This window comes from Tauraco erythrolophus, chromosome 3 (genome assembly GCF_009769465.1).
Source record: "Tauraco erythrolophus isolate bTauEry1 chromosome 3, bTauEry1.pri, whole genome shotgun sequence".
In the NCBI taxonomy this organism is placed as follows: domain Eukaryota; kingdom Metazoa; phylum Chordata; class Aves; order Musophagiformes; family Musophagidae; genus Tauraco; species Tauraco erythrolophus.
Genome location: NC_141467.1, coordinates 16,331,720 through 16,475,898, shown reverse-complemented (window position 1 = coordinate 16,475,898; position 144,179 = coordinate 16,331,720).

The window sequence follows — 144,179 nt, the reverse complement described above, 5'->3', positions numbered from 1 at the left end:
CACCACTTGTCAATGATATCCACTTTGACATTGAGCTGTTGACCACTATTCTCTGGATGCCAATTCTTATTATGTCATATCTCAGCTTCCTCTCCTCTCCTTCCACAACCCAATCTTCTCCTCATCCCCACTTTCTCCAGCTCATCCTCATGGTTCACCGGTGTGTGCAACCATAATCTTAATTTCGGCATCCTAATACTGACCTGCTTTGTATTGCTTTTCAGATCCTACTAAGAACAGGGAATTTTCACATCAGCCTAAAATAAATGCTGAACCTCTGATAGAACAACTACTTCTAGATCTCAATGACCAGACAATCTAGTCAAGAATTCCCAGTAAACAGGTCCCACAGCCCATCAAGTTTAATTTCCTTGCAGATTGTAAGGAACTGGAGAGAGAAGGTCCCTTAAACCTCCACCAAGTGCCACCTCAAACATCAATGAACTTTGCCAATTGATTGCCACTAAGATCTCCCACCCTATTGCACTGGGAAGCTACTAAACAGCTATCAAAAACCTGAATTTTGTAGAAATTACTAATGTTATCATTCAAAATTCAGGTCAGTCAACAATTGTCATCTATAGCTTAAGCCATCTCTAAGGTCTATACTTAGAAAATTTATTTACTTCAGTTTTCAGAGGACTTACAGAAGTATGATCTAAATGATTCGAAACCTCTGAACTGTTTCTCAAGTTCTGAGGTTACATTTAATTTCACATCAAAGTCACTGAAAACTATGGTGTCAAATCACAGTTTAGGTTAAGTTCATATGGAATGCAGTGAATGTGAAGTCCTACTCAGGAGGAGCTTTGTACTTTGCAAGATTGGGGTGCAATTTTTGAAAGACACAAATAGAAGTCAGATGTGGATCAGATTGTTGACTTACAATGGGATTTTAACACTTAAATTCCATTTCCTTTTCTCAGGTTAGAGATTGAACAAAAACGTTAAACTTTAGCAGTGTCACCTGTAGTAACCACAGGATAACTTTCATCTCTGCTTGGAGAAATTTTTGCACATCTAAAGGCCCTGAGTCAGGAGAGAACTTCGAAAATCCCAATATGTAAGATTCACTACTGGTTATCTTCCTGCATCAAGGCACTAACATGAAAGTGGTTTTGCTTTTAGGGATGATAAATAGAAAATGAGAAAACTACTCATTTTGTATACAAAGAGAGAAAATCCTCTTATGCATATTCCTGACACGAGTACAATTTGTTGCTATGCAGAAAGTAGCATTACAAATTCTACAGTAATGCTTTTGTCATGAGAAAAGTAATTTAGAAAACAGGAACCTACCATTACCCTAAGCAGTATAGTTTTCTTTATAACAATACGTATTCTCAAAAATACAAATATTGATGTTTAAAATGAGAGAGAGATTAAGAGAAAATTTAAAAATAATAATTTAGAGAGACACAATGATTTTGCAATTTATACTCAAACTCAAAATATAGACATAGAAAAGAGATTTTAAGAGCAATTTAACAAGATGCATGAACATAGTGCATCAGAAACAAGAAACATGTATTTAGTTAAATTCTTAAGTTCAGTTATGTGTAAAATTGTAGAGGGTTTTGGTTTTGCTTGTTTTGGTTGGTTGTTTTAATTTTGCTTTATTTTTTTTAATCTGTACCTACCTACAATAAATGTGATATCAAGTAAAGCATTTGTATGGTCTCCTGAAACGTCTTGAGGCCCTTTAAAATTATATATACTTGGGAAACTGTCATATTACTGTCCACTTAAAAATTTGGATGAATATGTGCTGTTTAGCCAAGTGCTGCAATATTACAGATCAATGCAGCCTTTTGGCAGTCTGTGTAGATCTGGGTTTTGGCTAGATCCTACGACCAGTATCTCTAATCCAGCATTAAGTAACAGGAGATCTTTAATGATTCTAAGTACTGAGGATCTGTTTCACATAGAAGTAATATCGTCTTCTATGAGATGAAGATTACGAAATCAGATTATATTCTTCCTGTGATAGTCATGAGTTGCTTTGAAATCGTTGATTTGATAATGACTGGGACTGAGTAGGCAGTATGACAGACAGCTATCATGAAATCAGTAATAGTTCACGTGCAGCTTTAGATATTAGAAATTAATTTTCTTATGTCAGTCCTGCTTCTACTGATCAGGTACTCAGAAGGAAAAAATGAACAGAATGAAGGCTGAATTTAAGCAGCAGTTTTCTTAACTCAGCAATGGGAAGAAGTGCTGGTCACATACTTTTTGTCTTCTCAGGTACAAGTCAATTTACTGAATCCAGAGAGGAACTATAGAGCTCTTGTACTGTAATCAACACTGTGGGGCAGGTTTTCTCTGGCTTATTCCACACAGGTTGGATGAGTTCTGTATGCTTTTGGAAAGCAAAGAAAGAACCATAAAGAAAACTACCATCTCTCCCCTGACACATAAATAGACCCTCAGCTCGGTCTCAGATACCTCTAGGCCTGGCCTATTTATCATTTACTTAGAGGTGAATAGAGCACAGAAACCAACAGTACGGGTTTTCCTTTTCTACAAAGCATTAACATTCCTGAAACTATCAACTTTGGTTCAATAGGAAAAAAAACCAAACAAACCTTTCTGATCCATAAAATATGAAGTCTCTGAGATTCTCAGAACCTTGGAAAGGTGGTTAACTGAATCAAGAGAGACAGGAGAGCATTGAAAACATCAGGTCATCTCTACAGCAACTTGAAATGCTTCAAGAGGCATGGAAGAGGGAGCCAGCTGCCCGCCTTCATTCTGCTTCCTATCATCAGGAAAAAACATCTGCTCCTCTCTGTGGCATACCTCAGGTGTCTGAGCAGCTAAAGCCTGATGTTGAGATGACCCTTATTTTATATTACTCCCAGAATCTACATGTCTCTAAAAATATCCCATGTTATCTACTTCTCAGGTAAGAAGGGAGATACTAACTAGTACGAGTTATGCCACCAGAGATTTCAAGGGAGTAGGAGCAACAATTTAGGAAGAGTTTATTCTGAATATGTCATGAGGCCAGCTGAACTATGGAAAACATGATGGAAAAGTCACATCATAGCAATGACTGTTTAACAATAGTTGCAGGTCTTCAGGTCAAGAGTTTTACACTCACTTGTGCTTTCATGTAGCTTTCTGCAGTATTTTACACATTTTGGACATTGAAATAAGAGCTGAGGGATAGGAAATGTTAAGGTGAAAATTTAAAAATACTTGATATCAATTTAAAACTGATTTCTAGGGCCTGGAAAAAATTAAATGCTTGTGGTATAGTCTATGGTATTTAATAGGAAATGCTAACTTCTTTGTCCACTTAATAAGAGATAATATGCTGAATTCTGTCTGTCATTTTCTGTGATGACTGAAAATATGTACAAAAAGGAATAATAAATCAAGGGAGAATTCTTCAAGTAAGTTTATGATCTAGAGAGAACATAAACTGAAATAGTTTCTTAGAAGGTTCCACTGTTGCCATATAAAACAATTCCAGGAGCTGTCATGATGTACCATCTGATTGCACATCTTTAACCACTTTAACCTGAAAATCCTTAGCCAAAAAATGCTGCTTGTAAGAATATTTGATAATGACCATTTATTTACTTTTCCCATCAATTCTTACATGTTCCAAGTTCTGAATGCTACATTGTTCATTTGTGAAATACATCCGTGTATTTAAGATCCTTGCATATTTACCTAATCTTAAGCTTCATACTTCTAAAGTACTTACTACTTCTATTTCTTTCAGGGTGTTAAAAATTCTGATTTATCACAAGAGTTCCTCACCAATTGGTAGAATATTTATTCATCTCAGACTATTATTATATGATTTCTTCTTTTTAGGAGTATGTTGTAGTTTCAAATTTTAAACATACCTAGTTGTCTGTATGATTTATGATACATTAGTTTTGTTTCTCAGCTTGGAATTACTGTGGTTACTTATGCTACGGATTTTAATGTAATTAAATCACACGTATTATGCTCTGGGCAAATATGTTAAGACTCTGCTATGTTTAGCCCAAAGATTTTTGCCATGTTTTTCCTTTTACAGTAGCCTTTTCATTTAGAAATGTTGAAACTCTACTGTATATTTTTAATTGGAATATTGCAATAATCCTCTCCCATGCTTTCATTATAATCCTTATTGGTCATTGCAATTTCCTCTTGGATGGTCTGTCAAATTCAGCTTTATAAAAATGACAGCAATGAATTCAGTTGTCAGAATTTTATTATTTTTTAATTTTCCATACAAACTGTATAGTATTTATACATTGCTTACATTTTTTCGTATAAGTTCAACGGCTGCCAAGCCTTATCAAACATTATGGCAAATATAAGATTTTTTTTCTCTGCATTCATAGTTGTGATCAGAATTCTACTATTTATTGAAAAAGTGCTAATTAGATCCCTTCGTTTCTGTACAGTCATAATAGCCACAAAGCTGGGATATGTAGAGCCTTCACGTAAGTCCTTCTGCAAGACAATAGTTTCATACTGAAAAAAAAACATTTAGGGGTGACATCCACTCTGGCAGCAATAGATACTGCTTCACATAGTTTCTTGCCCTTCCATTGTATTCATATATCTGTATAGTGGGAGAAGAAGTCACCATTATGCGATATGAGAACTAATCTATATTTAAACAATATTTTTTCTTTTAACCTAGACTTGCTCCTTCATCCCTTGTGGAGTGTAACAATACACTCCACAAACAGCTCTGCCTTCCGAATGGAGGGGGCAGCATGGGGACAGGAGTGGTCAGCTGGGAAGGGAGGCTACTTGAATATCCACAAACACTTTGCATTATGGAGGTACTGGCCTGCTAACAGGTAAGATTGTCTTAGCTTTTAAACCATTAAAATGTACAGCTAATTCCCCTTTTTCCTCCCAAGAGGGAGATGAAAGAAAGGGAAAACAGACCTTATGTTAAAAGTGGCAGCTATTTCACTTAAGATACCCTCTGAAAAGTTCTAACACTGTGACAGCAGCAGCACAAAAACCTAAAGAAAATAATTTTGTAAGCATTCAAGCCCTGTGCTGCTTATTAAGCAATTCACTTCTCCATATACTCAGAACTTCAAACATGTCTGTGCTCTTAACATTTACTTTCAAGATTTATAGGCGTACTCACTGTGCCTGACATAAATGCTTTTGCACACATTATGCTTGCAAAACCTCATAATGGGCATGCAAATTGATATTTATTCACTCAAAGCCAGTAACAACACATAAATACTGCTTCTGCAGTTAACGCTGGTATATCCTTTGAAATCTTCTTTCAAACTCTTTTTAAAGCAGCATTCATCAGGGAACATGTCTAAGGGTTTTTTTGTTGCGGGTTTTTTTTTTTTAGTTTTTTTTTTTTTAAGCATTAGTAAAGCATTAGTCGTTTGTTTTGGGTTTGCTTGTTTGAGTTTGTTTTTAAGTATTAGTAGATACAGCCACAAAACAGATGTAGAGGCTGTGCAGCAATTACTGCACATCACTGGAGCTGCCTGCCTTTCACCAGGATGTGCTATGCAGAGTGGAACACAGACAGCAGCAACCCTTCCTTTCAGTATCTTCAGCTGAATTGATGATTTCTATTGTCATTAAAACACAATTGTGCATAGTTTTACTTTCACATGCTCAGAATCTGATTCCAGAAACAATGAGATTCTTGCCCTGACAACCATGGAAGCTCGATCAAGTGCTCTGCCTCGTTCTCTCTACACCCGCAAAACTGTCACAAAAATTATCAGCATGGTTATGAAGATTAATTAATTTAAGATTGTGAAGCTCTGATACATGAATTCTATAGCAAACAAACACAAAATTCTTTTAACCACCAGGCCTTTAGTTGGGAACAATAATGAAAGTCATTATTTCCTCCCACTACAGTAAAAGAAAAAAAAAAAATCCACCATTTTCTGATGCTGTTATAGCCCTCATTCTGAATTCATTTGTTATAACACTGCATTTCTCCCATAAGAATAGTAGATATACTTTTGGTCTTGTAAAAACAAGAACACAAACACATCAATGATCTGTACTGTTACTAATAGGATGAAAAAAACTATCGTGAAATTAATTATATTATGCTTTAGAACAGAAATCACAACTAGAGTTCACGTGCAGAGGTTTTTTTTCTGTGGAGAACAGAAGCCGCATTACCTTCTCATTCAGTTTCCAAACTTAAATAAAGGTTAAATCACTTCTATTATTATTCTGCTAAAGAACTGTAAGAATAAGGTTTGTGATGCAATATGAAGAAAATGGATCTAATATTTTGTTAACTCCTCAGGATGTATTAAAAAAGGAGCTACTCGATGTGTTAACTTCGTGAAATGAAACCTCAGCTGTATTCTGCTTTGAACTACTTCCATACTTCAGCAGATCAATTAATTTAGATTGATCAAATACCTACTTACAATGAACGTGATCAATGAATGCATTTGATTTCAATATAATGACTATTCAGAAGCAAAACCAAACAAACCCTACAATGTTTTCGTCTATGATTTCACACGCTCCAATGACTAGCACTTGATAATTCAAGGACAGAGCACTTCTTGCTCCTATCATTCAGAACAAAAATTCTCTTACTTTCCACAGTGTGTATTCATTTCAAATTGTGTTATCGATGCATTAATAGACTAGAACCCAAAATTTGTATTTGTAGTGGGGCATGAGAGATCCTCAATTTACAGAATAGAGCTAGCTGGCTTATATTTTGAATAAATAAGTCATATTTGCTATTCTCTTCTTTAATTAAGAAATAACCAAAATTAATTTAAATTCAAGATAAAAGGTAATTTTATTAATTTGTATTACAGTTTAGGAAGAGAAAAGGGCACCAACTAAAAGCTTCAAAGAGTGGTGGAAAACTGAAAAATAGATGGTGATATAATGTGTTTTATACTGTGTAGTTTGTATTAAGCTGAGCCCAAGTCATAAAGGTCATTACTTATGTGAATTTTAAAGCTGAGATTATTTTCTTACAGTATAAAATTACATATTAATCCCTATTCCAAAATTGTATGGAAATACCTGTGTCCCAGTTATTGTTCCAAAAGTATCTATTCTTTGTCATTTAATTCTTTTTCAAGCCTAATGACGAACATAGCTGAAACAGTGATGCATGATGACTGGTTTTCCTTGGTTCATGTTCTGCTGACATTCTGCTAGTGCTGTTACTCCGAATCTCCTTCCTTATTTAAGCTTTCATTGCTATCTCAGAAAATCTCAAGATGCATGAAAAAAAGATACCATTCTGAGTTAACTTGTGTTTGATATGACTTTCTGGGTTGGGAAAGAAGACACTGCTGATATATTAGACTGCCTCCACATTAAAAAAAAATATCAAGGATTAAGGCTTCCAACTTCTGAATTTGCCTCATGATATTCTGTGCTATTCCCTGAGGCAAGCTTTAAGTTTCAGACTGTATGGCTGTTTTCAAAGTGAAAGTTCTATGGTCCTAATACAATTTTATTAGCTTGCTTTTCTTTTTTCTTCTTTCATTTTATACATAGATCATAAACATGGATTTAATCTCACTTTGTTAACATAGAACAGATTTAGTTTCCTTATAAACCTGTAAAATGGAAATAAATGCTTGTGAATGTTGTCATGTTTAAGCAGTTAGTCACAAGCCTCAGAAGACAAATTACTCTAAGCATCATTTCAGGAATGGCAGACATTGAACACTGCTCATTGTAACTCATCTTTATTATGAAAAAGAAAACAACAAAACTGAGAATTGCCAGTGATGTGCTATCCTTTTACTTGACCATCTAAGTAAGGTTTCATAGGAAAGACAGAACTAATGTTTGAATTAAAGCTTTTATAGAAACTATTCATTTTTTTTCTGTGAACAGTAAGAAGTATTTCTGTCCTTAGTTGTGTCCTACTCAAGGCTTCAACTTCCCTCTATATCTCGTAACTGAATAAAGTCCATTCTGCAAGACAACTCCAGCAGGCAAAAAGAGATGAACACTGAGTAGACCAAAGCTATTCACTCCAGGTGTATCAGGAACTACTTTCTGTTTGCTTTTCCTGTCAGCAGAGGTCACTGATTTGCATCTCTCTGCTATACTCAGCTATCCTTCTCACAAAACATATAGGAACCTTCAAAAATAAAACTTTGAAAACTATACCCTTTTAAAAGCATGTCCAAAATTAATGTGCGCATTCAAAATTTACTGGAGGGAAATGTGACTGCCAAACAAAGGTAGTCAGTAAAACTGCGTAGGTCTCATTCCAGTCTGGAAGTAGAAGGTGGCTAGAACTGAACAGTAGTCTTAGAAAGGCAGATTTCTGGTAATAGAACTGTACTTAGAAGGAGGAGCTTGCAGTCTCTTGCTATTCAAAACTGAGAAATTCGAAATAGTACTAGGAGATTATAGATAAAAGAAATGATTTAGAGAGGATTTAGACACAGAACATGATTTAATTGTGACATCAGGCGATTAACCCAAAGACCTCTGGTGCCTTTCTTGTCATGTCTTGTAACATCAGTCCATTTAGAGATTTGGCTTATTCTACAAAGGTCACAGTATTCTGATATCATAGAATAATATAAAAAAGACAGACTGTTAATCCTAGTTATCAACAAATATATCAGTAAAATTCTAGTTCTGGCAGTGCTAAATAACTACAGGATAGACCTCAAGCTATTGCTAAAGATAATTAAAATCATCACGGTTTCTGAGGCTTTGTGCCTGCATTACTAACATTGTCATATTTAAAAGTAGAGAATTTTGACAAGCAAAAAGTGCTACAGTATCTTAAGTTACTCTAACATATCCTCAGACACCTGACAGAGCTCACCAGGGATAATGGCTCCAGAGCTGCTTGTCAAAATTTCTCATCAAGCATTATATCTTTGGAACTACTCATTACGTTAAGTCTACCAGCAATTTCTATATCACACGTATTTGGTTTTTAATTTTAATTCACAAATCTAAAAATATTTTTAACTACTTACGCAGTTTAGAGAGCACAGAAAAGCTCATTACATGGTCTCATGAGCAAATTTCACAACAAAATCATCCTTCCTTTCTCCACCTAGGTATTGAAGCAATAGTGTGGGTTTACTTCAAATCTTTTGTAGAGTTTGTTAGAATGCAGAACGCAGGAGTCGTGTCCTGAACAGTTAGCATCATTATGGTTATCCTGCTCTTGAACATCAGTTATAACTATAGCCACACTTCACGTGTTTCCATATATCAGTCATATTTGCTGAGAGGTTGTTACTTCTTAATGCAAGGTAAAAGAAAGTTAGAACAGGAATGAGAAAAAAGGACCTGCTGTTTTCCTAGGAAAGCACAAGGCACTTGGACATATCAAAACTAGAGAAATGAAGGCATTTACCGTAGACATATTTCAGTTACTCTCTGATGACCATTCTCCATAGGAGAGAGAAAAGCAAAGAAAACAGCTAAGAAGCTATTGATTTCACTAGCTACAATCTATCTGATATCTCATTCTTCTTAGGAAAAATTACTAAATTGGGGCACATCGTTATTGCCAGCAGCATCAGATTTATTCCAGTGTAAGATCACACTAACGCATTAATGGTTTGTTGTGGGTTAGGCCGCTCCAGCAACCGAACCCCCACACACAGCCGGTCACTCACCCTCCCCCACCCCCAGGAATGAGGGAGAGAATTAAAGGAGAAACGGGAAACCTGTGGGTTGAGATAAGAACAATTTTATACAGATAAGTAATGCACAGTGTAGATGCTCACCACCCCCTCTTATCCGCAGCCCGTCTCGTCCCGAAGCTGCAATCCGGAACGAACACGGGGCCCCGAAATAGAGAGGGGGAGAGAGAGAGAGAGAGTACTCCAAGAGTGGGAGTACTGGGAGAGAGAGAAAAAAAAGGCAATAGAGCAAAAGCGCAGCAAGTGCAAAAGAGCAGAAGCAGCGAAAGAGCCAAAGCGCAAAAAGCCCTTCTTTCCGGCTGACCCTCACTTTTATACTGGGCATGACGCTGCATGATACAGAATACTAATTGGCCAGTTTGGTCCTCAATCTTAAATTCCACCACAAATCACAAGGGGAATCGTGTCCCCCTTGTCCCAGCTATGCTCCCCCCTTATCCCGCCGTGCTTCTGCACTCCGGCACACTGAAAAGTCCTTGGAGTTTCACTTCCAACCACAAACATCAGCTTGCTATCAACATTCTTCTCAGAGCGAGCCTCTGAGTAAAACCAAAACACGGAGCTCTTCTAGCTGCTAAAAAGAAGAGCTAACACTGTCCCAGCTAAAACCAGGACATGGTTTCATTGACAGCTCTGAGGAACAGGCAAGGGTCCTGCCTGTTTACCAGGAAATTCCTAAGTGAGCTCTCACACTATGACTCATCCTGTAGATTCCCACTACAAAGGATTTATCATCATAATCATTGGGTAAAGTATGTGCTAAGTTTAAGAACAGTTTGCCAAAGCTTAATAGAAATTCCAACACATTATTGAATTGAGAGACAAAGTAAGATAGATTTTTATGCTTCACAGTTAAGTCTGAATTTAGAGAGAAGTACACAAATATATCTTTATTAAAAAGAATATTAGCTGAGTGTTTTTATTTCTTTCAACCGTTGTTCGTCTGCAATCTTCTAATTGTGACATACTCAGCAAACTATTGTACATTTAAATAGAAAGCATTCTTGAGTAAGAGCAAGGCAGTTTTCTATTCCTTGATTGCTGTTTGAAGAGCACTAGGGATAATATGATGCCTGAAGATTTCATAAGCTTATCAGATTTGCTTTCTATTTCATAGAGCAGGATTACTTCATACTCTGAACTACAAACTTGTGCTTGCTCCCCTTATGTTTCCCCTTAATCTTTCACCCTTGAGTATTTTTAAACAAATAATTATGTTTTCCTGCCAGAAAGGCGTTAGAAAAACTATTTAGATCAATAAAAAGATCCCTACGTCCTAAGATCAGGATTTCCCATGGAAAATATTTGTTTTTCTGAAAAACTGTCAAAGGAAGATTTTATTAGTAAAATAAGGAATCATTAGTTACAACAGAAAAATAAGTAGGATAAATGAATATGGAAAACATATTCTGCACTTGCACCAACAAAGCATTTAAGCATAAGCTTAATTATATGAAAGTGAGTAATCCCAACGGCCTACAGGACTGTTAGGAAGAGATCGTATCACCAGGATATGTGAACTATTTTTCCTTTCAAGGAATTGCTGAATTTCTGGGGTTCCAGGATACCTTTGGAAAGATCATTCTGAGTTTATTAATAAACAAATAAAACAGATGGGCTGAATGACTCACTATAAGCTATAATAGAGATGTATAATATGTCATTTAAACCAAAGAAATTATGGACTAAATGATAACAACATTGTAAAAGTCAGCTCCACAGACCAAAGAAGCAGCAAATGAAAAGCTATAAAGAAAACAGCAGTGCCAAATTTAGTCAAAACACTTGTTGTAGGAAAAGAATTTTCTATTACCGGAGACATTTGATTATTTACTAATTTATACATGGAAGAAAGCTGTAAGACCTATAAGCCAGTACCCTATATGAAAATATCACGATGCAGCTCCTACAGCTGTTGTCGGGCTCTTCTACATGTTCCAAAACCCCTGGTGGGGCCAGCACGTGCCCATGGGCAGGTGGGGCTGTGTCCTGCCCTCCCTGGTGGGAGAACGGAACAGGGCCTAGGGTGGGCACTGGTGCGGGCTGAAGTCAGGAGGCCAGGGAGGCCCTGGACTCTGTGGTGGCTTCTGAGCATGAGGGGGACCTCCCATCAAGGCCTCTCCCAGCTGCCTGCTGCTCACCACCTGCTGGGAAGCTGCAGCCTGGCTCCCACTGTAGTGCCCGGCCAGTACGGACTGCCTCTTTCATCACAGCTCTAAGGGTGTAAGCACATCTCTGAATCATCTAGGAGGACAGAGTAACTCTAAGCAGGGTCTGCACCTCTTTTATAATCAATAGTGTAACAAAAAGGTCAGAGAACGGAGCTCACCAGGCACAGGGGGGATCCCATGGTGTCAGAGCTGAGCCAACGTAAACAGTGAAACTGAGTGGGACACTCCTGCGTTATTCGACTTCACAGGTTGAGCACATTACCTCCTCTGTTCTGTGTGGAACAGTGCCTACTTCAGTCAAACATGAAGAAGAGCAACCAGGGCTGTCACAACGAGAGACAAAGTGGGAACGTTCCGTTTCTCCCCTCCACACAAACCCAGCACACTGCTGTAAACCATTAAGAAGAGTACCACTTTGTTTATTTTTCAAAGAAAACTTTGAGTCAGGTTGAATGATTCAGGAGTAGACTTTGCTTACTTGCATGCTTTGAAATGCCTCGGACATAATTTAAACCAGAGGCATTTCAGAGCAATGAAGCTACTTCAAAATACTCTATTTTAGCTCTTCAAAGATACTCTCAAACATTAATGAGTTATCCGCTTTTATTATGTAAGAAGATATACTCCCAAGTGATGAAGAATTAACTTCGTGGCAGGGGAATATCATACTGAGCTTTGTTGAAAGTACCTTTATGTTTAAAGAGCATTTCCACTGTTAACAATTCAAATTGCTTAGCAAAGAATAAAACATTATAGTTAAGAATATAGACTAAGAACATGGTTTTAAAAAAGCAAATGGCATACTCTAAAAAGCAAGAGTAGATGATAGTACTCTCTTCCCCCCTACTGGTGTAAAAGAAGAGCAGTTTCTTTGATATTTTCAGTGTTACTTCACTTAAAAGTTAATGTAACTGAAATAAAATGCCAGTTTTGAAATTGGTATAAGAGGTCAAATTTAGAAGTTGATCAGTATTTGAATTTAAATTCAGTAACATAAGTCAGACCCCCGTTACCACTGGGACAGGTTTGCCATGTAGAGTTTCTGCACAGTTCAAGAGAACTATATAATTCTGAAAGATGACGACACTCAAAGAGTTGTGGTCAATGCTTCAATGTCCACGTGGAGGCCAGTGACGAGTGGTGTTCCTCAGGGGGTCAGTACTGGGGGCCAGTGCTATTTAACATCTTTGTTGGAGACATGGACAGTGGGATTGAGTGCACCCTCAGCAAGTTTGCAGATGACACTGAGCTGTGTGGTGTGGTGGACACGCTGGAGGGAAGGAATGCCATCCAGAGGGACCTTGACAGGCTGGAGAAATGGACCTGCAAGAACCTCATGAAGTTCAACAAGGGCAAGTGCAAGGTCCTGCACGTGGGTCGGGGCAATCCCAAGCACAAGTACAGGCTGGGAGGAGAATGGATTGAGAGCAGCCCTGAGGAAAAGGACTTGGGAGTGCTAGTGGATGAGAAGCTCAACATGAGCATGCAAGGTGTGCTGGCAGCCCAGAAAGCCAACCGTATCCTGGGCTGTATCAAAAGAAGTGTGGCCAGCAGGTCGAGGGAAGTGATTCTGCCCCTCTACTCTGCTCTCGTGAGACCCCACCTGGAATACCACATTCAGCTCTGGAGTCCCCAACACAAGAAGGACATGGAGCTGCTGGAGCAGGTCCAGAGGAGGGCCACGAAGATGATCAGAGGGCTGGAGCACCTCTGATATGAAGACAGGCTAAGAGAGTTGGAGCTGTTCAGCCTGGAGAAGAGAAGGCTCCAGGGTGATCTTATTGCAGCCTTCCAGTACTTAAAGGGGACCTACAGAAAAGCTGGAGAGGGACTTTTTACAGGGGTATGTAGTGATAGGACAAGGGGCAATGGATTTAAACTGAAAGAGGGCAGATCTAGACTGGATATAAGAAAGAAATTTTTCACTGTGAGGGTGGTGAGGCAGTGGAACAGGTTATCCAGAGAAGCTGTAGATTTCCCATCCCTGGAAGTGTCCAAGGCCAGGTTGGATGATGCTTTGGGCAACCTGGTGTAGTGGAGGGTTTCCCTGCCCATGGCAGGGGGGTTGGAACTAGATGATCTTTGAAGTCCCTCCCAATCCTAACCATTCTATGATAAAAAAATACCCATTGTAGAGGATTTCAGCACAGCTGGGTTTCAGCTTTGGGGACTGTCATCATTTCTGTTTAGGTGCAGGCAGTTACAGGGTGTCACCAGAGTTGCAGTGCTTAATCAGTACCTGGACAATAACAATATTGCAACTCCCAATATAACATAAAGCATCTTACAACAGCATTGTGTGATGAGCTGGATCATTATTCCTATCTACTAAGAGGCCTAGGGATTTAGGAACTCAGTTATACAGTACTCTGATTTTAGCATGAGGGATTACTAGGATATGAACAGAACAAAAACTGCAGATATCTTGGTAAATCTAAGTACTGCCAAAATAAAGAAGGTAATAGTTTGGACTGAGTATTCACATGCAGCGTTAGTGCTGACCCCTGCAAAAGATCAGCAATACAGACCTTAACAAGGTCAATTACATTATGTTAACAGTATTTTTCATTTCTGCAGTTAAAAATATAATCTACAGAAGATTAGTGCCCTATTTGTCCAATTCTTGAAATACTGCACCTAGAAGTACCATGAATAGCAATAGATTTTCTTAGTTGTTCCCTTACACTAATCAGAAAATCCCTGAAGTGACAAGTATCATAAGAAAAAAAAGATTACTTAATGTGCCAGGATCTGCTTTCACCAGCAATAATTTGATTAGTCTGCTATAATGTAATAGTCTGCTGCTCAGGCTCTACTTCATGTATGAATACTTAGCAGAGGTGAAGTGTTGATAACATGTCATACAACTGCCTTAAAACAACCACTTATTCCACTGTCAGTCCAAGGCTAGGCTTTTTTCTCCTCTCTTTTTCCTCCTCCTCTTAATTCATCTATTGCCTTTCAGTTCATTGTCAGCCTAGGTACATAAATCTGTGATGCCTCATATTTGAAAAATTAAAAGGGAAATTTTTATAGCACAGCAGCATATTCATTTTTTCCTCTAATTTGCATTGCCAATTTACTGTTATTGGAAGTGTTTTTGCACTTTTGCAAGTAATGAAATGCTCAAATGCTGACAGAAACAGCATGAAACTTTTTTTTTTCCCCTGCTTGGAAACAAGAAGCAGCACATTCCACTCTAGTTATTCGAGTTCCTTATTTTCTGCATTCACGCTGTCCTACTTAATCCATAGATGTCCTATTCTTGTCTCATGGCAGATAAGTAAATTAATTTGTTGCCTCTCCATTTTTCTTAATGTAGCATCATTCCAGCATAATTATTTTTCTCCCTCTTTCTTTAGCTTTTTCTTAACTTTTCAACTTTATTAAAAAGATTTTTTTTTCATTCGAAAGCTTTACAAAGCTGCATGATTGGGGGGAATTTATTGCAATTTAATTTGCCTTATTTTCTAGGAAAATATATTGCTGAGTGTCCCACTTCTTCTTGTCTATCGCTTATTTATAACAGCATATCATATTTTTTCCTGTTTACTATTCTATTTGCTTTCGTTAATGTATTCCATTACTATGTTTTTATATTAGTTTCCCTTTCTCAAAGGAAATCTCTGGATTTTATAGGACTATTTACTTTGTCTTTCTTCATGTTATCATTAGTTTTTCAGCCTTTATCCATGTTGAAGAATCTGTGCATATATGCCAACCTATGGACCTATTTACTCAGCTGAATAAAAGCTATAGAGTATAAGCAAGAGTTGTCATTATTTCTCCAGCTTTTCTTATCTTCTGAAAATTTACTGTACTTTTTCTACTTGAATTTTTTGTAGGCTGCATTAGGCAAAAACTATTTTTCTCTAAAATTCAATATGGATGCATGTGATCCGATTCTATTTAATTACACATTATTGAAGTACATAGAGTACAACTGATGTAACCAATGTAAGAAAACTAAGAACACAAACAGTCTTGAAAGCAAAGTAAAAGGATTCTATGTTCAATATTCGTTCAAAATATCTGCTGCTAAGGAACTAAAAGGGGGTGATGATGCAACACGAGCTAGGAAGTAATTGATTCAGTCTTTAGCCTTTGTCTCCGGTTAGTTTTAACTATATTTTAAGCACAGACTTCAGCTTCCCCCACCCCTTCCCTCCTATTGTATCAGAACTCAGGTGATAGTAAATCTAAGTGCAGCTTACTTTCTAGAGGCATCCAACCATGTTTTACCACTTGAGACTTGTTTCAGGTGGGACTTAGCATTGAGTAGTTAGGGCTAAGAGCTGCTGGGCCATTATACATCAACATGCTTCAGCACTAAAGGACCAGGGCCAAAGCTATGATGGAAAAATCTCTGTGAGGATGTCTTTCTGGCTACCAGGAGCACAGGTACTCTGATTAGACAGGAGAAATAGGTGCATTACTTAATTATGTGACTTTGTTGTAAATGCGGGACCACACCTGGATTATCCTAAAACAAGGAGAAAGAGGCAAGGGACAGGAAGGCCAACACTGATAATAGCTTGTCATGGTTTGATGGGGGGGGGGGAAGTCCAGGTGGCAGAAGCTGCCCATCACACCGGACTCCCATTCCCCTTGGGGCTTGAGCCAATCAGCACCTCTGCAAATTGCCCTATTTACATCAGGACAAAGGAACCAGAAAGGTGTGTGCCTTTGCCCAGGAGCGAGGAGAAGGGAGGGGGGCACGGCCCTCGCTTCCCGGCACCTGGCTGGGCAGCCTGTGCTGGGCCAGGGCCATCTGCTGGGAATGGCCCTGACGGAGCCGCTTGGGGAACTCGGGGAGAGCTCTGCTCCTGGGGTGCCCACCGGGCCAAGTTCACCCAGAAAAGACTGAGATCTGAGAGAAATGTCCACACAGATAAGAGGTCAGTGAAGATGAAATGGAACAATGTGTGCCGCGGCTGAATCCCCTTTGCAAACGACCCCTTTGCAACCAGTCCTCGGTGGAGCAAGCAGAGACCCACTCGCAGCCCGTGGAGAATCCACGTGGAGAAGAGATGCCAGAGCCTGAGCACGGTATGCATCTAGAGTCCGTGGGATGACCCCTGCCGATGGGGAGGTGCTTTGTTAAAGGAGATGCCTGAGAATATTGTGAATCATGGGCACAGGTCAAGGCGCATTTACGCATTTATGCATCTAAGACTGTATGACAACACACGCCAGAGTGCATTTAAAGTCTGTATGATGACCCACGCCGGAGCAAGTGGCTACAACTCCCTAAGAACCCGAGACTGTGGTAAAGCCTGCACTTGGGGCAATCTGTTGGGGAAGGATTGCCTCCTCCGGGTAGGACCTCATGCTTTCCCCATGAGTAGGGGATCCACTGGAGCAAGGGATAATGGTGTAAGGACTCCTTCTCCTTTAAGAGAAGCAGCAGTAACAACATGGAATGAACTGACCTGCCCTCCCCCATTCCCTGCCCCCGTGTGCCTCTGGGGGAAGGAGGTAGAGCTGGAAAGAAAAGGCAAAGGGGGGGAGTGATGTTGTTTTTAAGATCTGGCCTTGTTTTCTTGTTATTCTCTCAAGTAACCGTTTTTGTTTGCTTTTCTCTTTGTAGGTAGCTGTTAATAAACTGTTTTGCTTTAAGAAAACAGCCTCTTTTGCCCAGGACCATGGTTGGTGGGTGCTCCTCTGTTCCTGTCTTGACCCTCAGCTCTTTTATTATATTTTTCTCCTCTCTATTTTACTGCAGTGGGAGAGCTGCGTGGGGTTTAGTTGCTGGATCGGCCTAACCCACGACACAGCCCATGCCCCCTTCCAGTAAATCTAGCTTTTACTGCAGTCAGTGACCTAGATTCACTCTCATACAGTGCACAAGCTATGCAAACAGGAGCTAGATCATCCTTATCTTTTTATCCCTCCACTAGCTGCCAGTGGAGACCTATTTACCTAGAAGCTATTAACTGCTCTTAATCACCACAACTTGGTTAGGCATATGGTCAGATAGTAACACAGATGACTGTTCAGGCAGGACCCTCTTGTTCCCACCTTTATTCCCCTTAAGCCCAGACAACCATTCTGGAATTACACTCATGCTGCATAAGCTGCATGTCACTCACCAGAAAAAGGCTACAGGATGCAGCTCCAAAGCAGATTGTCACTTCTCTCACAGCCAAGAAGAAATAGCCCACCTTTTGTAGGAGGGGCCTTAACATCAAGGTAATTGATTAATTGATTACAAATTCTACAATTCCCCCTTTTTGTTTACTGATTTTTAGAACTTCATGGTGAGCAGAGACCCAGTTAAGTAGAATTCTCACTTCCCTCTTTCAGGGTAGCTTTACCTTCTTTGTTGAAGGAATTCTCTGGCTCCAGCTCTTCTGGTTCCGGCACTGGCAGGGTCTCTTTATTATCACATCGGGGTCACCAGAAGAAGGCTTCAGGCTGCAGCTCCAAAGCAGTTTACCACTTCTCCCACAGCCAGGAGGAAATGGCCCACCTTTTGTAGGAAGGGCCTTAACTTCAAGGTAATTGATTAATTGATTACAAATTCCACAATTCCTAGCAGCTGGATCCACAGCTGTGCTTGAGGACACTGCTGGAAATTCGGCTGCAGCCTACAAAGCAGCCAGCTGCCCCATCACCATGGGAAAACATACAGACTTCCACCATAATGGACAGAGACTCCCAAGAAATCCTGTCAATCGGTCCGCCAATACACTTCTCTGTGCACAATTCAAAGCATTTCGACCTTAAGGCACCATTATGGTAATTTATGTTCACCTCCTGCATAAAAAGAGTTCGTAGGTTTTATTTCACTGCTGCAGATACTAAGGGGGCGGAAGCTAAAGATTATTATCATTATGTCTACCTGACCTTATTGTATCAAATAGAAAACCCCACAAAAATTGAATTTTAGGAGCAAGAGATTATGTTATTCTTCTAGAGGTAAACAGTTCGATTTCTCTTTTTCATTTATATCTATGCACTCAATTTATTTATAGTGTTAAATATGCATACCAGCTAAGTCACCTCAGTAAAAGACTTATTGAGCTGATAAGGTTTTATACCAAAAGTCCACTCTAATAAGTGTATTTATTGAATCATTATTCCCGTCCTTTTAGACAGTTGCTCAAGATTGAAATTCTACTTACGGTGATGTAAGGGATTACATAAAATATAATTAGTTGTGATGTGGCAATCTTTCTCAAAAGGTGATGGGTTTGGCTGTTCCCCTCCTCCTTCCCACCATTAAAGTCGGGCAAGTATATATTTTAGTTAGGATTCAGGTTAGCAGAATTAAACTTGTCTGTTACTGAAAGCTACCACGTTGTCTTTACACCACTTATGAGCTATTGAAACATTTAAAAACACGGCTAAAAGTGCTGTGGAGACCTCAGCACAGGCTGAGATTTATTTTTAACATACAGCTCCACTGTAGTAAGAAGAGAGAGTGGTTTTAAAAATTCATAGTATGTGTAGAAGTAACAAAAGGAGAGTTATCATTTGTTTCAATAGATATTTATCAAGATGACTGCTGAGAAGAGATTCAAATATTAGTATGATTGTGCACCTGGCTACGATACAGTGGCACAAGTGTTAATATATTAAAGCACTCTACTCTTCTAATCTCAAAGTCCTACACATTAACTAGACAGAAGCCAAAAACAGTCTCTCAGGTTGCTATTTTACTAAACAATGGCTTCCCAATATTAACCTAATGGATAGGATTTTGGATCATGAGGTAGGAAAATCCAGACTTGCGACCACAATATAAGATCTGTGGATGTGGACAAGCTGAAAAGTATGGCATGTTGTTTAATGACTTCATTTTTCTCCTGCACCCCCTGCACCCCATTGTGAGTTCATGTGAGACATTAGGTTTCTGTAGCGTTCCTAATTGCTTCACAAGTAAAGGTCATGGAGGGGTTGATATGTAATTGATGTGGAAGTCTGGTAGGGCAAAGAGTTCTGTGCCTAGAGGAGGATATACAGTTTCTAAGAAAAGAATATTATGCGTTCAAAACCTAGGCTGCTGTAGAATAAGACCTCAGAAAACTGCTGATGCAGTGGATTTTTAAGCAGTCCTTCAAACACCGTTCTTCACCTGATGTAGCCATCTGTAACTACTGATACATAAATGTTCAGCTATGAAGTCGAAGTTGATTTGAATATTTGTTTTTTAAACTTGTATTTTAAATGAGACCTATTCAGAGTGTACACAAACTCAGAGAACAAGTTTACGGAGGATTTTTTTTTTCCTTTAAAAAATATATTCTGTAGCAATGAAAGGACAAGGAACAAGCTTTGAGCAGTTTTGGAAAGGCTTCTTATCACAAGCTTGATCAGAAGTAAAAGGAGAACCACGTGGATATTTTAAAATACAAGCAAACAAGATAGACCCCCACCCCCCAAAAAAAAAAATCCCACACACCCCAAAAAACCCCCCTAGGCTATCATTAAAGTTTTTGGCAAGACAGTATAGTTGATTAACAAGAAGAAATTTGTTAAAACAAAAATTTCAGAACAATATGAATTTATGACAGAGTAAGACAAACTAACACATCAAAAACATTAGAAGATATTTGTATAAAGTCATTTTCTTTATCAGATTGAAAAAAAATAAGTTTCATAAAGGTCCAGCATTACCTAAAAACACTGTGTGTGGAAGAATGATCATTGCTTAGATCATAGTGCATGTAACAACCAGAAAGTCAAAATCAAATGCAAACTGAGTATCATCACTTTTTTTTTTTTAATACTGAAGTCTTAAATTGCTTAATAACACAAGAAGTGGCAGAAACCCCATTACTTGAAGTGGTTAAAGCTGGAGTGTACAAAACATCTAGCTTACAATATCCTGTTGGGAACAATCCTACACCTACAAGGTATTGGACAAGATGACCTCAGAGGTCTTTCCATCCCTTATTTCTTTGACTCAATGAATAAACATGAACTAATCAGAATAGGTATACTGTTTATCTAAGCAATAACATTCAGCTAACCGGAGCACACAAGGGAATTGACTGCTCTTATGCTGCTGATTAAACAAGATCAGAACGCTTTAAAATAGGCTTTGGAGTTTTAATTTGCAGACCTTTGTATGCATTTGTATTGTAATAACGTGTTTATAACCCTGGACCTATGTGAAACAGAAACCTTTCATCTAAAGTTGTTTTTTTTTGTTTCGAGAAAGTAGTTTGTAAAACACTAAGACTACAGATTTATCTCAAACTCTTTAAGATTACATGTAAAATGTGTTTAAAGTCTTCAGACACATGGTCTTAAAGTAATTTCACAGAGAAAGAAAGAAAATGTAAAGAGTGATTGTGGCATGTGTTGTAAGAGCAGCTTGGACTGTAGAATATCTAGCAAAATTATATAAGTTTGAATGTATTGCATTCCTTCAGATAAATCTAATTTGCCTGTGAAGTTAGACCCAGCTATTATTTGCGTCACTATTCATTTTGACTTTTTCTTACTTGAATGTGGTTGTCGACTCAGTGTCCCACATATTTTCTTCTTCCCCATTCAGTTACTCAAGCTTCATAAGCAAATCAAGGAATTTCAACACGGCTATGACACTACCATTGTTAGTTCCTATATTTACAGTTTTACTAAGACTGTATGCCATATAAATGAATGCTCGCTGGTATTGCTAGGTCTGTACCAAGTTTGACTTTAAAACCCTAGAATGATTTGGAATGGGGTTTGCGGGGTTTTTAGCTCCTTTGGAATGATAGGTTTGCGTTTTTTTTTTTTTTTTCTCTGCTATATGTTCAAAATACATAACACTAGGTCTAGAGGTGAAAGGTAAATTCTCTCCTTGAGCAAGAAAGAGGCAAAATGCCAAGTGCTGCTGATGGATGAATGAAAAAGAATATAATTGGATTTCCCAGTCCACGCATGAGCTCGCATATCACGCAGGGCTGGGGAACAGCTCTCTTGAACGCACTGTAGAGAGTCATTGCCATAAAACGCTACCCTGCAATTCTAATATATCATTCAGACATCTTTCAGATTATAATTGCATTTGATACCCAGATACACTGGCATTACCTAAAATTGTAAAACATATCACAGCCCTTATGACACCAACTCACATCAATGACACAACTCGCCACTTGAGACAGCTCTGTAGCTGGAATGGGACCATACAGGTGGGAGAACATTTTTACAGCATGTATGACTTTATGATCTGGCTTTTGGGATTGAAGAGATTTCAAACAAGTTAATTTATATACGAAGTAACAACTATTACCATTGCAGAAGGCATTTGGTTTAGGATCAGCAGACTGTCATCTATTAGATCACTTTGGTATTTTTAATTAATCAGCATCATGTGTGTACATTCACATCATATTTTTTCCTTTGGACAAGTAAAATTTTTTAGATATGATCTTTATTTTTTTCCTTATTTGTTTATCCACTAAGTGAACTTTGAATCCAACTACTGTTTTCTGCTTTATTAACTTTTCCATGTTATTACTAGTTTTCTGTATCTTCTCTTAGCCCTACCTTTCCCCTTCTGCCTGTCATCCAGATCTCCATTTTTCTTTACCATCGTATTTTTGTTCCACTATTTTACTTTTTTCCAAGCAGAATATGTAACATCTATAATATTTAAGTAAAATCAATGTATAAAATTAAATCTGTTAGTAAAGTGACTACAAAACAAACCAGGAAGTTGAAGATTGAAAGTTGAAGAAAACTGTACCTTGAAGTACAGCACAATTTCACATTTTGAAAAAAATCTTATATCAAGAGATTGGAAGAGATTGTAACTCCTACAAAACATAAAAAAAACAAACAAACATTGCAGTAAAGATTCTAGAAAATGAACTTCAAGTCAAACAGGTTTAGGCAGAAATCTCCTCTTCCCTACACTTCATGACATAAGACGATACATGCAAAGAAGAAATCTTTGAAAATTTAGTCAAAAAGAATAATTTATGAAAAAAAAAAAAGAAAATTACTTTTCAATAAAAACAATTTTTTTCAGACACAGATTGGCTAATGCAGAGCGAAAGAAAACCACAACACTTTCTCAACTGTTTCAAGTTGTCAATACATTGACTATTTATGGTGCTCATACTGCATGCTGTTCCACCTGGACGTTTCCTGTACTCCCATAGGGTAAAACCTAAAGTTACACTACTCAACATTTTGCACTTCAGTTTAACAATCACTTCTAATGATACAGCAGATGAGGTCATATATTCTGTATAGAAATATATGTGTATATATATACACGCACTGTTCATAGCAGTCAATAAAGACAACTTTTCATGTATAATTATCCAAGAATATTTTAAGTGTCCTATTTTATAAATATGGACTCTAGCTGTGTACACATACAAGTGCACACTAATCTCAGTAGAGGAATCAGAGGACTGTAAGATAAGTTCTCACCACTACATGTCAGTCATGCCTATTATTTTTTAGTATGCTGTGCTGAAGAGTTTCACAGGAAAAATAATTATGAAATTAAATAAGAAGTTACCCATATGCATCAAAATTTTCATGGTAATAGATACTTGCAGTGTTCTCCTACCTCCAGTTTAACCACTAACAGCAATTGTCATTTTGTAGTAGTAAGGAAAGTTACAGTATATGCTTTACATATAGAGATATTTCATTGGCAGAGAAATAAAGAATATTTAGGCCTGGGCTACATCAAAAGAAGCATGGCCAGCAGGTTGAGGGAGGAAATTCTTCCCCTCTGCTCTCATGAGACCCCACCTGCAGTACTGTATTCAGCTCTGGGGCCCCCAACAGAAGGAGGACATGGAGGTGATAGAACAATCCAGAGGAGGACCATGAAGATGATCAGAGGGCTGGAGCATCTCTCCTCTGAAGACAGATTGAGAGAGTTGGAGTTGTTCAGCCTCGAGAAGAGAAGGCTCCAGGGACACCTTCTAGCAGTCTTCCAGTATGTAAGAGGGCTTACAAGAAAGCTGGAGAGGGATTTTTTGCAAGGGCATGTAGGGATAGGACAAGGGTCAATGGATTTAAACTGAAAGAGGGTAGATTTCTATTAGATCTAAGAAAGAAATTCTTCACTGTGAGGGTGGTGAAGCACTGGAACAGGTTGCCCAGAAAAGTTGTGTCTGCCCCATCCCTAGAGGTGTTCAAGGCCAGGCTGGATGAGGCTTTGGGCAACCTGATGTAGTGGAAGGTGTCCCTGTCCATAGCAGTGGGTTGGAACTAGATGATCTTTAAGGTCCCTTCCAACTAAAACCATTCTATGATTTGATGAGTAAGTAATAAAAAGGAAGAGAGAACTTTCGAGACAAATGAGTCTGTCATAATTACTGCAGAACATTTCAGTTATTTTACTACTTCCACTTTTCAGTTAGCTATTTAGATAAACCAATAATACATCGTGAAGTCAATTCAGCTTCTCATCTACTTAGTAAATTAAGTGAACAATTATCAGTTACACTGTTTCTTTTAAGTCTCTTCAAACAATTAGAATCCACCCAATGAGCCAATAAGACACTGCTATAACAAGTTACAGTTCTTCACAGAAATCAACTGTTGATGAGAGGAGGCACAATTAGGTCTCATTAGTATGATGTCCCACTACTGATGCAGATGACTACTTTTTAGCTAGTTCCTCCAATAGGAGATCAATATGACCTATTTTATCTAAGTCATGAATTCATCATAGAGGTCTAAAACAGGACAGAAACTATCACAAAAATGGCCACTTGTACCTATTAGCAAAAAAATAATCTCAGAAAAATTAGCAGCTGCAAATACTTCCAGTTGAGTCAAATACACTGTGATTTATAACTTAAGAAACATCAGACTTTTGTTTACTTGCTTTTTTTTGCATCAGATTTAATCCCAATCCCTTCAGTTAAAATATTTATCTCAATGAAAACATTGTAAACTACTTATTTTTCAATGTACAGGCCCCATTTTCCCCTTTCTTATTTCACTAAAACAGCACGGAAACATAGCACCAGCAATGTTTCTTTTGTGTTTGGGGTTTTGGATTTTGGGGATTTTTTTTCTCTTTGAATACGTTCCTCTTTGGATTTCCATGCCTTAATTCCACTTCCTGTCTTCAAGATTTGCATACAGGAAACTGATTTCTCTGATAATTATTTTTTGCATTTCCAGAAATTTCTGCAAAATAAGAAGGCCTTGCCTGTTTTCACTTATACGCTTTAATTCATTAGACATAAAAAGTGATAAAATAGTGGATTTGTGGACAAGGGCAGAACAGTAGATGTGAATTACCTCAACCTGAGCACAAGTGAGAAGTCCTTCAGAATATTGTTGGATACAAATTAGGACATTATAGTCTAGATCAATAAAAAGGCAGATTAGTAAAAAAATTATCTGAATTATTGAGTTCAGAGGGTAGTGGAGAATGAGTCATACATCAGCAACAAGTAGCCAATACTCCACAGGGTCCATCCTGGGCCTGGGCCTGTTTAACAACTTTATCAATGACCTGGAGGAAGTTAAAGAGGACATGGTGGTAAAATTTGAAGATAAGTAGGTGTGAGTGAGTCAATACACTTGATGGCATGACTATCATCCAGAGGGACCTGGACAGGCCAAAGGAGCCAGCCAAGAGGAAACTCATGAAATTAAGAAGGACAAAGCCAAGTGCTGCCCTTGGGCAGGAAGCACCAGTGCAAGGGAACAGGCTGAGCACATCTGATTAAGCATAGCTCTGCAGGAAGGGACCTGGTGACTTTGGCAGACACAAGCAGAGCATGAGCCAGCGGTGTGCCCTGGCTGCACTACAGCACCCTGGGCATTATTCACAGGGGCACAGCCAGGACACCAGTGAGAGGCACTAACCCCCTCTGCTCAACACTTGCACTTAATTCTAGATACCGCATCCAGTCTTGGGCCCCCCAGAACAGGAAGAACATCAATGAGCTGGAGTTCAGTGGAGGGCCCCCAGCTGGTCTAGGGCTGGAGCACTTGTCCTGTGAGAAGAGGGTGAGGGACCTGGACTTGTTCAACCTGGAGAAGAGACTGTCTTTGTGGGCCCTAACCAGCACTCTGCCCATACCTAGAAGGGGGTTATTGGAAAGACAGAGGGATAATCTATACAGAGGTTCACAGTGACGAATTGAAACTGGGAGGTTCAGACTGGATAAAAAAAAAAAAAATAACCCTGAGGACAGTGGAGCAGGCTGCCCAGAGAGGCTGTGCAGCCTCTGTCCTCAGAGATGTTCAAGACCAGATTAAAATACTGACCAGCCTGGTCTCACCACACAGCTGACCCTGCTTTAAGCAGAAGGTTGGATTAGAGACCTCCTGAGGTTCCTTCCAACCTGAATGACCTTATATGACCCTATCCTATGATCCTATAACTCTATTACCATATTCAATTAATAAAAGTGCTTCCATTTTCTCCATATGAACCACTGCCAAAAAAACCCAAACTCAAAACACCACAGTAACATCAGTAAAACCCAAATCAACTTTCAGAGGCATCAGACCCTAAAGTCCAATTTCTGCTGTGTTGGTGTTTCAATACCATTCTTTTGAGATGTAAATGTTTTCCTAAAATCAGTTCTCCTGAATTTTTAAAACAGGTAGAGTGTAGCACCAGCAACCTCATCTAGGTATATATTCCATTTCTCCAACAGTAGCACCTAGTATTATTCTTAGATAGATACCTATTTCCAGCTCCCAACTCATATTCAGATTCTTTCAAACTGCTGAGGATGTCACAGCTTTATGCTGCACCTGCTCATCCATAAAGAAACTTTGGTTTCTCCCTTTTTCTTTTTTTTCCCAGTTAGTAACAAATTTACAAAGCCTAACTATTATAGTTATGCATTGCTAAGCATGAAATAATTCTGGGTTTATAATGCCAGAACTGATTCCCACAACATTTAGAACAACTAACCTCCTATGGGAATCTTGCTGTCTTTCCATCCATGGGAAAAAGAGAGAGTTTGAAGGGAAAGGAGACTTGAGGAAGCCTAAGGTTAATTTAAACAGCAGTAGGCGTATGAAACGTCTGAGGAATTTGTAATGTTAAATTCCTGGCAGGAACGGATTAATAGAGGAGCGAGTGGTGAAAAGAGTATGATTAATAGTTTCACATGACTAATTCAGCACATCGCATATGACGCTGTTACACATCACCTTGCAGGTTCTCTTGGAATGTAGGCACATTTTTTATTCTGAAGAAAATGCTGTGCTATGCAGTTTTCTGCTGCAATTGCTGTGCATGCCAGCTGTGACAAGTACTGCCTCGCACTTGGGAACTTTGGCTTTCCTCAGCCTCTTACAGTGATGAGGCTGGAGATACAGTTACTTCCTAGGAACAGTTTATTCTATTGAAACTTCTGAATAAGAGTTTTTCCACATACTAGGTGCTAACATCTTTCACTCAGGAGTCAACACATACATGTGATAAAGGAGCAGATACTAACAAAATATGAGGGCAGTAACTTCCCTTTTATTCCAGATTCAATCATAGAATGGCATAGGCTGGAAGGGACCTTAAAGATCGTCTAATCCAACCTCCCTGTCATGGGCAGGGACGCCCCTCAACTAGATCAGGCTACTCAAGGCTCCGTCCAACCTGGCCTTGAACACCTCCAGGGAGGGGGCATCCACAACTTCTCTGGGCAATTTATTCCAAAGTCTTACCACCCTCATACTGAAGAATTTCTTCCTAAGATCTAATTTAAATCTATTCTCCTTCAACTTAAACCCATTTCCTCTTGTCCTATCAGTGGACACCCTTGTAAAAAGTCCCTCCCCAGCCTTTCTGTAGGTTCCCTTCAGGTATTGGAAGGCAGCTATTAGGTCTCCCCAAAGTCTTCTCTTTTCAAGGCTGAACAATCCCAGCTCCTGCAACCTGTCCTCGTAGCAGAGGTGCTCCAGCCCCTGGATCATCTTTGTGGCCCTACTCTGAACATGCTCCAACAAATCTATGTCTCTCTCACGGTAGGGACACCAGAACTGCACGCAGTATTTGAGGTGGGGTCTCACAAGAGCAGAATAGAGGGGGAGAATCACCTCTCTTGACCTGCTGACCACGCTTCTCTTGATACATCCCAGGATGCGGTTAGCCTTTTGGGCCGCATGAGCACACTGCTGGCTCATGTTGAGCTTCTCATCTATAAACATCCCCAAATCCTTCTCTTCAGGGCTGCTCTCAACCCACTCTGTGCCCAGTTTGTATTTATGCCTAGGATTGGCCTGACCCAGGTGAAGGACCTTGCATTTTGACTTGTTGAAGCTCATACAATTTGCACTGGCCCAATTCTCAAGCCTATCAAGGTCCCTCTGGATGGCATCTCTTCCCTCAAGTGAGTCCACGGCACCACACAACTTGGTGTCATCGGCAAACTTACTGCTGAGGGTGCACTCAATGCCATCATCCATGTCGCTGACAAAGATGTTGAACAGCGCTGGACCCAGAACAGACCCCTGAGGGACACCGCTTGACACTGGTCTCCATGTAGACATCGCACCATTGACCACAACTCTTTGAGTGCGACCATCCAGCCAGTTCTTTATCCACTGAGTGGTCCAACTGTCAAATCTGTGTCTCCATTTTGGAGACAAGGATGTCATGTGGGACAGTGTCAAACGCCTTGCACAAGTCCAGGAAAACAACATCCGTTGCTTTACCCACGTCAACCAGCGCTGTGGCTTTGTCATAGAAGGCCACTAAATTAGTCAGGCACGACTTGCCCCTAGTGAAGCCATGTTGGCTGTCACCAACCACTTGGTTATTTTTTATGTGCCTTAGTAGAGCTACCAGGAGAATCTGTTCCATGATTTTACCTGGCACAGAGGTAAGGCTGACTGGTCTGTAGTTTCCCGGGTTGTCCTTGGTCCCTTTTTTAAAGATGGGAGTTATGTTCGCCCTTTTCCAATCTGTAGGAACCTCACCAGGCTGCCAGAACCTGTCAAATATGATGGCTAGTGGCCTAGCAACTTCAGCCACCAGTTCCTTCAGGACACGTGGATGTATCTCATCGGGTCCCATGGACTTGTGCACCTTCAGGTTCTCTAGGTGTTCCCGGACCTGATCTACTCCTACCCTGGGTGGTTCTTCACTCTCCCAGACCCAGCCAACATCCTCTGTGATTTGGGTGGTGTGGTTCAAGTGGTTGCCAGTGAAGACTGAGGCAAAAAAGTTGTTGAAAATTTCAGCCTTCTCCATGTCCTCAGCAACCAGGTCACCCGTATCCTTCCAGACAGGCCCCACATTCTTTCTTGTTTTCCTTTTTTCTCTCACATACCTATAAAATCCTTTTCTGTTATTTTTAATATCGCTGGCCAGATTTGACTCTGTCAGGGCCTTAGCTTTTCTAACCTGGTCTCTGAGTACACAAGCAACTGCCTTGTACTCATCCCAGGTTACCAGTCCCTGCTTCCACACTTTGTGTAATCCCCTTTTGTATTTGATTTTAGCCAGGAGTTCTTTGTTTATCCATATAGGTCTCCTGATGTTTTTGCCTGATTTCTTCCTTTTAGGGATGCAATGCCTTTGACCTCGGCACTCGGTTCTTTCGTCATCACTTGCCAGGTGGAGCTCCATGCATTCTAGCTGTTCGTTGACATAGAGGGCAACACCTCCTCCTCGTCTCCCCTGCCTGTCCTTCCTGAACAGTTTATACCCCTCTAGTCCAACACACCAATCGCAGGAGTCATTCCACCATGTCTCTGTGATGCCAATCAGGTCATAGCGCTGCAGGCTCACAAGCATCTCCAGCTCCTCTTGTTTATTGCCCAAGCTGCAGGCATTCATATAGAGGCATTTGAGTTGGGTCCCTGAGGAGGTACCTGGAGCCCCCTGAAGATGCTCAGATGTTTCCACAGTAACCAACCCCTCAACAACCCTTGTGCTCTGTCTGCAACCTGGCATGACACCTTGATCCCTTGCTAATTCACAAGACTGCGTGATCTTGCTAGTGCATTCCTCCCCCACAAGCACTGGCATACTGCATTCCGGCTCCCTTCCAGTGATCCTGATTTCACCCCCACCCCCTTTCATACCTAGTTTAAAGCTCTGTCTATGAGCCCTGCCAACTCCCTTCCCAAAACTCTTCTCCCTCTGTGGGACAGGCTATTACCATGCCTTTCTAACAGACCTGGCCTCTTGCAGATCCAGCCGCTGTCAAAAAACCCAAACCCCTGCCAGATACACCAGGCTTGGAGCCATCTGTTAGTACTTCCTGCCTAATCCCTCATCATTGCCCACAGCTGGAGGGATAGAGGAGAACACGACCTGTGCTCCTGATCCCTTGACCAGGCATTCCAAGGCTCTGAAGTCCTTCTTCATTGTCCTTGGAATGGTTCTTCCTAATTCCTCACTGCCTACCTGAAATAACAAAAGGGGGTAATAGTCTGAGGGCCTTACTAGGGAAGGAAGCTTCTTCCTGACATCTTTAACTCTGACCCCTGGGAGGCAACAGACCTCCTTGTGCAGTGAGTCTGGTCTGCATATTGGGCCTTCTGTTCCCTTAAGCAGTGAGTCACCAATGACAATGACCCATCTTTTATTCCTTACTGATGAGGTTTTAATGCCGACGGCAGTCTGACTAGGCTTTGGTGACACCTCCAAGCAGGGAGAACCGTCATCCTCACTGTTATCCAGTTCCCCTTGCAGAGCACTGTACCTGTTATGTAAGGACACCTGGGGGGCGGGGAATTGCCAGGCAGTTACGCTTGCCACGCCGAGCAGGGACCTTGTGCCATTGCCCCCTGTTCCCTAATTCCTCACATTCCCGGATCCCCTCTAACCTCTCCACTTCTTCCTTCAGCTCTGCCACAGCCAGATAATGGAAGTTGTCAATTTCCCTCTTGCTTTCCCTAATTTTTCTTAACCTACTCACCTCCTCCCTGAGCTCCAACACTTCATCCTGTAGCTGCACCACCCGGCTTAGCAGGTCATCAACCTGCTCACACCTCACACAGCCATCCTCAGGATTGCTCCCAGCTACCAGGGAAAAGCTGTGACCTTCCTCACAGCCCGTGACCTGAACACCAATATCCCTTCGAGTGGGTGCAGAAAGCACAATTCTCCTCCTCCGAGAAGCCACCATGACTCCTGGATAAGGTGAAGCACTTCAAATCCTCTCCAACGAGCTGTAAACAGCAGCAGCAGTTGTCCCCTTGTTAGGCGGGAACAATAGGCTTGCTTACTCCCTTCCCAGTCAGAACCCCATTCCCTAGTCGCTGCCCTCCCTGAGGCTATTGATAGCCCAGTGACCCGCGGGTGTGCTGGCACCGCCCCGGCTCTCCCCGCAACCCGCCTACGCCGGCACCGCCCCCAACACCGGCAGGTCTGGTCCCGGCTAGAAAACGTTTCGAAAAAGCCCCAGAAAAGAGCTTTTCTTCGTGTGTGTTGTTTTTTTTTTTTTTTTTTTTTTTTTTTTTTTTTTTCCCCCTGCAGCAGCTCTCCCCAGTCTGTCTTAGCTGCTCTGAAGTGGATCTCCACAGAAATGACCGTCGGGCGCGTTGACAGCCCGCTAGGCTGTATCCCTGCAGCCGCAGAAAGGAGGAAGGGACTGGGGCTGCAGCATACATGTACCTCTCCTTTACCAGGCAACGCTTAACCATTTGCAATCGTGAGGCAGAATTTTATATTTTTTCTTCTTCAAAGATTTAGAAGCCAAATAGGAGTCTATTTCAACCAAAAAATTTCCTTCTCTGGATGAATCTGCAACTTCATATATACTTCAGAGTTTTTGCATGAACTTAAACCCAGAAGGTCTAAATTCTGCAGAATTTGTGAGAGAAGCATCCACCATTATTACAGTGTCTACTTAAGGAGAAGAAATAATAAAAAATAAATTCACATTTTTGTAGCCAGGTTCTTAACTTTTGGAAAAGCTATGCATTTATATTTTACAATTACCTGATCCTTTATTTTTTGTTCACAAATTGAAAGACATTCAAATGATGGTCACTGGAGACAAATGGGTCAAATCAATTGATAAAATATTAATGAAACTGAATAATAATTGGAAGCTATTTAACATTGCTTAACTAGATGCTCTAGAAATCACAATCCTGAGACGGAATAAAGTTTCATGGATTAAAGAGAAAAATCAGTATAATCAGTATGTTGCTCATGGGGTAAAAAAGCACTGTAATAAAATCCCAGAACACATATGTAATGGCTGAGTGCAGTGAATATAAAAGAAGTTCTAAATCAGCAGGAGGAAAAAAAAAAAAAAAAAAAAAAAAAAACCCACAGAAAAATCAGTAAAGGAAGCAAAGGACACTGTAGAAATAAAATATTATCAAAGGTAATAAACGGGATGGGGGGAGCATAGTGTATCGTGTTTAAGGAGTTAGAAATAAAAGTAATCAGCATAGTTTAAGTGCCTTTCTAGATAGAAATGATACACACATTTTAAGCAAATGATAGATGCATTTTCATTTTTTTGCAAGTTGGAAATAGAGCTGATGTTGTCATCTCACAAGATGGATATGTAATTGCAACTCAAACGTTGGGAAATTCCTCCCAGATTGCTTGTATCCAACAGTCTGCTTCCAGAAGGAGACTGGAGCAGAAATGCTGAGGTTCAACAACACTTGACACAATAAACAAGGTCCAAACCCAACAGAAGAGAGCTGAAACTTTGCCTATGTATGAAAAGGTGAGGAAATCTGTGTAGTAACAGCTTGTCAGCCTGATATTGATCCTGGGTGAAACATTGGATGGCTGACACAAGACTGTTCATAAGGAGTTAATAAAAGTACTACAGAATTAAAATATAGTTAATGCCAGTCAAGAGGAGAAAACTGCAACATTACTTTTGATAAAGATATACCTGGCTAGTTCAAAAGGATCTATTTCATGTTATTTCTTTAGTGCCTTGATTATCAGCTTGCTGCTGCATAATATTTCAAGTAAAAGGACTCGAGAAAAAAAATCAGTGACACATAGCAAGTAGGTTAAAAAACTGGTAAGGATTTCCTTGAGCCTCCTGTAGTGAGGAATAATAATTCAAGAGGATGCATTTCTAGCAGGATTTCAGAAAACAGTTTGAAACCCACTATTACTGAACATTTTATCAAAGACCTGAAAGGAAATACAAATTAATTCTTGATAACATTTATGAATGAGGCAAGAACTAGGTAAATTAATCTAATGGAGAAGACAGATCAGTAATCCAAAGTGATCTGGGCTGCTTGATGACTTGGACATAAGCTGGCAAAATGAATGCCACGATAGCCGAGAGTAAGGTCATACAAATTACAGAGGTCAGGACTCTCTACAGCAGAGTCTTTCTGGAAATGTTATTGGGAACTGATGAGTAATCAGTACAATTAGTGTTCGGTGCAGCATTCAAGAAGTGTTGTATTGCAAGACATTTGAAGAGCATTTCTTTGAGTTTTATCATTCACCCAAAGAAGATAGCCTTACTGCTTTGAGACAGCCTAGATGAATCAGCTTCTACTTCCAATGCATTGGCTGCCTTGTATCCTATTGCCTAATGCTGTACAGAACAGTTGAATGGCCATAACGAAAAGATTGCAGATTTGCCTTGATACAAGACTTACTTTGGTGTGAAAATCCCTTGTTCTCAAATACCAAGAATAACAAAGTCTCAGTGTCTGTTCACTGTCATTCTGGATGAACTATCCAGTTAAACCAGTTTAAAATGTAAAGTATAAGAAACTGAGCAAATACAAAACACTTCAAATACAAATCCAAATTATCTTACCAAAGCTCATGTTAGGAGTTCTTAGGCATGAAGATTAGGTTGCTATTCTAGATTGAACTCCACAGATGGTGTCCCATTATCTGAGCACCATCTTTACATACTTTTCCACACTGCCAACTATAAAGTCACACAGTTTAGTAGTGACAATTCCTCATACTGACAGTCTCAAATGCTTATTTTACACACATGCAGTGCAAAGCACAGCTAGAAACAAGTCTGACTAGAGCTGGAATGCATAGAAATATTGCTATCAGGACAGTCCCATTCCCTGAGAATAGGACAGAATAAAGTAATCTTTAGGATATTTGCTTAGAATTCAGCTGATAAGATTTGAAAGATACAGGCATGTACTTATATGAGATAAAACTTTCCAAATAACTCACAATACACTGTTTATATGCAGTTCAGGAGCTACAATTTACTTTTTACAAGTCATAGTAAATGTTTACTATATACTCTATATCTTTGCAGACCTATTTGTGTAAAATCAGCAGCTGCGTAACTGCAATTACTGATTAGATTCCCCATACAAAATACTTAGCACACCAGCTTATTTCTAACAGTCAATATCAAACTATTTGCCTATTTTTGTAATCCATTTTCATAGCAATATTTGTATAACTCTTTACATTTGTGGATGACAGACCATTAGTTGTTATTGAGTTTAATATATAATCAGTTAGTTTACTTTGAAGAACAGAAAGTTTAAATCACAAAGAGGTTCCTCAAGGCCAACAGAGAAATGATTTCTGACCTATCATGCTTACTACTATCTTGGAAATTAGACTTCTTCAGCATATTAAAATCAGATTAATGTAACAGCAGGGAAAGCTTCATACATTTGTTCTGTATGTCATCTGTACATCCACAACTTGTTTCTCATTCTAGAAAATATTAATCTTTTGCATGGGCTGCAGCACCGACACAGGAAGCCAGAATACTAATCAACAGTAGACATTTGTTCTGACCAAATTAAAAAGTCCAGTTCAACATCATCAGATTTCACCACAAAGAGCATGACTGTAACAAATCTGATTAAATGTTTGTATAGTTCGACATTGTTCCTCTTACAGAGTCCAACAGGGGATGGCTAGTTAAAAATGAGAACAGCACACGCATTTAATGATAATTCCCAGAATATTCTGTAGTTTCCAGTAATTTATAGCTCACAGTTCAAGGAACAAAGGGAAATCCATAAGTTCCCTTTCTTTATTTTGCTAATAATTTTTTGAACCTCTGAGGCAGGAAGTTTCTCTTTATAAAATCATATTCACTCTGATATATTTTTTTTATTTCTGTACTAATTTTACTTTTCAGAAAAAGTTTCCATTAATTAGCACTGCACAGATTGCATAATCACTAGTCTGTAGTCACCTAGATCACCTACGAAACCTTTAAAAAAACCCACTGATGCCACATCAGCCACGTCCTGGCCTCTAGTACCACTTGTAGATTTAAGTTGGAGACAGCCAAACTATGAATCGTGGTAAGAAACTTCATCTGTGTTACTTTAGAACTCTGTAGTGAATATCATCTGGTCATCACAATTTCTTCTTGTTCATTTTCTCAACATGTTCACAACCTTTTCTACCAAACAATTTAACAGATTCTGACAGACTAAAACCAGGATTTTTATGTGTCAAGTGCCCAAGCTCCTCAATGATAAGCAACAATGGAAAAAAAAACCCCACATAATTCCTTTGCTGTTGTCTCACCCTCTAAGTCCTCTTATTATGCTTTCATCTTCAATTAGCTTTACACACTCTTTGACAGCTCTTCTCAACCTGACGTCTTTGGAAAAGACTTAACGACTGGAACTTACGCTTTTTAAAAAAATATTCCTTAAACTATTTAGGTTTTGCCTCAATATATATTTTACATATAGCTTCTTAGATTTTCTGATCCTTTCTGTTTTCCCTTTGCTCTGATTTGTATCAAAGTATAACAAATTTAAAGACAAATCCAAGTAACAATCTCAAACTCCTTAGTATTTCCTATTGCATGTTGACACTTCTTTTATACTATTCCCAAAGATTTAATTTAGGCTTTCACTGAAAAATTTAAGAATTTGAAATAAACAGAATTATATTTATTTTCCTTTAAAATGTATGCTGTTTAGTGAACTAAGTCAACACTTGTAGGCATTTTGTTATAAGAACATACTTAAAATAAATGAATAGATAATTAACTGTGATTGAAACTGGCAAACAAGATATGACTGCTTTGATGTGGGATGTTGTGTTTCTAAACAAGGTTGGTTAGATTTTTTTCATGGATGATCTTTCTTGACCTAAAGGACAAATAATCTAAATATTAAATCCTCATAACAATTTCAAGATACATGCAGATACCTAAGCAGTGTGTATCGTGCAATTTAAAGATTTTTCAAAGGGTTTTCCAATTAGCTCAAATTCCAGAATACAGCTTCATCTATATAATATTTTTACGGGGCTAAATCTCAGATGGAAATATCCTAGGCACAGAGCAATGCTATGCAGCTATACTGCTTCTCATATTTTCTGTGTCACATGGCATAATGTGATAAAGATATATTGGCTTAGTTGCACTTGGCTGAAGCATCTCTACAGGCAATGTAGAGCGAAGCTCTGCAACACAGACACTCCTGCACACATCGCCAGTGTCTTCTTCATTTGTACTGTGCAGTAACAGCATCACAGACCAATTGTATGTTCGCATACCATGCCCCCATTATAAAACAATAAGGTCCCAAATGAAAACGCGCTCATTTAATTCTTAAGATAGACAATACCTTTTGCCACAGGTACATGGCAAGAGCTGTCAGATCAGACTGCTAGAAGTCCCGTTCATTTGTCTTCTGCTCTCAAAGAAGTTGTTGCATTTGCCAGTGCTGTGAGGTGTTAGCTATACAGTCAGCCTCAATCCGAGTTTGATTAAGAGGAAATTATGCAGCTGATAACAGGAGCGCATTATGTAACATAAGAGCTGTATATACAACAGGCAATACCAGCAGGAAGATTATTGCCTCTCATCTACCTTCTTTCCAGTTAAGCCATCCTTATTGGTTGACAAACACCAACATACCAAGAAAAGGAAAACTTAAACAAAAAAAATGCAGAAAGGAAGCATCTTCAGGGCAACATAGCTTCCCGGAAGCTGAGTATTGGTAACAGGGCTGAGATTTGGGGAAGGTATAGAACACTGAACATATATTTTATATTCTGGGATTTCACTGTATCCATTATTCTACACAGAAACACTTGAGATTGTACAGTATCGATTTGTCTTTTATTTGAAAACTTACCTAAAATTTCTTAAGGTAAGAATCTGCATTTGTCAGGCGAGGAGTTAAAAACAGAGCTGTTAGTATAACTTCATCATATTCAGAATTAAGTTTTTTTTTTTGTGGGTTTTTGTTTTTCTTTTTTTTTTTAAGTTCAGTGGCCAAAAATGAAAAAAAAAAAACCCAACAAACAAACCAAAAAACACTTCAAGCTTGTTTCTTATCTCTCTTTTCTATAAAAAGATTGTTATTTGTGAGTAGAATATTTTAATCCACCTAAAGGAATATAATAAACTTTTTTTCAGTAAAGAAGGGGACTTTTCTTCTTTTTTCTTTTTTTAAAGAATATTAAACTGTCACAGAAAATCTGCAAAAGAGCCAGCCATCAGCACTCTGGACACAACTCTTTGTAAAGACACTCCAGCTCTGAAAGAGGAAGAGTATATCCTCTTTTCAGCTCACCTGAAGTATTTGATCTGGGGCTTATCATCCACCAGGGGTATCCATGGTTCTGGGTCACTTAGTTGGGGAGGATGGCAGAGTAGGAACTTAAGGCTTTTCTATTTCATGTATTTATTTCATTATTTATGAGACATTAATAGAATCTTTTAGCTTATTGGTTAGGACATTCTCCAGGGCATGGAGAGTCAAGTGATGTCTCACTGGTTCAAAGGAAGGGTAGGGAATTTCACTGAAGAGAGGAGTAAATTCAATTTCATGCCTTAGAAATTAAAAAGACATTTAAACTAATATTTTTCCTATTCTTTCCATCCACACTGTAGGAAAAGTAGTACTGACTTCATCCCTTTCCTTCACTTATTAGTGTTTAATTTTGTTACAAACATACAGATAAAAGCTGAAGCATATCATAAAAGAACTAGAGGAGACTTTTAAGAAAGTTGTGTTCCTTTTGTAGATGTGCAGAAGTGTTTACTCCATCCCAGAAGAATCTGAGTTTACACTTTTGTCAAGAAGTCTATCATATTTGCTCCTGTAACTAGAGAACAAGAAGTAGAAAGTAGAAAGTAGTAGAGAATCCTGTCCTACACATTTAACTATTCATCTCAGAAGCAGGTAACAAGAACAAACAGAAAAGAGGAATCTCACTACAAACCACAAAAGAGGATCAATGATAAATCAATACCAGTGTTAACAGTGGTGAGTCATCCATAATTATAATCTAACTAGTGTTCCAGACCATTTGTTCTCCCAAAAAGTACTGCACTACTCTTGATGTGTGAGGATGCAACTAAGCATCTTTCCCTGCCCACCTTGTTTCAAGTTATCCAACAACTTCAATGTTCAGCAAAAATTATTTTTGTAGTAGGTGGTCTGACTGCAGTCCACCACATCAGGGATCCTGATGTTTAACTTCAGGTGGTGTTAGTAGCACTAATGAGAACTGTTTGTAGAGATTCAAGAAAAAGCTAGAGATCAATTCTTCACAAGACAGCTTTATAAATCATTATGTTCTGTGGTTCTAACCAGGACCTCACTAATTAGCTTGTAGCCTCAAATGAGTCTATCACCTCAAGACTGTCTTTTACCACCATTAACATGCTATTTGAAAAATCTGTTACATTTAAGGTGTTTGAGTTTAGATTTCTCTGGTATTTAATTGGTGAAAAGTCAAAGCTAATTCTTTACAGTTTAAGTGTTTTCAATGATGCATGTTCTAATTGCATAATTGTGTATACTGAGTTAATATGTTTTAAATGTTGTATATATCCAATAATATTTGTAGTAATAAAGTAAAACTGCCATATTGTTAACAACAATTCTCATACAAAGATATGTAATTACAACAGGTCACATCTAAAAAAAAAAACAACCTGGGAACACAAACATGTAAGAGAAAAAACATTAATGTTTAGAGAGGAATGCCTGGGGAGGGGTTCCTGTTAGAAGGCCATGCAATAAGTGCACAAAAAAGATGAGAGCTGTTACAGCTGTTAACTTGTTTCTGAAGGATCTTTCACAAAAAGTGTAGAAAGCAACAGAAAACACAGGCTTATCACTTGATATACTCGGCAAACAACATGGATCAGAAAGCCATGGGAAGAGAGCCTTCCTCCTTACTTAGAAAAGCTCCTCAGTGGTTAATCAGCTTCCTCCCACCCCAAAGCTGAGGTTGGCCATGGCAATCTGGGTCCAGCCCAGCAGCTCTGATGTCAGGTGCTAGCAAACAGCATCATCTGGAAAGTGGACCATTTGCAGTGTTTCAAGAAATGATGGTTATAGAGGTAGTCCTTTGCAGATAGCTACCTAATGATTGTTAGGCTTCCTGAGTACTAGAGAACTCTCTTCACAAGATGTATGAAAACAATGTATGTTTTATCAGCTGTCACTGAACGAATCATAAGTACAAGAAGTGATCAAAGCTCACCAGAATTTGCTAACAGTTACATCAAAATAAAAAGGTAAACTTTTCCTTGGCAGTATTTTCAAGTAGTTAACAACAGCCCACAACTCTGACACCCAATTTCAGAGACACTGATAGCAAGATCTCATTTGATATTTAAATTATTTATCATCCAAGAATCTACATTTCTACCCTACTTTTAGTTCACAGCTATAAAGGATCTGTATTCCACAGAGCTTCTGGACTGATCACCCCAGTATGTATGTTACATGTACATTTAAATTGCCTTCACTTCTTGTAGTTTGAGTACTTTAGAGGCAGAATATCCTTGTGATCATAATACTAATTCTTAGTGATTGTTTTGGGAAAGTGCTACAGATCTCAAGTTTATCTGTGTTTTCCTGAAAGAAATTACCAATACCTTGGGTCTTCATTCAAGGCATTTGTAAAGCCACATTATTCTTAGCCAGCTAGGTACAACGGTATGTTTATTGTCAGCCCAATTCTAACCAGGGCAGATCTTCTACCTGGGTTCTGGCAGAGAAAAGCATCTAAGCCTCTCTCGTGAGACCCCACGTGGAATATTGTGTTCAGCTCTGGAGTCCCCAACACAAGAAGGACATAGAGCTACTGGAACGAGTCCAGAGGAGGGCCACAAAGATGATCAGAGGGCTGGAGCACCTCTGCTATGAAGACAGGCTGAGAGAGTTGGGGCTGTTCAGCCTGGAGAAGAGAAGGCTCCGGGGTGACCTTATAGCAGCTTTCCAGTACCTAAGGGGGCCTACAGGAAGCTGGAGAGGGACTTTTTACAAGGGCTGTAGTGATAGGACAAGGGGCAATGGATTTAAACTGAAAGAGGGCAGATCTAGGTTAGATATAAGAAAGAATTTTTCACTCAGAGTGGTGAGGCACTGGAACAGGTTGCCAGAGAAGTTGTGGATGCCCCATCCCTGGCAGAGTTCAAGGCCAGATTGGATGAGGCTTTGGGCAACCTGGTGTAGTGGAGGGTTTCCCTGCCCATGGCAGGGGGGTTGGAACTAGATGATCTTTGAGGTCCCTTCCAACCCTAACCATTCTATGATTCTATAAGCCTCTTAGGCCATTCAAACATTGTACTGTTCTAAGTAACATACGACCTAGTTCCCCTGGTTTGTAAACTGGAGGAGAAAGCTGTTGTAACCAATAAAAAAGGTACTTTGAAAGAAGTCAACATGCTCATATTCTGAAAAAAAAACGAATCCTGCCTATCTGTTGACATTAAATCTTCAGCAAAGCACACATAGTGAGACAAGTAATCTATATTCCAATACCTGTAGGAAAGCCACCAGATACTAATGAAATAAATGCTTTTATTTCTATACAGTGTCTTTCTTGCCTTACGAGTCAGTCTAGATTTAAAGTTTTCACCCCAGATAATTCTCAGATATTATTCTTTCGACTTGCTTTCTCATGTTATCAAACAGCCAACTATATTAATTAGGCACGATTAAATGGCTTTAATGCTTCTGCAAACACTTACCTCACCCATCATATAGCTATCTCTGGTCACACGCACTGTAATACCCTTGTGAACAATTTCTTCCTTCTATGCCTCTTACCGTGGTGTTCCTCATCCACTCCCAAGTAAATACACAACCATAGTAGCATCTCTCCAGGGACAATCAAGGCATGGTGTTCTACATTTATCATTAATACAGTATTAATTTGTCTAAGAACTATGGGGGGGGGGGGCGGGGAGTAGAGTAGAGATGTCTAAATCAATAAGTGTTAGCTATAAAGACCAATGCATTCATCATTTTAGTACTTTAAAGGAGAGACAACTGACAACTGCTCTTACATGCAGATATTTCCCTTCTGCTTCTGTCATGGTGTGCCAAATAGATACACTGCTGTGTTTAAAATAAATACGTCTACTGAAAATAGTTTAACACAGAACAATTTAAAGATGATAGATGAACAAATATTGGGGTTCAGGGAGAGGCTTCTCTAGGGAAAGTGTCTCATAACTGTTTATTGGAGGATTAATTCCTGCCTCAGTACTAACTGATATTGCTGATAACTGATAGAGGCTTAAAAGGTTTTCTGGAATGAGATTAACTAGCTGTTTGTTGTTCCCTTTAACAGAAGTCTAAACTTGTTTAGTATTGTTTTGAGCTATAACAAAGCTTCCACTGTGTCTCCAAATTCTAGCTTTTGGAAGGTCGTCCATTACTACTTGTCCTATTAGTCTACTGGCATATAGTTACCTGTACTACCTGAAGTGAACAGGAGATTCTCTGGCTGCAGTATTTGTCAGTTACTTAATATAGTTTTCTTGCGTACTAGACCCACTTTCACTACTTCTGGCACTCAGGATATATGCTAGATAAGAATTACTCTACCAGCTCTTCACTGTTCCCTTAACTCTTTTAAAAACATTGAGAAGAAATTTTGATTAAAAAGCCTGTCTGGACAGAATACTGAAAACCATACTGTAGTAAAACTGAGTAAAACAGAAATAAGAAAGCTCAAAAACTTGAGCCAAAGGCTGAGAGAGTAGTAACAACAAAGGATAAGACCATCACTGGTGTCTTCCAATGAACTTGCTGTTGAAACAGCACCCACAGCCAGTATTTGGGTCTGGGAGGTTTGGTATGTACATGACATAGTAATGGAGTCTAACTGTGCTGTACCTTGTTGTTTTTAAGAGAACTGAGGTGTTCTTGGAAGAACAGGGCAAATAACAAAGGTGATGAAAACTCTTGATCTGTGTGCTCCAAGAGAAGCAATATATTTAGAAAAAGAAAACTGTGGACTTGAATAGCAGTAAGGCTGTTAATACAGTAATGCAAATAATTATATTAGTCTTTACAGTGAGTAGTATATTTATCTGCAGCAAGTCTCCCTTGTCCAATCGGCACATTGCTTGCTTTTACTGTGAAATATGCCCCCCCCCAATAGCATGAAATTGTTATAATGATGCATAAAGATGACTGGTTAAGAAGCTTGTAAAATACTGCTATAGAGATTGCTAAAGGACAATTTAAGGAAATGTATTATTAACCAAATCAGTTTCAATGATTTGAATACTTAATCACCACTGGTCCCTAAATACTTTGAAGTCCAGATAAATTAGAAGAGCTGAGAATACAATGTGTTTATAAGCATCAAAGGATACTGTCATGACCCAAAACTTTTCAGGTGGCAATACGAAAGTGGGAGAATAAGACCTTGTCCCTGAATACTGGCAAGTATAACAAGAAGAAAATATTAGGAAATCTTAACACTCCCTCTTCAATGACATTAAAATTCTAGTTCAAGATTAATAACAATTTATAATCAGCATACTAGCAGTTAGATTGAAAGTCTAGTTGCACTTCTCATTAAATACAATTTTAAATACATTCCCAAAACCAAATCATACAAGATGCTCACTGTAATCTTGAAACTGAATAGTTATGCACTTGATCAAAGACTCTGCAGTGGTACAGAGCAACACATTTCCCTTGGGCTTCTGCACTTCACAGTCAGCATCCTTATCATGAGTATAGTTCTAGTGCTTGCTCTTCAGATTTATTCTTTTACCTGTGCTTATGAAGTATGATAGAACACAGACTTTTAAAAAGCAATATGTAAAGTTGGTCCTCCTGCAAACTGAATTGCTCAAATAATTTATATCTCTCTTCAGAAACCAATCTCCATGTTACTAGATCGCTAAAGAATTTGAAAGTGTACAATTGAGAGACCAGCCACTTTCAATTTTGCTTTTACGAATGGAAGATGCTTCAAAATTTTTAACACTGCTGTCAATTCTAGAAGACAGTTTCATGCTCAACTGAGAACTTGAGATGGAAAATTTGATTTGGAATTCAGTTTGCATAATCTAATGAGTGCTCTGCTTTAAAAAGTTGATCATTATCAGCATCTTTAACTTTTCCTCATGAGTTCCGATTTTCGAAAAAATATTTTATTAGAGATGCTCAGTTATTTCATATCTATTTTCACATGTGCTTTTAGTCTCATGATTTCCTAGTTAAATGCATTTTCCTCTCATTGATAATTACTCACTGTGTCAAAGCTTAACATTGTCAAATTCTACGTAACATTGGTTGAAGTAAATATGCATGCAAAGCAAGTGGAACTGTTTAAATAATTCAATTCTGTTAGTTTCTTTGTATCTCTTCACAAAACTGCTGGAAAACACTGTAAAACTACCATGTTTGGTTTTGTGTTGCATGAAGGATGAATAGAATTTTTCTGGATCTAATTAGCACAGATGATAAAGCAAAAGCCTCGCAATTTAAGGTGACTTCAGGACCAGCTGCTAAGTTAAAGTGGAATTCAACTTCAGACTTATTAAAGCTCCTATCCAAACGGTTACTTGTGACACTTACTATCTTAAAGTTGCTGATACAGTCTTCACATCAGTTTTATATTGGCACCAGTTACTGTACTTTCCTCCTGTCTCTTCTTGTTTTGCAAGTACATATGAGACTGTTTAGTACATGTGGTATCTAAAATGGATTTTCATGCATCTTTGATGAATTATTATGGTGTCTCACCACCAACATGTCATTTCTGGGACAGGCCTGATGTTTTTGAAAGTAATGTCTCAGCAACCACATCCAAATGGCAAGCAAAGAGAATATAAAAAACCTTTTGTTAAATTGTATTTCTTTACTTCACAAACGAAGAGTTTATACAGCACGTGGAGCATTTCATTGTTGGGGTTTTTGTTTTTTTGTTTTGGTTTTTTTTTAATGTTGAAATACCATATATTAACACCAAGACATACCTAGTAGACTTAGTTCCAATACATATCCACGGAAGAAAAGTAATCAGAAGTAGTAATTATCTATGCTACCAAAAAAAAATATTAATTTTAGGACAGGATCTTTTTTTGTGGAGTCCTACAAAAATAGTATGTGAAAACCAGCACTTCACTGAAGAGCTGCCAGATGCATTTTAAGGCAAGAGCCACAGTGAATAGTTGTTATAAACCCTCACTTCCCACAGTCTATAACTTCTCATCAGTAGAGCAACACTTTGACTAGAAACACAAGAACTAGTAACGTAGACCACTTTCATCACCAGGTACAGTTAAAACATACTATAATATTACCTGACCACCATGAAGCTCTGCAAGGGATGTAGCCTGATCTAGTTGAGAGGCGTCCCTGCCCACGACAGGGAGGTTGGATTAGGTGATCTCTAAGGTCCCTTCCAGCCTATGCCATTCTGTGTAGCAGCACAAAACAAATCCTATCTCAGGGCTATCCTGCAGCATTCCACACAGGCTTCTCATTTGTTAATGACTTTCACTACCTTATCAGTCCACATAGCCAAATAAATGCAATTGTGTTATTTCTACTAAAAGGCTGCAAGCTTTTTACCGACTTGACAGCACAGGATCTTCACACCTCACTTGGGTCTTTGGGGGCCTCAGCAGGTTTTGCCTTATTTCAGTTATTAGATAATAATTAGTTGAGTAATCATTGCCTAATACCTGCCTCTTGAACTCAGGGCACACCTTATATAGCAAAAAGGTCTCACCACCCTATGAAGTCACTGCATAGGAAACAGCTGCCCTTCATGAAGAACCAGTAGCAGCAGGAGAGGGGCCACTCCATGATGGGTGAACCCCATTGCTAGTGCCACACTTGCAGCAGAGTGCAGTACTACAGGATCTGGGCAGCGTGGGTGGAGATGGATGCTGATAACAAGTGCCACCAACAGTTCCAGACAAAGCAAGGTGATGAGTCAGGTCCAGGGTCCATCCAAGGAGTCCAGTTCAGTGCAACAGGAAATGGCCAGAGATAGGGTTTGGAGACACAGCTACAACACAGGTCAAGGTCTAATCGGGGCTAAAGACAGGAATGAAGATAGATCACTTGCAAGTTCCTTAAGAAAGAAATATGTGTCCAGGCCTGATCTTAAATAGGGCTCCTGGAACTGCAGTGAGAGGATGTGAGTAAGAGTCTGTCCCAGATGAGGCTTGTCAGAGTAATTAAGACACTCAGGATCATTACACTTTTTGTGATAATTGGGGTTTAAGAAGGCTACTGTGTAAGCTTCAGCTGGGAACCAATGAAAAGAAAGCAGACTGGTAAGAAAACATAAAAAAAGATAGCCTTAAGTGGCTCTCAAGAACAAGGAAGAGAAACATCTCTGGCTCTTCCATTGCTAGCATTAAATGCAAGCTGATGAAGAATTGCAGGCTGGTAATGGTAGTGTCTTATCATAACATCTTTCTTTTTCTGCTTGAAGAAGTCTAGTACTTTTGACCTCAAGACCCAAAAGGATATTGTAAGACTGAGAACAGTGCTAAAGAAAAGGCATAGATAATAGGAAGTTTATGCATGTTGATCTTAAAAGTAATATTAATTAATGTTGTATCAGTTATTTTGATTAGTGTAGCAATAAAATCTTGATTTAATGCATAAAGTGTACTGCTTTTTTGCTCTTAACAGGATTTCATGTGCAAAAATAATAACAGAATATGCTTTCTCACAGTGGCTCTATTTAAATAACTTTGTCTAAAGAGTTAATTTATATAAACCCAGCTGAAACCAGGGTTTCCTTTCCTGGTTAATTTTTTCCTATTACTTTATACATTGTGCTGAGATTTGGTAGCAGGGGAGGGGCTGCAGAGATAGCCCCTGTTATTGTCTAGTCATTAGAAGTTCAAGGTTGAAGTAAGGTTTGCTTGAATCCGCTAAGGCTTAGTTAGCGGCCTGCTTGCACGTACAAGTAGCCTGTTTGCATGTACTTATACAAAGGAAATATGTACCTAATGTTTGAAACCAGGATGGTCACCTTTGAAGTGTCAAGTCATCCTTAAGAAAAAAACATCCTGGAAAATATGTAATGATGCAAAAAATGTACTAGACATGGTTTCTTTATAGATAATGAGGGAAAATGAAGGAGCTCTAGAAAAATATGTCAAAAGGAGGATATGTGTCCTTGTAAGTCCAAACATCTGGCTGTCAATCATGAAAGTAGAAGCCAAAGCAAGGACTTCACAGATTGATAGGGAAAACATCTTGTTATGAGAAAACATTAGAGATTGGAAGAATACCACAAATATTAAGCAAGAAACAGTGATAACTGGGGAAAAGATAATTCCAGCAGGGAGGAGATGGCAACAACTGACTCATGGACCACCTAACCTAAACATATCCCAGACACAAAAGAAAAGGGTAGAGGAAAGCGAAGTAATTTACATGTAAAGCAACAGAAAACTAACCAATGGTTTAAGCAACTAACACTGAATATATAAATATGTTAATACATACTGTATAAATGTTTACTGAATTTTAGAAGGGGTGTGCTGTCTTGGGACAGGCAAATGTCTTTGCACAAAAATGCGTTAAAGCAATATCTCAGCTCAGTGTGTGAACTGGCTTATTGCATACTGGGCAAACAAACCCTCTTTTTGGGAAAACACTGTAAGGAGTTGTGAGAACTTTCCCCAGCTCCAAAATCAGTCGGATCCGCCTCTGGCCAGGGCTGAGCAAATCAGCACCTCTGTGAATGCTGTATTTAAGAAGGGGATAAAGGAACTTGAGCCAGGCAGGACCTGCAGTGAAGAGAGGGGGGAGGTGGAGAGACCGCTCCTCTGCCCCAGCCTCCCATGTAGTGGCTGGAGATGGCCACGGCAGCACAGCATGGAGAAGTCCGAAGCGCCCCACTCCTGAGGTGCCCACTGGGCAGAGTTCATCCTGCCAGGACTGCTGAGGTTTGTCAGGTCTGTTAGGCCTGGCATGGCTGCAGCAGAGAGAGGATCTGAGAGAAACAACTATGCAGACACCAAGGTCAGTGAAGATGGAGGGGAAGGAGATGCGCCAGAGATGAGGTTCCCCTGCAGCCCATGATGAGATGGCAGGCTGCCTCCCTGCAGCCCATGAAAGAAACAGTGGCAGAGACCCACCCACAGCCCATGGGAGAGGACCCCACACTGGAGCAGAGATGCCTGCGCTTGAAGGAGTTCGTAGAGGACTGCTTCCTGTGGGAAAGGACACCCCACACTGCTGGAGATGACAGTGGAGCAGAGATATATCTGTAGTCTGTGGGAACGGACCCCATGCCAGAGTGGGTGGCTGCACCCTAAGAAGCTGTGACTCCACTGGGAAAAAAAAACTGTGCTAGAACTCTGATGTGTAAAGATAGCATCTTGCAGGAAAGACTCACGTTGAAGAAGTTTGTGGAGGACTGTCTCCCATGAGGAGGGACCCCACCCTGAAGCAGGGTGTGTGAAACGTCCTCCCCCTGAGGAGGAAGGAGCGGCAGAAACAGTGTGTGACAACTGACCACAACCCCCATTCCTCAGGAGGAAGGGAGGCGTAAGGGAAAGGTGTTTTTAAGATTTGGCTTTGTTTCTCATTATCCTCTTTGAAGTAACTGTTAATGAAATATTGATTTGTCCCCGAGCTGAATCTGTTTTGTCAGGGGCCATAGCTGGTGGTGATCCCTCGCTGTTGTTATCTCGACCTTCAAGTCTTTCTCCTCTCCACCTCACGGGGCGGGAGGGTTGCGGAGGGAAGTGCAGGGGAGGACGACGGAGCTGCTGCATGGTAGCTTAGCTATTGGCTGGGCTAAGCCATGAGATATATTTAATCATTTTAGTATTTTTTTTGTATACCAGCAATATATCTTGCTGTTACAGTACAAAGTTTATTTCTGTATCTTTTTCCCAAGAGCAATTCAGAAGGTTAGATAATTTACATAGCCTTGTCCTAAGGTTATCAGTAGGGATCACTCGAATATAAAGGTGCTAGGGTACACACAATGAGGAAGGCATCGAGTAATGTTGAAAACTTTAAATGATATTTCAAATGTATATTCATTTAGAAGAAATAATAAGTTGTTTGCAACAATGCTACATTGGCATCTTACAGCAAGATATACTGGTAAGGCTTGTAAAAGGGTATGCTTTTGGGTATGGACAAAAGAGGAAATATATTCTTAGATAATTCAGATTAGCCTCATAGATAATATTATAAACAAGTTAACTAAGGTTAAGGTGTCAATTTATTAATAGATGATATAATAGCAACAGTTGATTACATAGCTTTAATCCCTGACCACCAAGACAGTCAGCTCAGTATCCGACTAAAATAAACAGGTGAATATTACCAGCTGTCCAAAACTGCTCTGAATCTGCTTGCTACAAGTACAAAGACATTCAGTACTAAAGTCCTTCAGTAAGTAAGGCAGTGTGTATTTTTCATTATGATGACCTTAAGAGATTTTTCTCAGCACATAAACAAATCAAAAAGCCAATTCCCAGAAACTGAGTAAGGCAGCTTCACAGTAAAAAACGGCTAAAGTGTCAAAGGAAAAGGTTTATCAAGGAAGCATTTTAATTTGTCCATCTTTCCTAAAGATTGGGTGTACTATATGTATACCATAGAAGTCGTTAGCAACAGAGACTAGATCTGAGACAACTGCAGTTCCAGAACCCGTGGCTGATGCCAGATTCTCACATCTCTCTTATTTCTGTACAGTAAGCCATGTTTTCTGGAGATGGCATGCACCATTTCAAGCCATTATCCAACTACTGTACCTCAACCAAAGATGCAGGGCATCACAGCACACAGTGGCTCACAAAGGGTTTTTTGGGAAGTTGTCATTAGGTGACTTAGACAATGGCGTCTGTTGTTGTTTTGACAAGAACATTAGTAACTGAAGATTTCCAGTTCCAGCTGAAAGGTTTTTAATTTAATCAGATCTATCATCATCATGTTTTCTGAACTGCAAAACAATGGTGGGGGGACAGGACTGAGACTGCGCAACAGACTTGAGGTAGCCAAGTGATCTTGGAATTTCAGATTAATAAGGATGCTTTCTTAGACATCCAATAGAATTCACTTCAGAACATACTCACTACCTCAGTATAGACAGGTGATAATTACACTCTTCATTCAGAAACATGTGGCCATCTCTATATGGAAGCTTACCACCTCCAGATGTCACTAACTAGATGAGTATAGGTGATCAGGTATCCTACAGGGGTATATCACCATTAAAAGACTTCTTTATATGTTATGAGGCTTCTCAGTCATCATGCCATTTTAGTGGAAGGCTCTGTAAACATGGAATTCTCCGTCTGCATCAGAGCAGCTGAAGCAGCTTGCAATTCTCTGTCTGGCCTTAAACTTACCTGACACTTGATCGCCAAATACAGGCACTACCAATAGTTGTGTATGATGACATTCTGCAAGCAGTGGCCTTTCTGACCAGCTAAATGCAAAAGAATTGCCTCTGCAGAGAAACACTTAATTTAGGAATAACAAAAACATACTTCATATTTCCAGTAGAAAATAAGATGAAAAATGCCATAAAATGTAAATGAGAAAGCTAAACAAAACAGATCATGAGAAGGTAAATATGTGGAGTTTCTTATATTCAGATGAAATGGAAATATGTTGGAAAAAGATAGTTTCGATGTCTTCAGTTGATTTCTCTATAAGTCTGACCCTGAAGGATGCTACCATTCCATCTTTACTACTTGCATGCCTATGGGCCAATCATTTGAAATAATTGCCAGGCTTTTTCATGTCAAGATGCTATTTCTGGATAAAGATTTCTTCTATGTAGTACACAGTTGTCAACTCCTAATTTTACTGCAATTCCCACGCTGTATGAACTTTAAGCTCCAGTTCCCCCAGCCATGTAATTAGAAGGAAATTTGTGCTTCATTTTAGAAGTTCCTAGCTCTCATAGCTTTGGAGAAAGGGGCAAAGGTAACTCAAATGTGCCCTAAAACTTTTCAGGCCAAAAGACAAACAAAATAAATACAATTTGTTTGAAAAAACATTGTATTTAAGTCACTTATTATTTTTGCCATGCCCAGTTTATGAGCTTTGCATGCTTGAGATGCTGACTAGTACCTAAGAGACCAGGGCAATATTCAGCTATACAGGAAGCCTTAATCTATGCTGTGGAGCTTTGAAATAGCTACAGACTATAAACAGAAATCTCTTGCCTTGAAACTCTATGCGAACAACGTGCACTCTTCCTGTACCTTCTATTCTTTCCTTCAAATGAACAATTGCTGATTATTGGGGATTGCAGTCCAGAGCAAAACCAACACAAACCCACTCTCCTCCACAAAGCTATTTTGTATTTCTCTCTTTTCAGTCACTTAGAACTTTAAAAGAAGTATTAAATTTATGTTTTCTACTTATAGCATGGAAACATACTGCTGCTTTAATGGAGTCTGAAAATACATAAATACATATATGTATACATGCCACATATAACCCACTTATTTGTCACCAAAGAGGGGTTAAGTTTTGGGTTATGTCCTCCTATTTCTGTGCATCCCGAAACCATAGACTATTTTTTACATCAGAATTAAAAATAGACTTGACTTTGTTTTCTCTTTTCACTTTGAATGTGCTATTTTAGCTAAGGTAACAGTACACTTGAGAGACACAGCCTAGTATGATTGCCCTTGACATGAGCTGTCTCATCAATGAGAAGCTGATTTTATACATCTAGCTTTAATGATAATGCTCATATAAATGAAGAAGAATGTTAATAAGAAGCTACTACCTTCATTTTCACTATTTTATTTTCTAAAGACCACCTCTTTTATGACACTTTCAAGTTTCTTCTCTTTGGTAGAATGAATGTATGATAGAATAGCTTTACTGGTTTTGTTCTCAGTTGTTACTAGTGGTGGTGGTTGTTATTCATCATTAGTTTATTTATTTATTTATTTATTTATTTATTCCTTCTAACCCTAAGGAGCTTTGGACGTCTCTCTCACATTGTGCCTAGCATGGAAATTATTAACTCTGGCATTAGGTTTGTCTTTCTCCTCACTTTTTTAGTAAAATGGATGCTGATTCATTTTTCCTTGTAGCTTCACACCATAGGAGTGCTACCTTTTTTTCCATTATAATCAGTTAACTGATTAACAGACTTGTGGGAAAAGTACTTTTCACAATAAAAACATCCTCCTTACTAGATCTTTTGCCATTGCATAAATATAAACACTATTTGTGTTTGGTAGCTTAAATCTGGGGTCTGTTGCAGTGAATTGCATTATGGATATCCGTAACAGATCCTACTCTTGGGCAGCATTGGTATCTGCCACTAATCCTCTGATTTATTTTTATTGTTTCAGTTTTATCTTCCCTGACCTTGGTGCTGTGAGGATTTACACTGCATACTGAAGACACTTATTTTGAACTTGTCCAGTCTTTTAGAGGAGAATGTAGCTGCTGGTAATTCTCTGCTAATAATTCCAAAGGCTTCACTGTGGACACTGACACTGGGCACGTACCCAAAGAACAGCTGTTCTTGTAACTCAAAAATACAGAAATATTTATTTGATTTCAACTAAAAACTAAGAATTTAAAATGAAAATGTTAGGAAATAAATCCAGACCATTTGCAGTAAATCCTCTCATTTGACTGCTGTTTTCAGATGATAGAGCTTCCAACAATGTCCCCAAATCATTTCATAAAGACATTATTGTATGTGTTGATCTCAGTTTCCTAGCATATTATCAATAGGGAAAGTTTAAGCTGCTAAATAAACTTAGTCTTTTACACTGCAGTCTTACTTAGATGGATCTGCAAACCTTCCAAGCATGAGTGTTAAATGTGGATCTAACAGAAATGATGTAAAACCAGGCAGGAGCTTCTTGAAGTCTTACTACCAATATCTCATGTAGCTTAACTGCATTGACCTCAATCACACTTTCTTCCAAAGTCTTATTACTTACATGCATTTTGGACATCACTGTAAAAATCATTGGTACAAAGTTTAATCTATTCTGCTATCAATCAAGAGTTTGCTGTTGTCCTGGTTTTGACTGGAACAGAGTCAGGTTGTTTTTTTTAGCAGCTAGAAGAGCTCTGTGTTTTGGATTTAGTCTGGGATTTGTTGTGAGAAGAGTATTGATATTACACTGATGTTTATGGTTGGTGCTGAGGCATCAAGGACCTTTCAGCTTGCTGTGTTCTTGCCAGTGTGCAGGAGCACAACAGGCTCAGGGGCAGCATGGCTGGGACAAAGAGTCCACAACTCCCTTCATGGTTTGAATTCAGGATGAGGGCTAAATTGGCCAATGAAGTATTCTATATCCTGCAACGCATGCCCATTATATAGATGAGAGTTGGCCGGGAAGAGGGAGCTTGCTCTTCTGGGGGCACTCTCTCTCTCAGACTCTCGGAGTTATCTCTCTCTCACTCTCTTTTCAGGTCTCTTGCTTGTCCAGGATTGCAGTGTAAGGACTTATCTGTTTCCGAATGGTTTGCTGGGATGGGATAGGCGTTGGTCACTGATTGGTGAGTAATTACACTGTGCATCACTTATTTGTATATATTATTTTTATACATATATATACATTCATGTATGATTATTATAATTGTACTTTTAGTTTTATATGATGGTTATTATTAAATTGTAATTATCTCAACCCAGGAGTCTCCTTCTCTTTTTCCGTTTATTCCTCTTCCCCATTCCCAGGAGATGGGGGAGAGTGATAGAGTGGCTGTGTGGTATTTGGTTGCCAGCTGGGCTAAATCACAATTGTTATTTTTATTTTTCTGCTTAACTGTGATTTTTCAAACTACTGTGGAATTCTTCTTAACAATCCCTTGAAAACTTCTGTGTTGTTTCACAGAATTTTTTCTTAACATTTTAAGCACTTGTCTGAAAAGATCAATGCAAGCTAAGACAGGTGGATGTTAGTCAACATCTGAGCTAATGAACATTTAATTACTCCAAGTTCTTCAGAACATCTAAATCTACAAATAGGTAATTCGTTTTGCTAGGGGATATTCTGAAAATCTGCTAGACTGATCAAAGTCTGAAAAGCTCTAGTCTATTCACCCTATAGCCTAGGGGCAGATAAAAAGGCACTGGACAGATCCATACCCTAACAAGTCACAGATCGAAGTTCTAGACAGCAATTCAAATGACATATTCTTCATAATTTCCTAACTCTTTAAAGTGTCTGAAACAAATAATTGCCTTCATGATCTGACAGGAATTGTCCATTCATCTAAATCTCCATGTCTCAGATATTCAATTTCCTGACTGCTGCAGCTGCTAATGGTTATGTAAAAGAACCACAACTGCCATTGCTGCTGCATGCCCTGTTCTTTTCAATGTTTGTCACCCATACAAAGGAAGGCAGAACATGTTGAAGGTTGGGAAACAGGCACAGAGAAACAAGACAGAGTCTGGTGCTTAGATTTCCCTGTAACATCCCACCTAGTATACAGACTTTCTAAGCTGGGGTTTTTTGGGTGTCTAGTCCTCCCAGTTGACAGTGATCAGTGGATGACTCAAATGAATCTACATACTGAAATTAGGACTCCAACTTCAGCAAACTATTTCAATATTCTGGATCTGTCTCCATCATTTTTTGTTGGAAAAGATAGGGTTTTTTTTGGTATATGTCTTCTGTACTCCATGACATGGTTATGTTCAGTGTCTTCAAAAATACTTGTAGAGATTGACAAATTACAAATAGCCACACTGGAAATGTTTTTCAAGTTTGTTTGGCTATTGTGGTGGGTTGACCATGGCCAACAGCCAAGCACATGTACACACAGTTGCTCCCCCTATCACTCCCCAGAGGGACAGGAGAGAGAATAGGAAGCTGAAAAGTGGGAAAACCTCTATGTAAATATAAAGGCAGTTTAATAGGTGAAGGAAAGAGAGGAAAAAAAAAAAAGCAATACAAGGGAAATCATTCACCACCTCCCACAAGCAGACCAACGCCCAGCCATTCTCCAAGCACTGGTCACCTTGGAAGCCAAACTCTGCCTTTTTTCCTTCTTCTATTGTATTTTTTATTACTGATCATGATGTCATATGGTATGGAATATCCCTTTGTCCAATTCAGGTCACCTATCCTGATTGTGTACAATCTCTGAGTCTCTTGACTGCTTCAAACCTACTTGCTGGGAGCACAGAGTGTGAAAAAGAGAAATCCTTGATGCTATACAAGCACTGTTCAGCAACAGCTGAAACACCGATTCACTATCACCACTCTTTTAGCCACAAATCCAAACTCCAGGACTCTAGTTAACTACATCCCAGCCAGACCCAGTACATTTATTTAAAATGTCCAAGAAGTATATCTCGAGAATACTCATAGACTGGAATTCATTAGTTTTACTATAGTACTTGTATACTTGTGATTTTCTAAATCATTCATACAGCCATAATGTAACAGACTGGGAATGTTGGTTTTTTCCTCATTATATTAACCTTTTATAATGTACATAATTATGTCATTAGTTCCTTATGGTTTGCACCCTATATAATGTATGTATATTGATAGAAGTTAGTCACCATTTGTAGACTGCTTTTTGATTTTCATAGTATTCATAGTAGATAGATTTTCATAGTATTCAAATTTAATCACATAAAAATTTGAGTACAGTACAAAGAAAAATATGGTAGCTAACAGCTGACCTTGTCAGACAGAAAGCTTAAAAATAATTCCACTCCTATCTTCTGAAATGGAGTCTTAGATCAGTGTGCAGCTTCATATTTCAGAACTTACTTTTATGTCAGCAATTGACAGAATTGTAAAAACAGGCATTAGACTTTTCAAATAAAACTGAACGGAAATTGGAAGTAATGATTGCTTGGGCTTTGTTTGCTGTCATTTGTATTATTATGGAAGTCAATATATACAATTACTAATGGAACGTTTCTTGTTTTTAACTATCGTATTTCCAAAGTGTTGTAAAGAACATTTGGCTAAAATAGAGAGAACTGCCATTGAGACAATGAATAGCAAGGCTTGCCATTTCTTCTTTCTTCTCTTTAGTAAAATGAGCAGATGTTCTAAAAATTCCTCATTTTGTTCTTCTTAATTCATACCTGCTCTTACTGTATCACTTGGGTTTTTTAGAGGCTTCTAATTATGTACGTATTTTTCCACAGGAAATCAAAAAGTAATATTATATGATATTTTGTACCCAAAATACAATAGCTCCACATGAAGTTTTTGTTTGGTAAGATAACCTATCTATTCAGTCCATAGGAAAAATTATGTTGGCAGAAATTCTCTTAGGATAGAGAATATTTTTCGTTACTTATAATATATAAAAATATAATATAAAATATATCTTTCGCTTATTTTAATAGGCAATTATATCAAACATGTAAATTCTGACTTATCAGTCTTCACAGCTCCCATGCAATAAAATTATCCCAAATAAATTTTACACTGTTCTATAAAGTGCATTTCTCAGCTGATGTATTTCATTTTCAAGCAAGTCTAAGCCTTGTACTCAGTCTGCCATGGCCCTGAAAACTCTCTTGTTGCCATAATGCCATGTCCTATAAATCCACGGCAAACCAATTCTAGTAGACAAGATACTGTGCAGGATTTTCATTCTGCTAGCTTGTAAATTCTAAGCTTTCAGATTACAGCCTAATAAGAATAGAGTTTCATTAAGGTCTAGATTGGCAACTAAATTATGCAACAGAAATCAGAAGGAGAAATTCTGGCTGATTCAAAGAAGTAGAAACTGTAATTAAACTAGGTCTATTTTATACATATCACCAAAAAAGAGAAGTGAAAACATTAAGAAAATTCAAGGTTATAACAGTGAACTTATCAACACAAAGAACACTCTGTTACAAGATTTAATAAGCTAATATTAGTAAGTCACTGTTCTCTTCCTGAGTACTGGATGTTTTATCACAAATCAGATAACAAACAAATATTCTAGTATGTCTTTAGTCACTTAAGGTTTGAAGATTTATCTTCCTGACTCACCGTAGGCTTTGGTTTGTTACTAGAAATTTTCAAAAAAGAATTTACAGACCTTTTGGCTGACTTTTGATACCCTACAATGGTATGTCATAGATACCTACACAGCACTCGTTCCATCTAGCAGTAGATTCAATATAAAATGATATCTTCCTGTTCAGTCTGAAACATCAAAACTAAAGTAGTCATAGCTACTAGTTACCTAAGAAGCCCACATTGTTTGTGCCGACTTCCTACTTCATGATGTGGGCTGCAGAATTTCTTAAAACTTAGAAAAGGACAAGCTAAAGGTACATACAGCGTTGATACATTCACAATGACTTAATTAGAAAAATACTATAATTTAAAATACACATATTTTATATAACCAGCACAAGCAAATACTCCAAACTACCTCTTCACTATAAGTCTTTTTCATGGACTTATTTCTTCGGGGGAGGGGAATATTTTATACTTTGATTAATACAAGTGCATACCCTTCAGTTTTATTAGTTTCAAATGTCATCCATCACTACTTGAGATGCAATTGCTAGGCAAGTAAATTTGTTTCTTATTATCTTATAGTAAAGCAAGTTGGGATATGTTTTCCTATGCAGGACTTCTGAGTATTGTTTTTATTTAGAAACACCTAAAACATTGCCAAATAAAATTGTGTGGTCTCAGCTCAAACCTGACATGTTAATGTACAGAAGAAATAGCAGCATATTTAGAGCAGGGTATTTTCATTTCAAAATTTGTAAAGAGCTAATTATACCAATTCCTGTAATTGTTTTCTGGACAGTATGCCCATTAATGCAGGAACAGTACATCCAAGGAATCTGTATTTTGAATTATCATTTGTATTGAAATGTTCCGATTCTTATTGGAGGAAGAGGCAGAGATAGTTCTCATTGTTTGGTTCACCTTTAATGTTTGGGAGACAGAGAAAAGAACATAATGACTTCCCATATCTCTCTCTATTGAATATCCTTGGGTAAGGAGATGAGTGAAGAACCTGATGAAAGTAAATTTGTGTGGAGGCATGGAGGCAGGAAGTCATGATGCCTGGAGTCTCCTGAATGTCAGCTATTGGAAGAAGGCTAAAATTAAGATGGCTAAGAAGCTTTGTCAGGATGACCAATTTCCTAAAGAAAGTCTGTATAGAGAACTTATGCCATTGTGTTTTGAATTCTAATCAGTGTTATGCAGTTAGGAGTGCCTTAAGAAAGTACAAGTGCAATTTTGAATATTCTCCTAAATTCATGTTCAACACCCTGTCATATCAATTTTTCTATTATTTGGCAGGTGGAGGAAAACTCTACTCACTCTCTGCATATTAATATGAAGAGATTATGAAGTTGGCCAGCTCAGTTTGAAACAAAACCTCACTTAAGAATATGAACATACAATGATTATCGAGTAGAGAACACTTGCCTTCAAGATAATTTGCAATTGTTTTCCACATCTTCAGGAAACTGTCAGCTGGGCAGATCAATTATGTTGCTATTTTGAAATTAAATTTTGTTTAGAGCCTACTTCCTGACATGAAAGATTTCAAGATCTTTTTACAGGCACTTTTATAATTAGTGAGAGAGAGCAAATGACAAGTAATAAATAAATGAGATGTTGTCATGTGAGGAAACAAAACAAGTAATGTTTACCTTGTTCTTTTGTAAGGTTTACTCTATGCTGTACGTGTATGTTTCCACATAAACCCATTTGAGAAAAATATACCTTCATTTCCACAGACAAAATAAATATGTAGGCATAAAAGAAGGTCTGTGTGTTGTTTGTGGCTTTAAGGGGTTGCATTTTTGAGGGGGGTGTGTTGTGATCTATCGTAATTCAGTCCTTTTAGCTCCTGTTTTTCTGTCAATACAGACATAAGCAGTAGCTAAGAGGTAGTAGATACCCTTACTAAAATTGCAGTTGTTTAAATAAACAGCTTCTAACAAATATGTGAAGAGTTTTAACTAACCCACATTTATCTATAATAGTACATTTCCCTTGCTTAGCGTGGTCTGAGGAGAAAAACAAGGGTGTTTTAAATTCCTTGAGTAACACATTCAGTTATGTAATTAGAGATTCATGCCCCCAAGGACCAGGATTCATTCTGCTAAATTCTGGCATTGATGAGCAATATTAAATTACTTTACGGATATCATCTACCTGGACTTGTGCAAAGCTTTTGACACTGTCCCGCACGACATTCTTCTCTCTAACTAGAGAGGCATGGGTTTGATGGATGGACCACTCGGTGGATAAGGAATTGGCTCAATGGCCGCACTCAGAGAGTAGTGGTCAACGGCTCGATGTCCGAGTGGAGACCGGTCACAAGTGGCGTCCCTCAGGGGTTCGTGTTGGGCCTGGCCCTCTTCAACATCTTTGTCGGTGACGTGGACAGTGGCATGGAGTGCACCCTCAGCAAGTTCGCCGATGACACCAAGCTGTGTGGTGCCGTCGACACGCTGGAAGGGAGGGATGCCATCCAGAGGGACCTCGACAGGCTGGTGAGGTGGGCCCGTGTCAACCTCATGAAGTTCAACCAGGCCAAATGCAAGGTCCTACATCTGGGTCGCGGCAATCCCAGGCACAAATACAGACTGGGCAGAGAATGGATCGAGAGCAGCCCTGAGGAGAAGGACTTAGGAGTACTGGCGGACAAGAAGCTCAATATGAGCCGGCAATGTGCTCTTGCGGCCCAGAAGGCCAACCGCGTCCTGGGCTGCATCAAGAGGAGCGTGGCCAGCAGGTCGAGGGAGGTGATTCTCCCCCTCTACTCTGCCCTCGTGAGACCTCACTTGGAGTATTGCGTCCAGTTCTGGAGTCCCCAACATAAGAAGGACATGGACCAGTTGGAGAGGGTCCAGAGGAGGGCCACGAAGATGATAGGAGGGCTGGAGCACCTCTCCTATGAGGACAGGCTGAAAGAGTTGGGGCTGTTCAGCCTGGAGAAGAGAGGCTCCGGGTGACCTTATAGCGTCTTCCAGTACCTCAAGGGGGCCTACAAGAAAGATGGGGAGGGCTGTTCAGGAGGGCCTGTTGTGATAGGACAAGGGGTAGTGGTTTTAAAATAGAGGGAGGTAGATTCAGATTGGATATTAGGAAAAAATTTTTTACCATAAGAGTTGTAGAACACTGGAACAGGTTGCCCAGAGAGGTGGTGGATGCTCCGTCCCTGGAGATGTTCAAGGCCAGGTGGGACGAGGCCCTGAGCAACCTGATCTAGTTGGAGATATCCCTGTTCCTTACAGGGAGGTTGGACTAGATGACCTTTGAAGGTCCCTTCCAGCCCTAACCATTCTATGATTCTATGATTCTACTTTATTAATAATTATTTCATCAACTACGTCATCAACTACAAAAACATGATAAAAAAAAAACATTAAAAAACTCTTATAATGTACTTATTTTAATAAAATGTACTTTATTTCACAGAATTGGTATCCTCTTCCTCAGGTTATCTCAAGACTTTGTATCGAAATATGGCATAATATTCAACTCAGAACTGCTGTATTTGTTCTGGTCACAGTTTAGCAAAAAACTTTCTCTTGTTTCCTTTTAAGTAAAATAGCCATATTTTCCCATTATTCAGCAAAATGCACAGGTTTATTGCTAAATCAAGCCTTCATTGTGTTAGAAATAATATTATCAAGGTAGAGTATATTGAGTCTTCTCAACAGATAAAATTCGTGCAGTTTAAATCTAAAGCATGAGAAAGATGAAGTTAAGGTTTAGAAATAACTTCTTAGTCACTTCAATTTCCTCTATGATTTTAAGTATGTTCAAGCAGTAAAACACCCCAAACGAACAAAGAAAAAAGCCCTAAAGTATTAAATAAAAGTAATAAATAAAATTATTATTTTCTCAGCAAGCAGGTATAAAATGTAGAATATCTGTAGAAGTTATTCGCATTCTTATGTGGTGCTATGGGCATGTTTTGTACTATAAATACTCAAGACCAATATCTGGTGTTTCAACCTCAGACACCACGCAGACTTCTAGTGTCACTGAATTTCACCGAAGTGATCACAGATCTGAGTTTAAATCATGGCCTGTGTTACAATCTAATTTGCTGTAAGCATCTTTACTTTACCTTGTCGCTATGGTAGCTTTATATTAAATTCAATATTTACTTTATAGATAAAAAGATGAAAAATATAGTCTTTGCCTTTGAACTGATAAAATATTACTTACCTGAGCTGCAAATGCCAATATAACATCAGCCTCTGAAAATACATTTTCTGTTTCTTAGTGTCCCAAGGAGCATTAGTATATTTTTCCCTGTTTTGCAAAGACTTAAAAACAAAATTTTCAGTGTCACTCCTGAAGCATATTTTCATGTGGATGAAGGTAGCATGCTTTTATGAGTCACAGCGGTTTCCAGATACATAGTTATCTGTGATATTAAGTAAATCTATGCTAATAACGAGCATGCAGTATTTTGTAAATTTAGGGATGGTCCGCTAGCTAGTATTAGTAACTTGTAGTTTACATTAATCAACATCATCTGGTGTTGACTTCAGTGATGATGAACTCATGTATCTATTGTCAACGACCAGAGCATTATTCAGGGTTGTTTGTTATCCTTAAAGTAGCATAGAACTGGTGTACGTTCCTCAGTAAATCTTTGAAGTCAAAATACTGACATAATAACTAAGCCCACTAGTTTTGCTGAACAGTGCAACTAGCATATAAACCAATGTCTCCTACTGCAATAATCTTATGTCATGGATAGGTCAAGGCTACTTGTCTAACTAAGGAAAAATTATTACCTATGTAAGACACAGATACTGCCTCTGTTTTTCTCTAGTTTTATCAAGCTTTTGTTTCACAGATAAGAAAGTTTCATCTGTTCACTGCACCAAATACAGAAAATTTGAAACATGATTCAAATATACTAAAACAGTATCCACAATGGGAAAGGCTCTAGCTGCTCTGTCTTCAAAATCTGTCACAACCTTGAAATCACTTAAAGCTTCATGTGTCCCAAACCTCTAAGCCATCTTGACTGATCATAATTTTTTCCACCTGTACAATTAGTATTTTCTTTTGGCCTGCATTATTTTTCATGCATCTCCTCATCTTCGCATCAAAAAAATCCCCAACAAGTTAGGGAAAGAAACCATCACATTATGCCCATTAAGATCCCACAAGGATAATACTGAAATGCTGACAAGACTCTGGATGCTTTAACATGTGGCTCATATATTCATCACATTTGCTAACGAAGACAGTTTTAGAAGACAAAGTAATCATTACAACATCTGAGGACATTTTGATAAACTATTTTTAGTTTAGTTTTTAAAGGACATTTAGAACCATGTGTTTTTTTGCCTCAAATTATTAATGGCAAAAAGGGGCAATGTTATTTTCTTGGATCACAGTTATTCTGAAATATATAAGCACATGAACCTGTGGATCCTTATGAAACGTCATTAAGGGTTCCACAGAATGTGTATATCTTCCCATAGGCTTACTGTTGGAAAGTTTCCATTACGAGTTTCAATAGAACTTACTCAACTGGGGAAAAATTTGGGTTAGACTTTGTACGAAATTTTAAATCTAGCAGAAGTCAATGGAAATGTATATATAATTTTCAAAGAGGTCCAGTATCTTACTCTTAGTGCTACATGTTTCATTCAAATAAGAGGTAATAAACACTATTTATAATTAGTAATGAAGCACACCCTCCCCCAAAAGGAGTCTTCAGCCTTGAGATAAAAAGCATGAAATAGTTCTTACGGAGCTGCAATTATTATTTATTCAGAACCAGATATTTTGGTTTTTATTCCTGAAAGAAAATCATAAAGATTCCTGGTAATTCAATTAAGATTCATATTAATTTGAATTATTATTGAATTCTAGGGCAAGCTGATACATAAAACACAAATTTGACGGAGTTGAGCTTCTAAAACTAAGTTCTTCTCCCAGTCAAAAAGTCAACTTTACTAGCAGTGATATTGAGAAAAATTAATAAAAGGTCTCACCTATTCCTATGAAATAAGAATAAAATTGAATTTTAAAAACACTGTGAAGGTGTGTACATCATTCCTAAAGAAATCTAGTTAATATTGCAACTCACCAGAAACTGTCAACCTTGCCCAGCATTGAATGCATGATAATCTTCTTCTAGTTCTAAAGATAATAAGAAAAATCAGTAAGTTTGATGTCTTCTGTCAAAAGGTAAAATTCAAAGGGCTATTTATAACTGTGGAAGAAAGCACTCTTTCCTAGGTTATCAACATAAAGTACTTTAATTCAATTGAAAACAGATTGAAAAATCACATTCCAGGTGAAGCCATGGAATATTTCTCCATAGAAATCTTACACAAGAACTTAAGCTCTCATATTTGGAAGACGTAGCCTTTCATAAATGAGAAGAGGATACTGCTTGCCTTTCCATACAACGCTCAGGACTGTGACAACACTGACTCCCTCACGGCTCACCATTGACATGATTTTTCTAAGGAAATATTTTTCCAGGCATGCCTTTTCAAGCTTTCCAGCTGACACAAAAATCACCCATGCCTAAGAGAAAATTTCCAGTCCTAGGCAGACTTTTCTTAAGCTGTAACCATCAGGGATAAGAAAAGGGAAAATGATTCAACACAAGGAGCAGTTACCCTACATCCACTGGACTAAAGAATGACTACTGACAGAGTAAAAGCAGAATAATGCAGTAAAATCATTCAGAGGCCCGAGTTACATCTCATTCTACCACAGGCTGGCAGATAATCCATTGTAGGGAGGGAAACTGTGTGAAGCAGTATTCGTTTTCTGTGATTTAGCAGTGTTGATAGCTCTGATGAACACATATTTTAGGAGCAAATGGATACACAACAGTCTAAAAGCTGAGATTGTTAAAAAATATTGGTGGAAATACACAAATGTGTATGAAAACCACACATTTACTATTTTGTTTAAGCCTCCATTTTTTAAGCCTCCATTTACCATTTCTTGCAAACACACAGGGGCCTGTATCATCAGAAAGAAAAGTCACCAGAACACAGAAGTATCTTGCTGAGGCAAGCAGCTCCGGTGCTACCACAATCTGCAGTGGAGCGCTCCAGTGCATTGTGCAGGGAGGCAGCAGGATCGTAGTCCAACTGAAGTGCAGTAACAAATAGCAGGAGCTGGAGGCCACTGTGCAGCATGAAAACTATGACATAGTTGTCATCATGGAAAAGTGGTGGGATGAGTCACACAACTGGAGTGCTGCAATGGATGTCTATAAACTCTTCAGAAGGGATAGGCAAGGAAGGAGAGTCAGTGGGGTAGCCTTATATGTTAGGAAGTGTTTTGACCATCTGGAGCTTGGTGATGAAAGGTTCATTGGTAAGAATCAGAGGAAAGGCCAACAAGGCAGATATCGTGGTGGGAGTGTGATATAGACCACCCAATCAAGATGAAGAGACAGATAAAATATTCGATAAGCAGCTGAGAGAGGTCTCATCATAACTATCCTTTGTTCTCATGGGGGACTTCAACTACCAGATATCTGCTGGAAATACAGCACAGTAGAGAGGAAACAGTCTAGGAGTTTCCTGGAGCATGTGGAAGATAACTTCCTGACACAGCTGGTGAGTGAGCCACTGTCCTGGTTTCAGCCGGGACAGAGTTAGCTCTTTTTTTTAACAGCCAGAAGAGCTCTGTGTTTTGGTTTTAGTCTGAGACTTGCTCTGAGAAGAACGCTGACAGTGCACTGATGTTTATAGCTGGCACTGAGGTCTCAAGAACTTTTCAGCTGCCGTGTTCTTGCCAGTGTGCAGGAGCACAACAGGATAGGGGGGAGCATGGCCAGGACAGAGGGTCCATGACCCTCCTTATGATTTGTACTTAGACTTAGGATTGAGGGCCAAACTGGACAATTTGTATTCCATATCGTGCAGTGTCATGCCCAGTATAAAAGTGAGGGACAGCTGGAAAGAAGGGCCTTTGCTTTTCTGGGACTCTCACTTTCGGACTCTCAGAGTGCTCTCTCTGTCTTGCTCTCTATTTTTGGGCCTCTCGCTCATCCGGGATTGTGGTATCGGGACTTATCTGTTTTGGTATTGTTAGTTTGGGATGAGATGGGCCTCGGTCAAGGGGTGGTGAGCAATTACACTGTACATCACTCATTTGTACATATTTATCATTGCACATATCTGTATATATTAATATATTAGTAGCAGTAGTAGTAAATTGTTCGTATCTCAACTCACGGGTCTCTTTCCCTTTTCTCCTTTAATTCCCTTCCTCATCCCCAGGGGGTGGGGGAAGGTGAGCGAGCAGCTGTGTGGAGTTTAGATGCCAGAGCTGCCTAAACCACAACAGCCACCTAAGGAAGGGGCCCCACTGGCCCTGTTGTTGGAGAACAGAGAAGGACTTGTAGGTGATGTCATGGTTGGAGACCACCTTGGCCATAGCGATCATGAAATGACAGAGTTTTGGATTCTTGGAGAAGTAAGGAGAGGGGTTAGCAGAACTGCTACCTTGGGCTTCCTGAGGGCAGACTTTGGCCTGTTTGGAAGACATTCCTGAAGGGCAAAGGAGTTCAGGATGGCTAGACATTCTTCAAGAAGGAAATTTAAAAGGCGCAGGAGCAGCTTGTGCCCTTGTGCCGAAGGACAAGCAGGAAGGAAAGAAGACTGCCTTGGCTGAATAGAGAACTTTAGCTAGAACTCAGGTAAAAAAAAGAGAGTTTATGACCTTTGGAAGAAGGGGCAGGCCACTCAGGAGGACTACAAAGATGTCATGAGGTTATGCAGGGAGAAAATTAGAAGGGGCCAAAGCCCAACTAGAACTTAATCTGGTTACTGCCATAAAAGACAATAAAAAATGTTTCTACAAATACATCAGCAATAAAGGAGGGCTAAGGAGAATCTCCATCCTTATTGGATACAGAAGAAAAGTCTGAGGTATTTAATGACTTCTTGCATCAGTCTTTAATGGTAAGACAAATTTTTCTCAGTCCCCTGAGCTGGAAGACAGGGATGGAGAGCAAAATGAAGCCCCCATAATCCAAGGGAAAATGGTTAATGACCTGCTACACTACTTAGACACACACAGATGTATGGTTCTGGATGGAAGCCACCAAGGGTACTGAATGAGGAGGCAGAAGTGCTGGCCAAGCCACTTCAATCATCTAAGCAGTCCTGGCTAACTGAGGAGGTCCTCATTGACTGGAGGTTACCAAATGTGATGTCGATCTACAAGAAGGACTGAAAGGAAGATCCAGGGAGCTACGGACCTATCAGTCTGACCTCGGTGCTCGGGAAGGTTATAGAGCAGATCATCTTGAGTGCCATCACATGGCATGTACAGGTCAACCAGGTGATCAGACCCAGTCAGCATGGGTTTATGAAAGGCAGGTCCTGTTTGACTAATCTGCTTCTTCTATGACAAGGTGACCCATTTAATGTATGAGGGAAAGGCTGCAGATGTTGTTTACCTGGAATTTAGTAAAGCCTTTGACACAGTTTCCCACAGCATTCTCCTGGAGAAACTGACTGTTCATGGCTTAGATGGGCATACTCTTCACTAGGTAAAAATCTGGCTGGATGGTCGAGCCCGAAGAGTGGTAGTGAATGGAGTTAAATCCAGTTGACAGTCAGTCACAAGTGGTGTTCCCCAGGGCTCAGTATTAGGGCCAGTTCTGTTTAATATCTTTATCAAGGATCTGGATGAGGGGATCAAGTGCAGCCTCAGTAAGTTTGCAGATGACACCAAGCTGGGCACGAGTATTGATCTGCTTCAGAGTAGGAAGGCTCTAAAGAGGGATTTGGATAGACTGGATTGATGGGTCAAGTCCAACTGTAAGAGAGTCAACAAGGCTAAGTGTCGAGTCCTGCACTTATGTCACAACAACCCCATGCAACGCTACAGGCTTGGGGAAGGGTGGCTGGAAAGCTGCCCAGCAGAAAAGGACCTGGGGTTATTGGTCAATAGCCAGCTGAATATGAGCTGGCAATGTGCCCAGGTGGCCAAGAAGGCCAATAGCATCCTTGCTTGTATCAGAAATAGTGTGACCAGCAGGACTGGGGAAATGATTGTCCCCCTGTACTCAGCACTGCTGAGGCCACACTTCAAACCCTGTGTTCAGTTTTGGACCCCTCACTACAAGAAAGACATTGAGGTGCTGGAGCATGTCCAAAGAGCAATAAAGCCGATGAAGGGTCTAGAGCACAGGTCTTACGAAGAACACTGGAGGGAACTGGGGTGATTTAGTCTGGAGAAAAGGAGGCTCAGGGGAGATCTTATTGCTCTCTACAACCATCTGAAAGGAAGTTGTAGTGAGGTGGATGTCTGTTTCTTTTCCAAAGAAACAAGTAGCCTCAAGTTGCACCAGGGGAGGTTTAAGCTAGATATCAGGAAAAATTTCTTCACCAAAAGGGGTTGTTAAGCATTGGAACAGGCTGCCCAAGGAAGTGGCTGAGTCACTACCCCTGGAGGTACTTAAAAGATATGTAGATGTGGTGCTTAGAGACATGGTTTAGTGGTGGCCTTGGCAGTGTTAGTTTACAGCTGGACTCAATGATCTTAAAGCTCTTTTCCACCCTAAATGATTTTATTTTTCTGTGATTCTATCTGCAAGGGCACAGCTTTGCTATATAAATGACTTCTTTTTAAACCACTTAATATTTGCCATCAAAACCAGCACTGAATTGCCATCATGCTTTCAACATCTTGTAAGAAAAAACATACAGTGAAGGAAGGTTTACCATTAGAATTTTTTTGTATGTTGAAGAGACATGATAACTTTAAAAACAATAACAAACAGTGACAATGCAAACAGAATAATCTTAAAAGCTTTTCTTTCAAATGTAATACAAGTATGTTTGTACACCACAGTGCAAGGTTTAAGGTCATTTAATGTTGTGGATATATTTAAAGCTGGCAATATGAAAACAAAAAAAATAAAAAGGAAAAAATTTCAGGAGGAGTATTTACATGGAAAATATAAGCAAAAAAGATAAGATAAAGACAAGATAGAATCTGTAAAGAAAAAGGTCTCAGAAGATCTTGATAGAGTCCTCACTGTCTCTACCTTGTCCTACTGAATTAAATGTGTAAGGAAAATAAATTGGCTAGAATTAAATAGACCAGAGTATCCTAATGACTGCTCCAAAAATGTGCCCTTTCACTAATGGCTTTGTATTTGTTTTATCTGAGTGTATTTAGTCTTACCTCTATCTAAAAAGGGAAGCAGCAGACTCATTATAAACATGAAAGTCTTAAAAACACAGATGCATAGAAATGAGCAAATGTTAATGAAACTTCCTTGAGGGTTAACCTAAAGTACATATATACCACATGAAACCAGGCTCTACCTCTTTAATTAAATTTTTAAATTGACTACTCTTAATATATTGGGCAATCCCCTAAGATTTTAAAGTCACCTTCTAAATCTAATTGTGAAGGATCATTTACTCTGCTTCTTTTCCTCTGCTTAGAGTATGATAAATTATTCACCTCATAGTAACCGCTAAAACTCAGTAAAGGTGATTAAAATCTGGGAACTAAAGACACTGAAATGGAGTTGCAATGAAACGGATTACTTCTTTGGGGACAAAAAGCCAGTGAGCTGTTGAAATTATCATTAAAACATAGATTAGCACTCCATTTAAGGGTTAACTTAAAAATAAAAGAGTTTTTTTCATAAAAAGTACAGAGCTTGGAACTGACTTGCTAATTAAGGTATTAAGAGCCCAATTATCACTGTAGTATGACATTTCTGCATTTGACACACAGTCTCTGTAACCAACGTGTCTGATCATAGTCTGTGTGGGTTGCGATAGAAAATTGAAGGAGTCAAGAAAAATGCTGTACATGCCTCAAAATCTAGAGGATCAAAGAGTTTTAAATTATGCAGCTTTAACAAGAGGTCAACATAAGAGGAAACCAACTGTAATCAGATATCTGTCACACGTATATCAGAAGGTCTTGAAACACCACTGACATAGCAGAGCTGGCTTAGCACCTTTTGAAAGTGTAGACAAAACTGAATTTTACCAGGTGTTAAGTCTTTATCCTTGTAATGATGTCGGAGTAGGTACAAAGAAAGCACGGGCAGCGAGAGCTGGCTGCAATTATTATGTCGTGGTTGAGCCCAGCCGGCAGCTAAGCTACCATGAAGCTGCTCACTCACTCCTCCCCTCCGTGGGGTGGAGAGGAGGAAATGTAACAAAGGCCTCAGGGTCGAGATAAGAACAGGGAGGGATCACCCACCGACCATGGCTCTGGGCATAACTGGCTCAAGCTTGCAGACAAATCAATTTTAAATTCATTAATAGTTAATTCAGATAAGATAATGAGAAACAAAGCCAAATCTTAAAAAACACCTTCCCACCATCCCTCTCTTCTTCTTGGCTCTACCTGCCGCCCCTGCAGTGGTGCAGGGTGATGGGAGTGGGGGTTGCAGATCAGTTCATCACACATTGTTTCAGCTGCTCCTTCCTTAAATATGGAGGACTTCTTACACTTTTCCCCTGCTCCAATGTGGGGCCCCTTCCTGCAGGATGCAGCCCTTACCCATCAGATTGTTTCAGCATGAGCTTTTCCCATAGAGTCACGACTTCTTAGGGCTCAGCCTCCTGCTGCTCTGTGGGATCCCTTTGCATGGACTGCAGATGCATCTCTGCACTACCCTCAATCTCCAGCAGCATGGGGTCCTTTTCCCTGGAGACAGTCTTCTGTGAACTCTTTTGGGCACAGGCATCTCTGCTCCAGTGTGGGGTCCTCTCCCACAGGCTTCAGGTGAATCTCTGCTCCACCATTAATCTCCATGGGCAGCAGGGGGACAGCCTGCCATCTGACCAGGCTGCAGAGGAACCTCAGCTCCAACACACTTCCTCCCACTCCATCTTCACTGACCTGGAGTCTGCGTATCAGTTTCTCTCAGGTCTCAGTCCTCTCTCTGCTGCAGCCACGCAGGGCCCTACCAGCCTGATGAACCTTGGCAGCCCTGGCAGGATGAACTTTGCCCAGTGGGCGCCCCAGGAGCGGGGTGCTTCAGGACACTCTGAGCCATGCTGCCGCAGCCATCCCCAGTCGAGTGGCCTCCTCCCCACTCTCTTCACTGCAGATGCTGCCTGGTGCAGGTTCCTTTGTCCCCTTCTTAAATATGTTTCTTCACAGAGGCACTGACTGACTCAGCCCTGGCCAGAGAAAGGCCCAAACTGGCCTGAGACAGATCCGCCCGGTTCTGGAGCTGAGGAAACTTCTCACAGCTCCTTACACGACTGTCTCTGCAGCCCCTCCTCTGCCACCAAAACTCCACCATATAAAACCAGCATAGGTAACTGGGCTGGATTTTTAGTGGGCTACAGCAAGTTTCAGTAAGATGTGGGTGTGCAAGTGGAGAGTCTATTAACTTATGATGTCCTCCAGTCAGTCTGAATTCAGGAGGGAGGGTTTTATTTCTAGATACCCTTCTCTTGCTTAGCTTTTTAATCTTTCTCTCCTAAGTTTTCTCCAAATGTTCCTTCTTCCACCACTGTGCCCCCATGCTCTCTGAGATGCAAGTGCAGCTTTAGCTGCAGTCATGAGCCTTCTCTCCTATATCATGAGTCCTTTTGACCTTTTATCTTAGTGAAAGTATGGGGGAGACATTGCTTTTATCCCAAGGGATAGGACAGAGACAGGAACTACCTTATTAAATGCTGAAGGAATTGCTACAAGGAGGACAGGAAGTTCCAGGCACATTTTGGCATGAAAGAGGGACCTTTTAATCACTAACTTTCTAACCACTCCTTAGGTGCTGGCAAATCCTTTCTTTACATACACGTCAAGGCGTATCTTATCAAGAAGCAAGTTTATACAGAGTGAAAAAAAGATGACATCTTTACCAGCAAAAAATTGCCCCTACGCTTCTTTGGTTTCTCTACTTTTATGAGGTTGTCATCTGGGAAACCGCCGTTTCTTTTAATAACTAGTCTTGGCTTTTTGCTATGCCTGACACTTTTTTAATCTGCAGTCTTGCACACATTCTTTAAATAAATGTGATGCTCTCTCCCAGGGACTGAAAGGCTATGTTTACATCTAGGACACATGGAGAAAAAAAGAGAACTTTTGGAGCAAAATAAAAGTTGGCTAATTATCCACATATTAAAAGCTTTAAGAGGAATGAAAAAGAGAAAGCAGAGAGATCTGAAATACCAGACAAAAGAGTAAGACCTCTCTGTGGAGACTTTGTCAGAAATTTTCTACAGAGAAATTGAAGGACACAGCAGTAAAGGATCACAGATCTAAGGACTTTTGCTTATGAGGAAAGACTGAAAGAATTAGAGTCATTTCTAGAGAAGGCACAATGAGAGAGATGATAAATCATAAATATCTTTTGCTTCAAAGAGAGGAAATTAGCTGCTCTTGTGCTGTCTACAGTAACAGTATAAATCCTTCACACTTCTTTATCAACACGATTATTTGTAAAATTGTTTCTAATGATAAATAATCACTAGAATATGCTGCAACAGAGATCTGAAATATATATTATCAGCAGCTTTTAAGAATAATATAGATACACAGCATATAGCTGACCCTCCTTTGAGGCAACTGAACTCTTAATACAATTTCCAGCTGTTTTTCCTCCTGTACTATGCATTCATCCATTCTAAATTTTACAACATTCAAAGAAGCAGAAATGGGCTATCTGCTAGTGAATTTGAAGGATTATGTCAGAACTTGATTTTTACCTTAGACAATAGATATTATAAATTGAGTAGGTTCTGGTCATAGCCGGAGGTCAGATTTAATTTCACTTTATCATGATAACTAGCAAAAAAGGATCAGAACTAGATCCTCCATCAACTTGGTCCCAGCAATGCTCTGAAATGATAAAATAATCCTTTAAATCCAACAGTGCTAATCAATGTATTAATCAATTCATCAAGCAAGCAAACAAAAAGAAGTAGAATTAGAAAATCATATTTTCATCAAGGGCAATGGGATCAAGCACCCAAAAAAAAAAAAAAGCCCTCATCTTCATGATAATTCTGCACACAGGTGCAGATAGAATATTTGAATTTATATCACTATCCTGGAATATTTTAACATATTAGTCTTAAATAAAAAATGCAGATGTATGTTGCTGTTAAATGGTAATTATTCTTCCCACAAATTAAAACACTACTTTTTCTTGCAAAGTTTTTCACTAACTTGGCATAGAAGTACTTGGATAGAAAAAAAGTTGAGGAGAATTACTGTAGGGAAAAGAAAACTATTGCAAGCTGCTAAGTATATTTATTACAACTATTACAACAGAGAAATTCTTCAAGAGCAATCTCTCTCCCTAAAAGTACAATTTCTGCAATACTGCCAAGGACCTTGATATCAAGGATGACTTGTTTTGAAAGTGAAGTGATGGCCATGAAAGTTAATTCTTGACTTCAGAGAATAGAATTGGTAGAGGCCCCTAAGATAATCAGTTCATTCATTTGAAAACAATTGCTCTCAACTGGAGCTAAATATTGGAATAGACCTCTTCTCCATAAAGCCTTTTTTATCCCATCAGTCTAATAACAGAGGTGTTCTGGCAGATTCAAGGGATTCTTTTTCATCATCAATCCACTGGAGACAGGAAGTGCACACATTTCATGGGCAATTATCGGCTTGTAGCTGCTTTTAACCCCAATGTGGTATTTCTTTCAATTTACACTAAAGTGACAGCTGTGGTAGGTCATACTGGATCATGTTCCATCATATGAGGAGCCGTTATCCCATATATCCTGCCACATTTGTTATAAAAGTTAAGTGCCTTCTATTTCAAGCAATAGTTGAAGGAGTACTCAGTCTGCATCAAGGTTAAGAAAGCAAAAAAGTTTCTAGTATTGCCTAGAAGAGAGAAATAGAAGACAGAAAAACCTGAAGTCCAAGAACTCTAACATTTATATAAAGAATGTAGGGATTTGGCATTATGTTTCTTTTTAATTTTATAATCTTTCTAATTTTTAAATATAGCATTTGGGAAAGAAAAGATTGTATTACAGTAAGCAAAATAAAATGATCTTTCCTCTAGAGTACATATACAGCTATCTTACTACTTTCAAAGAAGGAGATCCCAACTATTTGTGAGAGGACAAGATTCATCATTAGATTCAGGCACAATGTTTCTGTTGAACTAAATATGACATATACCTTAGTACAGAACTTAGCTATGAAGACTAACTTCAGTTGTGATAATGCAAGGAAAAATAAAATAGCGTAACTTAGCACATTACAGAGTTTCCCAGGGTTTCTTTTTATTATCATATCTTTATCATCAACTATCTTTTTTTTTTTCCAGTGCTAGCAAAAGTTTGATACAAAATTTGACATACTTGGAAATACGAGTTTGGTGATCAGAAGATAATGATTATGAACTGAACATTATAAACCTGACACTGCTGTGCCTTGAATTATTATTTTCAAATTCAAATTTCTCTTTTGACGTATTTATACTTCATTTTATAATACAAAATCATATTTAGAGGTGCGAGTAGTTGGAAAATTAGGCACAGTTGACTAAACATTAGACCACAGTCTGCTTTCTAGGACAGATACGGATTCAGCTAATGATCATTGTAATCTACAAAATGACATTTTATTCACTGTCTTCTTCAAATATATTATTTTATGTTTCCATACGGCAATATTTTAACTGTTATTGTCTGACATGTTAAAGAAAAAAATGTATACGCATAAATAGCTTCAGCTCGATATGGAAGAGTTAGTTTCCCTGATGATCCTATAACCTAACCTCACTAAATCATTCTCAGTTCAACACAATTAGTGCCAGCACATAAAAACATACAATTGTTTAAATTTAATCTTTTTTTTTTTTCCTTTTCTCAATTGTGGACAGTGGTCTTTAACTTTAGCAAGAGAAGCACTCTGCATTTGTCTCCCTTTTCAGTAGGCATTTTTCACTCACTTTGAAGAAAATAATTTCATAATCAGAAGAGAGTAATAATTGTGACAATCAAAAATTGTATGTTAATATTTATACAATTTTCATTTTTTAATCCCTTCAATCTGTTCAGTTTGCTTCCCAGCTGGCCTTCCTTGCTAGAATATAAAGCCATGCAGGACATACCATAAACTCATTTCATTTGTGTCATATTTTCAATTAGAAATGTGCAAGAAATAAGCAGAAATGTTCAAGAGAAAATTTAAAAGTTAACAGTTATATCCTGTCTAAGATTTAGAAAAGCTATTTGTCTTAATAAAATCACACAAATATCTAAGTATGTCAAAGGATGGATGACAGTTTAAACATGAATGTTATCAAATCTGTGATACTGACAGATTGAAAGTATTTGTATACTGTAACAACTACCATGGGAACAATTGAATGGAAAAGAAAGTGAATAATGTTAACAAATCCTTGTCCTTAGTAAATTAGCTTAAGAAAGAAAAGTCTCTACATTGATGTTTTAGCCAGATTTCCTAGGATGGTTTTAGTACATTTAAATTAAAATATATATATATATATATATTTATGTATATAACTGGAAACAATGCAATCTCTTCAACGCTTGACTCAAACATAGAAAGTAGCTATACCCTTTCAAGATTGCTTTTTGTATTAGGTACAGCATTACATCTCCCTCAGCAGCAACTCAATCACCTTGTCATCAGTGCACTCCAGAGACCTTCTGAGCAGCTTGTGCTCTGCAGTGTTGCCCCTCCAGCAGATGTCAGGGTGGTTGAATTCCCCCAAGAGGACCAGAGCCTATGAACATGGTGCTCGCTCTAGTTGTCTGAAGAAGGTCCCATCTATTTCTTCCTGATCACTCTGTAACAGACATCTGCATAACATCGCCTTGGCAGTCTTTCAACAACATCCTACATCACGCCTCCAAGCAAGCAGCAAATGTCTCCAGATGACAGAATGACACATGGCAGCCTCTGCTCTCTGCAGCAGAGAGTCTTCCTCTGCTTTCACTTGCGGCTTCCTCCTGATGCTCGTGCATGGTTCAGGCTAAGCTAGCTCTGATGATTTAATTGGCGCTCACAGCAGCTTGTCTCCTGGAAGGGCACTGAACCTTCTTCAGATGGGGCAGGAGCCATCTGTTTCTGTTGCTAGAAACTACAAGCTTCCAGGCTTTTGCCTCCACAGGAATCTCCATTTCCCAACCTGATATGCACAGACTCTGCCTATTCTTCCAGTTGGGACTTTGGCCTCTGGAAACCGCAGTCTCAGAGAAAACCCGGTGAAGCTCTTATCTCTCATGCTGCACAGTCTGCTGACCTCCTGCCACATCTCCATCAGCTGGTGACACATATCCTCAACCTGTACATCCACTTCAGGTTAGGTGATCATCTACTACTGCCTTAGCTTCAGTGAGAGGTGCCAGGCACATCTGCAGCCCAAGAACTGCAGAGCTGCATTCTCTCTGTAGATCACCTCACTGTTGATTGAGGCCTTTGATGTTACAGGGAAAGTGATGTCAATCCCTGCTGGGGACTATGCCCCGTGGCACTTTGCTGAGGACATATATGCTGTGCTGTGCAGCTGCTGGCCCATTCTGTGCACCCATCTGCGTGAACTGCTGCACAAACTGTTGCATCTCTTGGTTATCTCTGTTAACACCTAACACATAAAGGCACCTAGGTTTGACAACCTCTTGTGGAAAAGTAAAGAGATTACCAGTTTCACCTGCAGTGAAAACTGACCTCTGGACTATAACTTCAGGTAAAAACAACACCCAAGCATGTAAAATCTTTCAAAACCTAGAAAAAGGATAGAAATAGGAGTAGAGAGCATGATGGACTAGTTAAGTCCATGACAAATGCATATATTGCATATTCATAGAATCATAGAATAGTTTGGGTTGGAAGGGACCTCAAAGATCATCTAGTTCCAACCACCTCTTTCATGGGCAGGGACACCTTCCACCACATCAGGTTCCTCAAAGCCTTATCCAACCTGGCTTTGAACACCTCCAGGGATGAGGCAGACATAACTTCTCTGGTAACCTGTTCCAGTGTTTCACCACCTTCATTGTAAAATATTTCTTCCTTATATCTAATCGGAATCTACTCTCTTTCAGTTCTGTCAGTTTTTTACATGGCCTTGTAAAAAGTCCCTCTCCAGCTTTCCTGTAGGCCCCTTTTAGGTACTGGAAGACTGCTATAAGATCTCCATGGAGCCTTCTCTTTTTCAGGCTGAACAACCCCAACTCTCTCAGCCTGTCTTCATAGGAGAAGTGCTCCATCCCTTGGATCACCTTCATGGTTTTCCACTGGACCCACTCCAACAGCTCCATGTGCTTCTTCTATTGGGGGAACCAAAGCTGAACACAATACTCCAGGTGGAGTCTTACGAGAGCAGAGTAGAGGGGCAGAATCACCTCCCTTGACCTGCTGGCCATGCTTCTTCAGATGCATCCCAGGATGCATATTTGCATCTCATTGCCTGCTCATGTTGAGCTTCTCATCAACCAGCACCCCCAAGTCCTTCTCCTCTGGGCTGCTCTCAATCCATTCTCCGCCCAGCCAGTGCTTGTGCTTGGGATTGCCCTGATCCATGGGCAGAACCTTGCACTTGGCCTTGTTGAACTTCAGAAGGTTTGTACAGGCCCATCTCTCAAGACTGTCAAGGTCCCTCTGAATGGCATCCCTTCCCTCCACCACACAGCTTGGTGTCATCAGCAAACTTGCTGAGGGTGCACTTGATCCCACTGTCCATGTTGCTGACGAAGATATTAAATGGCACTGGCCCCAATACTGACCCCTGAGGAACACCACTCGTCACTGGCCTCCACTTGGACATCGAGTCATTGACTATAACTCTTCGAGTGTGACCATCCAGTCAATTCCTTGTCCAACAAGTGGTCCATGTCTCTCCAATTTAGAGACAAGGATGTCATGTGAGATAGTGTCAAATGCTTTGGAGAAGTCCAGGTAGATGACGTCAGTTGCTCTTCCCTTACCCACCAACGCTGTATATTTATGTATATACTGGAATACATTGATTTTGCTTTTGTTTTCCAGGACAGATGTCATTCTAGCATCTGTAGTTACAAATTCAACTTGGTACTTGGAAACTCTAGAATAAGTTTCAAGTTACTCACTATTGGGCCATTTTCCCTGAAGGTGTGATCCTGTGATCTTAGTTTGGCAAACATGACTTCACTGTGATCATTGCTCATATGCTGTTTTAGTACTGTTAAGCTCAATTTACATGAATGGTTTTTGCTAGGACTCGGCAAATGTAACAGTCTTTCTGCTACTTATAATTTTATGGAGGAAAGAACATGCAAAAAATTTAAAAAGAATATAGTAGTTAAATTTTGAAAGAATGACAGCACAGCTATATGTTCTTAAAATTATACATCTCAGAAGGGTTGCTTGGGTTTAAAATCATTAATTTTTAAAGATCTAAAAAGAAAAAGAGGGATATAACAAAGATAGAAGAACAGGTAACTATTTTAAAATAAGAAGGATTTGGAAACTCTTAAAGAGATGATCTAACAATGACTATTAAATTCAAATACTGCCTCTGGTTCAACTTGACCTTGAGCTGCAGATTGCTGGAGGCTAGGACAGAATACAACAGCAGTATTTTTCACAATCTGCTAATAAGCATCACTGGAAACAGCTTAATGGACTAGACGAACTTCTTTACATGTACTAAAACTGTGCTCATGTTGAGAAATGTGAGGATGCATTATGTGAGTGGACAAGCACAGGATCACTTAAATTCTACCTGAAAATTATCTGCATTTTTGCTTAAGGACTTTGCATCAGATGACCTGTGTTTCAGCTTTATGTTTAGTGCAAACGACACACCATAGTAGCCTAAACCAAGAATTATGGAATGGCTTCCATGAGTAAAGTGAATGAAGAGGGAGATTTTATTACTCTAAATTTTCTTCATTCCTTTTGGAAGAAAAGGACAATTTTGTCTTTTTAATGAGAAACATGTCCTCAGGAAAGAAAAACTTCAAAAATTGTAATTCACTGTTTTTAGTGAAAATCTGTCAGCAGTCCCTTTCCTCTTGCCTAACTTCTACATAACTCTAATATGATCTAAGAAGGGAGAAAAGCGTGTTCACAACTTATGATTGCCCTCAAGAGTCTCACTGACCACTGCAAATGTCACATATATTTAATGAGAACACCCTTGTGAACTATCAAACGAGGTAGTGGAAATGGTTCTTATTTCTACATTCAGTTTTTTGTGTAAGAAAGCACAGATAGGGAGAAGCTGAGGGCTCTCAGCTGCTGAATCCACCTATAAAAATGTGCAAAATGATTGACACTTCCAAACAGAAATGTCAAGTGCTTCAGGATGTAAAAGACGTAGCTGGATAGCTGACTTTAAAGATCAGATATGCCACCAGTGTGGTAAAACGGACTCAGCCAGGAAACACCTAGAGGCAAAAGAAAATGCCTACAGGGGAAATGAAAAAACAAACAACAAAGATGCACAATAGAATAGGTAAACAGGAATAAAAGCTAACAACGCATAACAAAAAAGTTTGCATTACTCGGAGCAAGAGAACAGATAGTAACTAAGAAGAGATGACCTTGTAGATACTTACTGTCTGAGAAATTCACATATATATGTGTGTATATACAGCAAGCCTGCTGGAGTATGAATGTCACTCTGTTGTGGTACAACTGAATACAATCTCTGAAGAATGATCAATGGTATCTCTGCACACCATTTAAGTCTGTTTAGACTCCAGACACCTTTGAAGGTCTAATTAGTACTAAACCTGCTCCAACCCAGATTTTGAGAGGTTTCCCAGGGTTAGATGTAAAACACAAATCAAGTAACAGGTGCTGATTCAAATATGGATTACAAGTAAGTTTTCCCCAGCACAAAGTAAAGTCCTAAAAACATGATGTCTTCCACATTTGCAGAAGATTCCACATTCCTTGTCATTCTCCCAGTTTCCTAATGAAAAGATGCAGTTCATCACCACCAATCATAGCCATGAGAAAAGTTAAATATCTGATTTACCTCTCAAAAAAAGAATCTACCAAATGTTTCCTGCTGAGTAGATACTAATAAAAGCTGATTGATCAGCTCCAATCTCACAGTTTAGACTATAGACCAAGTAAGAAAAAAAGCAAATCGGTAAGAAGTGTAGATGCACATTAGCAGAAGCTGGATGTCTGTCCTGTGAAATCACAAGTGAATCAACAAGTGTGATTTCTCATCCACACAACTAGTAATATCTAATCTTTGGAGAATGGGATTAATTATAATGGCAGATATAAAGTCAAAATAAGATATAAGTTACAACTTCATGGAATCCCAGAATGATTGAGGTTGGAAGGGACGTCTCAATATCATCTGGTCCAATCCCTTCCTTAAGCAGGGAACTTAGGTTTTTATCTCATCCTGTTGTAATTTACCACTAGAATAGCAATTGCAGACAGTATTAGGACACTTAAAATTTTCTGATTGAGTTAATACATGCATGATAAGAAAATATTTTCCTCAATCAAAGTAAAAGTCAAAACTTACAAGATAATTTTTATCTTATAACTTTAGGTTGAGTCAATTGAGGTGGGTTTTTTTGATAAATTGGAATTTCTTCTGATTATTTTACAAATATTATTGCAGCAAATAGGAAAATGAAATGTCATTTGAAAAAAAAAAGATATTGCGTCTTTCAGTTTAAAACTGTTTAACTGCTTGTTTTTGTCAGTTCAACATCTTTAAAAATTAAAACAATGTCGACTCCAGAGATCAGTTAAAACAGATGCTATTTAGTAGTTTCGGTGTCAACTATTGCATTTTGGGAGTAGGAATCAAACATTTCTTGCGGAATTTTAGTATCTATAAATGCTCTATCGCTATCACGATACAGTCCTGTGCCCACTGCAGAGTAGTGCCATTGAAAAATTAATTGAGATAGATAAGTGTTACTAAAAACTTTGCAGGGCTAACAGTGTTACTAACCACAGAAGTTTATGCTCTCTAATCCTGATTTTCTAGAAACAAATGGCATAATTAGTACGTTTATATGTTGAAGAAGTCAGATCCTAGGTTACCTCGAGACAAATAGTTTGGCTTTGCGTCAAGACCACTGAGGAAAGCAGCATGCATCTCACAGACCGAATGAAAAGCATTTGGAATTATCTCCAGAATGCACAGGTTTTCTCAGCATTTGCAAAGATAATGCTTTATGCTTTGGACAAATCTTTGTCCTTTCTAAACTGTTCTGCTTAGAACTGTTGTTCTAAACCCTAGATTACAATCTGCTTTCATGAGGTTTCTTTCCCACCTTTGCTACTTGTGAAATTAGAAAACAATGAGGGAGAAAACTTTATCGTGCTACAGTGACATTCTTAGGAAAAAAAAAGTTTCAAAAACAATCCCTTTAGTGTTAAAAACCTTTCTGTTCCTTGAACATAAAACAATAGAACATCAATCAGTCACTGTATCCTCTTACAAAAAAGAATGAAAATTTGCCTTGGAGGCTGTTTTTTCAACAGAATTTTCTGATAAATCATTTATTTCTAGGAAAGTTTTACACACATTGATGCTACAAGAAATTTTGCTAACAAGTCTCACTTTCTCCTTTTCATAATGACTTGTGGGAGAAGAGTTCTGGAGTCACTTTTTTGTGTATGAAATTCTTATCTCACTGAATCCATACCTTAAATATGGAGTAAAGAAATACTGAGCCAATAAAAGTTTAAAAACATCAGAAATTATTCATTGTTTATTATTTTAGACGAGAAGCCTATGTATTTATTTTTCAGTATTTTATATTTCTGTTCCACTGCCAGTGGATGGCCATTCACAGGGAGGGGAATCATCATGAAAACAAAGAATGTCTGAGACATGAGTCTGCTAGAACAGACATTGGATAATGAAAGAACTACAGAAGGGCCACACTTATAATATCATCAGAGTGGGCCAAAGAAGCACATAGTATTTGGAGAGCTGAATTTAGGAATTCATCTTCATGCTGGTAGGTAATCTGTACACTCCAACAGGATTAGCAGCAGCATATTTTGATTCCCACCTGTACTACTCTAACCACAGAAATGCCAATATTAGGTCAATCTGAAAGATCCATCCCACTGTATATGTAACAGTTTAAAACCAGGATTCTTAGAGAAAGGTGTAGTAACAGGTCAAATGTTGCAATGATTTTTTTCTCAATATATTCTCCTAGCTTTCACAAATCAATTAATTTCCTGAGCTACAGATTATATCTGTGTTTGATATGCCTTCAGTAGGCAATATCTTCCTATTTAATTTTGAGGTTGACAAACTCAGCACAGCACTGTATTCTATAACACTTCAAATTTTCTTAACATAGCACTACAAATTTTCTTAGCACAGCAGGCCAGGTGGTTGGGCCAGTGGATCGAGGCAGTCATGCCTGTGGCTGAGGTAGAGGAGGGACAGATGGCCGGGGCCCTGAGGTGGCTCCTGAGTGCAGGGGTAGGTTCCTGCTGAGGTGTGTCAAGGCCAGACAGCTGCAATATGGTCCTGAGCCCAAGCAACCTGATATCAGGAGAGGCAGGAAGGGGAGAACCCACTCAGGGCTCTGGCAGGAGCAAAAGGCAGGTGAATTTCCTCCACTTCTACTGAGGAAAAGTCTCATCTACAGGCATTTTTCAGGGAAAACTTACAGTGATGACGTAGATGCCATTAGTCACCGAACACGTAAATAGTTGTGTAGGTAGCTTCTATCCTACTGCACCAAAAGCTGTCTATCCTGCCAGTGCAAAGTTTGCAGCTAAAATTTGTTCTGGGAGGTGGTTAAATTTCACATGTTGTCTCTATAGGTCAGAGCACTGCAGAGTAGGTCGTAAAATAATGAAAAGGATAAGAATATATCTTGTTCAGTCATTAAACCTCAGATCACTTCAGGTGCATGGCACTAGTCATGTGACAAAGATGCACTGCTGTTACACTAACACTTGCCTTGAAGAAAGATCAAGAAAATACCATATATTGACTGTCTCCTTGAGTTGAGCTTATGAGTTCATGAGTGACAAATAGACTCACTGTATCATTTTCAAAGAATTTCTAACTTCTCACACAACAGCAGAATCCAATTTAAATAAATAGCATCAATACTTGCCTCAAAGTCGATCCTGCACCACTTTTCACTGAAACGTAAATATTTAATTTGTTAGGCAGGTACCTGCAGTACTGTGAAGTTGCAGCCTCTCAGATCACAATTACAACTTATTTCTGAACCAAGAGACTCTTTCTTGATGAGACCTGGTATGAGAGTTTCTCTGATGCTTCGCGTTCACCTCCATAAAAATCTTCCTCAGATCCATACTCTGATCATATAGATCAGTGTTGAACATCTCATACTGCTACAATCACATGAAACAACCCTGTGCTGTGCTCCTCACCTGAAGTCTAAAACCTAAAACCCAAACCTACAGAATTAAGTGCAAACGTCAGTGCCTTGTGTGTAAAAGCTGCTTTCCAGAGAGTCCTCCCACCTTCTCAGTGTGTAAACTGAGGCATTGCCAGCACTCACTGGTTGCCGACATTGCAAACTTAAGTAGCAAATATTAATTCTCTTTTGCTGAGATATTACATGTTATTGCACTGGGTGAAAAATCCCATGTAAAATTGGGAAGACTTAGTGTTGCTCTTAGCAAACTGGAACCTCAATATACTCTGCAAATTAAACAAATCTCCAGGTGTTTTTGGAAGCATTCTGTCACTATTCTGTTTAATGCAATTGCCTTAACATGTTTTTATTATATTGTCAAAATTGATACGTAAACAATAATCACTTAATTTGTACTTCTGTGTATAATTAGACCAAGTCGTATGGTCCTTCTAATTCTCCTTAGTAAAATGTTGAGTATGCCCTGATACGTGAGAATATTTACTTCTCTCTTTCTCACTATAATTCACAATATTTCACATTTTTTCACATTTCTTATTCTCCTTCATTTTCTTATTTTTATTTCACTATTGTTCCTTTATAACACTAACAGTTCAGTAGTTTACAATGAAACAGATAAGTTTCATTCACTGGGGTAAAGGCACTGATATGTCTTTCAAGTTTTAGATTTTTGAAGAAAGAATAAGGAGTTACTTTGATCTGTACTGATAGAGCATATTGAATTTAACTCTTTTTTTTGTACAATTGAACACAAAAATCATAGTTTTCAAAACCTTCACACAAGCTTTTGCTAAGACTATTACAGTATTAAACTTGATTATTATATCATATTAGATTATCTTGCTTTAGAAGTCCCTAGCTGTGAACATAATTTGCCAGATAAATTCTGTTTAATCTACACTGCTGAATCAGTTTATCTTCAAATTACATCGTGTTATTTCAAATCTCAGTAGATTTTTGCTATCTGTGATTCAATTTTTAAAGTTTGGTATTTTCAAAATACATTAAGCAAAATCTGCATTTCTACTAGCTAGTGTGAAACTCTTTTTAAATGAAATTATTCTTGCTTTAGTCAAAGATTAAGGTAACATTTCCACACTGTCCAAAACAGGATTGGGGCTATGAACCTGCATTTTATGTAGCTCCAAAATTATTATAAATATGTCTGTGCTTTTATGGGAGAACTGTGTACGCACGGAAAGAAAAAATGACTTTTCCTGCTTATCTCCTCACTGTTTTCACAGCTGATGTCCACACAAAAGTTTCTGTGTCCCAAGGAATTTTGGGACAATGAGTCACTACCGCATAAAATTCTGTCCTGGAGAGCTGATGTAAAGGCACATCATGTAGGCTTGATGCAACAGAAACTGGGGAATCACTGAGGAGGGCATTAAGAGAAAAAAATGAGCTAACCTAGATGACAGCATATAAACATCAGCTGTGCAAAAGTACTCTCAAGTTATATAGATGGGGCAAGACGGCTTTTGTGAAGGCCACTCTGCAGGATGAAGCTGTTGTTAAAGCATAAAATAATGAAACTCGCATTGGATTTTTCTTTGTTTCAGAATGATGAAAGGTTTAAGACTGCATCATAAGAAAAAAGACCAGAGAAGACTGAGGGAAAAGAAAGAGGGAGAAAGAAAAGGACATGAGTGAAGTCAAGGGTTGAAGGGATGATAGTAATGATGAGGAAAGTCAAGAGACTGGAAGATGTAAGATTCCAGGAAAGGGGAAAGTTAGGGAAGAGCAGGTGTAAACCAACTGTGTCAGAACTGAGGAGATGAAAAAATAGCATAGGAAAGAAGGAGGGAAGGTCAAGGGAAGGTGTTGCTGTCATCAATCTTTGTTCTTTTTCAGAAAGGTCTGCCTGTCTCATTTCACTGGCTTAAACTTGGCTGCTTTTGTGACTCTTATCTTTGGAAGTCCATTTGTCAATTTCTTCAGTTAGCAACGTCTTCTGTGGTATCACATTGCATATACGGCTGTGCCATACTAAGCCTGCAATATTGTAGAGATATTTGAACTCTAAATTTTTGATTGCTTTCTTTTTTTCCCCCCTCTTCTTTAAATCATGGACTTTGACTAGATCTGCAAATATATTATATATACTTCCTTCTTCATGTCCTTGCTATCCCTACCTGCTCACACCTACTGAATTTTGTCTTCAAACACTACCTCATGCCTTGGAATTACAAACTGGATATATATGTTAGGAGAGACAAATGGCAGTTCAAAAAAATAGTGAGCATTTCAGAAAGCATGAATTCAGTCTTTGCTCATATACACTTACACATCTCGAATGAGCAATGCATTTCCTGTCATTTATTACTACACTCCCTTGGAATGATAAGCAGCATTTGGAATATATGATTTTGTAATTCAGTCTAAGGCACTAAATCCAGACACAGTGGTGAAAGAATTGAACACCATAGCAACAGCTTTATGTACCTGCAATTTTTCATCATCTACTCTCCTGGCGCTTTCACGAAATCAACAACATCATTTTGGTGGTCACTTTGCCTGCTTCATTGCTGCATACTGGAAGATAAATCCCAGTGTCTGCTTTTTATTACTGGGTATTTTTAGCTAACTGTGTTGATTTAGCCTTAATTACTTATAAGCAGTGTCAGATAAATTAAGTATTTCCAGGTGTGTATTTCATTAAGGCTTTTTAATCAATTTTATTAAGGCAGTAACTCACCAAATCAACACGCTTAATTGGTCAAATAAGCTATACAGAGAGTAAGAATAGTGTCAGTCAAAATGAAGTCTTGAGTAAAATAAAATCTATACTCGTGATGGAATGCACATCATGAAAGATCTTTGACAAGTCATCTATACCTAAAAATTTCACATTTAGATATAGATTTTAACTCCGATTTTTTAACCAAGATTTTCTGATGAACAGGAATAATCCAGCAAACCATCACTAGAATATGAGATGCTGTTTTTCCTTTTCTTCTCTGCCTTAATGTATTGGGTTTGTGTGGTAAGGTTTTGGCAGCAGGGGGACTACAGGGCTAGTTTCTGTGAGAAGGTGCTAGAAGCTTCCACTGTATCTGACAGAGCCAATTCCAGCCAGCTCCAAGGTGGATCTGCTGCTGATGGCCAAGACTGAGCCAATCAGCAACTATAGTAGCGCCTTTGTGAAAATATATTTAAGAAGGGGAAAAAGTTGCTGTGCAACAGAAACTGCAACTGGAGAGAACAGTGAGAATATGTGAGAGAAACAACTCTGCACATACCAAGGTCAGTGAAGAAGGAGGGGAAGGAGGTGCTCCAGGTGTCAGAGCAGAGGTTCTCCTGAAGCCAGTGGTGAAGACCATGCAGCCTGTCCCACTGCAGCCCATGGAGATGAACAATGAAGCAGATATCCATCTGCAGCCCATGGAGGACCCCACACTAGAGTAGGTGAATGCCTGAAGAAGGCTACTACCCCGTGGGAAGCCCATACTGGCGCAGGCTCCTGGCAGGATCTGTGGACCCTTGGAGAGAGAGGAACCCACACTGAAGCAGGTTTACTGGCAGGACTTGTGACCCTGTGGGGGACATACACTGGAGCAGCCTGTTCCTGAAGGACTGCACCCCATGGAAGGGACACATGCTGGAGCAGTTCATGAAGAACTGCAGCCCATGGGAAGGACTCACGTGGGAGAAGTTTGTGGAAAACTGTCTCTCATGGGAGCTACCCCACACTGGAGCAGGAGAAGATTGTGAGAAGTCCTCCTGCTAAGGAAGAAGCACCAAAGACAATGTATGATGAACTGACCGCAACCTCATTCCCTGTCCCACTGTGCCACTCAAGGGGAGGAGGCAGAGAAATCGTGAGTGAAGTTAAGCCTAAGAAATAAGGAGGGGTGGAAGAAAGATATTTTAAGATTTGTTTTTTCTCATTATCTTACTCCGATTTGATTGGTAACAAATTAAATTATTTTTTCCCCAAGTTGAGTCTGTTTCGCCCGTGACAGTAATTGCTGAGAGATCTCTCCCTGTCCTTATTTTGACCCATGAGCCTTTTGTTACATTTTCTCTCTCCTGTCCAGCTAGGGAGGGGAGTGATAAAGCATCTTTGGTGGGCACCTGGTGTCCAGCCAGGGTCAACACACCACACTTATCAAACAACTAGTCTCAGACTAATCCTTTTCCCAAGACTATATTCTTTCAAGCAGCAGGCCAAGTGTGGCACTAGCTTATCAAGGAGAGTTTTGGGTCTCAGAGCTACCATCAAAGAAATGGGGATGCAAAGTATCTCTTCTATACCTATCTTTTAGTCCAATAGGTTGCTTAATTTTGTTATCATCCTAACTTTCTATTTTGATCTCTGTAATATTTAAGGAACTCAACAGTGTCATAAGAGTTAGCCTACCATGAACAACAGAAAAACCTGGGCATTGTGTTGACTGCCCTTTCTTGCTCTAATTTGGTGGTCTTTGCACTGTGCTCCCTGGATTTTGTGGGGCCTGTTGGCCTGAATTAACATGGGTTTGCACAATATTTGACTTAAGTCTCAAGTACTGCTTAAAGCACTGAGGAATACTGGGTAAGGATGGCTCTGTTCAAAACCAGTTCCATGTTTTCTGTTGCGGGGCTCAGCACAGGGACTTACAGACTAACAGTTCATGGATTGAGCTCACCTTTACCTGCACCTTTTATCTTCAACTGAATGCTGCTGGAATGTGCCAATGCTTTCTCCTCATGCAAACTACCCTTGAGGCAGTACGGCTGTAAGTTTATGCCTGTGTTAATAAACTAGGTTATTAATACGCTGGTGGCACAATGAGGTTTGACACTAAAAAAACCTATGATAATCTGAACATTTCCAGTCACTTGCATGTGCTTTGTCAAAATCTATTAAAATATGGGAAAGTACTGTGAGTTTCCGAATTCGGCTATTTTCATATGAATTTAAACACTCTGGAAGCTTACAAATACTGTAACAGAAAACTTCATTAAAGTCCTGTATGTTTTCAGATTCCTCAAGCTCTCAAATAGCATGTTTGTCCAGCACTAAAAGCCAGTTGCCAAATGTAATACAAGAAAAAATATTGCCTCGTTGTTGCATGACATGGCCACACTATTTTAACATCTCCAACAAACAGTAGAAATCAGAAGTCTTACAGGCCACTTTATCGGTGAGTAAGAATGCAGAATGCATGCAGAGTCCATCTCTCTGGTGTAGTTTGCTTTTCCCCATGCAGATGTTCACACTCCTCTAAAAGGTTTCAGAAAATAATCTCCTTTGAGAATATTTACTCCTGCTCAGGGATGTCTCTGTCTCAAGAACAGAAGAATCATATACTAAACAAAGTGAGGGAGGGTTATGTCCAGATTAATGTACAGATGTACAGATCCATATTCTAGTGCCATTGCCTCTATTTAAAACCTGAAACAGTATTCCTGAAACAGTGTATTCCAACACTGAATATTTGACTACATGCTAAGAAAAAATTTGTTTGTTGTGACACCACTGCCAAGCAGCAGCTATCATTTATTTCTGGGTTTTGTTCCAGTTCCATCAGACTTAATGAAGTTTTATACAAGTCCTATTTCACAGAGTCTGATGGAAAAAAGAACAGTAGCGGTAATTCAGAAAAAAAAAAAAAAAAAAAGTAATCTAATTCCTGTAAAGATAGCCAAACAAATATGAAGATGTTAACCTTTCCAAGAGACAAGAGCTAAACAGCCTGAATTCAAGTTTTACAGTATACAAGGAATGGTTATCTCTATTAACAAGCAATATTTGAAATAAGAAAGAAAGGAAGATAGGCTTTCTTGCCTCCGGCAGTGCACTGCACCATCTCTGGACACTGTTAAGCTATCCATACCAGCTGTGATTTTTCTTCTTAGCTTGTGAAGCTACTTCTGAAAAGCTGAATGTTTGCCTTTGGAAAACAACAGGCTGACCCAAATAACAAGGTTTATCAAGGTAGTAAGAAAATAGTGCCAAGTGCTTTCCAATGCTTGGAAAATTATTTTTTTTGTTTATATGAGCTTTTTTTCACTATGGAGCTTTTAGTGTCATCTACCTGTAGCACAGGACATTTATTCATAAAAATATAGTACTAATATTACCGTTTTTGTCTATTACTCATTGATGTACAAAAGCAGAGTGGGTTTGGCAGTAAACAAGCTCGAGTTCTTTTCTTCATTTGTTTTATTTATTTTTGCAGTCTATTTTAAATGGATTCTCTCTTGGGCTTCTTGCTTCTGCTGGCAATATATCAGGCAATGGAGCGAAGGACACTTGAAAGGATTACAGCACCAGTTGAGTTTAAACAGCTCCAATGTATCAGGGCAAAAAGGTGAACTCTACTGTAAGGAACCCAATATTTGGGAAGCTAGTGTCTTGTGCTTTTTCACCTAAATGTTATTTTAATGTATGTGATGTTATTATTCCTAGTGTGATTGGGTGATTAGACAAATGCAATTCTATTCTTCCTGAAAAGTGATACTCTTTTTTTCTTTTTTTCTCTTAATCCCAAATTCAAATATATATGGGTGTATGACACTACAGAATAATTGCCTTCATGTTCATATGATGTTATTCAAGTTTCCCTCCCCAGTAAAAATAATTCCAGTTTTCACCTAGCTATATGGTCAGAGTTGTAAGGTGTAGAAACTGGAAAATTCCACTTTAGCCCTCAGTATAAAATGCAAAAGGTAAGCTAAGCAGTTAGGTCATAATGCATAGCACCTGTACCTCTTAATAGCAAACAAAGAACACTTCAGGAGAAGTAACCTGCAAGAGATGAAACGTGCAAGCATGTGAACGTTCATGTAGGAAAGAAAAGTTCCATTTTGCATATTTACATGAATAATGATTGACCTGCTTTTCAGTAAACATTGTCTTCTATTTCTATGTCTTCTTATTGCAGTAAAGAGCAGAAGCTACATCTAGTTGCTGTCCAGCTGACGCAATTTGTGAAGTGCCTAACCTCTCGTGTAATTATGCTAAACCTAGACAAAGGCATTATAAATTCTTAGGAAATAGAACTCAAAATTCTAAGGAACTGGAATTCCCTAAGGACTTCTAATGAATATGCTGGATTAGGGGGGCACAAATAATGTAGAAAATAGTTCAGCACCCCTAGTCACAAGTTATCAACAACGCAGAATTTACAGTCTAATTCAGGGAACAGAGAAAGTAGCCTAAGTTATATGTTTCTCTCTTTAACACGAATTGACCCTATTTTCACCAGGCCAGAGTTCACTGCTTTTAAAATAATAGGATGTAAACTGTAGATAATGCTACAAATTAGGTTAAACACATAATGATCACAGATATGGAGGAAATAGTTTGAAAATGCAAAAGCAAATAGATTAAAATACTACCTCTGGTTGCAATTTAGCATTTGCTAGTATAATATTACAACCGTATGTCTATCGTGTAACTGGGGCACAAAGCCAGTCTCATTTACAGGAAAAGTAATATTAAGGTAATGGCTATACTGGGACACATTAAAAACATCTCCACATCTACTTCTCTGATTGTATTTTAGGTTAAAACTATCTACATTCATTTGAAAACCATAATTATGTTATAATTAGATATTGATCATTACACATAATGCTTTCACACACAGGTGCTTAATCTTTTTTTTTTTTTGGTTAAAGTTTTACTCTAGTAAACCTTCAGAGCCAAATTTATCTTTATCTTTATTATTATTTTCCCTTAATGACCTGACTTCTCAATGCAGGAGATTAGAAAGGAGGCAAGAGAGAAAAAGAGACTAACATGAGTCTAAAGCACAAAGCTATCAGTGCATTCAGAATACCAGCTTCGAAAATATTTTGAAGAAGTCTGTTGATAATGCCTTTTGGAAAAGCTTGTCGGAGACATGGTACCTGACTGAATGTACAATTAAGCAGCTTACTTGTCTATTTTTTATTTTGTTGTAACTTTATGACATTACTTTTTCATAATCTTTGTCATGAACCAAAAAAATGTAGTGGAGGCAGCAGGTAAGAAGGAGAGAAAAAAAAAGAAAAAACCCACCAACATGAAAAATATAGGCATGAAGCTATAGTGAAAAGATTAAGTGTAGATGAAGGAGATGACAGAAGTCAATAAGCCAGGCTGTTCAGGGCAGAGAAAATTCTGCCAAAGCTGTAAAAAACCTAATTAGATACATAAGGCAGCAAGAGTAAATTGGCGATGATCTAGTTGTTGGCTATCACTCATGCTGTTTGCTTTAAGTAAATTGGAAGCTCAATTATTACAAAATATTCATTTTAGCACCTCAGTATGACTCTTGCTATTTCATTTAAAAGCAGATTTTGAATGAATGACAGTAACATGTTACACTCAACTAGAAAGAGAGGAGATTTTTCTATTTGAGAAACAGTATGCTTATAATTTAATATAGATTGTGTAAAAGAAATGTTAAATAACGTAAGAAGAAATGTGAGAGCTTGCATCTATTTTTATTCAGATGAAAAATCTTCTGGTATTTATGTAACAAAAACACAGAAAACAACCCGATAGGTTCATTGTAGTAAGAAACCCCATGTGATGTTTACATAGCACTGTTGGACAGTGTCATGGTTTAGCCCATCTGGCAACCAAATGCCACAAAGGCGCTTGTTCACCCTCCCCCACCCCCAGGGGATGAGGAAGAGAATTAAAGGGGAAAAAGGGAAAGAGACCCGTGGGTTGAGATAGGAACATCATTAACATAGATTAATAATAACAATAAGAACAATATATTAATATACATGTATAGTGATAATATATACAAACAAGTGGTGCACAGTGTAATTGCTCACCACTTGGTGACCAAGGCCCGTCCCATCCTGAGTAATGATTCTGAGACAGGTTAAGTCCCGACACTGCAATCCTGGATGAGCAAGAGGCCCAAAAAGAGAGAGAGAGCGAGATGGCGAGCAAAAGTCCTTCGTTCTGGTTAACCCTCATCTATATACTGGGCGTGACGTCGCACGATATGGAATACTTCCATGGCCAATTGTGCTCCTGCACACTGGCAAAAACATGAGAAGCTTAAAAGTCCTCAAGGTCTCAGTGCCAACTATAAAGTTCGGTGTGTTATCAACATGCTTCTCATGACGAGTACTAGACTAAAAACACAGAGCATTTCTAGCTCCTAAAAAAAAGAAGCTAGCTCTGTCCCTGCCAAAACCAGGACAGATAGTTAACATGTAACTATTATTTCACTAAAAAAAACACAGAAAGATAGAGATTATCTAGTCTATGCGAGTTTATTCCAGATATCCCTACTTTCAGTTTCTACTGTAATGAGAATTCTAGTTTGGGGATCTTTCCTTAAAACCTCTTTAGCGGTGAACATGATGCCTTTTACATCTGATTAGCCGATCATACACTGCTGCAGGTCAGGTATCTGTTAGCTGGTTTACATATGGCACCCTACCAGCCACTCTGAATCTCCCCCAGGGCTACATCAGTAAAAACCAGTGTGTTAGAAATCTGAACGTGGGCCATGGTCTAATAAAAGTATCCTGCGTATTCGATCCATCAATAATGCCTCATTCTGGGCTTTTTCACTCGACCCTCGGGTATTTGGGTACTGATTCAGAGCAATTGATTTCTGTGCTTATTCTTGACACTATGTTACTTAAAAAACTGTTTCAGAAATTGATTCAGTATCTCTTTTAAGCAGTTAAACTAAAGTTATAAAGCTTAAGGTTTGTAATTTATTAGTAGAAATAACAAAAATGAACAGTCACTGCCACTCAAAAGAGATTTCTTAGGTGCTTTGGTGACTTCTGCTTCAGTTCTCTCCTGAGAATCAGGCATTGTTAAAATCAGACATTGACACTTCTCATTTTATGACTTCTCACTTCAACAAGATACAGTTAATGTTAGAATTAAGAGCACAAACTTTACAGTAACCTTTTATTGTTGCTCTGTGTCTTCTTGACTTCAGAATTCTCCTGAGTTTTAATTAGGGTCCTTACATCCCTTAGGTTTTCAACCTCTTTTAAAAAGCAGCAAGTTCAGTCACCAAACACTGCTTCAGGATTTGTCTGACTATTTAATAGTTTATTCATTAATTAAACTCTAAGGTACAAAACACACAATCATCAGAAGCACAGTCTGCACCAAGGAGATGCAGCTACTTTTCCTTCCATAATAGCACTGAGACTTGGAACCAGAGTATTACTGCTGGGCTGGCTAATAATAAACTTCCTGAAGAAGGACCAAGACTGAATACTGAACAAAACTTTTCTTTCTTCCCAGTCAGAGGACTAGCAAGTGGCTGAGCTTTGTGAGGACAGAGGAACTATAGTTCCTTAGATTTTTTTAAGGACAAAGAGGAAAACATGAAAGTTACAAAGGGGAGTATTAACGTCAACAATGTCCCGACCTGAAAGTATTTGCCATGAGCTATTTGAAAACAGTGGTAAAAAGAAAAGGCTGATCTTTTGCCATTGGAACTTGGGCACTAAATAAAATAGACTGGTGGCAGACTTCTTGGCTTCAAGTGGTATGTTCTAAGGAACACGTGTATCAGGAAAAAAATAGCAAAATACCTTGCATGGAAGAACCGGACAGCTAAAAGCATCACTGGAGCTGAAGGTGTCTGAAAATACAGAAAAAGCTGTTCAGGTTCTGAAACAGAAGTGCATCTGTACCTGTCAGAAGCAAGTGTGAAGAAAAAGGAAGACTTTCAGATGATAGATTAATTTCCAACAGCACCCATGAAAAGATCCATAACTTGCAATAGCTGTAACAAGTTTTCTGTAACTAAGACTTGGGAAGGAAAATGGGAAGCCATATGGTAGAAATGAGAGCAAGTATTTGAGATTACACAAGGAATGAAACACAGGAGGGAGTATTTCTCGGGGAACAACAAAAAAAACCTCCAACTGACAAATGAACAAAAAAACAGAAGATTTTGACAGACAGAAAACTGAAGAACCAACCCAGGGTTTTAAAAAGCAAAGGTTTGAAGGGAAATGCTTGCAGAACGTTGGAAGACACGACGATTAGAATTTGTAACTCTTTATACCTGTGTTTATAGAGCAGACATCCTGACACAGCAGCTGTAATAAAGAACCTCAGATACTACAAGACTGAAGGCAGCAAGCTATGCCAACCAAACCAGAGCCTAATTAAACAGAACAGGTAGCACCACAAATTCTAATAAACATTTTTATTATTTTTTTCAGATAATTTCCAGCTTTGACCAGCAATACAAGAGGTGAAGGAAAAAAGGCAGTATCTGTAGGAACGTGTACAGGCAAGATGAGAAGAACACCAGGAGTCTCTAGCTTTCCATGGAAAGCTTAACATCACCAGTTCTTATGACCTTGTTAAGGATTTGTCCTCAAAGTATCCAGTCTGTCTGTCAGTGCACAGTGGCGATATCTTCAGAAAAATGTGCCCACTCAGTTTTGAAGCTGGGAGCCAAAGTTACAAATCTAAATAGTCATGCATCTTTAGTATCTAATATGTGTAGTTAGGTATTTATATTTATTAAGATACTTAAATAGGTAGTTTTCAAACAATTACTTCTTGATTTTGTCTCAGTCACCAGAATATTAACAAAGACATACAGATGAAAGTAGCCCTCCCATATGATATTTATAACATCAACAAAACAAAAATTATCTAACAAAATACAATTCAAAATAATTTTCAGGAAAAAAAAAGAGCCTCAAAACCAATCTAATCCAAAGTAAACAGATTAAATAAAAGTTTATTGTCTTTTTTTCTTCTATCATGTAATCTCCTTCAACGTTTGTCCTGTTCATTTTGTAGTCTTGCAACTTTCTCATAAAGTATACGATGGATTTCTTACAGCAGGTAACAGTTTTGTGCTTTTAACTTTATGTCTCATAATTTAATAGTATCATATTTTCAATCATGATGAACTAAGGCACATCACAAAAAAAACATTGATTAATAAATGCGTGAGGGTTACTACTACAGCAGGTCTCATCATTCAGGAGATGGAAAAGAGACCACCATGCTAAAACTGTAACCACAGGCACTATTTTGATTGTGAAAAAAACCGTGGATTTTCAAAAAAATCAAAAACCTATGAGTCATGAGTCACAAAAATCACAGTTAATTTAGACATATAAAACTTACTGTTTCATACTACCTGAGATAAAATGTCATATCAGATATATATAATTACATATAGAAATTACATATACAGCCTGCATCTTCAGGCATCTACACTATATATTTTGAACAAGCCTTGAATAAGTACATTTTTTTCTTTATGCAAAAGCTGCAGCAGTGAAATTTCTATGCAAATGGTTCCGCTCTCTGTGACTTAAGGGGAAGTAAGGACAATTTCCTTTATATCATATTAAATATTGCAGAATTCCAACTAAAGGCTTACTGCTCACTTCCACTACTTAATGGTGCTTTGTACTTGACCTAGAGGCAGATGGTGTTATTTATTAAATCATGTGGAAATTGCAAATATTAAATGCCTGGATGTCCCTTCACAGCCCATAGTACCAATTAACAGAGGAGAGGTGTGACACAGATGTCACAGAGGGACAGATGATTCATCTTAATCTTTGGCAGCAGTATAAACACTGCAGTAAAGGAATACAAGAAAAGTTATTTCCCCTTGTATTTATCTAAATAACTATGCCCCTGATTGATCTAAATAAATTAATTTCTGCTGCAGTTGCTGAGAATGACAGGTTCAGGGAAGGTAGAAGAGGCTGGTACTAAAGTTCAGTTACTCCTGTGGAGTATTCAAGCAGCTACATCTAATAATGTCTGAGCAGTTTCCTTCTCAGACAGCTTTCAGTGTATCCTCTGTGTGTCTGACTCCTGGCACTAACAGGAGACTCATGTGTGTACAGTAGCCAGAGCACAACAAAATATCAATATTCACCATTGAGGGACTTTTCCTTTTTTTTTTCCTTTTTTTTTTTTTTTGCCCTGCAAGTCAAAGACAAAAAAAAATATGCACTAGCCTAGAATTTTGTATGCAACCAGTGGTGGAAAACACTCCCTGAAGAAGAAAAGGATATATTTAGGAAATGGTTAGTCACTTAACACCATAAGAGAGACATAGATTTGTTGGAGCATGTTCAGAGGAGGGCCACAAAGATGATCCAGGGGCCGGAGCACCTCTGCTACGAGGACAGGTTGCGGGAGCTGGGATTGTTCAGCCTTGAAAAGAGAAGACTTCGGGGGGACCTAATAGCTGCCTTCCAATACCTGAAGGGAACCTACAGGAAGGCTGGGGAGGGACTTTTTACAAGGGTGTCCACTGATAGGACAAGGGGAAATGGGTTTAAGTTGAAGGAGAACAGATTTAGATTAGATCTTAGGCAGAAATTCTTCAATACGAGGGTGGTGAGAATTTGGAATAGATTGCCCAGAGAAGTTGTGGATGCCCCCTCCCTGGAGGTGTTCAAGGCCAGGTTGGACGGAGCCTTGAGTAGCCTGATCTAGCTGAGAGGCGTCCCTGCCCATGACAGGGAGGTTGGATTAGATGATCTCTAAGGTCCCTTCCAGCCTATGCCATTCTATGATTCTATGATTCTGTGATCTTCAAACAAAATGCTCTAAAAATCAGATTACTGACTTCCTTTCTGGCTCTTTCCAAATAGAAGTAAGAAAACAAGCTACTCTTTGGACAGCTTGCACACCTTTCTATTTATCTAGCTAAAACATCTTCTAGAAATATTTGTTGTCATTAAAGCAAGATTGTTCACTTAGTATGAGTGAACCTCTATGCACGGTAGTGAGCATTCACACAATCACTATAAAATTGTAAGTAATACATTATGATACTGTCCATTTTAAGTATATTTAAAATGTATGGTAATTACCTCAACAAAGAAATAATTTTAGTACATAAGTGCTTGACATGTACACTTGCTGTACTAGGAATTGTATTACATTCTAGCATTAATGTCCCATAAAATCATTACTGCCATAGGAATATCAACAACATTTCTACACATTCAGTGAAACAGGCAGTATCAGATGTTTAAAATGAAGTGACAGAGGAACGATACTAACAAATTGATGCTTGTTGTTTGCATCTGCCTAAAATATTCAAAGTTGTGGTTCAATGAAATTTCAACCGCAAGAAAACCAGTAGGTGATTTACCTGATTTCAGGCTCACACTGGTTGGCAAACGCTGTCCATGGGAGTAATAATTCTTACTACGGAAGAAACAGTAGTTGCCACTCTTTTGTGAGGTAACAAAACATTCTAGCCCGAGAAAACATGGGCTGCTTCAGAAAAGGACTCAAGAGTACCTCCTAGCGCCTGGATTTGCTTGAACTGAATGTCAGAACTGGCCTAAGCTAGTGCAGTTCTCATCCTTTGGGAGGAAAAAGATGCACAGGCAGGGAGGAAGCTATAATGTCCAGTACATCTCACAGTCTGGAGGATCAGGATGTAAATTGGGGCATAAGTCCATTATAGACAATGCCATTCCCTACCAGTCCTGTTTTCTACCTTTTTTTTGGGGCATAAGTTAAATTACATTTTCCATGCCTAGAACAATATGGTAAGCAGGAAAAAAGTTACAAACTTATTGTAAATGACAATTTAATAAGGCCAAGTGCAGAGTCCTTCACTTGGGGTATAAAAACCCCAAGCATCGCTATAGGCTCGGGGAAGAGTGGCTGGGGAGCTGCCTGGCGGAGAAGGACCTGCGGATGTTGGTTGACTATCGGCTTGATATGAGCCAGCAGTGTGCCCAGGTGGCCAAAAAGGCCAATGGGATACTGGCGTGTATCAAGAAAAGTGTAACCAGCAGGAATAGGGAAGTGATCCTGTCCCTGTACTCGGCACTGGTGAGGCCGCACCTGGAATATTGTGTCCAGTTTTGGGCCCCTCGCTTTAAGAGAGATATTGAGCTCCTGGAGCGGGTCCAGAGAAGGGCGACTAAACTGGTCAAGGGGCTGGAAAATAAAACTTATGAGGAGCGGCTGAGGGAGTTGGGGCTGTTTAGCCTGGAGAAGAGGAGGCTGAGGGGAGACCTGATTACAGCCTACAAATACTTGAGAAGGGATGGTGGGGAGGTAGGGGAAGGGCTCTTTACATTAGTGATGGGTGATAGGACAAGAGGAAATGGGTATAAGCTTAGTCAGGGGAGATTCAGGTTGGATGTTAGGAAGTATTTCTTCTCTGAAAGGGTTGCCAGCCACTGGAATAGGCTGCCCAGGGAGGTGGTTGAGTCCCCATCCCTGGATGTGTTTAAGAATCGGGTGGATGATCTACTTAGGGATATGGTTTAATGGGGATTAGGGACGGTTGGACTCGATGATCTCTAAGGTCTTTTCCAACCTAGAAATCTATGAATCTATGAATCTATGACAAACATTTTTTCCTTTCCACTCATCCTTTCATTAATGTAAACTACTTATGTGAAAACTTGAATCAGTCTGTTTCAGTTCAAATCACATTTAACATGAGCTCTGGAAATGTGTTGACAGATCATACTTTGCCATCAGAAATGGTGGTGGTTACAACAACATTTCAATTTTAGTTTAAATCTAAATTAGTAAAATTCTTTTAACAGTCACTCCTGAGGAAGAGAAATTATCTCTCTTGCATCCAAATTCTCAAACAGCACTGTACTTTACTGAATATAAACAGAGAGGGGAGGAAACTATAGTGCAATATATTCTTTTTGTTTATCAAATTGCCTAAACATTACAGTAGTACTATGCTGCTGTTAATATTCACAGTACTTTCCTGGAGCTGTAAAACAGAAACAGATGTTGGCAGTTTCCCATTTAATGAATTAGTGGTGGTAGAAAGATGACATCAAACAAAAGTATTAAGTTTAAGATGTCAACTTTACAATAATTTATTGCTTCATCTGAACAACATTAAACAGTAGTTTGATGTTGTAAGAGGAGATTCTGTGCATCTTTTCACCATTTCCCTTAGATTCTTTAGGTCTGACAGGAATTAAAATTATACAATCAGAGATACAAAAGATGAAAAAAAAATTTTGCATTTTGTTATTGTTATTTTTGTTAAAAGTCAACTTTGCTGTGTTGACTTGTAAACTACACTTCTTCATATCATCTTTAGATCAGCTTGTAATTGAATGCTAATGATGTAGTTATTACCACATTTGATAAGCCTCTTTTTACCACCTACACTTCCTGCAAATGAAGAACACAAGCAGAAGCTTAATTGTGGCTGCTTGCTGCATATTTAGCTCTCAGCTCAATAAATCATGATGGTTCACCTCTTCCAAAGTCAATAACTATTTAATATTCTATTAAGCTGATGGGAGTAAAAGAATAGTAAACCATGCTTCTGCTATAGCAGTGTAATCAACTAAAACAGGGAACAATTCCCCTTTCATTTAAAATGGCAATAAAACATTCATTATTCAAGGAGTGCGATCATTATAAAACTGTGTGGAAAGAAGTGAACCCTGTAAACTTGGACTTAATTCAGGTTTTTGAGTGGAAAGTTAAAATACTGTAAAATTATAACTTTACTACTTTAGCACCATATTATTTCTGAAGAAATACTTACATTGAGTCCTCAGCTGACAATAGCTCACCTAACTGGATAAAGTCAATGAGGAAATAATGCAGAGTTTTCATTCACAGATTAATAGTGAATACACTGCCCTTTAAGACATCCAAATTCTAGATCGCTTAAGCTCATTATGTATTAGAGCTTTGTAATCCTTTAATTTATAACAGTTGGATTATTCCCATGATAAAGACAGACAGGTATACTCTATCCTTCTGTTTAAAGAGACTTCAGAAGACTGAGGGAAGAAATTAGTTCTTCAAAGAAGAATGTGATTTCAAATAAAATATCATGCCACTTAGAAAGAAAATAAATAAAATTTACCATTTTCACAGAATCTGAATTTGGCTTCCTCCCTCCTTTTGCATCGAGGCACAGCACTGTGAAAAAGGGGAAGAAAGAGAAGAATGATCACTATTTCTTTTTCATTTCACTTGCGTTCTTCATCTCCTTTCTCCATGAGAGAGACAGCAAAGGGCCACAGCAGTCAGAACTAAACTTAAAGCTATTTGCTTCTGTAGACTTTAGACAACTGAATTCACTACAGACTAACTGATTAGCTGCTGATTTGTACCTGCCTATGACTCTGCTCAGGTCCTATGCTTTTCTATTGCTTTTCAGCACGTTGATCTCCTTACAAAGTCCACTGATTTTATTAGTATCTTTTCTAACAAAATAATCTGTTGGAGGAAAATTCTAAACTGATAAATGGCTGAGTAGCACTTCCACGAAGTGCCCTATGGGTATAAATTAGATTTCACTTAAATGTAGTGAATTCCAGTACAGCAAGTATACTAAGAAAAAGAGAAAGTAAGCCCCTTGCAACTCAGTGGAGTGCTTGCAAGGATCTCAGCTCAATAGTATAAGCAGGAGATCTGCCTCAAAGTTATGTCTAACACAGAGCTCTAACATTTCCTGCTTCTGACATGGACAAGGTTGGTGGTTTTGGGTTGTGTTTTACTAATTGAATCGTTATGCAGGCCTCTCGATGTCACTTCAGAACACTAAACTGATGTTGTCACTGTCCTCTTCCTTAAGTTTGCATACCCCAGAGAAATCAGCCTTTGCTGAAGAAGTCTGTAGTGGAAAGGCCTTCTGAGCTGCTGATAGTAGGCATGCTTACAAGGAGATGGATCAGTGAAGTTAATCTGTGTATAACCATACTGTGCATTTTTACATTGGTATGGGTACGAGCTGGTCAGCTATTGACAATACAAATAGAAACATATAAAACCAGGATTCAACTTTTCTACTATTCACTGATATGCATTTTATATATTTTTCTCTGCCAGAAATAAAGATTTGATTAAAACACCATTGACATTTGGTTCCTTAGTCTCTGCAGACAGTTTTACCTCTTTTTTCTTTTTAACAGAAGTGGAACTACTCAAACCGACACCACCTGAAGATTTGGCATGCTGCATATTTCTCAGTAATAAGAAGGTGCAGATTAATGTGCTTTTTTTTTTTTCTTAGTAAGTAGTGGAAAAGAAAAATGTAGAATTAATTTTTTTAAGTTCCATAATGTGTTGGGTGGACTTTGGCTGGCTGCCACACACCCTCCAGCTGCTATCTCACTCACCTTCCTTGACAGGACATGAGGAGTAAATAAGATGGAAAAGCTCATAAGTTGAGAAAAAGACAGGGAGATTCCTTACCAATTACCATCATGGGTAAAAAAGACTCAACCTGGAGAAAATTATTTTAATTTATTGCCTATTAAAATATTTTGAGTTGAATGGTGAGACGTAAGTCAGAAACTGAACCATCTTCTCCCCATCCTCTTTATTCTCAAACCCACCTTCACTCTTTCATTCCCTACAATTTGATCTCCTTCCCCCCAGAGCAAGGCAGGGGGATAGGGAACGCGGGGGCCGTGGTCAGTCCATAAGAGCTCCTCTCTGCCGCTCCTCCCCCCTCGCACTTTTCCCCGCTCCAGCCGGGGCCTTCCCAGGGCTGCAGGGCAGCCCCTGCCCCGCCGGCTCCCCCCGGGCCGCGGGGCCATCCCTGCCGCGGCGCCCGGAGCCCCCCCGCCCCGCTCCCGCTCTCCCCTCGGCGCTCGCAGGGCTGTTTCTCGCAGCTCCCCTCAGCCCCCCCGCCGGGCACCGTTCTGCCCGCTCTGACCCGGGCTTTCCCCGCGGCGCCCGCCCGCGGCTGCGGGGCTCCGCGGTGCCCCGCGGTGGGGCCGCTGGAGCGGCTGGAACGGCGGTGCCCGGCCCCGGGCGGCCCCGGCCGCCAGCACCTGCACACCTGCACCCTGATGCACGTTACTGTAATTTATATTACGAAGCAGGAGAATATGAAGACGTTAGATGACAGTATTTGCTTTTCAGCTCTGTACACAGTAATTTAATTATTTTTCAAATTACATTTAGCCCCACCAGCAATAACATGACAGATACACACGGACAAGCTGAATGTGAAACACACAATTAGCGTTTTGGGAAACAGCATGCTTGGACAAGGCTTTAGTTTTGCAGCTCAACGGGAAGACAGGCCTTTAGGTTTTGTTATGCAAGCACAGGAATTTTTTGTAGATTCAAAAGCTAAATCTAGACTACTGTATGTTGTGCAATGATACGTATATATACTTCTAAACCATCTTTTAGAATGTATTTCACACACACAACCGTGATGGACTGGGAAGCACGTTAAGAGTCTAAAGCTGAAGGTGGTTCGCTGTGGGAAAACAGACACGATACTTTTGCAGTATAGTCACCTCTTATTTACATCAGGATAAAAGCAGGTCCATCATCTCTGGTTTATTTTAAGAGAGAAGTATCCTGTATGGCCTGTCTGAGGTTACTTCTCTCGTAATACTTGTGGAATAGCTAAAGAAAAGGAAAAGTAAATGTTTTACCCAACGCATTGAGCAACAGTGCACTCCTGCCAATGCAGGTGTCACTTAAGTAATTGTCATGGTTTGATGTGGAGGGGGTGGCGGTTCTGGTGTCAGGAGAGGGGTTTTGGTCCCTGCGACCTCCCCGGTTTTGGAACCGGGTTAGGCTTAGTTCTGGCCACCGGATCAGACTGCCATCCCCCTCGGGGTTGAGCCAATAGGGTGCCTCTGCGAATTGCCCTGTTTAAGTCGGGACAAAGGAACCGGAAAAGGTGCTTCGCCCAGGATCGAGCAGAGAAGGGAGGAGGGCACTGCCCCCGCTCCCTGGCTCCCGGCCGGGCAGCTGCCTGCGTCGGGCCGGCGCCACCCACGGGGAATGGCGGCGGCAGAGCCAACTGGGGAACTCGGGGGCACCCCACTCCCAGGGTGCCCACTGGGCTGAGTTCACCTGGAGAGGACTGAGATCTGAGAGAAACAGCTGCATCGACAGCAGGTCAGTGAGGATGGAGCGGGAGGAGGTGTGCCGGAGCCGAGTTTCCCCTGCGGCTGGTGGTGAGATAGCAGGCTGCCCCCCTGCAACCAGGACGGCCTCGGTGGAGCAGCGACCCACTCGCAGCCCGTGGGGAGAAGATGTCTGAGCCCGAGGATGGTCGTGTTGGGGGCACGGCAAGGCAGAGAGGCATCTGGAGTCTGCGTGACGACCCACGCCGGAGCGAGTGGCTACAACTCCCTAAGTATCCGAGACTGTGGTAAAGCCCACACCGGAGCAATCTGTGGGGAAGGATTGTTTCCAGTGGGCTGGACTCACGTTGGAGAAGTTTGTGGATTTTTCCTCGTGGGTAGGGGATCCACTGGAACAGGGGAAAAGTGTGTAAGGACTCCTCCTCCTTTAAGAAAGAAGCAGCAGTAACAGCACGGAATGAACTGACCTGCACTCCCCCAGTCCCTGCCCCCTGTGCTGCTGGGGGGAGGAGGTAGAGCCAGGAGGAAAAGGAAATGGGGGGGGGGGGAGAAGGTGTCGTTTTTAAGATCTGGTTTTGTTTCTTTCTGTCCTCTCGAGTAACCGGTTTTGTTTCCCTTTGTCCTTCTAAGTAACCATTAATAAACTGTTTTGCTTTGAGAAAGCCCTGTCTGTTTTGCCCGGGACCATGGTTGGTGGGTGCTCCCTCTGTTCTTGTCTCAACCCTCAGTCCCTTGGTGTTTTTTTTCTCTCCTCTCTACTTTACTGGAGAAGGAGAGACTGTGTGAGTTTTAGTTGCTGGATCAGCCTAAACCCACGAGAGTAATCAAAAATTAAATAACAATAAAAGCACTGCTTCCTAAACCAGGAAAATATAAAAGCTATAAAATTGTTAAAGCTGGCTGGGTGGGTGGGGCCTGACTTAATTAAATGTTTTAATAGAATTATTATGAATTAATGATTTAAAAAAAAATCACTGGTTAGTAGAATGATATTCTGAAGACTTACTAGAGTGACACTAGAGCGACAACTGAGAGCTGGGGAGTAAGCCGGTGCCTGCTTGGCTGGAGCAGGAAGGGCAAGAGGCCAGAGCTGGAAACTGGGAACATGTCAATATGAAGACACCTACGCCAAGCAGCCAGGAGGAGACACTCACGGCTCCGAGCAGGCATCCCAGCGGGACATCTCTGAGCGCTCCGTGCAACCCACAGGCAGGCGTTACTAAAATCACTAGAATGCCGTTTAAGAGGAAGTGGAAGCCACATAAATTGCAATTGTTGTCACTATCTCTGGGTTTAAATCTATTACCTGTGTCATTCAACAGACCCAATTAAGCAGATTTAAGGACTTCCCAATTAAATACAAAAGACTTTCGAAGTACCTTTAAGAATCACTTTTTTTTAGCATACAATTTCACAGCAATACCTCTGGAAATAAAACTGTCAGAGTCAGTAATTAATTTTAACACCTCTGATTACTAAATTAATATTTTTTGATTAAAAAACATAATCTAATGAATTCTCAGTTAGCAATTCCACAGATGACTGTAACTTTTACTGTTATTCTTCCCTTATTTTATTTATCCATGTATGTTTAAGTTTTGACTGAGCTGCAACTTCACATATAGGTCCTGATCTAAGCTAAGAAGCCATTTTACAGAAATTAAGGTTGTTCCTGAACTGTTGATATTTCTTACCTTTGTAAGAGACTTTTATTATTCTGCTTGTCTTTCAGCTGCAAACTATTTGAAATTAAACAAGGTAGAAGCTCCTCTGATTTATAGCAATACATTTATTCCCAAGGGAAAGCCTGACCCTTTAAAGCCTCAGAAAGAAGAAAACTATTTTTCTCAGTTTAATTTTCATTGGACAGCCACACAGAATAGCTGGTCTGCTAAGCTTCGAAAATGGAAGGTTACGGTTTTAGCAGTCCAGCGGTATTATGCAGCTTCCACCAAAATGAAAGCAGGAACATCTGCTGTCTACCTGTGAGTAATGCATTCTCCCAGTGTGGGAGAACAAACCCTGAACACAGTAAAGATCCTGTCTACCAAGGTGTGTTGCCCTCTGAGCTCCTTCTGCATGTCGCAAACAAGCTTCCCTTCTATGCATGTATACAAGCCTGTTGGTTTAGAGCAGCACTGCCAGAATTGCACAAAGTTAGAGTCCTGTACCATTTCTGTTCTGAGGTTAATTTAGAGCTCACAGGCAGCTGTCTGCTCTCTTTTATTTATCAGTTCTTCAAGAGTACTCATTGAAGCACCATTCCTGGTCCACCCAGTGGTATAGGGTGCAGTCACCAAGGCACACTAAATCTGTCAACAAATGCTGGCGTTTCTTCCAGGCTGTGCCTCTTTGTTTATCAAATAATCATTTTCAGTAATAAGGGAGCAGAGTGTAAACACGCTCCTCGCTAATTTGCTGTGTTTGAACATCTGATTCTTTAACGTTGTGAACAGGAAGCACTGATGAGCTTTGTGACTGTACAGTTTGGTTCCAATTAAATTTTTAATGAAACAAAACTCAAGCCCAACTGTGACTTGTGGCAGAGTTTTGATTTCAGAAGTGCCCTCTTACGTCCTCTAATTTGGCCAGGTTTCCCCCACTGAACATAAACATTGATAGCTGACAAGACAGAGAACACTGAGAGAGTCATGGCGTGTGCCAAGTAATTTGCTTTTCTGAGCTGTCACTTGATTTTCTTTTTTTATTATTTATTTATTTTTTTAGGGGTTGTTGACAGATCGACAATCAAGTGTATCTTGAATTTTCAAGTTCATTCAAATTTATTTTCAGAACAGATATCCCAGGGTGATTGTAAGGCAGAGGAAGCAAAGTGTGCTTGCACCATCGAGCACAGTGCTTTAAGCTGATAGAAAATGTTTGAAGCTATTTAACTTCTCTGTAGGAGCCCACAAAAGTCTGTTGCTTCCTGCTACTGACAAATGCCATGGAGGCCAGTTGCTTTCAGAACTCCCAATAAAACCCACTGGTGTTGTTTTTAAAGGAACACAGCAGAAGGGAAGAAAACTAATTTAAGAAACATTTGCAACAGTGAAATAGTGCTCAAAGCCATGGTATTAATGACAGTAGTCAGTACCAGCAGCTGACTCCCTGGATTTAAATGGCGATCTGTTTGGCAGTAGCAGTTTAAAAACGACGCAGATATTGGACTACAACGTCCTTTCTGTACACATACCCAACAGATTGGGTGATCCGACCTTTGGATACTGAACTCTGTAATCAATCAGGTTAGATAAAGGAAAAAATAAATTGCTTTGGATCTGACGGTTGGCTTATTTAGCACTCATTCAGTGACAGTTTTGCTAGCAGAGGAAAAAAAAAAAAAAGAACGGAAAAAATAAAATAAAAAGGCAGGAAAAAAACAAGCTTTACACTAATGAAGAGCGGCCAAGAAATAGTTTCAGTGGTGGAGGGCAGGGTCTTCAGCTGGAATAAACTGGCTCAGCTCCAGTGACTACAGCAACATTGCACCGCAGCTGTTGAGCTGTGGGTGGGGCTGCATGTCCGACATCAGGCTCCTAAATTCATACTAAATAAGTAAGATTATCAGATGTACAGCATCTGCCTTCAGATCAGAAGATCTGATTGTTTTTTTCTTAAGTTTTGGTGAGAAAAAAAGGGTGCTTTCTCTTGATCCTTAAATACAGATTTAGAAGGATAACTTTAAGCATATAGTTTGGAAAAAGTCTCGCCTGGAGTCCACATCTCTACATCTGGATAAATTTCATGGAGTTCAGAAGACAATGGACCTTAAAGCTATCCTGCAGTCCTGGGAAGTTAATTTCCTTATTTTAGAGAGGCGCTTTAAATGCATCCTCCTACATGCCAAGAATGGAACCCCGGTAACTGAAGGACTGTATTTCAGAGGAGGAAGGATATAAAATCTCTGCCTATAAAAGCTCCATCTGCATTTTTCGTAGTAACTTTTCCTCACCTTCCACCAAGAAACAAACGGTCTGAACCTCATAGTTTTGTTGAAGTGGCAGATGTAAATAATGGAATTTGGTAGCTGTCAGCAAGCATTTATTAGTACGCTTTTCCTATGACTCCTGACTTGTGCCAGTGCACCTGTATGTGCCTGCATGATACGTTACAACTGGAAAATATTTTAGATTACTAATTTCTGCTAATGTATGTACGATTCCCCAAAATACGTTTTTTTAGTATATTTAAGCTATTTCTTTGAAACCTCCAATCAATGCCTTTGGAGATTATTTCAAGAATCCTACTGCTGTGACAATTTTTCTCACAGCAATCTTATTTTTCCTTCTTATTTGATTTAATTTTACCATGCCTATCTCTTTCTCCAAGTCTTACAGTAAATAATTTTCCTTATACCTTGGAATTAACACTTCATTGAAGAAAACATGTCATGTTTTCTTTCAGCCATTACTTACAGACAGTACCCTCTTGCAAAATGTTCCCCCACAAGTCAGTCCTCCAACTCTCTAACAGTATTTTGAACTTTTTCTTGCTTGAATTTTTCAACAGCTTTACGAAAACATGAAACCTGTTGTATTATTGTGGAGGAAACTGAATTATTTCTCATTTAACTGTATCAGCTTGTACAACGTCTAGGTCCTCTTTCATACACAATTGTTTTCAGAAAGATCAAATACATACAAAGGCATTAAATATTGTATATAAGGGTGATTGAATCAAGATAATGGAAGGAGTTTCATAATTCTTATAGAATATATGATACTTATGGACACTAGGTTTTCAATTACCTTATATTCTTTACTGTACTGTACAACAAAGTAATATTTTTACTTTTACATATATTCCTTCAACCGGGACTTTTTGGGTATTAGCATTTTCCAAGGGCTAGCTGTATTTAAATTTATTTCAGGCCTCCTATATAGGAGGTTGTTAACACTTTGAAGCAGGTACTTGAAAGAAACAAGTGAAAAATAACTGACTTGACCTCTCTGTGCAATGAAATGGTCTGGCAAATTTAAGCCAGTTGTTCATAGGAACATCTCTCTGTTCCTCAGCTTGCGGTTCCAATCACTGTCATTCCAACCACCGTGATACTATGAATTACCTGTGGCACAATTCATACTCTTTTCAACCACAGAGAGCTATGCTATCCTGAACCAATTATATTTTATTTTCTATTTTTCATCATAGTCATGGGACAGCCCTGTTTCAGCATTATGAAACTTACTTTTGTGCCACAAATTTTGTCACCAAAATGCCTAAGAAAGATGTTAACTAAAACAGAACCTAACCTTGATTCCTCTGGAAGCATGATGCTTTTGCTTGCTCAGCAGTATCTTTTAGATTTCCTTCCACATAATAGTAGTCCTAGGCACAGCAGTACATGAATTTTTCAAGTAACATTTCAGTTATTACCAAATCAAATATTAAAATATGGACATTACATCTGCTGCAGCAGCCTTAGCTGGAAGAAGGGGTCATCATCCAAAACAGAAAAATACTTTGTTTTGTTTATGCAATCATACTACCAGACACTGGCATGATAGCCATTGTTACTGCGGCCATCTCCCTTCTACAGAGGAAAACAGGTTTTAAACATTATTCTCAGGGTTTTTTTAGAGAACTTTGAGCCTCATGAACCCACATAAAATGACTATTTGCTGTAATTCCTCTTGCTGCTCATTTTAACTAGTCTCTTTCACTACATTTTAAAGGACACTCTTAAAACCTATTACCTTGCTATAAACGTATACTTTGATATGCTAAGTATTCCAAATCAAAAATCTTTGCAGTTATTGCTTCAAGATATTCATATTATCCTCATATCTTCAATGAATTTCTGTAACTCTAAATGCTTCTAAGGTCTAGAAAATTCCTAGCCTGTTATGGCCCTTGGATTATTACTCGTTACTGCTCTTCCATGTGGGTAGTGATGAAGCCTAATGCGTAGTTCAAGGTTGATACTTCAGGGCTTTGGAACACTTGGTAAGGGAATCTGGAGCACATGTTGTCTTTTCCTCTCTCCTTCCAGTTGTAGGCAGAGACACTGGAAGAAACAGACATGCCTATACGGCACCAGGCTTGCTGGCACCAGATGGGATTCACCTTTCTCAAAGGGGAATGAGGGTCTTTGCACATCAGCTAGCAGGGCTCATTGACAGGGCTTTAAACTAGATTTGAAGGGGGAGGGGGATAATATCAAGCTTGATCAAGACAAGCTGAGAGCATGTGCAGAGCAGGAGAGAGGAATTCTAGACACTCCAGCCAGGAAGTCAGATTCATTGGGGGGCCCAACTTAAATGCTTCTACACAAATGTATGTAGCATGGGGAATACACAAGAGGAGTTAGAGGTGTGTGCGCGCCTGCAGGGCTGTGATCTTATTGGCATCACGGAGATGTGGTGAGATGAATCCTATGACTAGAGTGCTGGAGTGGAAGGATACAGGCTCTTTAAAAAGGACAGGCAGGGGAGACGAGGAGGAGGTGTTGCCCTCTATGTCAATGAGCAGCTGGAGCGCACGGAGCTCTGCCTGGGAATGAAGGAGGAGCCGATTGAGAGTTTATGGGTCAGGATCAAAGGGTTTGAAGGAATAGGTGACATTATAGCTGCTTGCTACAAGCCACATGACCAGGAAGTTCAAGCAGATGAGGCCTCTACAGACAGATAGGAGCAGCCTCACATTCACAAGCCCTGGTCCTCATCAGGGCCTTCAACCATCCTGATATCTTTTGGAGGGACAACACAGGAGGGCATAAGCAACCCAGGAGGTTCCTGGGTCTTCCTTTTTTCCCTTTATAAAAGTCGGGGCTATGTTTCCCTTTTCCAGTCAGTGGGAACTTCACCAGACTGCCACGACATCTTAAATATGATGGATAATGGTTTAGCAACTTCATCCACCAGTTCTCTCAGGACCTGCAGATGCATCTCATATCAAGGCAAAATAAATTATTTTCCTTTATTTTAATATATCTGGCTGAAAATTATGCTGCTTCAGGAACTAATCCAGTAGCGTAGGAACTAGGTCTGTCTTAATGGCAGGGACATGCATCATAGAAGCAGAATGGATGGTACGAACTCTAAAGTTGCAGCCACCTGATTGACTTTAGTCTACCATGGCAATTCTGTTACAGACATTACCGTTAGCCCAAGCCTCTTTATATATAGAAAAAAGAAAAAAAAATCCAGTGAAAATGTGGAGTTTAAGTTCCTTTTCTCTTTACATTTAATCTGCTCTTTTTTAACGCTAAAGTTTTCAGGAAACTCTAAGGAAAGTTTCTGAGAATTTCTGCCTGCATCGCTGTCATGCATAGAAAGGGGTCGATGTCATCCAAGATTGTGTCCTCTCTTCGTAACTTCATCAACAGCTGTTGAAAACTTAAACCACATCAGCTTCAGTGACTAGAACATGAGACTGAAAAATAATTTGCGCTTGACTCTAATCAAGGCTGATTGCAGTCTTGGTGACCTTGGGCAAGTTACTCAAGCTGTTTTTCGCCTTCCTGCTCAGCTGTAAAATTAAGTCAAAGCAGGACTTCACTGAAAAACAGATGCTGCATCAGACTTGAATTTTTCTGATAAATAAATTATAGAAGAAAATATAATAATTAATTAATAACTTGCATTCAACACATAGTAATTATGTGGCCATATCCATTATGACTGTACATAAACAAAATCAATTTTCATTAGGGGTTATTAATGTTACTAAGCATTGCTAGAAAGGCTTTGGCAGTTAAAAAAAAAGCTCTTTTGGTTTTCCTGCAATGAAGCACAGCCATTCTTTCATTCCTTAGTATTCTGTACTTTTATAAGCCCATCAAATCTTAATGTAAAAGGGACGTATACTGAAATTTAAGCCTAATTTGAAGGTACTGTTTCATATCCGTATGCATGGGAAAATTTTATCTTTGTAAAAGGGAAAGTTTTTTGAGCAATGAACACAGAGTCAACTGTTGCAGTTTAAAATGGTGAAATAATAGCTATTCTACCAAGACCAGTGAAGCTGGCTGTAGCACCAAGATAACTTCATTTAAACCTTAGCATCTTTTAGGATATTAATTAATGCAGTGATTTTTTTTCTATTTTTAAGTGGAGAATATGTGAGGTGAGGTTCTCTTTTGGGAATGCTTCAGTGTAAATGAACATGATTTTCATGAAGATTTTCAGACAAGCATGATTGATGGAAATACATTTTTCCATGTCCCTAAGTACAACAATAGATCAAACAAGAAAGCTTTTCCTAATTCTGAAGTAGCTCTCCTTTTTTTTTTTTTTTTTTAATCAAGGCAATGCAAAAAGGGCTAAAAAATTGCTTTGGCATCTGTTCATATTTTTCATATCATTCCCTTTTTTTTTTAAGGGAATCTATATTGTCATGTATTGAATTTGAATTGTCATGTACTTTGACATTTTGCAATCTGCGGCAAATAGGTATGAGAAGATTATCAGACATTTCTGTGACAGATATTTTAGAATATTTACAACAAGGAAATGAAAAATCACTAACAGTTAAGCTTGGCAAAAATTATATACTCTTAGATCACACTGCTTGTTCAAAATTCCAGTCAAAATATTTCAGAAACAGACATGACCTCTGATATCTCAGTCTTTGCTGGCAGAAGTTAAAGGAATCAGTTTTTAGTCTGGGTTTCACGACAATTATATAGAGATTCTCTCTTCTATTTACCCTGCAGAATGCAACCAATATAATGTTTAAAAGACATTAAACTGTATTAAGTTTCATTGTGCTCATCCTACTTTTCAGTTTCCCTACTGTCTTTTGTTTCCTTAACAAGTTTTCTTCCTAAGACGATGGATTGATTCTCCGTAGCTGCAATTCAATGCTGTAGCTATAAAGCAGGATGGAAAGCCTATGATTACTAAGCTGCTAGACAAAAACATAGCATTGCTGAGCTCAAATTGTAGGATTAGCTCTTGTTAATACTGATTATTTATTTTATTGTAATTCTACAATAGGTTTGAACAAAAGAATGCAACAAGTCATCTACGTCATCTTAAATCGTGAAACAGCACTAACTGAAAAGAAAGAGACGACACCGCACATTTAATGTGCACCATTGGCCTGTAATTCCACCAGTTTGATGTTGAATTGGATATGGTAGATGTAGAGGGTTGCATTTGTCTATAATTTGTCTGTCATCGTTCACCTTGCAATTGTTTCATCTTCCATGGAACTTGGGTGAAAGACAAGCACCAGAACTTCTACTGTATTTAAGAATTAAATAAATAAAAATGGACATTGAAGGTGCTAGAAAAAGCAGTGTTGTGCCTATTGCATTATTTCACACTGAAATCAATTAGAATTATGTATCAGAGTTATCTTGATAATCTCATTAGTCATATAACATAAGCCATATTTATATGGTACTGACAGATTAACAAATCTTAGTGCTAGGGCCTTTTTTACTCATTTTGCATCAGAAGTTTGGAGGACTGTATATCTGGACCTCTGCTGGATTCTTCAGTGGCTATATTTACTGATAATGCCTCAGGCACTTTAGAAATGAGAAATTAATGGAATTAATTTCCTTCTCTTCCTTTTCAAATTCTCTGGTCTCCCCTTGCTTTGAGATGCTCAGTCAGTTTTGATATCGAATACTTTGGGACTAGGTTGTTGTTCAGGTAATGGTGTCCTTCAGGTAATGGTGTTCTCCAGAATGCTGACAGTAATCATTCTTCTTACTTCTGCAGAAATTTCTTTAGAAACCTTTCTGTGTTTAGAATTGAGAACTGTAGGCAAGGTGCCAGAAAGAAATACAGAACTGTCTCCATATTTAAACCACATTCATTGCCAAAGAAGCCCTCACAAAATCACATTCTTTCAGTGGCATATTGTCTTGTAAGTTTAATTGTCCTGTATTTTTCATCCTTCAGCTTTTATTACTTCAAAGGTACAGATGTGACCTCTCAAAAAATGCACTCATGCAAAGTACGTAAGTGTCCTGGTTTTAGCTGGGACCGGGTTATCTCTTCTTTTTAGCAGCTAGAAGAGCTCCGTGTTTTGGTTTTACTCAGAGGCTCGCTCTGAGAAGAATGCTGATAGCAAGCTGATGTTTGTGGTTGGACGTGAGACTCCAAGGACTTTTCAGTGTGCCGGAGTGCAGAGCATAGCTGGGACAAGAGGGACACGATTCCCCTTGTGATTTGTAGTGGAATTTAAGATTGAGGGCCAAACTGGCCAATTAGTATTCCATGTCATGCAGCGTCATGCCCAGTATAAAAGTGAGGGTCAGCTGGAAAGAAGGGCTTTTGCGCTTTGGCTCTTTCGCCGCTTCTGCTCTTTTGCACTTGCTGCGCTTTTGCTCTATTGCCTTTTTTTCCCCTCTCTCTCCCAGTACTCCCACTCTCGGAGTACTATCTCTCTCTCTCCCCCTCTCTATTTCGGGGCCTCATGTTCGTTCCGGATTGCAGCTTCGGGACGAGACGGGCTGCGGATAAGAGGGGGTGGTGAGCATCTACACTGTGTATTAAATCATCTGTATTAAATTGTTCTTATCTCAACCCACGGGTTTCCCGTTTCTCCTTTAATTCTCTCCCTCATTCCTGGGGGTGGGGGAGGGTGAGTGACCGGCTGTGTGTGGGGTTCGGTTGCTGGAGCAGCCTAACCCACGACAGCAAGTCAAACAAACAAACAAAAAACCAAAATATTTCTTAATACAAATTAAAAACTATTGATCAGAATGCAGGTTTATGTGATTCACTAGAGAGGAAAAATTGCAAATGTGAGCATGAGCATGCACGAGTATCTACACACAGGTGACATGAAGAAGTAGATGAAACAATATTAAAAAAGCAACTAATTAATGAATAAAATTTGGATGTTACATTTTGAAATAAATGAAAATAGTTTCATTCAACTTAAAAATTTGTATTTTGCTATCTTTGCATAAAAATGAATAGTAGTAATTTGCATCACCAGGAAGAATCACCCAACTGGGCTGCTATAATTCCTAAGGGTGGATACTTTAGAGCAACATCAAACATTTCAGGTTGGAGGGAAATTATTACAATCTAGGAGCTAACTAAGAATAATGAAACTGAATTTTTGTCAGCTTATAAAAAATCTAAAAACTCCAGTAGTCTTTGAGTAACAACTTTGAGGAAAAAAAAATCAACAAAACAACAAACCAATATCACAAAAGCAACACAGAAAAGGTGCAAATCTTTAATAAAGTCAGACTTTTGCTAAGAACAACTGAATGGTAAGTAGCTGCATTTAGCAAGAACGATGAGCAGCCACACGAGATCGAACCTGCAGCTGATGATGAGCCAAAGTGCTGTGCAGACTGAATGTGAGCAACTCCGGCAGATACCTGCCTCTGAAAGTTGTGCATTATAAAGAGGAATATAGACAGAATAACGGACTTGGGCCAAAAATCTTGACTATCGAAGATGAGCCAGTGACAGTGCAGGAAAGGAGGGAAATGGAAGCAGCTCAAACTATCCAGATTAAGTAACACAAGGAGGGGTTGCTGGGTATAAATATCTAGATTAATAGATGATTTTCTGTATTGTTTGAAACATTCTACTGATCTCCTTATTAAAATAGAATTTTTTCGACAGCAGATTATTTTGTTCTTTTAAAAATTTACCTTCCAGCTTCAGATGTACAAGAAGTATTTTTACAGGCACTTGGAAATCAGACATTTCCAGGATACAATGCATGCTTAGCATTCAATTCATTACACCACTGCCTCTAAATTTGGTACACAGGATAATACTCATTTCTTAAATGAGTCATGCTCCAGCGAAATCGAAAAGAGCTACATGCATGCATTTGCATCCAGAATGTAATGGATAATTTGAAGATGCAAGAATAGCTTTGCTATGTTCAATATCACACAAAATTCAGAAGTTGTTTTCCTTTTGCTGTACTTTATGCCCAGCTATCATAGTTTTCAGGGAGAAATCTATACCATCATATATAGAGATACTTATATGTAAACTTCTAGCAAGAGCTGTTTTGCAGGAATATAGATCAGTGCCAAATTTAAAGAGTCCCTAGTAAAACAGAGTAGATCCTCCACATCATGGCAAAATTAATCCAAACTTTCTTGTACTCATAGAACTTATTGTTCCTACTCACAAACAAATTTTAGTAAACAAAGAAAATATAAACAAGAGAGGGGATTAGGAGGCTAAGATTCAATTCCTAAATAATTTTTTTGACTTCTACTCTGATGGCAAAACTGCTGGTGTAGCTGGCTTTCCTGCTTTTTCACAGTCTCATCTGCACTTGCTCTTTGGGACAGTCAAGTTTTACTGGATAGGAAGGCACACATCAAGTTGTGTATGATGACAGTTTATATCACATTTAAATTATTTTTTTATTCCTGCTCTATTTCACTAGCTGATCCCACAACACTCCCACAGTAATTCCACTCTCTAACTGTCCTAGCTGTTCCTCATCCCCCTTTCCTCTGTTAGCTTCTATCTACTAATTAATTTGATGGTCTTAATAGTTACTAATGTTCTAGTTGTTTACAAAATATAGGTAGCACTGCAGACTTCCATATCCTTTTTATATACAGAAGGCTGTTAAACACATTCTTCCACCTCCCAGATCCCAGAAAACCTTTTAACAACTGTTTCTTTAATTCATGCACATTATTAAAGAAAGTCTCCCAACACTCATTTTCTTTTTGATTAACTTTTTGCACTTTGTGGTTGGAAATGAGTGATGGAGGAGGAACTAGCTGGCACATCATGTATTTGGGGTTGGTTGTAGGGTAGATTGCTTCATTGTTTTGAAAGATATTTTGGTTTGCAAAAAGAAAAAAAGGGGGAAAGTGTCACAGGGAGGAGGAGGCATCCTGATGAGGAAAAAATCTTGAAGTTTTAACATTATATGGGTAACTATGTCTAAAAGTTTTGTGGCTGACCAGTCACTCTTTTCCCTTACCCATTTCTTTGGCATTTCTCCTTTTCTCTTAAGATTAATTTTTCTTCCTCTTCTCTTTTCCTTAATCAACAAATAGTAAGTGTTCTCAAGTTATAACTGATGCATAACATAAAATGTGAGTTTACAATTGTAGACATAATGCATAAAAAACCCACTGTACACAGGAAATCTATTATTTTCTAACTCAGAGCATGTTTTATCACTTATATCACTACTAATGTTATAAATAATATGTCATATTTTAAAAATGTGTAGTCTCATTTTCAAGATGAATGCAATTGCAAAAGAACTAATGTCACCTATAAAACTTAAGTGTTTTGTCTAAGATATTCATCTAAGCTCGCCTTATAAACAATAAAGAAAAATAAGCATTTACAGAGTACGTATCTAGTATCTACCTATTTCTACTAATTACTGAGGAAATATAGATGCCAAAGTAGAGTAAAATGATAACTTGGAAGTCTAAAACTCACTGAAAATAGATTTCTTTTTTTTTTTTTCAATTAAAGTGCTTGAAGTGTTTTAAATGTATGTGAAATTTACTAATGTCTTACACCTCTAGAGTAGCTCAAATAAAAAGATCATATCAGAAATGTTTATTTCTTTAAATACACACACACGTACACACACACACACACGAGTCAAGTAAATACAAATATACACACAGGACGCCTACCTATTGCACTTCAGATGTTGAAGATGTGTTTAGGCAAGTTCACCAAGGTTTATTTTTGATGTACTGAGTAAGTCTGTATAATTATAAAAAATGTGGGGGATTTTTATGTTTAATGATCCTTGAAAGAATCCCTAGGTTTAAGTTAGGCTACAGAAAATAAGATGTGATTAGGTTTCTGACCTTGAGCTGGTTAGGAGCTGGAAAAAAAGACAAGAGATTAAAGAGCTTAGTAAAACTATACCTCTGAAAACTCTTCCAATTCTAAACTTAGGCATCAATAAAAAGCCTACCTACATGTTTGATATTTGCCAGAAGGAAAAAATAAAAGCCTTGAGAAGAGAAAATTAGACATTTGCTTTCTATCTCTTCTCAGATGAAGAGTCTGAGAAATAATTCATAAATTCTTCTCTTAACTCCAGTATTCCTGTTGTATTGATCGTCCTTGCCCTTAGGTCTTTCCTAGTGAGTAAACAACAGATACTTGACTTCCTGTCTCTTCTCTTTCCTATTATAAGCTTGTTCTGAACCCTTGATGGATTCAGATCTCCTATTGGCTTCAGACAGGAAATTTTCTTATAAATGAGTGTATGACTGTCCCCTAGAAGAACTTCCTCTGGGTGACTGTCTGCCACACCAATAACTTGTCTAATTATATGTCTTAGCCTCTCCTACTGTCTGACAAGTGCAGTCCACAAAAGTCAAAATAAAGTTGCCCATAACCATTCTTTTTAATGGAGTATTCCCCTCTATCACAGATTATCCTTCGAAAAACATTTTTATAATGGAATCCCAAGTCTTTGCAGTGTGTAAATATTTTTGTACATTTAAAGCAGTCCTTTTAGTGCCTCTTGATCCCTACATTGCCTAAAGCAGAAGACAAACTTAGGTCTAATGGCCTGTTGCCATTACTTACAAATATTTTTTTTAACAGAAATTGAGAGTTAACAGTTATGGTTACATTTTTCATGTATGAGTACTTAAAAGGTTATGTGTTAGAAATTGCAGCATGTGTCACTTAGAAATGAATACATATCATCAACTTGAGCCTCAAGTTACGCTACACAAATGAGTCAGCCTAGACATCCATCTAGTCCAGTAAAGTGGCTCCAACACTGACCATTGGTAGCTGATTATCAAAAAGCTATGAAAAATCAAGGCATGAATAGGTACAACTTAGTATCTTCCATTTGCTAATTCTGCACATATTTTGTTCAGTTACATTGGACTAGCACCCTTTTTATTCCTGCATCTGTTCCTAAATTCTAAGCCATCTACTTCTTCACATGTAATTCTCTGCTAAAGACTGCCTTATTGTTGCTAATGAACAACAATCTATGAGTTCAGAGTCATGCTTCCAGGCTTGCCAATACGCCCAGTTTCCTTCTCCTTGATTTTCAGATTCTGGACCTTTCCAAGGAGTGACTGTTTCCTTTTTTTTTGGACTTTACCAATCATATGATCACTGCTTACTAAAGGAGTAATTGATAAATAAATCATGATGAGATTTTTGATGAGAAAACTTTCCTGTATCATCCTTACAGGTTTCTTTTTAATTTACTGATCCAGACTCTTTTGTAAAACAGCTAACTTGTGCTATGCCATCAACATAATCACTTTGAAAAAGGCTAGTCACTATCATAGATCATGAAAAAGTGTCTTAGAGCATCAGTTCTTTAATCAAACAGCAGACTAGCAGACAGAAAAACCAAACCAGATAAGATACAGTGTGCTTAAAACACTCTATTTTAACCTATTTTATCTAGAAAACTTTTGAAGTAACAACAGGAATTGAAATGTAATGTAAAATTGAAGAAATATTTACAAGCAGTTGAATAAGCACATAAAAAAGTTGAGATACAGGAATATTTTTGCAGTAAAAATTACTTTGCAATTTCCTTTTTTCCTTCTTCTTTTTAGATGAAATTTTACGGTCATTCTTAAGCAGTAGAGATGAAAGCCAGAGCGTATAAGCTAATACATGGAATGGAATGGAGAAAGCTATTTAGCTGCTTCTGTCACACTCCATTTTAGGTCAAAGTTTTCTTGAAAGTATGTCTTTTATCTAGACAAATAGATTATTATTCCAATATAGAATAGGGATTATTGATTTGAAGCTTTCCTCAGAAGGTCCTGATCACACTTAAATTCATTCAGGTGAAGAAATCGTAGATGGCTGCAGGCCATCTTCTCACTGTCATCTTTATTCCTTTTCTTCCTTCAAGTTCACAATCATTTGTTAATATTTCACAAGGCAAGAGGGAAGTTAAGCAAGTCATGGAACAGTGTTTCTGAAACGTTTTCATAGACTCTCTGTGGAAAGTCTTACATAATTAGTCCAGCAGTTTTGGGGTCTTTTTTTAGTAAGTATTGAGATTAGATTACCTAGTAGATAATTGCAACTTCCTTTGAAGTGGACTGAAGATTTCAATTTGAGGTTCAGGAAAGTGGGATTGAATACTGAAAGTAATTTAAAGAAATTACATTAGTGAAACACAAATCAGAACACTGAAGGTAAAGGGATAAATAGTAAGAAACCGCAGTATTAGCCTTCCTCTAATATTTGTGGTTAGAGATTTTCAATGCAAAGATGTGATCTAAAAACCAGGTATTTCTCTAGTTTTTCCTTATCTATTCAGATTTGAAAATTATTTTTAGGTAATTTTCAACATTTCTTGTATTTATTAATTCAGCGAAAATAAACTAGTTAGGAAAAAAACAAAAACACATACATATAAACCTTTAAGAATTCAAAGTGTAATTCAGAAACTGGGTAGAAGAAGGTTCTGGTGTAGTTTTACAGGTTCTCCATCAAAAAAAGAATCCAAAACAGTGTGAAAATGGTTATATTACTTATGATACTCTATCAGCTGAGCAAATTATATCCCAAAACAATACTAAAAGTTTAAAATAAATTTTCTTAATATTTGTGTTTCAGAGAAAGACCACACATGAATCAAGACTTCATGAAGGCGAATCCTTGCCTTAGGGAAAATAAACACTTCAGCATATCACACTGTGATTGACTGTCAGACAAAGCAAACCTGCCATGTGCTTGCTCGCTCCTGACTCTGCCAGTGCCAAAGTCCTGATAAACCAAGATTTAACTTCCTGCCAGTATCAGCTTTTAGTATTCGAACTTCTTTTATACCTCTACTCTGGCTTCCTTTTTTTTTTCCTCAGCTTGTGGGAAGCGCACCTAGCTCATGCCACTACTTAAACCCTGGGAAAATTAAAATCTCTGTTCTTCAGGACCTCAATCACCAGAGTAAAGTCATGGTTCAAAATCTAGTCCAATGACTGCGAGTCAAATTAAAATATGGAAGCTTATTAGTGTCTAATTTTTTTCGTACATCATCACTGGCATGAACTACCTTCCCACACACATCCCCATGCCATTAAAACAATGATCACAGAAAATCTGGTAAGAAAGATTCTGTTTACCTTCTCTTTCATAGATCTTTTGAAATATATCAACATAGAGAGAAGTATTTCTCTTTATTTTCTGGACTCTTTCTCTTGAGATATTATGCATTTGGGGCTTCAATTTTATTCCCTTCACACATATATTCATAGACTGTCAATTTACACTTTGACTGTCACATCACACTATCATGCAGAAAACAGCAATGGATACAGCCCTTATCCGAATGGGAGAAGATATGTAGCCATGACCATGGTACACAATGCAGAATTTCAGATTGGTCCACAAAGGTAAGGATGAAAAAATCCCCTCCAGCAGTTTTGTTAAGTCCATGCCTAATGTAACTTTGAAAATATAAAACCAAGATAACGTAAGTTTGTGGGAAATTAATGAAGTGCAAGGACATCATCTCCACACTACTCTAGTTTTAGGCTAGGATTAACACAGTGGTGTTTCAAGCTTTTTCCTCCAACACCAGATGAATAGAGACAAAAATGGTGCTGCATTATAAGGGAACAAACAGATGCCAGCAGTTAGCTTAATGCTTACTTCTTGTTAACTTTTTCACTCTTTCCACTTTATTGAAATCTCTTTGACCTTGTTTGATTGTTCTCTATGGGTGGCTTAGTAATATGGCATGTGCATCTAAAGCATGTTATCTAGGATTCGTCTGTTGCTCTACACTACCAATAACTGTCATGTGATGCACTTCACTGGTTTTATGATGTTCCTCCCTGCAGGCTCCTCTGAAATGGTACAGATTACCTTGATGTTTCCGAAAGGCATCTCAATGCAGGACACCACTTTCTAAGAGTCTCTGCCATGGTACTCATTGGTCATGCTGAGAAAAATCGATCTCAGTTTATATGCTGTCCTTTTGCTCTTATGCTAGTCTGAAAGAAGGAAAAACTCACAACTTACACATTACTAGCTTTAAAAAGAAACAAACACAAGCAAACAAAAAATAAGCAACAACAAAAAAATAAGAGCATGAAATACAAATGCTGCCTTTCTGAATTACATTTGGAGCTGTAAAAAGAGAAAAGAGATGAGCAATATAATTTTTTAATCAGCACTTAGTTGCACATACAAATAGTTTTGACTGAGTTTAAAGACACTAAACATGTCTATTTACAGGTACACATGTCAGAGGCAGAAATATAATTTTAAATACATTTGAACACAAAATGCTTTTCTGAGGCTAAGAGAGTTAAGGCTGTTCAGCCTGGAGAAGAAAAGACTCCGGGGTGATCTTATAGCAGCTTTCCAGTACCTAAAGGGGGCCTACAGGAAAGCTGGAGAGGGACTTTTTACAAGGGCATGCAGTGATTAGACAAGAGGCAATGGCTTGAAACTGAAAGAAGGCAGATTTAGATTGGATATAAGGAGGAAATTTTTTACATTGAGGGTGGCGAGGCACTGGAACAGGCTGCACAGAGAAGTTGTGGATGCCCCATCCCTGGAAGTGTTCAAGGCCAGGCTGGACGAGGCTTTGAGCAACGTGGTGTAGTGGAGGGTTTCCCTGCCCATGGCAGGGGGGTTGGAACTAGATGATCTTTGAGGTCCCTTCCAACCCTAACCATTCTATGATTCTCTGATTCTTTAACTTAAACTATGTGTGGAAAAATGTATATTTATACAAAAATATATATTCAATTTTTTTCTGTGATAATACCTAGAAGCTTTGTTCAGAATATTATTTATTGAATTTTTGTGCACACACACAACAAGTTTATATTCTAAACACTAATGTGATTGCCTTTGTACATCAGCTTTGTACCTAAGAAAGTAAGGGCACTAAAAAAAGGATAAGAGAATGAAAAACATTGAAATTTTTAAATCAAGAGTCTTCCCATTAATTCTACCCATATGTAAATACTACTTTTGGTAAGAATGAAGATGTGCAATATGTGATATTTGTTTCTACATGTGTATACATACTTATATGTCTTTTGATGATTCTATGAGACTCAACAGTTGTATATAAATGGAGTAGTATATAAATGGAGTAAAACAGTGGTATAAACGTGGTGTAAATAGAATATAAATGGCCACATATTTCTTTAATAGTATCTGATGTAGACAAATGTTAGTATTTCTACTTTAAAAACAGAACTGAAGGACAAGTGATTAAATGCCATGCTCCAGAAGAAATAGTGAGTCTTCCACAAAGTTAGGAATGTAAAAACTCAAGCTAAAGTCCTAATCACTGAACTATTTTTCTCTTTATTTACCTTAAGATACAATTAAATAATTCAGTCACTTTTCCACAGTTTTGTTTCTTCCTTTTTCTATCTAGATAACTAATTTTAGTTGATCAGCTCTCTCAGCCACTGAGGAGTGGGAGAAAATGTGTCCAGTTGTCAAAAACTTAACATCATACATACAGAACAGGCATACATGAGCAGTATAAAGAGCTGCTATTAAAATTTAATTTGATTAAATAAAAAAAATCACTGCCACAGTAATAATTCTGTATATCAATTTGAGAGTACTTTAAGATACAGCCTTGGAACCAGAAAGCTTGGTCAAAGCTAACATGAAAAAAACCTCCAGCAGAATGAGTAAAAACTCATGAACCGGAAAAAGTCAAAAAAGCAGGACTTAGCGTGCACAGTTTGAGTCTGGCAATCAGAGTACTTTCAGTTTGTCAGCTATTGTGATAATTTTCTCTTTCAAACACTCCATCTCTCCTTAGCAGTATCTCCAGTTTCCTGCACATGGGCATTTCATTCCTTTTGGTTCCAGTTTCTGAAGCTGCTATTTCATGGCTTAAAACTTCTCAGTTCTCCCAAAGGCATAACAAACTACATGCTATAGCTGAAATAAATCTGACTTTCCCCGGGAAAAAATAGAAATTAAAAATCAGTTTTGTGGGAAAAATGCAATATTCTGTCTAAAAGTCAAAGTGATTTTTATTTGGCTGCCTGTACTTAAGATATATGCCAAATTAACTTCCCAATCTCAAAGGTGAAACTAGAAAAAACGCAGAGCCAAAAAAATTCTCAGGGAAACTGCTGTGAAGCTGCAGATTTATTTTTTTCTTTCCTATTAAGGAATTTCCTCAAAATCTGATGCTTTCAGATTTTCATTAAGATTCACAGTCATTCCCGCCCCCCCATTCTTCCCTGGCTTAAATAAATTTGGAATAAGCAATAAGAAAAAAAAATAACTCCTTAAGTCTAGAAATCTTGAAGGTTTCAATACTATGAACAAATTCTCTTTAAATAAAATGCAAAGGGCAAGACTGACTACAGCAGCAAGCCAAACTATGCAGTAATATATTCTTCAACATTAGGAAGAAAATTTCTCTGACTTATGTGTGCAATTCAGATTCAAAATTAATTGTAATTTTTCTTTTTCTTTTATAGGCTGAGTCTACTTTGAGTCCTTGGTTTTTAGTAGCTATCTAACACTGACAGAAAACTGACAACAAACTTTATATCAGTGATTTTTTACCAAAAGATTTGTTGTTTGCGAAATACAAATTTTAAAGGCTAAACATCACTTGTGGTACTTCAGAATGCTTCTGGATTTCATTAAGCCTTTCTAGTTTAAGAGTTGATTTACTAACAGTTTAGGCAGTAAGCAGCACATGATTCTTAACAAACTTGTCAATCATTTTCATGTTTTTTTTTAAAAAAAAGCTTTTTCTTTTTGCACCAAGATTTTTTTTATTTTTATTTTTTAACCCCAACACATAGCTAAATGATTAAGTAGTATGGATTACTGGTGATCCCAGCAGACTAGGGTCACAGCAATCACCTTCTGTGCTTCAGTTTCACTGACCGCAAGGTGAAGTTAATGACACTGATCTTTTTGCAAGGTGGTTTGATGAGAAGTGCTGTCTATATGGCAACTAGCTATAAATAATCAATGTGGTGGGTGACCCTGGCTGGATGCCATGTGCACACCAAAGCTGCTCTATCACTCCCCCTCCTCAGCTGGTGTCATGGTTTGATGTGGAGGGGGGGGTGGTTCTGGTGGCAGGAGAGGGATTTTGCTCCCTGCGACCTCCCCGGTTTTGGATCCGGGTTAGGCTTAGTTCTGGCCACCGGATCAGACTGCCATCCCCCTCGGGGTTGAGCCAATAGGGCGCCTCTGCGAATTGCCCTATTTAAGTCAGGACAAGGGAACCGGAAAAGGTGCTTCGCCCAGGATCGAGCAGAGAAGGGAGGAGGGCACTGCCCCCGCTCCCTGGCTCCCGGCCGGGCGGCTGCCTGCGTCGGGCCGGCGCCGCCCACGGAGAATGGCGGCGGCGGAGCCAGCTGGGGAACTCGGGGGCACACCACTCCCAGGGTGCCCACTGGGCTGAGTTCACCCGGAGAGGACTGAGATCTGAGAGAAACAGCTGCATCGACAGCAGGTCAGTGAGGATGGAGCGGGAGGAGGTGTGCCGGAGCCGAGTTTCCCCTGCGGCTGATGGTGAGATAGCAGGCTGCCCCCCTGCAACCAGGACGGCCTCGGTGGAGCAGCAACCCACTCGCAGCCCGTGGGGAGAAGATGCCTGAGCCCGAGGATGGTCGTGTTGGGGGCACGGCAAGGCAGAAAGGCATCTGGAGTCTTCGTGACGACCCACGCCGGAGCGAGTGGCTACAGCTCCCTAAGTACCCGAGACTGTGGTATAGCCCACACCGGAGCAATCTGTGGGGAAGGATTGTTTCCAGTGGGCTGGACTCACGTTGGAGAAATTTGTGGATTTTTTCCTCGTGGGTAGGGGATCCATTGGAGCAGGGGAAAAGGGTGTAAGGACTCCTTCTCCTTTAAGAAAGAAGCAGCAGTAAGAGCACGGAATGAACTGACCTGCACTCCCCCAGTCCCTGCCCCCTGTGCTGCTGGGGGGAGGAGGTAGAGCCGGGAGGAAAAGGAAGGTGGGGGGGGGGAAGGTGTCGGTTTTAAGATCTGGTTTTGTTTCTTTCTGTCCTCTCAAGTAATCGGTTTTTATTTCCCTTTGTCCTTCTAAGTAATCATTAATAAACTGTTTTGCTTTGAGAAAAGCGCTGCCTGTTTTGCCCAGGACCATGGTTGGTGGGTGCTCCCTCTGTTCTTGCCTCAACCCTCAGTCCTTTTGTTTTTTTTCTCTCCTCTCTACTTTATTGGAGAAGGAGAGACTGTGTGAGTTTTAGTTGCTGGATCAGCCTAAAACCACGACAGTCCTTTTGGCGCCCAACGTGGGGCTCGAGGAATTTGAGATAAGAATAGTGACTGGGAGAGGTAACGGGCAAAACATGGACTTCACAGTGCTGAAAAACAGAAGGACCTTGGGAAACTTTGGTTGTTGTGACTGGTGAAGGGACAAGGGGTGGATTGTTTGTAAAATGTGTGTTCTTCTTCTTCTTCGATGTTGTTGTTGATACTGTGTTCTTTTTCTGTAACTCTGTGTTCTCTTTCTGTAACTAAAGTTGTGCCTAAATATGGAATTCGCAGAGGCGAGGGGTGGAATGTCATGGTTTGATGTGGAGGGGGGGGTGGTTCTGGTGGCAGGAGAGGGATTTTGCTCCCTGCGACCTCCCCGGTTTTGGATCCGGGTTAGGCTTAGTTCTGGCCACCGGATCAGACTGCCATCCCCCTCGGGGTTGAGCCAATAGGGCGCCTCTGCGAATTGCCCTATTTAAGTCAGGACAAGGGAACCGGAAAAGGTGCTTCGCCCAGGATCGAGCAGAGAAGGGAGGAGGGCACTGCCCCCGCTCCCTGGCTCCCGGCCGGGCGGCTGCCTGCGTCGGGCCGGCGCCGCCCACGGAGAATGGCGGCGGCGGAGCCAGCTGGGGAACTCGGGGGCACACCACTCCCAGGGTGCCCACTGGGCTGAGTTCACCCGGAGAGGACTGAGATCTGAGAGAAACAGCTGCATCGACAGCAGGTCAGTGAGGATGGAGCGGGAGGAGGTGTGCCGGAGCCGAGTTTCCCCTGCGGCTGATGGTGAGATAGCAGGCGGCCCCCCTGCAACCAGGACGGCCTCGGTGGAGCAGCAACCCACTCGCAGCCCGTGGGGAGAAGATGCCTGAGCCCGAGGATGGTCGTGTTGGGGGCACGGCAAGGCAGAAAGGCATCTGGAGTCTTCGTGACGACCCACGCCGGAGCGAGTGGCTACAGCTCCCTAAGTACCCGAGACTGTGGTATAGCCCACACCGGAGCAATCTGTGGGGAAGGATTGTTTCCAGTGGGCTGGACTCACGTTGGAGAAATTTGTGGATTTTTTCCTCGTGGGTAGGGGATCCATTGGAGCAGGGGAAAAGGGTGTAAGGACTCCTTCTCCTTTAAGAAAGAAGCAGCAGTAAGAGCACGGAATGAACTGACCTGCACTCCCCCAGTCCCTGCCCCCTGTGCTGCTGGGGGGAGGAGGTAGAGCCGGGAGGAAAAGGAAGGTGGGGGGGGGAAGGTGTCGGTTTTAAGATCTGGTTTTGTTTCTTTCTGTCCTCTCAAGTAATCGGTTTTTATTTCCCTTTGTCCTTCTAAGTAATCATTAATAAACTGTTTTGCTTTGAGAAAAGCGCTGCCTGTTTTGCCCAGGACCATGGTTGGTGGGTGCTCCCTCTGTTCTTGCCTCAACCCTCAGTCCTTTTGTTTTTTTTCTCTCCTCTCTACTTTATTGGAGAAGGAGAGACTGTGTGAGTTTTAGTTGCTGGATCAGCCTAAAACCACGACAGCTGGATAGGGGAGAGGAAACATAACAAAAAGTTTGTGGGTCATGATAAGGACAGAGAGATCACTCACCAATTACCACCATGGGCAAAACAGGCTCAACTTGGAGCAATTAGTTTCACTAATTACAATCAAATCAGAGTAGAATAATGAGAAATAAAAACAAATCTTAAAACCATCTTTGCCCTACCCCTCTCTTCTTCACAGGCTTAACTTTACTCCTGATTTTCTCTACCTCCTCCCCCAACAGCGGCACAGGGGGATGGGGAATGGGCGTTGTGGTCGGTTCATCACACATTTTTGCCACTCCTTCCTCCTCAGAGGGAGGACTCCTCATGCTCTTCCCCTGCTACAGCGTGCGGTCTCTCTCATGGAGACAGTCCTTCATGAACTTCTCTCATGTGAGTCCCTCCCATGGGGTGCATTTCTTAATGAACTGCTCCAGCATGAGTCCTTTCCACAGGATACAGTCCTTCAGGAACAGACTGCTTCAGCATGAGTCCCCCACAGGGTCACAAGTTCTGACAGCAAACATGCCGCAGCTTGGTCTCCTCTCTCCATGGGGCCACAGGTCTTGCCTAGTATCCACCTTCTCCAGCATGGGGTCTTTCATGGGCTGCAGGTGGATCTCTGCTCCACTGTTCACCTCCATAGGCTGCAGAGGGACAGCCTGCCTGACCATAGTCTTCATCATGGCTGCAGGGGAATCTCTGCTCCAGTGCCTGCAGCACCTCCTCCCTCCTTCCTTACTGACTTTGGTGTCTGCAGAGTTGTTTCTCTCCCATATTCTCACTCGTCTATTTGGCTGAAGTTGTGCTGAGTTTTTTCACCTTCTTAATTATGTTATCACGGAGACACTACTGATTGACTCGGCCTTGGCCAGCGAAGGGTCCATCTTGGAGCTGACTAGCATTGGCTCTATTTGATATAGAGGAAGCTTCTAGCAGCTTCTCACAGAAGCCACCCCTGTAGCTTCCCTGCTAGCAAAACCTTACCACACAAGCCCAACACAAGCTATTAAACAACACCATGAGTTAGGTGTAGCAATGAGCAGAAACAGAATAGAGTTCTCCAAAATTCCAGCATTATTTAGTTTGCAGCAACTTGAGGAAATTAGTATCTCAGAAGAAATTTTTATTGATACTCTTATGCCTACTTTTCTATGCAGGTTCTCAGACTGTAAGTGTTTATGATTGATACTGGCTTTTTGCAACATTAGCATCCTGAGGTCTTTGTCAAGAAGAATCTGATGTTTGTGGTAGAAGTTTTCCCCACTTTAATACTGGGGTCTATTTGGATTTATTTTTTATATGTTTCCTCAGCACACCTCACTGCCCTCTCCAGGCACCCAGGGCAGTGTGGCCAGCACTCACTGGCTACCCCTTACCCTAGGGACACCCAGGACTGGGGTTTGTCACTCTGTGATGACCATGGATGCTCATGCATTTAGGGAAGATGGTATCACACAACCCCAGCTCACCCCAGGGAGTCAGGACAGTCAGTGTCACCTGCAGCAGGACCAGGCTGGCTTCATAGACCTCAGATTCTGTGTCCCCAGAGCACTGTGAGGTCAGGGACTTTATCAATGGAAGACTGATTCATTTTCCTTTTCATTCCTTCTTCATGGTTGAAAGGGCAAAGGGAAGACTGTCAGTGTATGGCAGTTACACAAAAAAGACAACTCTTCAGTCTTTTTGTACCTCTGGGGTTTTTTTAAGTCTATTTGCACCTCTGCTTTCTCAGAACTGAGTATCAGATGAAAGAAATACATCATACCTTCTTTAATGAAGACCTCTTGTAGTTTAATCTTGTAGTGTTTTAATCATAGAATCATAGAACCATAGAATGGTTTGGGTTGGAAGGGATCTGAAATATCATCTAGTTCCAACCTCCCTTCCATGGGCAGGGACACCTTCCACTACATTTGGTTGCTCAAAGCCTCATCCAACCTGAGGATTTGAACACTTCCAGGGAAGGGGCATCCACAACTTCTCTGGGCATCCTGTTCCAGTGCCTCACCACCTCATTTCCAATGATTACAGCCATCTGAGACCCTGGTACATCACCGTAACTATAAACAAATGTTCTAAACCCCATCACACTCACAAATGATACAGCTAGGGTACTGCTGCACACCGGCAGTGTTTTAGTTATCCGCAGTGCCAGGACCCCTATCATTCTGAACTCACGTGATAGATGAGCTTTGCTAGAAACGCCTATGACTCTGTTAAGCTAGGTTGTCAATCAGGGACAGAGATAATGTTCCTATTACTATGGTTAGTGTCAATAATGCCTGCAGTAGTCCAATAATATAATTCCAGAATTGCCTCCTGACATGTTTGGCTCTAGGTAATTTACGGATAGTAGCAAGTGATATATCCCAGAGCTATGAACTCAGTAACTACCCGTAGAATTTCTTAGCAATGTCTATGAAGTAATTTCATAGTATATTGTGATTTAAGACAGAACCTTCATTAAAGTCTGCTACTTTACAACTAGAATCTTGTTTTGCAATCAATACATTACCACCTAAAAGCAGCCTCACACAAGAGTCTGAGTTATTTATAACTTACTAGCTTTTTTGTGTCCTTGCTCAACAAAGTGTAAGGGTCACAGATATGTGTTCCAATGGACCAGAGTCCAATGCCCTTATGTACATCTTTGTGATCTGCATCACCAGTAGGATTGCCTGGGCCTGTCCCAGTTTACCTGGGAATGGTTTGCTAGGCAAAAGCCTCCAGAGAAGAGCTCTCTGACTTTTTTTTCCCTTCCTCCTCTGAGCAGTATTTGTCAGATTCAACCCCAATAAAATTCCTGTTCTGGAGGGAACAGGAGACTGTCATTAAGACTAAGCATAAGGAAGCCTTAGCTACCCAGCAAGGGTAATCTTATGGCTCTTTTGAGGTAAAAAAAAAAAAAGTTCAGAAGAATTATCTTGGGCTCTGACTGGCTTTTCTGTCTACAGTTGAAAAATAAGGCTGTACCACCTTACCTCATAATTTTTATAACTCTCTCAAGTGCTATGTTTATATCTGCACAGTAGCTATCCCTCTTCTTTATACCCTGTGACGGAAATAGCCTATACAGCTAATGTTTTATCATTAACAGAGATAGCTAATTTAACCTAAAGACGTTTACACAAAGTAGTTAGAGCTTTCCTCCATTTCCCAGATTCTCCAAACACATCATCTAGATGCATGGGAATTCATGTAAACTTCAAGGAGATACTGATGTGACCTTAGCACCTATCTGAACTGCTCATTTAAGTCTGGCTACAGCCAACTGCTGGAAGCGCTCAGACAGCAGCAGCCTACTTTGAGCTGCTGTCTTTCCCCAGCATTTCTCAGACCAAGCCATGCAGCAACCTGCACATGGACCTTGCACTCTAAATCCAGAAATGTCAGGAAGCAACCGGCTTATGCATCTATGACAATTAATTGATTAGTTGTAGGTCCCTGCATGTTACAGGAGAGGGCTGTGGAGCAAATAGCATCACGATACTAGATAAGCTAAGACCTGCAAAGCTAAAAAGATCAGTGTCATGGTTTGATGTGGAGGGGGGGGTGGTTCTGGTGGCAGGAGAGGGATTTTGCTCCCTGCGACCTCCCCGGTTTTGGATCCGGGTTAGGCTTAGTTCTGGCCACCGGATCAGACTGCCATCCCCCTCGGGGTTGAGCCAATAGGGCGCCTCTGCGAATTGCCCTATTTAAGTCAGGACAAAGGAACCGGAAAAGGTGCTTCGCCCAGGATCGAGCAGAGAAGGGAGGAGGGCACTGCCCCCGCTCCCTGGCTCCCGGCCGGGCGGCTGCCTGCGTCGGGCCGGCGCCGCCCACGGAGAATGGCGGCGGCGGAGCCAGCTGGGGAACTCGGGGGCACCCCACTCCCGGGGTGCCCACTGGGCTGAGTTCACCTGGAGAGGACTGAGATCTGAGAGAAACAGCTGCATCGACAGCAGGTCAGTGAGGATGGAGCGGGAGGAGGTGTGCCGGAGCCGAGTTTCCCCTGCGGCTGATGGTGAGATAGCAGGCTGCCCCCCCTGCAACCAGGACGGCCTCGGTGGAGCAGAGACCCACTCGCAGCCCGTGGGGAGAAGATGCCTGAGCCCGAGGATGGTCGTGTTGGGGGCACGGCAAGGCAGAAAGGCATCTGGAGTCTTCGTGACGACCCACGCCGGAGCGAGTGGCTACAGCTCCCTAAGTACCCGAGACTGTGGTATAGCCCACACCGGAGCAATCTGTGGGGAAGGATTGTTTCCAGTGGGCTGGACTCACGTTGGAGAAATTTGTGGATTTTTCCTCGTGGGTAGGGGATCCATTGGAGCAGGGGAAAAGGGTGTAAGGACTCCTTCTCCTTTAAGAAAGAAGCAGCAGTAACAGCACGGAATGAACTGACCTGCACTCCCCCAGTCCCTGCCCTCTGTGCTGCTGGGGGGAGGAGGTAGAGCCGGGAGGAAAAGGAAGGTGGGGGGGGGAAGGTGTCGGTTTTAAGATCTGGTTTTGTTTCTTTCTGTCCTCTCAAGTAATCGTTTTTTATTTCCCTTTGTCCTTCTAAGTAATCATTAATAAACTGTTTTGCTTTGAGAAAAGCGCTGCCTGTTTTGCCCAGGACCATGGTTGGTGGGTGCTCCCTCTGTTCTTGCCTCAACCCTCAGTCCTTTTGTTTTTTTTTTCTTCTCTCCTCTCTACTTTATTGGAGAAGGAGAGACTGTGTGAGTTTTAGTTGCTGGATCAGCCTAAAACCACGACAATCAGTCAGCGCCAGTTAAGTGAGGCTTTTTCTAATCTCATTTAAATGTTTATTTGTCATGTAAATGCGCTTCAACATTAAAAGAAATTAAGAACTTATGTAACCTTTGGAGGGAAATTGAAAATTCACAAGGCATATAGATAGGTAAGAGAACATTGTAAGAGCTACTCTTGAGCACTGCAAAAACTAGATCTTTCAGGATAAACTTTTTAAATCTCACTTCTTAGAAAAACAAACAGATTTAGCAATTGCTGCAAAAAATTACTCTAAATATTATACAAAAATCTAGAAGAAAAGAGTAGGTAAAGGAGCCTCCAAATTAATCCCAAATATAATCATTTAACTGAGGCTGTGAGGTTTTTTTTTTTGTCTGGGGAGGGGTGGCATTAAATAAGTCTAATAATGATTACTAGGAAATATTAATCCTGATAGGGCTTATTCTACCATATGGACAAAGCAGGTGTTTGCCAAGGGCAGCAAACAATACGGGGCAAGAAAATCTTTAATGGCTTTTGCATGTGTGAGTGACTGTGGGCCAGGTGGATCAACAAAACCTTTAAACACACTAACGGCAGCTAAAAACCCTGGGCTAACAAAATACAGTATTTCTAAACTGAAATATATTGCTGCATTATGTCCATATCTAGCACACCAGTTTTTGCTGTCATGACGATTTGGAGTGTCAAAATGCCAGACTGAAATGGGATCAGGAATGTTCCAATTACACCAATTCTGAACATGAGGACTAAGTCATATCTACAGGAGCCTAAAGAATACAAATTTCATCCAAATGATATGCAGAAATATACCAAGTATTATGTTTTATAATGCAGTGAGTATTCTTTGCTATAGCAAAAATGATATTCTTTTTCAGGACAGAGTGTTTAATGAATTTCTATAGTTGGTTAAACATATAGTGATGCAATTGATTGACTCTACGAAAACATTTTTAAGTCTACTTTTTTCTTTTTTCTGCTTTTACTACGACTTATATGTAGTAATGTTAGAAAACACCAGTGCAGTATCACAACATGCTCTATGGAGTTACTGAGGGGCTTTTTTAAACTTCAGGAAAGAATATTTTGTAACCAGTAGTAAGTAATGATACAGATTAAAAATTGCTGAGGCAAAATGTCTTACTAATTTTGCAGTGGCCTGGTGGAAAACTGTCTTAACAATGGAGGTTTCCTGCAACCTGATTTGACTGTTTTACATGCTAGGGTTGTGTCTTTATTTCTTACTTAGTGATTGAAAGGAATAGCATCTTCAGCAACCTCAGCCAAATGAAAACTGACTGAATTCCGTGCACTTTTTGTACCTCTATGTCTCTTGCTCCTTTCCATCCTGTCTCTCCCAACACCGTCTAATCCTTCCAGTATTTTTTGACACATCCTATGGAATCCAATACTTGTTTTCTAGTCCTTCCACCTCTATAATCCTCTTACAACAATACTTTAAGGCTGCCTGACATTGTTTCTGAGCACCCATCTCTGACCCAGTCTTGACAACTTTGGTAGACTACCCTTTCCTACTTTCCTTTCATGATTCATAGGGCTAACTGGATGTAACCTGTGTTCTTGCTGATACTCGTAGAGATAATTCAAGAGTTAAGCTAGTGTGGAACTCGATCACTTGCTTCATCTATCTGCCCTTTTAACAAAAAAGTTTATCTTCTCATTTCTACACCTCATATGTAACCAGCTTGGCAGTAAGAGGCAGATTTGCTACTAGACAACATTTGCAAAATAAGAGAACAACGCTAACTCCATTGTGAAAGGCCTTTCATCATATAAAAATGGCTGGAGAAAAGCAGTGTCTCTCTTAATTAAACATTTCTAAAATAATTTAATATAGATAGAATGAAATAAATAATGACACACAAGTAATTTCTTTCCATATATAGAGAAGGCTCATCTCCCCAGTCAACAATCTCTATATTAGTTATTTTCTGACCCAGAAAGTAATAAGCTATTTATTTCCCATCAAAATGTCGCTCAGTATGCCTGAAGAGAAGAAAAATAGAATTCCATGTAGGTGCTAAGAATTACCATTAATAGCTCCTGTGCAGAAAAAAAAAAAAAGTCTTTGTCAAAAACACTGTATGTCCTTTACAATCACTTCTCTCCTGCACTTACTAGGGCCAGCCATATTTTATTTCAAAACAGATGAGAATGGACAAAAAGAAATGTTGCCTCATTATTATTTATCTTCTATCTCACAGAAATCTATCTACTCACAGAAATCTCATTCCTGCTATGATTTAGACACCATTTGTCAACTTGTTGCAGAATTTCTCACTATTCTCTGTGAGCAGCAAAATTAGGATAATAGAATGAAAGGCAAAGCTGAAGATGAAACATTTCATAAAGGATATTCCATGGACACAGGAGGCAGGAAAGGGCAGAGATACAAATATTGAGTCACCCCAGAAGTAAGATCATTTGTGATTCAAGAAAACAATATAAGACAAAACACTTACATCTCCTACTGAGATCCAGATGGGACTCACTGACTGTGGAGATTGGTGTCAGTGAAACCAGGTAGACAAAATTGACCTGCAAATGTACTTTCAAAGGCAAACAGCTGCCTGATGTTAAAAACAACAACAAAAAACCCCAAGCATACAACCAAACAGACGCTTTCCCCACACATAGTGCATCAAACTTGGTGCAAATTTGACAAAGCTTACCTGTGGATCTTCCTCCTGCTTCTATCCTTTACCTGCTATTGACTGGCTTAAGGACATGTGCGATGATCAATGGGATGCTAACACTATACTTTATCTAGAAAATATATATGATGGCATGTTCAAAAGAGGAAGATCACTTGTGAAGAGTTGAATACACTAGAACCAGATAAGATTGTTCCCGTTTAATTCTGGCACACCACTAAGTCAATAATCAGGATTGTTAGATTAAAGCAAAGAGAAGTGTTATTTTATTAAATTCAATCTCATTTTATAGTCTAAATCTTGCAATGCAGATGAACAGTATGCAGACTGTACAAGCAAGGGTTGCCAGAATCTGCATTTCAGCAATGAGTGCTCCCTTTCTTTGCATTTTAGAGTCTGTTTATACATTTTTCATCGAAGAGTTGTTCTACAAAACAGAGATAGCAGAGGATGTGCTTTGTAACATGTCATGGTTGAGCCTCAGGCGGCAACCAAGCACCATGCAGCTGCTCCTCCCACCCCCCACCCTCCCACAGTCAGGTGAAGAGGAGAAAAATGTAACTAAAGGCTTGAGGGTCAAGATAAGAACAGGGAGGGATCACCCACCAACCATGGCCTCTGGCAAAACAGACCGGGCTTAGGGACAAATCAATTTAATTCATTACCAATTCACTCAGAGAGGATAATGAGAAAGAAAGCCAAATCTTAAAAAAATAACTTCCCCCCCACCTCCCTTCTTCCTGGCTCTAACTCCTTCCCCCAGCAGCGATAGAGAAGGACAATGAATGGGATTTGCAGGTGAGTCCACCACATTGTGGATGGAGCAGTAGGAGTTCTACCGCTCCTTCCTCCTCAGGAGTAGGACTCCTTACATTTATCCTCTGCTCCAACATGGGGTCCCTTCTCACCTCCACTGTCAGTCCTTCCCATGGAATCTAGTCTTCACCCATCAGACTGTTCCAGTATGTCCTTTTCCCAGAGTCATGGCTTCTTAAAGTGCAGTGGAGTCACCTCTCACAGACTGCAGATGCATCTCTGTTCCATGGTTAATCTCCAGCAGCATGGGGTCCTTTCCCACGGAGACAGTCCTCTAAGAATTCATTTGGGTGCAGGCCTCTCTGCTCTGGTGTGTAGTCCTCCATGGCTGCAGGTAGATCTCTGCTCCACCATTAATTTCCACAGGCTGCAGGGGAATCTCAGCTCCGGCACACCTCCTCCTGCTCCATATTTTCTGACCTTGGTGTCTGCATAGTTGTTTCTTTCAGATCTCAGTCTTCTCTCTGCTGCAGCTATGCTGGGCCTGATCAGCCCAATGAACCTTGGAGGTCTCAGTAGGACAAGTTCCACCCAGTAGATGCCCCAGCAGCAGGGTGCTTCGGAGCACTCCAAGAAGTGCCACTGTGGCCACCATTATCTGAGTAACAGCAGCCCAGTATGGCAGTCATCTGTGAGGGAGGCCAGAGGGTCAGGCCTCCCGCCTCCTCCCTCTCTTCATTGAAGGTTCCACATGATACAGGTTTCTTCATCCCCTTCTTACACGTTTATTCACATAGGGGCTCATTAGCTCAACCCTGGCCAGAGGCAGGTGTGACCTGGCCAAAACCAGGTCTGACTTGGAGCCAGGGAAGCTTTGAGCTGCACCTTGCAGGGGCTCTGCCTCTAGACCCATTCCTGCCACCAAAACCCCACCACATAAACCCAGCACACTATGTGTGACTGCTCTCTTCCAACAGTCTCCCATTCCCTACCCCGAAGAGTCAAGAGCCTTTACTTGGTTCTGTTCTCTCTTATTCTAAGAAATCTTGCACCCCTGAAGGACACTGAGACACCTTGACTGTGTGAACGAAAAATGACCCTTATTCAGTATCTCCAGTTGCATGACTAGAACACCTCTGCCTCCACCACCTTGTATAGTTAGAAGTGAAAATGGCTACAACAAGTGTCCTACCCATGAAGCATGATCCAGTTCAAGCAGGTCAGCTGCGAGGTCAGCATTCCCGGCGGTTACTAGAGGAAGAGGTGAAATTTAGATAACTCTTCAAGCCCTCAATGGAGAGCAGGAGATAAGAATTTATACCCCGGATTTTGAGAAATAACAGAACTGGTCAGTGTACAATTTCCCTAACAATTCTGATGTGTGGTTATTCTGTGCATCCAGGTTGACTGGTTAGTTTCCTCCAAAAAACACAAGAATGTTTCCACTGAATACTCTACCAGGTCCCATTGAAATGAAAGTTCAGTTGGGCAGAGTGTGTTATGTTAATCTATGACAGCAGTGATCTGTCCTTCAAATATAAATTAATCTCAGTGTAGACACCTCCTGCTATACCAGAAGTAAAATATCAGAATTATTTGTAGAGCTCCAAGGATTAGCGTAGCAAAGTAAAAAAAAAAAAAAAAAAAAAAGATAAAAAAAGGAAAAAAAAAGGGGCCTTTTGCTTTATTTCTTCCTCATATCAGAGAATGATTGCATCATATAACTTGAACTGTGACAGATTTTATTTTGTGTCCTATTAATAGGTACAAGCTCAAATCAAAGACTAACATCATGCTGAGTCGATACTGCTCTGACAAGGAACACTCTTTCTTAAATAGCTAGGTCAGAGGAACTAGGTCGCAGTTTTCTTTTCCCCAGCCTCCACCATGTACCACTCCGAAAAGACCTTTTCTCCCGTTGGAGAGCTCTTTTACTGGAGATTCAGCCTGGTGAGAAGTATCCCAGGTTTGAAAGAAAGTGAGAACATGAACAATCAGCTGAAAGGAACAGGACACACACACAAAAAGGGGTCATGGAGGCAGAACCAGGCTGCACTGGGGCAAAAGAGAGAGGAGCAGCACTCACCCTGCAGAAGGAATCCATGGCAGCAGAAGCTCCAGCCTTTTAGTGAAGGCTCCAGAAAGGGAGCACTACAGTAGAAAACAGCTGGGAACCATTAATTCAGAACAGTGGTTTCTGGCAGTCATGGGCTCACCCTGCTCTGTAGTTTACATTTCCATTGAAGCCACCTCCATGTAGTGCAGTTTGGTCTAGAACTCAAGGCAGTATTGTTCTCAAATTTTTAAAATATCCACTGCTTCATCAATTGTCAAAATACAAGTCAAGTACTCACCCACTTAAGAAGAGTTCTCTAAATCTTTGCTAGTAAGTAGCCACAATGTACCCAACTTTTACCTGGCATGACTATGCTGGAGTTGTTGATAAATAGTTACCTGACTGATTGCTTAGAAAGGTTGTCTTGTTTGTGGAGTTCCCAGCTACACCCCATCTTAGCACCTGCATCTGATAAATGCAGTTGTGATAGCTTCTGCTTACTTCTATCATTTCTATAATTGCCTGTTTATTCAAGAGGAATTGATTTTTGATTCTATTCATATCCAATTCTCTCTCCTTCCAACTGTGAGTAATATTTGGAAAGATCTAAATAAATCAATGTGATATAAATGACACATATTACTATTGGCTAAGCATGCCTGATTTCAGTTAATTCATAATTAACGTTTCCATCTGACTGAGTCATAACTGTGTGTACTGGGAATATCTGAATTACAGATAATCAAAAGAGTTGCTGTTTAACCTGGAAGTCTCAACTATAGATAAAACAGGTACAAGAAGATTTAATGAGATATGGTAATACAGCCGATTCTTACTACTCAATACCACACAGGCCAGACACTAAATATTCTTCAGCCTTTAGAAGATATATTTTCTGAATTGTTATGTTTTTTTTTAAAAATACTGCTTGTGTAAATTTACTGTTTCAATCACTGTGAAAAAATTATTGAGAAAGTACCCCAAAATCAAGGCAGGAAATGGTTTCTCTCCATGTTTCTCTCCTTTCTTGACTATTGAAGAATACTAAGTAAAGAGAAGATAAGTCACAACTATATATATCTCTTTCTCCAAAGATTTCCACTGAGAATCACATGTACATAGAGTGTTTCAGTATAGTAGGAAACAGTAAGACAGAAGTCTTATGTTCTAGGACATTAACAAAAACAATTGTCAATGTGAGTATCATGGTGAATAAGGTTTCTGTTTACACAAGAAACACACTCAGGTGATGTGCAATTTCTGTGCTCTTACTGAGATACTAGAGAACTTTTCAATTAATGTAATCAATACATGGCAGGAAATGGCAACACTATAAAAATCATTATTCAGAGGTTAGATATACAAAATGAGCTTTACAAGAAATGGTACTCATCTAATATTTTCAATCCATCTGAAGCACTAATTCTAGAACACAGTGCTATCACTCACTTCATTACAACTACAAGAATCAATTAACATAATGTCATCACAGATCATCCTTCCCCTCTTCAGTTGAAATTTCAAATTATTAATTGACTCATGTGCAGTAGGTGGCACACATAATCCTCTGTAGACTGGAAGCACCAGTTTGTCAAAGAAAAGCTGCACCCTAAGCTGCCTAATGGCCCTTGTCACTAGAGCAGGTAATTAAAAGGCTTCCCACTTTGGCAATTAGACAGCGGAAAAGCAGACGGAATACTCCACTTATAAAATGAGGAATGAAGCTCATACTTTGAAGAAGGAATGATAATATTTTTCAGTTCCATAATGTCTTTTCTTCAGGGATTTTAAATAAATTAATACGCATTAATTAACAGGACCTTGTAAATTCCCTGGGAAATACTTGTGCTATCCATTATAAAAGAAAACAAAAAGGAATTCATTGCCTCTATTTCCACAGAATTATTCTTTTTGGATGCCTCAGCACTGGTGAATTTAGTTGGATTATTATGTTGGAGGAACTGTTGAACATTTCTGGTCCCGCTAAAACAAAAAGAATTTTTCATGCTCAGCATCACTGAAAGTCAGAGTTTGGATGTATGTTGTGTGACAACCAGAATTCATGCACAGTATTAGCATCATTTAAGAGACAGAAACTTGAAAATTAAGCTGGTGCAGATACAATAGCAAATAAAGTTATTATAGTGTAATAATGCTAAACAAAATGGTAAACCTATCCAGTCATTCAAGGACACTTAAAACTATCTTTGTACTCAAAACATTTGAAGAAAATCATGTATTAACGTTTTGACCAGTCATCTGATCAAATTATGTGTTCCAGCTATTCAGAGGAATTCTGTAGCAATTTTTCTTTCTGCAACACTAGGATGAGTCTCAGCTATTAACAGAGATAACCTCCATGACTATAAACCAGCAAATGTGTTACAAGCACTCTGCAAAGGAACTTTTATAACTACTGTCATAGTTTAAATTCTTTTTCTTTTTTATGTTTTACATTTGTTCTTTGGGTAAAACATCTAACAATTTTTTAACTAACCTATATACATCACAAATGTATAAAAACCAAAAGACTGTAAAGAGAGAAATTATTTTGTCAACACACTAGCAATCAAAATGTGCCTCTCCTTCAAGAACAAGGCTCCTTGAAGAAGAATAAAATAAATGAAACTCAAAGCAGTTTAGCACAGATGTAATCTTTCTCTCTACAAAACAGTCATGGTAAGACAAATATGGCTTTAAAAGAGTTCTTTAAAAAAGACTGCAAATCTCTTGAACGGAGATTTTCTGTTCAGGAAGTATGCATTGTCAGAGTCATAAGCCGTATCACTAAAAGGGCCTTTTTTCCCCACTGTGTCCCTTGCAAGGAGAGCAGCAAAACAGGCATAAAGTTTTTCTAATACAAAGTGTTTGTTTTTTTTTCTGGAAACACTTACAAAAAACCTTCAATTTTTAATCTAAACACTTACAATAGGGGAAATTTTGGAAGATATTCTGTCCAAAAGCATACCAGAATTTATGATGACAAACACCTTTAAAGTCTGTGATTATAGATATCATATACCTAATGCAAATATTCCTAACAATGATTAATTAGGTTAGTAAGTTAATAGAAAATGAAGAAGCTTCTATTTAATACAGCAAGGTTAAATCTGATTGCTACTAATAAGACACATTTCAGCATGGAAAAATACTGCGACTAATTAAAGAAATTACTTATGTATCAATGCTTAACCAGGTTCCTTGACTAGCTCATAGAAAACAAAATAGTCAATTTGAAAAGTTCTTCAAAAGAAATAAAACATCTTTTTCCTGTCATTTTAACTTCTTAGAAATCAAATAAGAAAAAAAAGAAAATAAATTCCCACACTATATTATAGATGGATTATTAAACAAGTATTTCTGGAATTACTTTGACAGGAGTTTCAACTTCTGTTAAGAAAAAATATCTGTCAGCAAACACTATAAATGAAAAAACAAAATAATAGGAAAATTTAAGAAATTGGTACTGAAAATAACAAATTAACAGCTTGCTTCTGAAAGGTAAAAGTTTTACATCCACTTAACTCTATTCTTTGGCTGATTTTATCCTGACTTGAAGCTTATCTATCAAGTCAGTAAAATGGCAGAATACTAACTAAGGAAAAAGTGCTCTTCCATTTTAAGGAGTGGATGTTTGTTTCTCTGCCTATTTAGCAGATTTAATTTACTACTATATGGTCAGGTAAGCATCAGAATTCATATAGGACACAGACTAGGAGAAAAATATCCCGAGTTTGGAAATGACATCATTTGATGGAAGCAAGCTGTCCATTCAGCTGTAATAGGAAATAGCACTCTAGAAAGCATACTCTTCTTTCTCATTACTTTGTAGAAGAAGGAATTATAAAACCCTCCTAAACTGATTAAGTCACTCACTCTTTCACTTATGTTCTTTTTGTTCCTGTTCTAAACTTACTTGTAGAGTCAAATTAGCTGTGGAAAGTACTGAAAGAAGCAATCAAGTTGTTAAGCATCAGGGAAAGTAATCTTTTAGTACCAACTTCACTCTCACCACAGATTTAACGTGGACAGGCAACAGACAACTATTAGAACTACCATGGGACTATATTTAATTTGTTATTATTTTGGTGGATAATGACATGCTTTTTGAATTAAAGAGGTTAGCAGATTTTAAACAGGAAATTGTTTCAGTTGTGCATATCTGGACTCATGTGCTATCCTACAGTATAGAAGGTGAATAGAAGGCTTCAATTCACACTTAGAAGAATTTTCATTAATTGATAAGCCTATTAAAGGGTAAGTTTAAGCCGTAACTGGTTTTAATGTTTGCAGATTTGGGGTATATTTGTTTTGGAGTTGTTGGGTTTAGGTTAATTTTTTTTAACTGACCTTACGCTTTTGATGAGAACTAATGAGATTTAACTGTATTTATTCAGATTACAAAAATTCTAATTTGTTTTATAGATTAGTGTAGCAGGGTTCACTACAAATTTCCCATATTACTTTCGGAGTCATTTCCAAGCCAGATCTAGCACAATAGCTAGCATAATCTCTGTTAGAACTTACCACAAATAGGGACACAAAAAGAACATGAATGTTGATGGTGATATTTGTTCTCCTGCTGTTCTTTCCTTTCATGTTTCCTTAAGTGCTTTGGGTTTGAGATGCTTTTGCCAGCCTTGCTCAAGAAGCACTTTGTGCAAAAAGCAGGTCTTTTCTGCCAGGACTTTGCCCAAACTCTCCCCAGCTATGAAGGCTGAGAACCTGGCCCTCCACAAGGCTTACCAAGAACAGATGTTTCTGTAAAAGGACTATAGGTTATGGCTATCACCCAGCTGGCTTGAATTGGTAATTATCTAATTAAGGTTTAGGCCCTGCCTACAAAAGGCGGGCCATTTCCTCCTGGCTGTGGAAGATGCAATGATATCCTTGGGGCTGTAGCCCAGGCTGGTGAGCAACATCAGATCTGTCCTCACTAGTTATGGTTATGTATTCACATTTTGGTAGGAAGAGTAGGAAACATTTTCAGTTTAATTTCCAGAACTTAATCTTTGCCATTTCTTCATAATGTGTTTGATGTTAGGCTTTGAAAATCTGAACCTTAATATTTACAAAGGTGTGTCTGAACACATTTCTATTTGCACAGACACCCGCTCAAGGTTGCATGGGTTTTTTTAGCACCCAATGTAATAAAGCTACCTGTTGCAAACTTGAAGAAAGCAGGCAGGAAATGAGTGAATAAAGCATCCTCTTACTTCCCAACTTTGAAGCCCCACTTTTCACTGTCACACCAACAGAACTGTGCTATATGGTCACTGCAAGAATGCATCTCTTGTGTTAGTGTTTTCTAACTGACATTGATCTAAGTAGCCTTTTACTGTGCATTTTGTGTATTTACAGATGCTCACATATAATATGAAAGTCAAACAGAAGTCTTTGTTGGTTGTTAAAGACCAATGCTAGCGTAAAAGTGAACTACTTTTATAATTACTGATTTTTGAGGCAAAGTCTGAGACAGGTATATTGACTCAGTGTGAACTGTTGAAAAATCGAGATTGTCTTCTGTGTGTGATTTTTATTGTTTTTTATAAGACTGCAAATCTGACATTGTCATGTGGTACAATTCAGTTAGTGTGAAAGTTATTTGTGGATGGGTTTTGGAAAGTGGTATTTTCATTTTACCTTCCGTGTGGACTTAAATGGCTTACAGCTCATTCATCTTTTGCTCTTACTCACTTGGAATGAAAAGGACTTTGACAAGTCTGAAGCCTGTGAGACCTTTACCAACTTCTTACATTTCACTAAAACTTGTTCAAATGCAATCATTGTAGGAAAAATATGTTGCCATTAAAAACTTGAATTCACAAGGCATACCTTTTTCAGTATTAGTATAGTAGTCTAATAGGAATTTATAAAATACAGCAATGAAGATTCATGATCTCTACTCAATAACATTTCAAATGTTATACATATTAAATTCATATACATTAATGATATTACTTCTCAAACAATGAGGTCAGTTCAATCTTTGCATATGCACAATCTACCAGGTTTGGCTGGGATAGAGTTAATTTTCTTCATAGTAGCTCTTATGGTGTCATGTTAAAATAGTATTGATAAGACACTGGTATTTTAGCCATTGCTGAGCTGTGCTTACACAGCATTAAGGCCTTTTCTGTTTCTCATGCTGCCTCACCAGCGAGCAGGCTGGAGGTGCACAAGAAGCTGGAAGGGGACACAGCCAGGACAGCTGACCCCAACTGACCAAAGGGATATTCCAAACCATAATGATATCATGCTCAGCAATAGAAGTTGTGGGGAAGAAGGAGGAAGAGGGGACTTTTGAAGTTATGACATTTGTCTTCCCAAGTAATCGTGAAGTGTGATGAAGCCCTGTTTTACAACAAGTTTACAGGCTGCCATGCATAATCCACTCTGCAGTAACTGCAAGTGTCAATACATCATGATGATACCAAGTAATCGTAAAAGTGAGTTGGCCCTCATAAAGTACCTGGGTACCAACTGGATAAATAAGTGTTTGAGCCCAGTGAGAGAGAGAGGTGGATACCATAGGCGTTTTCCCTGGCTAGGGACACTCTCTGTTCACCCAAGGCAACCTCGGTGCCTGTATAAACTCAAAGCTTCTGTTAACAATTACATAATCAAATGTGATGTCATGTTTTAGCTCCCTCTATGGCAACTTCCTAGATCAATCTATAGGGTTTAGATGTTCATGGACTATGGCAATAATTACGCTGCTTTTAATGTCCTGCTTATACAGAACCATGGTTCTTCCCACCCAAAATGCTACTTTCAGCTGATGAACCTTGGAGTCCTACTGGTGCAAGGAACAAGCGTAATCCTGTGTTAACAGTCTGGCAGCTGCGCACACAGACATGATCTTCCCTTCATGACCTTTCCTTCTCTATCCAGTATATGTTATAGGCCTTCCTTGGAAGGCCTCCCTTGTCTTCAATTATCATCCCTTCTTCCAGTGTGAGAAAGGGAAGCTCAGGGTGATGAGTAACAGTATTCCAGATCACTGGTACTTGTTTGTATGTTGCTCCCACATTGTACAAGAGTCTCAAGCTCTCAGTAACATAATTACCACACACCAGGGTGGAGCCCATATAAAAAACATCCTAGAGATATCTCTAGCACTCATAGCTTTGTCAGAAAAAGTAAATCTTTAGTTTTTAAGTGACCATTTTTACCCTTCTCCCTGCTCTGTCACTTTTTTTCCTTCTCTGTGTGAGTCTTAGTCCATTGAGTTTGAATAGACTATAAACAAATGAACAAAAACCCAGAAATCTTCAAACAACAAGAAAGCATTTATTCCCCAAGCTCGGGATTTTTCCTTCTGGTGTAACACCACAGTGAGCCTGTTGCCACTCTCTAAAATATTGCTAATGTTAAACAACAGTATTAAAAGTAGCATGGGATGAGATTACCAAAATGGGATCAGCGATTTAGTCATAAATTTAGAGAAATTCAGAGCAGAAAAAGGTTCTATAGTAAGTGGTATCACACTGGCTTCCTCTAGACCTCAGACTAAAAGGGAAATAAACTGAGAAAGGATGAGTTTTTTTACAATCTAAGTTGTGTAGGAGCATTCATAAAGAATTTTTTCTTATTTTTCAGGAAGCTCAGTGCTCCCCTGAACAGTGCTGAGTGGACACAAATGAGTTTTCAGTGACCACTTCCCAAAAGTGTTAGGCACTTGCTGTATTGTTGACATTGGGGTGTGGATTATAGCAGTTTTACTAAAATCTGTGCAGAGTTTCTCTTTTGCTTTTGACTCAAATTTGAAGTAAGAAAATTATCAGAGAGAGAAGACACTTCTTTTCCCCAGGCTCAGCAGCAGATAAGTATTTCCTGTTGGTCTTGAGCCCCCTCCTTCTCCAAACTAGCCCGTCCTCCTGTCACCATAGGCAACCTGGTGCCTTATCCCCATTAGAAACCTAGACCCTGCCTCTCCATGGGCATGCTCTCTGCCCACATGGTCTTATTGCATCCTACCCCACTCAGAGTGAACAGAGTGAAAGTAACCTCTGCTGGGGAAGAGGGAGGTCTTTTGAAGTAGGAGCCAAGAAACCATTCAGTAACATAGCTCTGGATCTGATGCAACTCGTGCAGGTACCAGTGGTGTTATGCTCCAAGGGAAACATGTTTAGCAGGGGTCCAACAAGGGTGGTTCTGAAATGAGTGGAAGCCACCCTTTCTGATTGTCTTGGAGCCCTTTAAGCTAAAAGCCTGCCTTACAATCAGGGTTTAGATGCTCAGCTGTGGGATTTCTTGCCTGCTGGCACTCTGTGCAGTATGCTTACCTTGCAATCAAACACCAAATGAGAAGGGCACTTTTGTCTGGTCTCCTCTGGCTCCTGAGCAGCGCAGTTTCCAAGAACCCGAGGACTGTTAAGCATCATGTAGTTGAAGAAATTGATATGAAGACCTAAGGTAAAATAGAGATGGTTACAATAAATGACGGAATGATAAATATGCAAGATATGTAAGAAAAAAACCCATCATTTCACATTTATTTTTCTAATCTCTAAGCAGGGAACTTAACTGCTATGTAAAATATCAAATAGACAATTGAAAATATATATAAAGAGAATGAGAAACAGCCAAACTATCATATTCACATCAGCCTTGTGTGTGGATAGATATTTTCTGCCTTTCTGAGTAGGGCACTATACCTTCTGAAGGCACTATTGTCTAGGGTTTTAAAGCTTTTTAAAAAGAATAGGTGGATTGGGAAGGGCTCACAGTTTTGCTTCACATTTGGCATACTCTGTTATTGTTCTGACAGACTTCTATATGCTGCAAATTTTCCCAGAACAGCTGTGATGTGTTAGGGCCTTTTCCTTCCTATCTGAAAAGTATTTTATTAAATCACTTCCCAGGTTTTGTTTTGCCAATTAATCCCGTGCATTCCTTTATACCAGTGACCACACTAAATGCTCATTTTTATGTCTCTCATGTTTCCCTGTATGTGCAGAGTCTCGCTGTGCTGATTTCAAAGATAAACTATATGGTTCATTCTTATTTACAAATACTTTCTACATAAATTTTTAATACAGACAAATACAGACGCATAAGCAAATTCTGGTCAAAATAATGAAAAAGAAATCCTCTAGGGCAGCAAACAGAAATGCTATCATAATAAAATACAGAAGGCAAAATGAGTGGAGGAGTAAAGCATAATACCTAAGGGTGGTAGCAATCTGCTAAATCTGATTACTTAAAATGAAATAAGGGTAGTGAGAAAGCCAACCTAAAAGCACAGAGATAATGAAAGTTTGAGCTTCTTAAGTAGGAACAGTGTGCATTCAGCTCTTAGAAAAAAAGTTTATGTAGCCTTTTTAGTAGCAAATAAGATTCAGCAATATCTTGTTCAAGTTTTCATCAGAAGCGTTAGGTCAACTATAGCTTCTTTAGTGGTAATCTGCAAAGTTGTCTTCCAA